Consider the following 144,179-nt stretch of genomic DNA (forward strand, 5'->3'; position numbering starts at 1 on the left):
AACGCATCCTCTAGGAAATAAATTCATCATTGATAATCGATCAGACACAACAATTCACTCAGCTCCATTACAGTATTGTTACACGTGTAACGAAGACACGGATATTGGGGAGAACTCTCGTTATATGGATATCCTACCCGAAATGGCTGAGTCAGAGAATGTCGATTGGGTACACCTAGCGGCAACTATAGATACATGGGGAGCTAGAGGAACAACCTGGGTAACACCAGATGGGGAAGAGATACCACACATTGCACCAGTAAACATGTTAGGTGTAGCGCATGTAACATCCGATGATAAGAAAGAGGCACACCTACCTGAGAGTGAAACCGAGGATTCCTCAAAGGCTTCAGGACAATACACATCAGAAACGGAATCTCATGGAGAAATGGATTCAGAACCTGAGGAAACATCGAGTGAACCAAGTATAGAAACTGAACACTCAAGGATTAGTACGACCATCTATGGTAATTCATATGAGAGTGAAGAAGATACAAGCGAAGACCTGTCAGGCGAGTCGAGTTCAAACATTTACCAAAATCAAAACCTTAACAAGAAACAAAGGTCATATAAGAGACGACGATATCAAGCAAATGTGAGAGCTAGGATAAACAAGGAAAGATCTACTGCAGAATGGCTTAGCTATCTAGGGGCATGTGATGCTCATCGAAAGCTAGTAGACAATTGGGGTGAACATCTCCAAAGTGTCATGTGGTGCAGCCCGCGACCCATTGACCTCGCTCAATTGGAGGTTACAGAGCCGAAATTGAGTCGAACTATAAGAAGACGTCAAAACCGAGAGTTAGCACAACAACAAAAGGAGGCAGAACTAAAAGAAAGGTCTCCGTCAGGACAAGAGCCTGCTGACTTACATACGGCTCCTGAACATTTTAAATCTTATACCACGGGGGAGCGAAAGGTTGTGTATGCCAAATCCCAACGAATACCTACCAATGGAAGCAGTGGAGTCTATGATGGTCCAGCGGTAGTTAAAGAGATAGAATTAGCAGAACCAGGTGAGGAGTCTAAACCAGTCTTTATTGCTCAAGACCTTACCGAAACTGAAGAGGCTGTACTTAAGGAGCTCCTCAAGGAATACAAGGATATCTTTGCTTGGACATATCATGACATGAAGGGCGTTCCACCTTCTGTGGTGCAACATACAATTCCCATGATCAACACTGCTAAACCCGTCCAGCAACGACCCTATCCAATGAATCCTAAGTACGCCAAAATTGTACAAGAGGAGATTGAAAAACTTATCCAATGTGGATTCATATACCCTATTGAGCACTCAGAATGGGTTTCTCCAATAGTCATTGTGCCAAAAAAGAATGGGAAACTAAGAGTGTGCGTGGACCTCAAGAAAGTTAATGCAGCCACTAGGAGAGATCATTATCCCTTGCCATATTCAGAACATGTGCTTGAAAGAGTTGCGGGCAAGGAAGCTTATAGCTTTTTAGATGGGTACTCTGGTTACAATCAAATCACAATTGCATTAGAGGACCAAGCTAAAACTGCTTTTATCAAAGAGTTTGGAGTGTTTGCATTTCGTGTTATGGCTTTTGGCTTAACAAATGCCCCTGCTACATTCCAACGATTAATAAACACTGCGTTTAAAGAATTTCTAAGGGAGTTTTGTGAAGCTTTCCTAGACGACCTTTGTGTTTATTCTTCTTGGGAGAAGCATTTGTTATATCTACGAAAAATATTTGAAAGGTGCAGATTTTATCGCATCTCATTGAACCCTTTCAAATGCCAATTTTGGGTTAAGCATGGAGTCATTCTAGGGCATATAGTGTCCAAGAACGGGATATCCACAGATGAGAGTAAGATTAAAGCCATTGCCGATTTGCCACCACCTACGAACTATAAAGGAGTTCAAAGATTTATGGGCCATGTTGGTTATTATCGAAGGTTTATTTTAAACTTTGCCGAGATAGCGCGTCCATTGTACAAGCTTCTTCACTGGACGGAAGAATGTCATCAATCTTATGAGTTATTAAAGAAGGCCCTAACAAGTGCTCCAATCCTGCGAACACCTGATTGGAATGTACCTTTTCATGTGCATATTGATGCATCAAATTTTGCTATTGGGTGTATTCTAACTCAACCAGGAGAACATAAATTTGACTACCCTATTAGCTTTGCAAGTCGCCAATTAAATGATGCCAATATGAACTACACTACTACAGAGCGCGAAGGTCTAGCTATGATTTACGCAGTAAAGAAATTTCGCTATTACCTTCTTGCTACCAAGTTTGTGTTTTATGTTGATCATCAAGCATTGCTATATTTGGTAAACAAGCCGTGTTCCACAGGTCGAATTACACGATGGTTGTTAATTCTTCTTGAGTTTGACTTCACCGTTGTTGTGAGGCCTGGGAGGAAACATGTCATGGCAGATCATTTATCTCGTATCCCTAATGGCGAAGCTCCTACGGGGGTTGATGATGAATTGCCTGATACTCCTTTGTTCATTGTTGAGACAATGTCTGAATGGAGTGAAAAGATTGTTAACTTCTTAGTTAATGGTTTTCCACCCAAAGAGCTGCGAAAAGATATAGCTCGAAAATTAATCAAGGAATGCGAACCCTATTGCTTACTGGCTGGAACTCTCTATAAGAGAGGAAAAGATGATGTTCTTAGACGCTATGCCCGCGAGGATGAGTATTTATATATTCTACAAGAGGCACACATGGGCGTAGCTGGTGGTCACTTTTCAGGAAAGTTGACTGCCCGAAAGATCTTACAGTCAGGCTATTGGTGGCCCACTCTGTTTAAGGATGCATCACTTTTTGCAAAGGGATGTGATGAATGCCAACGCTTCAACAAGCCACAAAGAAGGGATAGGATGCCTCTACATCCCATCAAGGTAACCCAACCATTTGAAAAGTGGGGCTTAGACTTTGTAGGACCGATTAGTCCGGCTCCACGTAACACGCAATCACGATATATCATTGTGGCTACCGACTATGTAACCAAATGGGCTGAAGCAAAAGCAACACGAAAGGCGGATGCAAAAACAACAGCTAAGCTCCTCTTTGAGAACATTATCACACGTTTTGGATGCCCCTTTGAACTTGTGAGTGACAATGGAACTCATTTTATAAATGAAGTAATAAAAGAACTCACATCAAACTTCATGATATCTCACCACAAGTCTACACCCTATTATCCCCAAGCAAATGGCCAAGCTGAGAGTAGCAACAAAACTCTCATCTCCATTTTGACAAAGACAGTTGAGGCTCATCGCACTGATTGGGACCTAAAGCTTACATCAGCTTTATGGGCTTATCGTACTGCGTATAAAGTTGCTATTAATTGCACACCGTTTAAGATGGTGTATGGTCAAGAAGCAGTTATACCATGGGAGTTTGTCATTCCTAGTCTGCGAGTAGCTTCTCAAGAAGGTTGGGATGGTAACCCCTTAGTGGAGCGATTATATATCCTAGAAAGGCTAGATGAAGAAAGGCAATTAGCTGTGTGAAATGCTCTAGTGGAGAAGGATAGGAGAAAGAAGTGGTTTGATAGCCATTTAAAGGATAAAGACATCAAGATTGGTGATAAAGTTCTTATGTACGCGGTACGTAATGAAAAGAAGAAATTGAAACACGCTGGTAAGGGACCATATCGAGTGTGTGAAATTACCCCGCAAGGTACCATTCGTGTGGAGACTCTACATGGAGTTGAAACCATTGGATTCCTTAATGGGAGTAAATTCAAAAGATATTATGATCCTCTAAGCCAGGAAGAGTTGCAAGCCATCCATCAAAAGAAGGCTGCCAAGGAACAAGTAGAGCTTAAAAAAATCCAAGCAAGAGTTGAGGCTCGAGAACGACAACAACGTCTTAGACGCCAACGAGAGGCTAATCTGGGAATCACGCAAGCATTTTTCGAGGACACAGATGACGACTCATTAGAATCTGAGCCACCCCTACGATACCCAATTGAGCTAAATAGCCCCTATGGGAAAGTACTATACAATGCCTTATTAGATACGGGAGCTAAACACAATTTGTTATCCTATGGAGATTGGTGTCAATTAGGGAAACCGACCCTATCCCCGAGTACGATGCAAGTCAAGGGAATTAATAAAAAGAAAAGTGCTATTCTTGGAGTCCTTCAGACCCCTATTGTCTATGACAATGGAAGCATAGTGCAGAGGTTTCTAGTCATGCCCGCAGGAGCTATGGAAGGCAACGTAAACCTGGGACGCACGTGGATGTTGGCAACCAAATGCACTATTGATTGGGATACTGGTAGTTTCACGATGCGACCACCGACTCTTACCCCTATCATTCAAGCAAAGTCACCTACGTTGCAAACTCTAGCAAAGTTGAAGGATAGCCAACATTCACAAGCCAAGGTGGTTAACTCGTCTTTGCCGGCTACCCATGAACCTAGCACTTCAACACTTGTAGTTGCAGCAAGCAGTAATATTACAAGTACTCAACCTGCACGACCTAAGAGTACATATCAATGGGTCCCCAAGGCCTTACTTCCAACTACCTCAACCCTCCCATCCATTTCAAGAAAAAATTTCCCTGGAGAACCAAGAGCGCGCTCTAAAAGATTCAAGACCAAATCACGATGGATTCCAAAACGACTATTAGAAGCCCAAGGCTACTATGATGGAAATGAGCAAATTTGGATACCTAAACGTAAAATGTGTCCTTCCCTATCGACAACAAACCCATGTGAGTCAAACAGTGTAACGCTAAAGCCAATGGCAGACCGTGGGAAGGGAAAGATCACAGAATGCTACACACCTAGTCCAGAGCTAGTTTGGGCTCCAAGGCAAAACCAATTTATTCCACCTAGCTCAGGAAGGGGGGAGTTCCCTGAAGATTCTAGCTCCTCATGTAATACATCCATAGAGGTAAAAGCTTCTACACAGCCTCCATCTATAGTAGTGGACCTCCATGAAGCTACAAAAGAATCCACACCTCCAAGTGTTCAAGAATCACCTGATGAACCACTTCAAGTTCGATCCTGGGAGAGTACCTTACCACCCTTGCAACTTGACGAGGCACCTAGGGTAATAGAAAAATATTGGCAAAAATCCTCACCTATTACCAACTGGAACAATTGGTTTCAAAGGGTAATGACATCATTTCAAACGGTATGATCTACCCAAGGAAGGGGGGAGTCTTTGTGGACATCCATTATTCACTTGCTTCCCTCTCAACCTTTCCCCCTGACCCCTTAATCTCCAATCTTAGGGAATGTATACATAAAGCCTTATACTCACAAAAACAAGATAAAAAAGTAAAAGAGCAAGAGCCATAACACAAAATCATAAAACCAAATTATGCACAAGAACACGACCCTTGTAATATTTGCACTCTAACCATCATCTATTTGCGTGTACAGATATGGCTAGTACGCTAGAGTCATCCACTCCTGCCTTGGGTGAGAGGTACCCTCGTTACTTTTCACAAATATTTCACATGGTCTTTCCAGTGCTTGCATGTGAATGGGATTTGATAGGTACGCTAGCATGTGAGAGGAATTTTGAGGAGTTAAAATGGCTAGTATGTCTCTTGACCACGTCTAATCCATACTTAGTAGAGAGCGTTTCTCCCATTGCACAAGCCTACCCTTTTGACCAAGATGACTATAAGCGTCTAGTGACCTTCTTAGTAAACATGGGCACCTATGATGAAGAAGAAAATTTACAAGACTACACGGATGGCACATATGGTCTCATGGATGATGACTTTGTTTATCTTGATGACGAGGATAGGGGTTTAGCCTTATGGTTTCCCCCCAACCTCTACAATATCCTATTCCCTTGACTCTCTAGGGAGAGTGCAAATAATTAGGTTAGGGTTCCTTATGTTTTTTGTTGTGTTCAATAAGTGTTGGTACCTTTTCCCACTAATGTGCCTCCGGGAGGTATTCCTTTTGTTTCCTAGTGTGTACAGGAGCGTGTTGCTATTGATAGGATTTGGACCTTCATGGAATCTTTATCTCGACTCACTCTTCAAATCAAGCACGACCATCGACACAAACAGGTGTTTCTTGTCCATTAGCATTGCCCCTTATCTTTTTTGCATCTATGATTGTCTACTTTAATTGTGATTGGTAGCCTAATATTCACCGCATTTGCTTAGTATCAAACATTTAATTCAATGTAATTTTTTGTCATAATCACTTGTCTAGGTTTAAAAATCAAGCAGTCCGACTAAGCTAGTTTGACCAAGTTAGGTGTTAGAAATCTTCTCTTAATACCATGGGGAATGCCTTCCTAATAATCAATGGTTACTTAGGTTCTTAATCCGATTTAAGCAGCATTGTGTGAAATGTACTAGGGCTTTCTAGAGGGCTTGACCCTATTGACCTTTCGCTTAATTATTATAAAGGGAGTTTACTAGTGTGATGAGCCTGGGGAGGTGTATCAGTGTTATATGACCCCCCAAAGTTACAAAATTAAAATGTTGAAAATGAACAAACAAAAAATCAAAGTGTCACACTGTAAAATCTTAAGCTGGAAGAGAAATCTCAGCTTGATTTGGTACTTCACTCACATGTATTGCCTATGGTACTAGAGCCCTAGAGGTTCCCAGTATGGGCGCTTTTCCTTGAAAAGCAAAAAACCCAAGGCATACAAAATAAGCACACACATCAAATTGAATCACTGTGAAAACACTTTGGGGGGTCAAAGAAAAGGTAATCAGTCAGGCGATGATTTCATGAGAAATTCCTTTTATCGTAGCTTAACTACAAGGTCCTCTAAGTATAGCCTCTAGTCAGCCCTCGAACATGAAATACTTGGCTCTCGTGATTAAAAAACTTAATTGACCAGAGAAAATTAAGAAGCTTACCCATGGTATTAATATTCGATCTCTAGTGCCTTTCGACCGTCAAATTAGCGACTCCAGACTTGTTTAATTTTTTACCTTTACATCTGTTTATGCATTTGATTACATTGCAATTTAATGTTCATTGCTGACAAATTGTTTGAAATTCTTTTACCAATCACTTTGTCTACCTAAAACTGCATATGCTTTTTAATCACTTATGAGAATGCAATTACTGTGCCAATGTTGTTTGATTTTGTAGTGACTGAAGAAGGCTAAGGACATTCATCTCAAATGCTCTTCCACCTCGAGGAACGAGCTTCAACTCAATAGCTTCCGAGGACGGAATCTACATCAGGAAAGGGGGCATGTTAACCCTCACGGCTCACGGACACCCCATCACCTACGACAGACGTGTATTATGTATTTGGTAGAGTCAGGTATCGGGCTTGTCGGTCCAATAGGAAAAGGGTAAGAGTGATCGTCGATGAGAGGCGCACTCTAACTAGGACATTCAAGGGATTAGTTGGCTAAGCATGGGCGCCCAAGTGTGAATGGGGTGAGCTCATATAAAAGCCAACTAAACCTAAAATTCCCTTATTCTCTCATTTGTGCAATAGAAGAGTGCTCTTGCTCCATCTCCATCTCCATCTTCTTCTTCTTCACCTCCTTGTGTGTGTGTGTATGTGTGTGAGAGAGAGAGGGAGAGTGTGTGTGCGATCGAGCATTACGAAGGCACGACGGCGGCGAAGCGGTTGAGCGCGGCACGACTGCAGCTTCTTCTTCATCGCGGCGAGGAATCCACCACGAAGGCAATCATAGAGCGGTGAGTGACACACCCTTTGCTCTCTTGAGCCTTCTAGATTAGTCTTGTTGTGTGCTTGGAGCCATTTGTGGCTCGCACACGGTGTATCGGCAAGTCCCTTGCTTCGATAGTGCGGCAAGGAGCACACAGCAGGTCACTCCACAGCAGCAGGTACAGGGAATGTATCAGGAAAAGGTTGATGAACCTCCCTTTATGGCTGATGCATCATCAGGTTTTTCACATGTAGACATGGATTCAGATGGTTCTGAACAAAGTCTTGATGAGGAATTTGGAATTCCGGCCGTGAGGACACCCGGTGTAAGGAAAGTACAAGAAGATGCTAGAGGGCAAAGGAGTGACCCAAGACCGCGCAGATCTAACAGAGTCAGAAATCCAGTTCAGAAATTGACTTATGATGGGTATCTAGCGCATCACCAAGCCTACATGGCTAAGGTGATACAGGATGTGGAGCCCACATGTTTTGAGGATGCAGTTGGAAATGTGCATTGGGATGATGCAATGAATGAAGAGCTGGCTGCATTGGAAGCAAACGACACATGGGAGTTGGTGCCATTGCCAAGTGGCAAGAAAGTTATTGGCTGTAAATGGGTGTATAAAACCAAGCATAAGGCTGATGGTAACATTGAGCGTCACAAGGCAAGGCTGGTCGCAAAGGGTTATGCACAGACATATGGCATAGACTATGAGGAGACCTTTGCTCCAGTGGCAAAGATGACGATTGTGAGAGCTGTCATAGCAGTGGCTGTATCTAGAGGATGGATTATGAATCAAATGGATGTAAAGAATGCCTTCTTGAATGGTGAGTTGCAAGAGGAAGTGTATATGGATCAGCCACCAGGTTATGTCGATCCAGGTTACCCAGATTATGTATGCAGGCTTCTCAAAGCCTTGTATGGTTTGAAGCAGGGCTCTAGAGCATGGTATGACAGGATTGCCAAAGTATCTTGTCAGTATTGGTTTTAGGAGAGCTCATGCTGATCATTCACTCTATGTACGTGAGAGTGATATGGGGATTGTGGTCATTACCATATAGTAGATGACCTTATTATTGTGGGTGACAATGCTATGGAGATTGACCATGTGAAGGGTCTTCTCAAACAGGAGTTTGAAATGAAAGATTTGGGCAAGTTGCGCTACTTTCTTGGCATTGAGGTGATCAGGACTCCAGAGGGTGTATGGCTGTCACAGAGACAGTATGCTTTAGACATGTTGTCAAAGTATGGTATGGCTGATTGTAAGCCAATTTCTGTTCCCTTGGATGTGAATGCAAAGCTGAGTGCAGAGAAGGGTGATGTTGTTGAGGATGTCAAGATGTACAGGAAGATTGTGGGTAGTCTAATCTACTTGACTATCACGAGGCCAGACTTGAGCTACACAGTAGGCTTGGAGAGTCAGTTCATGCAGCTTTCGAGGAAGCCACATTTGGATGGAGTACGACGCACACTTCGGTATGTGCAAGGGACTCTTGACTACGCATTGTTCTATGCAGCAGATGCTCCATTAGCATTGTATGGGTATACAGATGCAGATTGGGCAGGTAGCATTGTTGATAGGAGATCTACGAGTGGCTTCATGTTCTCTTTTGGGAGTGTTGTTGTTACTTGGAGCAGAAAAAAGCAACCTACGGTTGCTTTATCGAGCACAGAGGCCGAGTACAGAGATGCAGCAGTTGCGGCATGCGAGGTAGCTTGGCTACGCACATTACTTGAGGACTTGGGAGTGCAGGTGGACCAGTAGATTGTCATCCATTGTGACAACCTCAGCAACATGCAATTGGCTAGGAACCCAGTGTTCCATGCCAGGACCAAGCACATAGAGGTCCATTACCACTACGTTCGAGAGCGAGTGTTGGCGGGCGACATCGACTTGGTCTACGTCAGCACAGAGGAGCAGATAGCGGATATCTTTACCAAGGTCCTCGGAGCTGAGAAGCTTCGACGTTTCCGGACTATGCTTGGACTCTGCGACATGCAGAGCTCGAGGGGGAGTGTTGAGATGTCGAGCTCTACATCTTGAGCTGGCTTCCACTACGGGTCTTGGCCGCTTACGGCATTTACTCACTGGTGCGTTAGGTGACCGACACAGAGGATGTCTGCCAGTGATTCTACAGGTGGACTACACTTATAGTGCCAGCCTAGTATGCTTCTAGCGAGTTCACACTTAGTGACCGCATGTACATATGTGCTACTTTTCAGCTTTAGCACTTAGTCATTTTGTACTCTCTTTTCTGTGAGAAGAAGAACAAGCTTTCCATCTCTGTGTACTTTGTGCTTGTCTTGTGTAGCTCTCTTGCATCCTCATTCTTTACAAGGGTAAGATGTAACAATTCTTTTGTCATGTCGAGCCAGAAAAGGTCTAGTTCTAACAGCCAGGGCTTTTTTTGGAGGATGGTCCTTTAGGTAAAACCTAATTTGTTCTAAAATCCTTGTATGCTTCTTCGGGTCGTGGATAACTCTCATCCGAGCAGTGGGTTTATAATGTTTGTGATCCTGAAAGTTAATAGAAAATTAAGGTTAGTAATGTAGGTTGGACCTGCAACCCTTAAACCGGAGAAGTAAAAAAGACTATGATAGTCATGAGCAGTATCCAAAATTGTAGTCTAAGAGGGACCGCCTAATACTAGCCAACCTAAAAAGGAATTATAGATAGTGGGTCCAACCTAGGACTATCATTCAAGCTAGTGCCTAAAGCGAGCGTCCTGGTTAGTAATGTAGGTTGGACATGCAACACTTAAATTGGCAAAGTAAAAAAGACTATGATAGTCATGAGCAGGTATCCAAAATTATAGTCTAAGAGGGACCGCCTAACACCAGCCAACCTAAAAAGGAATTATAGAGAGTGGGTCCAACCTAGCACTATCATTCAAGCTAGTTCCTAAAGCCAGCGTCCTGGTTTTCCCAAAGGGGTTTGGAAAGCCTTATGTATAGGACATGTGTGTAGTTGCTTCACTTATATAATAAAATATAAATGAACTTTTAAGTTCAAAAGATGGTTGGCTTTAGACAAGTGACAATGATTAGTACAAAAACAACTCAGTCTTAAAATTATTTTTCCACATTGCTATAAGAATGAGGTCTCATTCTAGTGTAGAAGTACAATAGATGATCTAAAAAGAATGTTCCAAGAAGTGGTGAGAGCCTGTGGTGTCAAGGACAGACGTTTGCTTCTAGCCGAAGAAATTCCAATTCAAACAAAACAACAGATATGCTAGCCTTGAGTGTGTTTTATAGGTGTCAATGGACTATATCAGTTGTTATCCATGTCCAACTTACAATTCTTTTAACTTAAAAGAAATGTCCAAAGAGCTCATGTAATCCAGATTTATTTTAAAAGTATTCTTTCTTTTGATTTAAGGAGATAATTATAAATATGGTTTCTATATAGCCCCAATTTTTAAATAGACCTTAATAAATATTATTATACATATCATTTTGTTCAGAAGGCCGCCACCCCTTCTGATCCAAGTGTCTTGATACCCATATCAGCCCTTCAATAACCTTGCAGAAAGTGTCCAATTTTTTAACTCAGTCAAGGAAGTTCAAAAAGATCATCTAAAAGTGACCTAATCCTCGGCATTGGACACCCATTGATATATCTTTGCACGGTTGAGTCATTAGACTTAGCATAATTAAATCAAGTAAAAAATTATTTTGAACCGATAAAAGCCCCTCAATTTGGGTCAAAGATATCCTCATCATACCTTGGCTTACATCCATAAGTGTTATACCAAAATGAGGAGATTTTACTGTTCCTATTCTACTCAGTCATGGGGATCTAAAGTGAAAGGCCGACTTCAGGTAAGTCAAAAGAAAAAGCCGGCATTTTTATTTCATAAGCAGCCCGACAGTTAACACAATATGAGATGGTATCAATAGTACAAAGTCAATCAGCACGGCATAAGCCAACAACCCCAAACCAGAGGTGCGCCAAATAGGAAAAGGCAACAACCTTATTTCGCAAGCAACCCGATAGTTTATTTGAATAGAAGATGGTCTCAACAAAACTTAGACAGTAGAGCGGCAAAAGTCATGAGGCCAAAAACCCGACGCCCTTTGGTGCAAGGAACACCACCATTCCTTACATAATACTGCAACGCTGTCCTACAAGTGCTATGGTCAAACAATTACAACCTCCCCCCATTTTTTATCATTAAACTGCCAGTGCAATAAATTACAAAAAAAACTACGTAGTATTATGTCAAAGGACCAAAAATGATGCAAATTTTACAGGTCCGATTACTTTGTTCATGAAAAAACACCATTAATCCAAACCCTATGATCATAGTTTCCAATTATCAATTACAATCAATGCCAAGGATATCAACACCTTAACAACCTTAAGGCGACGTAGAATACTCTAAAGAGTGCAGTCGTAAAAAACAAATTTTCAGCCTTAGTATCAACCTCCGTTTGTTCAATCATCTCCATAGCCACACAGTAAGAAAATGTTCAGGCCCTCAAAAAACTCTCTTCACATACACACACATGAAACGCAAGACCCAAGGCTAAGTGAGGGGCATACAGCAACCCTCACCTGGTTTTAAATACCCAGTTTGGTACATGTTCTGAGGAGCCACAATCGTCTTTAATCATCACAAGGAGTATACTATCCAGTGGCAGTCGCCATGGTTAATCCAATAGGTGGGGGGGAACGAAAACAAAGAGCAGAGATGCGGGGAGTAGGAGTGATGCCAGTGTAAACACGGCATAGTTCCCAAGCAAGGGTTAGCTAGAGAAAGAATCATGCTGCGATTGAGGGGGGGGGGATTAAGCCTCAAAGGCAACCACCAACTAAGGTAGTGTATCCCACGTAGGGTGGAGAAGATCAATGCAATATGATCTTTTAGGGGGATAGGTTGTGGTATTAGTACTTATGTGTGTGTGTGTGTGTGTGTGTGTGTGTACCCCTGCCCTCGAACTGGTCTAGTGTGTGCAAAAGAGAGAGGTGAGAGTGTGAGAGAACAAAGATGGAATTGTGATTGCTTGGTGGTGTGGGATTGCATAATTGTGAGCAAATGTGTGTCGGTCAAAAGAAATTGTGCAATTCAACGTGTGTTTGCAAGAGGATTGGGATGTAGTGTACATCTTAGGCTACAGAGAGGCATTTGTGTGTATTCTGAGTGTGTTCCGCATTCCCTCTTTTCAATGCTGCTAGATCTCTAAGGTGATGTGTAATGATTGATTAAATATTTACATCATTGATCTAGAAGTTCAATTTATGGTTGTATTATCCATTTCAAATAACATTCCACAAACTTGATCTCGTCACAACTTTATGTATATAACATATATGATCATTGCATGACCCAATGGATAGGTTGTTTTAAATGTAGTCTTTGATATTCCTAAAGCACTATGGTTGTGCTTTAACATAAGTAATTGAAAAGGATGCACCTTCACTTCATGGACTATGCTCACAATAAAGCCAAAGATGAGTGGAAAGAGTGTGGGTGTTACATACCTTACCATCCACCCCACTACAAGGAAACCTCAAACATGAGCATACATAGCTCTTCATTCTCCAAATGTAGGACAGTTGGGGTTAGGGATACCTCTACCACAGCAGCACTAATACACAATGTCTATACCTCCTTGTTGCCCAAAAGAAAACCTACCCAAATTAGCATGTCTTCTCCTTTCATCTTGATAAAAGAGAATAACAATAACAAGTTGAAAGAAAAAACAATGCTTTTCATCCTCAATTTATTATGTCACTGCGTGAATGTGACCCTTTGTTGATAGCTACTATATCAGTAAGCCATGTATATCACTTCTCCAAAAACCGCAAAAATCATCTGCATCAAATACTTTTCAATGTTAAGTTTACCTATATAACACTTTATTTCTCAACAAGCTAACTTTTGTGCTTATAACCTCACTCTACTGGCTCTACTTTCACTTTTCATAACATAGAATCTTCCCAAGATGCTTTAGCATCTCCAATTAACATCTCCAATGCACTGACGATTCAAAACAATTCCTAATGGGTAGGATTTGACCTCATCACGTAGGAGAATAAGGCTCAAGCTTAACCACTAGGATATATGTCTACGTTGCCCTTTGGGGTCCCCTTAAGCATTAAAAAAAAACAATACTCCCCCCCCCCCCCCCCCCCCTTTCTTTTTCTTTCTTTCTCCTCGCCCTTCCCTTTTCCTTTCTTCCCCCCCTAAAGTAATTAATGGGTTTCCTTAAAAACAACGTTTTGGGGACCTACTGAGTCATTTACTTATCTTAGTACATAGAAACCAAATAATAGAGAGATTGATTGCTTGATTGATTTTATTATCATCCTTGGAGGTCAAATATGACCTATGGGACCCAACATACATGTGACTCTAGAACCTTTGCTCGAGAATTGTGGTGATGAGAGTTGCAATGGAGAGCCCACGGTGTGGTTGGGAGAAGAAAGTATGTACATCCTAAGTCATAGCTTAAAATGTGAGGGAAGCAAGTTCGGATGTGAGTTAAAGCTAAGCACTCTAGTAGTGTGTGGTACTCAGACTCTTGAACTTGTAGTGAGCATAATGTGCACAATCGATTTGACTCCTATCCATTGCCCCAACGCTCTGTCTCACATCAAATGGAGTGGAAGCTAATCCGAATGGTTGGGATAGTGCGTATTGGGAACAAGGAGGTAGGCACAAGCATATAAGATGAGAACCATTTTCTCTTTTCGCAAAGAACATGATTTTGTAGTTGGGGGCAATATGGGTGATGTAATGTATGAAGCGAGACCCACAAAATTCCTCCCAAGCCGTAATACATGGGTATTGTAGAAAAGCTTCATTCACTTGGGAGTCTATTGAGGTATCATGTAGCAAGTGTAATGCATCCCATCTCCCAAACCACTTCTTTATGTCTTGCACCCATCCCGTTCTCAAGATCTTGTAATGCATCCCATCTCCCAAACCACTTCTTTATGTCTTGCACCCATCCCGTACTCAAGATCTTGCTTTTAAGCGTCTCTTGAACATTTTTGCTTGCTTCCAATGTAGTTGTAGGAAGTTGATATGAGGGGCTTTGACGCATCTTTATCATGTACTTCACAATCTTTCCATGCCCATAACCTCAATTGGAACTCAAGAATAGAAGCATATCTGGTGTTTGTCTCAATTTGGAAAGAAATAGTGAAAATTTTGCTTTTGAACATTCTCAAACCCTTCGTGAGTAGACTTCAAGATGCTCACGTTGCACACTTCAACTCCATAAAGGAGAACCGGTGTCACCAATGAGTCAAAAAGGTACTTCTTAAGAACCCAACATTTGACATTCCCGACAATAAACATGTTCTTAAATGCATAGTACACTCTCTTCCCAACTTCCAACCGATGCATAGCACATTCATGCCACTCATGATGGACTAGAACCTCAAGGCCAAGGTACTTAAAGCTCTCAACAACTTCAAGTGTCTCATTGTTATACACAATGCATGTGTTTCGCTTATGGTTGGTTTTCACAAGCAGAACCCTTGCTTTGGATTCATTCAGAATCAACCCACTACGTGAGCATAAATTCTTGAGGACAACTATAAGCTTTTGTGCATCCTAGACAAAGAAGAAGAAGAAGATCAAGATTGTTTTAACTCGTAGGAAACTATTCACATATATATATATATATATATATAGAGAGAGAGAGAGAGAGAGAGAGAGAGAGAGAGAGAGAGAGTTTTTATGGTCTTGTGGTAGAAAGAAAGCTACATTATCAAGTTTCGAACATCAAAAGGTTTTAGACTCTACTTTGCTCTTTTTTAGCTTCAACTACAACACCAAAGCATATTTAGTACTAATGCACTCAATGGATAACCATCTTCCTCCTAAGAGTGGTATTAAGTTGTCACCATTGGCAGTAAAGTTTAGGTCCCAAGCAAAAATATATTTCAAGACACCTTCATAAAATGTTCATGTAGCTTAATGTTGAGACATCTCTTCATACAAGTTTAAATTATAGCGAAGGCTGAGAAATAACAAAACTCTTCAATAGCACATGAATTTATCTCTTATGTGAGTCCAATTGACTCATCAACCAAGGCTCACCAATAGTGTACTTGGCTCACATGCAAATATACTATAAATTCAAACTTTTGCGAGCTACAAGCAACAAATCTGAAAGCAGTTCTAGTCTTGAGACAAAAGCTCCAATATTTGTAAAGGATGCAATACAAACACAATTGTTGTACATTATCTTCAAAGTTGGTTACAAGTAATGTTATAAAGAATGTTATAGTAGATTAATTACAAGTAGAAATAGACCCCTAATTGAAAACATTCAAGGAGTCCAAAAACCATTAGACTCGCTTCATGTGAGCAATTGTTAGTGCCACTATAAATTGTCATAGGTATTGATATTCATTTACCCTTCAAGAATTATTCCACAGGCTGATGATACAATAATTGCTCAATTCTTAGTCTCTCAAAATTACAACCCAATAGAGTTGTTGAGATGGCTTCATTAAGAATGTTGTTAAAGCCTTAATAGAATAAAGTGATTATATTGAGTACTAAATTTAAAGGATTTAATGATACTATGCATATTGCTCTTATCCATGTGAAGATCATGAAAGATAGTGGGTGTTTGTGTTCATCAAGTGAGCACAAATGGTTCTTCTACAAAAGCTTTGTACGTCATAATTTTCTGAACTTTGACTAAATTGCAAGTTATGCACATGCATAGGTTTTATGTGGATACCTAAAATTACAAGCAATGCAAATGGATCTCAAAAACAAGTGGCCACAAGTGTGACGAATCATTGAATGTGGCAAGAGAGAGATAGGTGGTCCCCCCCCCACACCAGTCCCCCCTTTCCCTCCCACAATAAAAGCACATTCAACATATGTTCTATGCAGAATTTCGGTACATGATATGCATCCACCAAGATTGTATTATGCAACCCACCCTTTTGGAAAGAGATTGAGGAATGAGGAGGCTCTTGACCAAGTATGTAAGTGCCCGGTCGGTTGGGCCTCATAGCCCACTTCATAGTGTTGCATACTATTTGTACCCTGCATACAAGCATTTGCTTGTGCCTTTCCACATACTTCATCCTCACTATATACTACAGCGCCTTGGCAAAGAGCAAATCCCAATGAGTCTATTTGAACAAAGTATTGACAACGCTTGACTGGCGACTTCTTTGTTCCATGTCTGCTTGCTTCGTGGATACAGCCTTTTTTCGCTGCCTTTCTTTCTTCTCTTGCTCAAACTCACCTTCACACAAGAGAAATGTCAATTTCCGTCAAAGCATGTGAAGAAACTAAGTAGCCTAGTGAGAACATTAAGAAATCCTCTCATTGCTGAAGTCATGCACTTGCATTGAATCTACAAAGATCACCTATGCATGCACGCATTAACATTTTCCACACATGCACATATGTTGTCACAATACACAAATCAAAATAAGCACAACATGCATTTGGTTTCAACAAAGGTCGAGATAGAGGACGTGGTGTAGGTCGAGGAGGTGGCCGTAGTCGCGAGAACAAGAATCATGGTAATTGACAACCAAAGGCAAAATACAAGTGCAAGAGGAAACTTTTGAGGCAGGAGTCATCAAAGAGGTTAAGGAAGCTTCTGTAGAAACAATGTGCAGAATAATGGAAGGGGACATGGCCATAGAAATAGGCATGCATGTGTAAATGAGCTTAATATGCATGCACACATAGAACAAACACTCTCTTCACATTTCAGTCACAATTGAATATGAACTCTACGCATGCGTCTATGAGCTCGAAGTTTTGCAAGCGAACACAAAACAGACAGCCTTTCAATTTGGGTTACAAATAAATGAACTCGGGATAATTACTTGCTCTCTTCTCCAGCTGCGCTCGAGCCTCTGCATTTATATGATAGTCTTGAATTGCCTTTAAGACTTCCCTTCGTGCATCTAAAAACACAAAAACCTTGCCTTCAGTATAAAGCAGGCAATGCAATCAGTTATTGTGAGGGTGCATTAAAAATGTGCACTTGAACAAGCAGAACTTCACATTATGTGATTTGACTTAAGGAAAAGCTTTCTAACTGTAAGGAGATTCCATAGCAGTTTTTCAAAGACCATGACTTGAAGGTAGCTGCTCGTGAAATACTTGGTGAATGCAAGGATCGGTCTTTTATCTTGCTCAACTGTACGCCACAGGCACTCAAATATGTTTGGAGTATGAATAATCCTCAGAGATCTTGAGTTACTTGGAGGAACCTTACATAAGGATGATACCTATGAAGAGAGCTCACCTGGAGGTACAGTTGCGGACTTTGGACCCTGGGAAGTCGAAGTGTATGAAGGATCACATTGAGAAGATGCACAACATGCACCAGGTGATTCTTCAAGCAGGGAAGCTGATCTCTTCGGAAGATGCCACTATAATCTTGATGACGCATTTAACTCCAGAGTACATTGCTTTCTATTCAATCTTGCTACTTCTGGAAGACTGGTGATTTGACATGGGAAGAGCTTGTTCCCATGGTGTTGGATCGAGAGGACCAGTTACCAAGTCCGGATTTAGAGGAGGCTGAGAGGCCCTAGACAGTCCAAGAAATCAAAGCAGAAGCACAAGGCACAGAAGGATGATACTTCTGGAACTGGTGAGAGACCCGAAGAGGATGTGACACCCCGAAGAAGCCAGACTCAAGCACAGTCCCACAAAAATTGTGTCCTCAGTTTTTTGTCACGCGTGCATGCATTGAAGCCCCAAGTCACATACCCTTTGAAGCTACAGTTTACCAATTTCAACCATCACAAGTTCATTGATTTGGAGGCCAAAAACTTCTTTTCATTTAAAGTTCACTCTCATTGTAACAAGTAAAAAATGAGAAAAGACAACATATTATAGTTTGAGACTTGCGTTGATGCATCCTTCAATTCAAGAGCATGCCCACTGCCTTCATTTTGGTGCTTGCTTAACTAGTCGAACGTGCTAAATAACTTATAAAGTCGACTAATATACTTACTTAATTTTCCTCGCATGCATTTGATAAAGCTAGTATCATTCTTGGCCTCAGTTTTGGTAGCAGAAGTTGCACTCTTGCGTCGCTGAGATGAGATGCTTCTTCCAAAGGCAATATTGCCACTGCAAACTGATTTTGGCAATTTCTTTCGCCTATGCTTCTTCACCCACTCTTCAAAATCTCTTTGCCCTAGAAAAGCCAATCACCATCTCTCTCTCTCTCTCTCTCTCTCTCTCTCTCTCTCTCTCTCACACACACACACACACACAAGCTCACAGCTCAGGGAGACACATCATGTTGGTATGCACAGATCGCATCATGGTTTGAGTTACATGGTTTCTCTATGGATAGGCTTCCTCCTTTTCAGTATTCCCTGGATGCCCCCTCCCTCCCCTTGACACAGAGGGAGATTACCAGAGTTCAACGAATGGATATATTCCAGCTCGACACTCAGAGGACATGGATTCAGCCGACACAGGTGCTGGGTACGAAGATGGCTTTCTACACAGAGCATCTTATACCATATTTACAGGGAATATACCTTCATCAGTTCAGAATAGTCTGAACTCTAAGAACGGATAAAACACTCATAAAACTACAAAAAAAAGGGATGCAAGAAAACAAAAAAAAAAACTAAATCACATTATTTGCTACTAAACAAAACTAGATAAAACAAATCATTGTTTACTTAAAAATGTTTTAAGAAAAGGCATACGCAAAATAAGTTGAAGCAACTTACTTGGCTGATGTAAGGTGCAGCGGAATGAATGTTGAACTTTGCTCAAGATGAGTGCTCCGAACTGTGCTCAAGGGTTCCTTTTACTTACGGCAGGGAGAGCCTTCCGTTCCTTTAGTGAGAGAGTGCAATGGACACAAACAAAGTGGTGAACATTGTGAATGAAGGTGCTGAGACTGAGAGATAGAGAGAAGAGTATACGACACCAAGGATGTTGTAAAACCCTCCTCCGAAGGCCCCACTCTCGTCGGCGAGAGTCGTATACTATTGATTGCACAATCTCTACAATGCGTGGACTTGCCGACGACGATGAGCATGACGACGAGACACGCTGAAAACTGAAATCGCTAAGGGCTGAAATCTGCAAATCTTGTATCTGCTGAATTCTGACTCTTATGTCGGTGACAATGTCGATGGCGATGATGCGACAACGACGCGCTGAAAACGCAGATGCTGAAATCCGCGTTTTCCGGGCTGAATCTGTAAACCTTGCAACAAGGATCTGCTGCGGGAAGGTGAGATCTGCGAGGTTCGGGTGTTCTACTGCGGGATCTAACTGCTGAAAACTGAAAACGCTGGTGCTACTGTGGATTCCGTCGCGAAGGAACTGCAAAACGCTAGGTCGCCTGCTCCTCCAAAAACGCTAGGGCTGAATTTTGCTAACACTAGGGCTGATCTGCTGTTGTGGGGCAATCTGCTAATGCTAGGGCTGATCTGCTGTCTACTGTCGCCGTGAATCTGCAAATGCAAAAACACTGGCTGATCTGATGCAAAAACGCTAGGCCTTCTGCAATGTTGAAAACGATAAAGTTGTCGCAGGGGTTGGTCTTGCTGAGAAATTGCCCGTTGAGCAAGGTGTTCCTACTACCTCTTCTGCCAAAAAGTGCTAACTCTGGTTTGCTTATATATTATCTTAGCAAAATTGCCCTACCTAGTTCCCAACAAAAGTCACTTAATAAATAAGTGAAAAATATCAAAAATAGGAAAAATAAGTTTAATGCATTGGAAAAATCCCCTGATTGATTTTGATGGGAATGCTTATGATCATGTTGTGTGCAACCGGAGGATATGCATCTTCTCTAAGTGTCTTGACATGCACGGTGTGCGAACAGACTCACAAAGGTGCCAGATCACTTCCTATTCTAGACTAACTTGACTGAACTGAACCCTGGTCATGCTGTTTGTCCACGCACACATAGGCTTGGATGTGTCACGTGACATCCCCTCCGTTTCAAAGTGAGGTACTGGTACCGAACTGTATGGCGTCGAGGGAGATCGCCAACAGGGTCTGGAATCCTGGAAAGGACTCTTCGCCGGCCCACTCTGAAGTGTGGATCGTGCGATACTTGAACTTCATAAAGGTCTGCAATGCTTGCTTCTTTGGGCCACGCCGAAAGCGACACAAAGTCTTCTAAGTCTCCTTCAATGCTTCAACTTTGTCTATGGACGTAGGTCCATCTTCTTTAAGAATCTCCGAGGCTGAAAATTCCTGAAACCACTTCCAACACAAAAACATGAACATACCCATTCCATGTAAAGTGAGTGGAAAAAATCTCGTCTTCCTCGAAGACTATGCATGCAATGTAGATAAACGATTAGACGGAGTGCCAAACCGTTCGCCACACACACGCAAACAATGAGATCGAATCTTATCTTGTTGATCTAAAACAATCAACTCCGGCAATTCACAACGGAAATACCCATGCTTGGTGCTCATACTTTCTTGTGCTCTTTCTAGAACTGTGTCGTGCCAAGGAAGAGACATAGAATGTGACTTCCCTGAATGCATACTTTTCAGCTTTTCATGAATAATCCGCATACATCCGTGCTCATTCATGAGTGAAACGTGCTCAACGTACAATATGTCATTCCTAGGAAAAGGGATCATATAAAGACGCTGACTAAAATACAGGAAACGATCACAAATGAAACACTCGAACAATGCGTGCTAACTAATCATGCGAACACATAGTACTTCCTGTGGGGGTTCTTTGGACCTAGGCTCAAGAACCAAGATCGTTCTTTGTGATTGATCGAATCTTCCTATGGGGGTTCTGTGGACCTCGACTAGAAAGCCAAGATCTATTCTTTGTGATTGATCGAATCTGCAATGAGATTAGCTTAATCACTAGAAAAAGTATCAACTAACCAATCATTCTTGTAAACAATCACATCATCTTCATGCAAATCATCATGCTCGGGAGAAATCACATCGTGATCATCATGCAAATCATCATGCTTGTGAGTGTCATCCAAATCATCATCCTTGTCATTGTTATTCAAACCATCATGCTTATCATTATCATTCAAGTCATCATGCTCATCATTATCATGCAAATCATGTGTGTCTTGCTTTGGAGAAGTAGAGACTGAGAGAGTCTCCTTTTCTTGATTTTGTGCAAAGTGCGTCTGCACTTGAGAAAAGAGTCGCAACAACTCTTGCATGTGTCGCGCTTGTTCATGCTCACGCTCTATGGCTGCCCTTCTTTCTGCTTTTCTTTCGGCGTGTCTACGATCCATTTCTGCTTTTCTTTCTTAGCATTCACGATCAAATTCTGACATTCTTTCTGCTTTTCTTGCTTCGCGTTCTAACTTCCTTTCCATAAACATTTGCTCCAACTCCTCCATAGGAGTTAGTGCAATCCTTGGCGTAGATGGGGAAGGGGGAGGGTCGGAAAAACCTCTTGGTGGGGAAAATTCTTCTTCGTCTCTCTCATGCTCATCACCTCCAAGCGGAGTATCCATTCCGCTTCGAGTGATAACCATCCACTAAAGTCGTGGTTCTTGTGGGTTCTTGTGGTCTTGGGTTCTTAAGTTCACGAGAAACTTGGGTTCTTAAGTTCACGAGAAACTTGGGTTCTTGTGGGTCTTCAGTCTTGGGGTTCTTGAGGGTCTTGAGGATCTTGAGGTTCTTGAGGATCTTGCGGTTCTTCTTTCGCTTGCAATCTGTGTTAGAGAAAGATCTTCTCTTCACTTGAGTTCTGCTCTTTTCTGCGGGCGCACCCCTTGTCGGCCTTGCGCTCACACCAAGGTTGCTTTTTCCCACCTCACGTCGACAGGCGGGCCGCTAAGTGCACGGTCCGCTCTCAATGAGTGAAAAGAGAAACAAGGGGAGTCTGCACAAGTCCTTCTTTCTTGGGTTTCCTGTCACTCTTCAAAAACACGATTAGGAATCAACACACCCAAGAGAACTTGGGTTACGTGCGACTGCAACAAGCAAAAAAAAATTATGTGGTTCTTGTGGTTCTTTCCTTGAGTGAAATAGAACACTCCGATACCAATGTCACGTGCAGTGGAATGAATGTTGAACTTTGCTCAAGATGAGTGCTCCAAATTGTGCTCAAGGGTTCCTTTTACTTATGGAAGGGAGAGAGAGCCTTCCGTTCCTTTAGTGAGAGAGTGCAATGGACACAAACAAAGTGGTGAACACTGTGAATGAAGGTGCTGAGACTGAGAGATAGAGAGAGAAGAGAATACGACACGAGGGATATTGTAAAACCCTCCTCCGAAGGCCCCACTCTCGTAGGCGATAGTGGTCTACTATTGATTGCACAATCTCTACAATGCTTGGACTTGCCGACGATGTCGATGACGATGAGGACGACGACGAGACAGGCTGAAAATTGAAATCGCTAAGGGCTGCAATGTGCAAATCTTGTATCTGCTGAATTCTGACTCTATGTCGGTGACGATGTCGATGGCGACAATGCGACGACGACGACGCTGAAAACGCAGATGCTAAAATCTGCGTTTTCCGGGCTGAATCTGTAAACCTTGCAACGAGGATCTGTTGCAGGAAGGTGAGATCTGCGAGGTTCGAGGGTTCTACTGCAGGATCTGACTGCTGAAAACTGAAAACGCTAGTGCTACTCTGGATTCCATCGCGAAAGAACTGCAAAACGCTAGGTCGCCTGCTGCTCCAAAAACGCTAGGACTGATCTGCTGTTGTGGGAGAATCTACTAACGCTAGGGCTGATCTGTTGTCTACTGTTACCGTGGATCTGCAAATGCAAAAACGCTGGATGATTTGATGCAAAAACGCTAGGCCTTCTGCAATGCTGAAAACGCTAGAGTTGTCGCAGGGGTTGGTCTTGCTGAGAAGTTGCTTGTTGAGCAAGGTGCTCCTATTGCCTCTTCTGCCAGAAAGTGCTAACTCTGGTTTGCTTATATATTATCTTAGCAAAATTGCCCTACCTAGTTCCCAACAAAAGTCACTTAATAAATAAGTGAAAAATGTCAAAAATAGGAAAAATGCATTGGAAAAATCCCCTCATGGATTCAGATGGGAATGCTTATGATCATGCTGTGTGCAACCGGAGGATATGCATCTACTCTAAGTGTCTTGGCATGCACGGTCTACGAATAGACTCACAAAGGTGCCAGATCACTTCCTATTCTAAACTGACTTAACTGAACTGAACCCTGCTCATGCTGTTTGTCCACAGACACATAGGTTTAGATGTGTCACGTGACATCCCCTCCTTTTCAAAGTGAGGTACTGGTACTCAACTGTATGGAGTCGAGGGAGATCGCCAAAAGGGTCTAGAATCCTAGAAAGGACTCTTCGCCGGCCCACTCTGAGGTGTGGGTCATGCGATACTTGAACTTCATAAAGGTCTGCAACGCTTGCTTCTTTGGGCCACGCCGAAAGCAACACAAAGTCTCTTGAGTCTCCGTCAGTGCTTCAACTTTGTCTATGGACGTAGGTCCATCTTCTTCAAGAATCTCCGAGGCTGAAAATTCCTGAAACCACTTCAAACACAAAAACATGAACATACCCATTCCATGTAAAGTGAGTGGAAAAAATCTCGTCTTCCTCAAAGACTGTGCATGCAATGTAGATAAACGATTAGACGGAGTGCCAAACCGTTCGCGACACACACGCAAACAATGAGATCGAATCTTGTCTTGTTGATCTAAAACAATCAACTCCGGCAATTCACAACGGAAATACCCATGCTTGGTGCTCATACTTTCTTGTGCTCTTTCTACAAATGTGTCGTGCCAAGGAAGAGACATACAATGTGACTTCCTTGAATACATACTTTTCAGCTTTTCATGAATAATCCCCATACATCCGTGCTCATTCATGAGCGAAACGTGCTCAACGTACAATATGTCATTCCTAGGAAAAGGGATCATATAAAGGCGCTGACTAAAATACAAGAAACGATCACGAATGAAACACTCGAACAATGCGTGCTAACTAATCATGCGAACACATGGTACTTCCTGTGGGGGTTCTTTGGACCTAGACTCGAGAACCAAGATCGGTTCTTTGTGATTGATCGAATCTTCCTATGGGGATTCTGTGGACCTCGACTCGAAAGCTAAGATCAGTTCTTTCTGATTGATCGAATCTGCAACGAGATTAGCTTCACTAGAAAAACTATCAACTAACCAATCATTCTTGTGAACAATCACATAATCCTCATGCAAATCATCATGCTCGGGAGAAATCACATCGTGATCATCATGCAAATCATCATGCCTGGGAGAGTCATCCAAATCATCATGCTTGTCATTGTTATTCAAATCATCATGCTTATCATTATCATTCAAGTCATCATGCTCATCATTATCATGCAAATCATGTGTGTCTTGCTTTGGAGAAGTAGAGACTGAGAGAGTCTCCTTTTCTTCATTCTGTGCAAAATGTGTCTGCACTTGAGAAAAGAGTCGCAACAACTCTTACATGTGTCGCGCTTGTTCATGCTGACGCTCCATGGCTGCCTTTCTTTCTGCTTCTCTTTCTTTGCATTCACGATCAAATTTTGACATTCTTTTTGCTTTTCTTGCTTCGCGTTCTAACTTCCTTTCCATAAACATTTGCTCCAACTCCTCCATAGGAGTTAGTGCAATCCTTGGCGTAGATGGGGAAGGGGGAGGGTCGGAAAAACCTCCTGGTGGGGAAAATTCTTCTTCGTCTCTCTCATGCTCATCACCTCCAAGCGGAGTATCCATTCCGCTTCGAGTGATAACCATCCACTGAAGTCGTGGTTCTTGTGGGTTCTTGTGGTCTTGGGTTCTTAAGTTCACGAGAAACTTGGGTTCTTGTGGGTCTTCAGTCTTGGGGTTCTTGAGGGTCTTGAGGATCTTGAGGTTCTTGAGGATCTTGCGGTTCTTCTTTCGCTTGCAATCTGTGTTAGAGAAGGATCTTCTCTTCACTCGAGTTCTACTCTTTTCTACGGGCGCACCCCTTGTCGGCCTTGCGCTCACACCAAGGTTGCTTTTTCCCACCTAACGTCGATTGGCCGGCCGCTAAGTGCACGGTCCGCTCTCAATGAGTGAAAAGAGAAACAAGGGGAGCCTGCACAAGTCCTTCTTTCTTGGGTTTCCTGTCACTCTTCAAAAACACGATTAGAAATCAACACACCCAAGAGAACTTGGGTTACGTGCGACTGCAACAAGCAAAAAAAAATTATGTGGTTCTTGTGGTTCTTTCCTTGAGTGAAACAGAACACTGCCAAAGCTCCGATACGAATGTCAGGTGCAGCGGAATGAATGTTGAACTTTGCTCAAGATGAGTGCTCCGAATTGTGCTCAAGGGTTCCTTTTACTTACGGAAGGGAGAGCCTTCCGTTCCTTTAGTGAGAGAGTGCAATGGACACAAACAAAGTGGTGAACACTGTGAATGAAGGTGCTGAGATTGAGAGATAGAGAGAGAAGAGAATACAACACCAGGGATGTTGCAAAATCCTCCTCCGAAGGGCCCAGTCTCGTCGACGAGAGTGGTCTACTATTGATTGCACAATCTCTACAATGCTTGGACTTGCAGACGATGAGGACGACGACGAGACGGGCTGAAAACTGAAATCGCCAAGGGCTGAAATCTACAAATCTTGTATCTGCTGAATTCTGACTCTATCTCGGTGACGATGTCGATGGCGACGATGCGACGACCACGCATTGAAAACACAGATGCTGAAATCTGCGTTTTCCGGGCTGAATCTATAAACTTTGCAACGAGGATTTGCTGCCGCAAGGTGAGATCTGCGAGGTTCAGGGGTTCTACTGCGGGATCTACCTGCTGAAAACTGAAAACGCTGGTGCTACTGTGGATTCCGTCGCGAAGGAACTGCAAAACACTAGGTCGCTTGCTGCTCCAAAAACACTAGGGCTGAATTCTGCTAACGCTAGGGCTGATCTGTTGTTATGGGGGAATCTCCTAACGCTAGGGCTGATCTGCTGTCTACTGTCGCCGTGGATCTACAAATGCAAAAACACTGGCTGATTTGATGCAAAAACGCTAGGCCTTCTACAATGCTGAAAACGCTGGAGTTGTCGCAGGGGTTGGTCTTGCTGAGAAGTTGCCTGTTGAGCAAGGTGCTCCTGCTGCCTCTTCTGCCAGAAAGTGCTAACTCTGGTTTGCTTATATATTATCTTAGCAAAATTGCCCTACCTAGTTCCCGATAAAAGTCACTTAATAAATAAGTGAAAAATGTCAAAAATAGGAAAAATAGACTTAATGCATTGGAAAAATCCCCTGATGGATTCTGATGGGAATGCTTATATTCATGCTGTGTGCAACCGGAGGATATGCATCTACTCTAAGTGTCTGGAAATGCACGGTCTGCGAACACTCACAAAGGTGCCAGATCACTTCCTATTCTAGACTGACTTGACTGAACTGAACCTTGGTCATGCTGTAGCTTGTCCACGGACACATAGGGTTGGATGTGTCACGTGACAGCTAAAACTTGAAACAAGTACTCAACTTTAAACTGAAAAGAAGAAGACATCGCAAAGACTTAATCCTACAAATCAAACTCCACACAACAACTTCTAAAGGAACAAATTCTTCATCCTAATGTAAGCTAAAAACTAGAAACGAAGACTACTACAAACCTGCGAAGAAGAGGCTGAAAATAACCAAACAAGTACAAAGATCCAAACTTGACAATATGTGACCTCAACTTCGCTGCTTGCCCAAATAGGAAGAATAAGATTATCACCTTTATGATGCATAGCTTAAACAACAGCTATGACATCCCTACTCACGTCGTCAATGCCCAAGAGTAGGTGCAGGTTTGCATAGAGCTCATTCATGCTTTGAAAGTACTCTATAAAACCAACGAGCTGAGTTTCTATCACCCTCCGGAGGTGATGGGCATGCTCACACATAATAAAGGCAAGCATTTGTCAAGCTAGAGCAAAAATACTAGAAGCGCTAGAGATCAAAACATCAAAAAAGTGAGTTACTAAGTCAAACAATAAGTGAGCTTTTAAGCTCCCCACTTTTATATAATTTATTAGTGATTATCTTGAACATTCCAATTGAAGAAACATTGAAAATGAACTTACTACGATGCAAAAATGAACGAACGTTTTCCATGATCCTTTTGAATGAGTATCCTTTCTCAACGAGTAAAGAAATAAGATCGAACGACTGGACAACAAAAGCATTTTTCTAGAACAAAGACGAGAAAATCTAAATAGTTGAGAGCAAATGACACCGTACTTAGCTAAAAGAGAAATGTTCGAAGAATGTGAGGCATGCGGATGATATTTAGATTGGCATATTCCGGTTCAGGGCATTTATCATAGATATCTACTTCCAATTTCAAGGGAGTCTAAAAAATCTTGAGGTCTAAAAAGGCACAACTGTAAGGTGCAGTGGAATGAATGTTGTATTTTCTCAAGATTAGTGATCTTTATTGCTCAAGGTTTCTTTTAGTTCTTAGGGAAAGAGAGAGCTTCCCGTCTTATGGAGAGTGCTATGATCACAAACAACATGAGTGGATATTGTGCGTGCAAGTGAATGAGACTGAGAGAAGGAGAGAGAAGAGATACGACACCCGAGAGGTTGTAAAACCCTCCTCCGAAGTCCCCACTCTCATCGGCGAGAGTGGTCTACTTTGATTGCACAAAGGTGTACAATGCGAATGCAATGGACTGATGCAATGGGACTATGCCGATGACGACGACGGTGATGACGACGACGACTTGATGGCTGAAATCTGAGATCTTCTAATCGCTGAATTTCGGGACTGTTTCGGTGGCTGAAAATGACTGTTTCGGCTGCGTTTTTCGAGGCTAAACTTGGGGGAACATCTGCAACCAATGTGGGGGCTGATCTGCTTCTGTGTCTAAGGCTGAAACTGTGTGTATCTGCGGTGGTTAGGGCCTGAAACCCAAAACGCTGACCTGCTGTCCTATTGCTTAGCAAAACGCTACTGCTGATCTTCTGCTACTGATGGCTGAATACCAAAACACTGATGCTTCTGCTACAGAGGGGCTGAAACCATTGTGGTTCTGATGCGGTAAAGCTGAGAATCAAAACGCTGGGCTGCCTTTTCCTTGCCAAAAACGCTAGGGCTGTGGAGACCAAAACGCTAATAGGCTGAAATGTCTGAGTCCAAAAACGCTGGCTTGTGGGAGGTCAAAAACGCCAATGGCTGGAATGGGAAAACGCTATTGGCTAGGACTGTTGCTGGTGGTTAAACCGCCAGGAAGGGAACTTGATGGCGATGATTGCAAAGAGGGAAAACGCCAAAGATGGGAACTTGCCCGGCGAGGATGGGGATCCAAAACGCTGGGGGTGCTGGGGGGTACTGCTGAGAAGTTGCCTGTTGAGCGGGAAGCTCCTGCTGCCTCTTCTGCCAGAAAGTGCTAACTTGGGTTTGCTTATATATTAACTTAGCAAAATTGCCCTACCTACTTTTGTTGGAAAGTCGCTTAAAAATAATAGGTGAAAACAACCAAAAATAGGAAAATAGGCTAAATGCACTGGAAAATTCCCCTAACTGATGCTAATGGATTCTGATGGGAATTCCGATGATCATGCTGTGTGCAACCGGAGGATATGCATCTATGCTCAGTGACTGGGCATGCACGGTCTACGAATAGACCCACAAAAGTGCCAGATCGCTGCTAATCTAAACTATCATTGCTAATCTAAGCTGACTGGACTGACTGAACCCTGCTGTGGTGTAGCTTGTCCACGGACACATAGAGTTGGGATGTGTCACGTGACATCCCCTCCTTTTCAAAGTGAGGTACTGGTACCGAACTGTATGGCGTCGAGGGCGATCGCCAACAGCATCCGGAATCCTAGAAGGGACTCTTCGCCGGCCCACTCTGATGTGTGGGTCGTGCGGTACTTGAACTTCATAAAGGTTTGCAACGCTTGCTTCTTTGGGCCGCTCCGAAAGCGACTCTTCTGTGGCTCCTTTGATGCTTCAACTTCGTCTAGAGTCCTACTTCTTTCGTCTTCAAGAATCTCCATGGCTGAAAATTCCTGAAACCATCTCCAACACAAAACCATGAACATACCCATTCCATGTAAAGTGAAGGAAAAAAATCGTGTCGTCTCTAAAGACTGTGTATGCAATGTAGATGAACATAGAGACGGAGTGACAACCCGTTCATCAAACACATGCAAACAATGAGGTCGAATCTTTTCTGTTTGATCAAAATCAATCAACTATGGCAAACACAATGGAAATGCCCATGCTTGGTGCTCATACTATCATGTGATCTTTCGAAAACTGTGTCATGCCAAGGAAGAGACATGGAATGTGACTTCCTTACATACAAACCTTTCAGCTTTTCATGAACAATCCGCATACATTCGTGCTCATCCATGATAGAAACGTGCTCGACATACAATATATCATGCCTAGGAAAAGGGATCACATAACGATGTTGACTAAAATACAAGAAACCTTCACGAACGAAACACTCGAATAATGCGTGCGTATCAATTATGCGAACACATAATACTTCCTGTGAGGGTGCTTTTGACCAAGGCTCGAGAGCCAAGATCGGTTCGTTCTGAATGATCGAATCGTCCTGTGGGGGTTCTTTGGACCTCGACTCGAAAGCCAAGATCGGTTCTCGGTTCTTGGTTCTTGGTGATTAAGCTTAGGACATGTTCTTTTTATGTGACCCTTAATGTGACAATGAAAACAACGACCTTCCTTAAAATAAGTGCTTTGTTCTTCCGACGTTGTGAGCGGGATGAAAACACACACAACCCCTCTATAACGATCCGACACACACTCTTGGAATGATACACACACACACTATGGGGCACCACTCAGCTTACACAACACACCTGGCCGAGACAGGGAACACACCTCTGGAGTGAGAGGAGAGAGACTATCCACTTGCCCACTCCACACACACACACACACACACACACACACACACCCAAAAAACTCAGCTCAAAATAGGAGAATTTCTTATGTTTAGATACAATTGAGCTTGGGCCAACACCAATGGGGCAAATAGCTCACACAATATGGGTAAAAGATACCAGATACAATCACAAATTGGAGCAGAAGCTTCACTCATTAGGAGAAACTTACACAGTCAAAACAGCAGAAAAAGAATTAGGAATTTGGCAAAATGGACAGCGCCATCGCGTCCAGAACGGCCCAAAACCCCAGTCTACAATATCAAAGTGCTCAAATCCGACCTCGGATGAGCAGTTTACGGCCAAAACAGGCTCCAAAAACCCCAAAAACACACCTACGGCTGTTCCTCTCCACGTTTTTTCTGGTCTTCTCTCTGTTTTTTCAGTTCCCACACTTAGATTTTTTAGTTGGGCACCCTTGGCCTTTTAGATGACCTCAAACAGACCCCGAACAGGCCAAAAACTGACCTCGCAGTGCATAGTTGTCACCTTTTTGCATCATCCGCACACCTGGCACTCAGTTTTTCCTAATAATGCATCTCGCAACCACGTGAAGTGGCCCCAAAAAGTGGTCCTCATGATGACCTTTCTGCATAAGTATCACAAGAAAACACCCATGTCGTGTCCGTACTTCTCCGCGTGCAAGAATTGACCCCATTCGACGTCCCGACGCCACTAGATGTCATCTGACGCACCTGCTTACCTCATGTCGTCGGCCAGCGGATAGCTTCCTCGAGAAGTTTTACGCGCTGCCAACTCCTCGTTATTGTAGAAAAAACACACTGGTACTGATAATAGTGAAAATCGATGCACTATGTACATGTTGTCCTACCTGCACACATGTGGGCCCCACGTAACCACCTGGCTCTGGAAAATGGGAAATCCTTTATTCGATGCACCATGCATGTGTATATACATATGCGCAATCCCTTGCTCCAAAAAACTCGTGACATAATTTGCCCACCCCCTAGCCTGCTAGAGCATTCATGCTCAGCAGCAGCACTAGTAGATGCTCTCATTCCACCTGGATCAAAAGGCCAAAGGCATATCGCCTGATTCACAAGAAGCATCATAACACCACACCTACATTTGTCAACAATCAACCAAAATGCACCATAGGCATATCCAACTAACACATCCGCCCTGTCTGGAGTTCCAAAAGCATAAATATTGCATGCCACATTCAACCCAACCGATAGAGACAACTCAAGTGACTCATCACCTGGCATCTTGGCTTCACCAGCCATAGCAACAACCTGCAAATCATGCACCCAAGTAGCTAAAAGCATTGTGTGAAGGTAAAGTTGTTGATATCCAAAGCACAAAAGTATCCCCGCAACACACATATCCCTAGCATAGGCATCCACATAGCTGAGATTGGACTCATATATGCCAAACCCCTTCTCATGATCATAAGCATACTCATCATCACACATAACTTTATCCACATCATAATCATGGCTAGCACCACTATCCATAGCTTCTAGCATGGGTTCATCAATCTCCAAGAATACAGATCCCTGCTCTAAACCACAATCATGCTCACAAATCGGTTCAATCACTGCACATACATCAAAATATGGCTTCAAAACAGACTCCACATCCAACAAATCCACAAAATGGCTCTCAACCTTGCCCTCTTCCCTAATTTCCAAGGAACTAGTATCCACAGATACGTGCTCATCATCAATAACCTCAACCTCACACTCACACCCAGAATCACAAGGTACACAAGTAGCCAATGCATCCTCTTCAAGACTTGTCAATCCTGTATCCAAAGCATTACTCACCTCTTTAGGCTCTTCCATAAACCTGTCAACCTGCAAGACCTCTTTACGCTTCACAATAGACCTTGGGAAGAAACGAGAAACATCATAGGATAGGCTAGTTTTCACCTGCTTACGCTTAACTTCATCTTCCATGCCAAATCCATCTTGCACATGCATACCTGTACTGATACCATGTTCCTCAAGACGCTTAAACTTCCATTCCTTGTGCTTTGCAATGCATACTGCATCTTCAAAAGACTCGGGCCTCTTCAACTCAACCTCGAACCGCAACCAAGGTGACAAACCATCAACAAAAAAACTTTTCTTCAATGAACAAGGGGGGGTCTCATCCTTAAGAGCAACACACCAACGAGTCCATAAATCTGTAAAACCTTATACATAGGCATCAACACCTTGACAAGAACCTTGCTTAAGAGCATTGAGCTCATTCCATACTGCATTTGCATCTTCAAAAACCTGGAAACGCTCTAAAAAAGCTTCTATAAACTTGTCAAGACTCAAACCATAAGAAGAAGCCACTACTTCTTTAGCTCCAAATCCATGAACCAAACACGGGCCTCATCTTTCAAAAGCAATCCAAATAACCTCAAAATCTTCTCCTCATCACACATATTGTTGCTTTTGCATGCCACCTCGACTTGCTCCAGGAAGTCTTCCGCATCTTCACCACTTCTTCCATGAAATTCCGGATAAGAGAAAGCCATGGCTACCCAAGTTTAATGCTTTGAGAACCCCTTCGAACACACGTGCAAGAACCCAAAACTTTTCACTACCCAATCCCCAGAAACTTCAATGGAGCTCAGCTTCAGATAAGGACAAACACATGCACATCAAATGAGTTTTCATAGTTGATCATCGGAATTACAACAGGCAAAGGACATTCCAGTATCTCCCTTAATCTTCTTGGCCCGAACATAAAGACTATTCGCTGCTGGAAAAAAATCTTCCTGGACACATGAACATTAATCTGGATTCTTTGAGTTAAATGAAAAGGAGTGAACTGAGGTCCATTTTGATAATCCATTAAAGCCAACCATGAAGCTCCCAAGAAAGCACACCTGTCTTATCCTCTGATTTTGCCAAAATTTCAGCAACATAACAACATAAATGGCTCACAAGACCAAAAAACCAGCCATCATAACTTGGAAAAATTTTGGCAGAGTTTCCTCGGAAGTAGAGCAGTGAGAACTCAAAATATAGACTGTATATGTATGCATAAACTGTCAACAATAGAACCCGAGCATCAAATAGGACTCACTAGTACATAGCCTATGGCGAGGTCACGAAAAGGATGCTCCAGCTACCTGTATCACCGAAAGGATCTCCACATTTGAGAATCCCTCAGCTCAATAAAAACCTCACACTATCGACCCTCACACAAAGGCTAATGCAAATCGCGTATAGTCAAGTCTCAGAAATGACTATCTTCCAGACCAAGTCTCAGAAATGGCTGGGACTGCCAAATAAAACCAAATATGGCTTCACAGAGGCGTACAATGGCAATTTCCACAAGTAACGTACAATCCAACAGACAATGCGCTCAAACAGGCGCCAAGTGATGCATACCCACAACAATTGCAAGTGACACCAATGCTAGTATATCACTGTACTCCAGCTACCTGTACCTGTGTGAATCACCTGTACCTGTACCTGTCCCTGTAACCTGTAACCTGTAACCTGCAACCTCTAATCCCGAATCTCGAAGCTTGAAGCTCGAAGCAGAAGGTACTCGAAGAAGATCCTCCGTGGGGACGCCAAAAGAATGTGAGCGGGATGAAAACACACACAACGCCTCTATAACAATCCGACACACACTCTTGGAATGATACACGCACACGCTATGGGGCACCACTCGGCTTACACAACACACCTGGCCAAGACAGGGAACACACCTTTGGAGTGAGAGAAGGGAGACTATCCACTTGCCCACTCCACACACACACACACACCCAAAAAACTCAGCTCAAAATAGGAGAATTTCTTATGTTTAGATACAATTGAGCTTGGGCCAACACCAATGGGGCAAATAGCTCACACAATATGGGTAATAGATACTAGATACAATCACATATTGGAGCAGAAGCTTCGCTCATTAGGAGAAACTTACACAGCCAAAACAACAGAAAAAGAATTAGGAATTTGGCAAAATGGACAGCGCCATCGCGTCCGGAACGGCCCAAAACCCCAGTCTACAATGTCAAAGTGCTCAAATCCGACCTCGGATGAGAGTTTACGGCCAAAACAAGCTCAAAAAACCCCAAAAACACACCTGCAGCTGTTCCTCTCCACGTTTTTTCTGGTCTTCTCTCTGTTTTTTCAGTTCCCACACTTAGATTTTTTAGTTGGGCACCCTTGGCCTTTTAGATGACCTCAAACAGACCCCGAACAGGCCAAAAACTGACCTCACAGTGCATAGTTGTCACCTTTTTGCATTATCCGCACACCTGGCACTCAGTTTTTCCTAATAATGCATCTCGCAACCACGTGAAGTGGCCCCAAAAAGTGGTCCTCATGATGACCTTTCTACATAAGTATCACAAGAAAACACCCACGTCGTGTCCGTACTTCTCCGCGTGCAAGAGTTGACCCCATTCGACGTCCTGACACCACTAGATGCCATATGACGCACCTGCTTACCTCATGTCGTCGGCCCGCGGATAGCTTTCTCGAGAAGTTTTACGCGCTACCAACTCCTCGTTATTGTGGAAAAACACACTGGTACTAGTAATAGTGAAAATCGATGCACTATGTACATGTTGTTGTACTACCTGCACACATGTGAGCCCCACGTAACCACCTGGCTCTGGAAAATGGGCAATCCTTTATTCGATGCACCATGCATGTGTATATACATATGCGCAATCCCTTGCTCCAAAAAACTCCTGACAACGTGATGTATTCTCCTACAATTCCTTGCGCTACCTTTTCATCTGGAGTAAGCTTAGGTTTAGCAGGTGTGTTAGCCTTACCCTTAGATTCATTGGAAGAATTCTTTGATGAGAGACTGTTGGAAGATTGGTTAGAAGAGTTATCATTCTTACCATTCTTACCGTTCTTACCGTTCTGCGGGTTCTGAGAAATCTGCGAGGTACTTGTGGAAGTCTTGTTCTCCTTAGGCTTTCCCTTGTTGTGCTTCATCTCCTGTACGAGAGCAATCGCTACCGCCTTGTTGAGATCGATTGGACCGAATACTTCGACATCGTACTTGATATACTCGTCCAATCCAGAGAGAAAAGCCTCTTTGCGCTCATCATCCGACATGCGCAATTGGGTACCTATATATATATACCGAGTTGTAAATCACGATTAGAAAAAGACATAACCAACATACTATTTTGCTTGAGAGCGCGCCAATCATCCTTCAATCGTGCGAGGTACTAAGGTGGCATTAACCGCGCCGTGAGCTTGTCTTGAAAATCAGCCCAACTAAAAGAGAGGGGCGTGAAATCGTCGGCTACCTCTAGGTGCGCGGCTAGCAGTGCCTCTTGCCATTCGTGGTACCAATTGATGGCATCACCGGCAAGGTACATAGCTGCCGTCAAAACTTTGCTATTTCCTGTCTTCTTAGTTGTCGCAAAATAAACATTAAATTGATGCAACCAAGAATGAATAACTGTAGCATCCATCTTACCGTCATACTTACTGAAAGTAAACTTTTTTGTAACTGGATGGTTGGAATCCGCATTGTGGCTTGAGCCACTTGACGAACTCCCACGATCTTTGGGTGGTTCAATCTTCGAGGCTAGCAATTGGAAAATAAATTCTTGATTGCAAATCTCCCTTTGAGCTTCACACTCGACGTCCCTTTCTGCTTTGCGTTCATTTCGTTCATCGCGCTCGCGTTCGAGAGCAAGTAGATTTTCTTCTTGTTGTGCGGCAAGTCTTGCGTTTCTTTCGTCGCGCTCGCGGTCCTTGGCTGCTTGGTCTGCGGCCATTCTTGCAATTCTGTCGTCGCGCTCACGGTCCTGAGCAAGGCGCTCGCGTTCTAAAGCAAGGCGCTTGTCTTCCTGTCTATCCATCATGGCCATCATCTGCTTGACCATTGCCTCCATAGGGTCTGGTGCACTTGGTGGCGTAGATGGCGAAGGGGGAGGGTTGAAGAAATCATCTCCGGGTAGGGACGAGTCTTCGTCGCCTCTCTCATGCTCATCACCTGTATGCGAAGTATCCATTCCGCTTCGGGTGACGACCATGCACTATGATCTTGGGGTCTTAAGCTCGCAAGGAACTTGGGTTCTTAAGGGTCTTGAGGTTCTTGAGGCCCTTGATTCGTGAGAATCTTGGGTTCTTGAGGTTCTTAGAGTCTTGAGGGTCTTGGATTCTTGGGGTTCTTGAGGTTTTCTTTCGCTTGCAAATCGCGTTGAAGAAGGATCTTCTCTTCACCCGAGTTCTACCCTTTTCTGTGGGTGCACCCCTTGGCGGCCTTGCGCTCACACCAAGGTTGCTTTTCCCACCTCACGTCGATTGGCCGGCCGCTAAGTGCACGGTCCACTCTCAATGAGTGAAAAGAGACACAAGGGGAGGTTGGACAAGCCCTTCTTTCTTGGGATTCCTATCACTCTTCAACAAAACACGATTAGGAATCGCCACGCCCAAGTAAACTTGGGTTCGTGCGATCGCAACAAGCAAAAAAATTCTTCTGGTTCTTGTGGTTCTTTCCTTGAGTAATGCAGAAAACTTCCAAAGCACTGATACCAATGTAAGGTGCAGCGGAATGAATGTTGTATTTTCTCAAGATTAGTGATCTTTATTGCTCAAGGTTCCTTTTAGTTCTAAGGGAAAGAGAGAGCTTTCCGTCTTATGGAGAGTGCTATGATCACGAACAAAGTGAGTGGATATTATGCGTGCAAGTGAATGAGACTGAGAGAAGGAGAGAGAAGAGATACGACACCCGAGAGGTTGTAAAACCCTCCTCCGAAGGCCCCACTCTCGTCGGCGAGAGTGGTCTATTTTGATTGCACAAAGGTGTACAATGCGAATGCAATGGACTGATGCAATGGGACTATGCCGATGACGACGACGACGACGACGACTTGATGGCTGAAATCTGAGATCTTTTAATCGTTGAATTTCGGGACTGTTTCGGTGGCTGAAAATGACTGTTTTGGCTGCATTTTTCGAGGCTAAACTTGGGGGAACATCTGCAACCAATCTGGGGGCTGATCTGCTTCTGTGTCTAAGGCTGAAACTGTGTATCTGCGGTGGTTAGGGCCTGAAACCCAAAACGCTGACCTGCTGTCCTATTGCTTAGCAAAACGTTATTGCTGATCTTCTGCTATACTGATGGCTGAATACCAAAACGCTGATGCTTCTGCTACAAAGGGGCTGAAACCACTGTGGTTCTGATGCGGTAAAGCTGAGAATCAAAACGCTGGGCTGCCTTTTCCCTTGCCAAAAACGCTAGGGCTGTGGAGACCAAAACGCTAATAGGCTGAAATGTCTGAGTCCAAAAACGCTGGCTTGTGGAAGGTCAAAAACGCCAATGGCTGGAATGGGAAAACGCTATTGGCTGGGACTGCTGCTGGTGGTTAAAACCGCCAGGAAGGGAACTTGATGGCGATGATTGCAAAGAGGGAAAACGCCAAAGATGGGAACTTGCCCAGCGAGGATGGGGATCCAAAACGTTGGGGGTGCTGGGGGGTACTGCTGAGAAGTTGCCTGTTGAGCGGGAAGCTCCTGCTGCCTCTTCTGCCAGAAAGTGCTAACTTGGGTTTGCTTATATATTAACTTAGCAAAATTGCCCTACCTACTTTTGTTGGAAAGTCGCTTAAAAATAATAGGTGAAAACAACCAAAAATAGGAAAATAGGCTAAATGCACTGGAAAATTCCCCTAACTGATGCTAATGGATTCTGATGGGAATTCCGATGATCATGCTGTGTGCAACCGGAGGATATGCATCTATGCTCAGTGACTGGGCATGCACGGTCTACGAATAGACCCACAAAAGTGCCAGATCACTGCTAATCTAAACTATCACTGCTAATCTAAGCTCACTGGACTGACTGAACCCTGCTGTGGTGTAGCTTGTCCACGGACACATAGGGTTGGGATGTGTCACGTGACAACAACAATCACTATTTGTGGTACAATTAAGTTCACAAAACTCCTTAGGATGAATTCCTCCACTTACACAACTCGAATTCAAGTACATAAAATCTTGAAAAGAGGGAACGTCGGGAACAAAAAGATCATCTACAAAGCGTCTTACATTACATAACTTGTGCAATAATATTGACAAGATGCTCCATAAAAGCATACTCATAAGTAAAAAGATAGAAATTAGCAAGAAAAACAACACAATTGGTGCCCATAGGGATACCCATTGTTTGCTTGAAAAGAGAATCACTGATGATTATATATATATTATCCAAAAGAAAATCTAACCAAGATATGATGTCAATGTCGTCTACAATCTTGGTGAATCTCTTTCTTCTTTTGTCTACGCTACATTCTTATCTTTTAACCATAAGAAGTCAAAGTTCAAGGCTGACTTTTCTACTAGAAATGCCTTATACCTATCCTTCTTAAGCTTGTATACCTATCCTTCTCAAGCTTGTATGCAAAAAAGTTTGGAATAAGAGACTTGACTCACAATTGAAGGTCTTCCAAATTTAGCTTCGTATATAACGTTGTAAAGTCAAAAGATTGAAGAGTTCAAAAGCTTTATAACAAGAATCACACATACTGAAGCATTCGGTCAGAGAGGTGTTACAAGAAGCAGCTATAGATCTAAGATTTATAGGATTTTTTGTGGAACTTCCGAACGCTATACAAAAATGGTTATTTAGGTTGGCACTTGAAACCAAAAGACTTAAGAAAAGTCTTGATGTTTCAAGATAACCTCTTGCATCGCAAGATCACAACCATTGTAAGTTTGAGAGATTACTTCACCTAACAAGCATTCTAAATAAAATGTTTGCACATAATAACAAACTTATTAGAAATTACAAATCACGATGAAGTTTCCTAAGAGCATAACGATCAAAAAAAGATAAGCTATTCCTTCTTGAAGAAACGTTCCTAGAGCAAGATGCTAATTTCAAAGAAGCTTTCTTGAGTACTCCAAACTTCCAATGCGTAAAAACACCTCGAACTCCTAAAGACTCCTCAAACTTTACTACGAAACTAGAAATTCCTACGTAAGGAGAAGAGGCAGCTTTACTACAAGGGCAATCGATACCTGAGATTGCTAGCCTTGCTTGCTCTTTATTATTATGTCCAATGTCACTATAGTTGAAAGCTTTTTGTCCTAAAGTTTTCACATATTTGAAAGCTACGACAGAATGGTAGCACACCTTTCTCACACAAGGAGGGAGAGCATCCAAAGCTTCTTGAGATTCAAAATAGAGCTTAATCCAATCTTGTCTAAGTCAAGGAAAGTAAAGATAGTTATCAACAAATCTTTCTTTCCACCAAGGGATTTTTCAAACTAAGACACTAGACTTCAGAAATTTACCTAACAGTACTCGAAGTTGAGTACTATGAGACTTTCTTAACTCCAAATCTTCATGGGAGTAGTTCTCAAAGGTGTACAAGAGCTTAAATAGGATCCTTATATTATACCTCTCAAATAATTTATAAGAAAAAGAACCGTGACTCTAGATAGGTAAATCAATCTCTGTTTGTAATCCCTATATGCAAAAACTCGATGGTCAGAAGGGCCATCACTCTCAATTCTAGAGATTGAAGCCCTAGGGAGACCTTGTACCCTATAAGAAATAGTGTTGTGCAAGACAACTAGAGTGATTCGAGGGATAGAAGGTACATTTGGTTCCCGTCCGTTCCGAATCCCGGTTCCGTGTTTCAGACGTGAGTATCGGTAACACGAATCACAGAAGCATCCATCTTACCATCATACTTATTGAACGTCTTCTCAGTGACTGTAGTTTTGGAGTCATCACCTCTACCTGTGCTATGAGAAGATTCACAAGCCTCCTTGAGTGGCTCGGTCTTCGAAGTAAGTACTTATAGCAACTCTTGTAGGCATTGGTCCCGCTTTTCTTCGGTCGCTATGCGTTGAGCCTTGCGTGCTTGCTCACGCTCGAGCTCCATAGCTGCCCTTCTTTCTTCGGCCGCTATGCGTTGAGCTTTGCGTGCTTGCTCATGCTCAAGTTTCATAGCTATCCTTCTTTCTTCACGGTTTCAATCCATGGTGGTGCAACTTTTGTTGTAGCATCATCTCTATCATCGACTGACCAAAGCCTCCATAGGGTTCGGTGCAATCCGTGCGTAGATGGGGATGAGGGAGGATCCGGGAACAATCCTCCTTCTGTAGAAACTTCGTCTTCTCCAACTCCACTCTCATCACCTTCACGCAAAGTATCCATTCCGCTTCGGGTGATTACCATGCATTGAGTTCTTGGGTACTTGGGGTTCTTGGATTCTTAAGGTTCTTGAGGTTCTTGAGTTCTTGAGGTTTGTGAGGGTCTTGAGTTCTTGAGGTTCTTGGCTTGCAATCTGCATTTAAGAAGGCTTTTCTCTTGCCCAAGCTCAACTCTTCCTATGGGTGCACCCCTTGGCAACCTTGCGCTCACACCAAGGTTGCTTTTTTCCACATCACATCAATTGGCCTGCCGCTAACTCATCTTGAGCAAAGTTCAAACATTCATTCCGCTGCACCTAACATCGGTATCAGAGCTTTGGCAGTGTTCTGTATCACTCAAGGAAAGAACCACGGAAATTTTTTTGCTTGTTGCGGTCGCACGAACCCAAGTTCACTTGGGCGTGTCGATTCCTAATCCCGTTTTTGAAGCGTGACAGGAATCCCAGGAAAGAAGGGCTTGTCCAACCTCCCCTTGTGCCTCTTTTCACTCATTGGAGCGGACCGTGCACTTAGCGGTCCGCCAATCGACGTGAGGTGGGAAAAAGCAACCTTGGTGTGAGTGCAAGGCCGCCAAGGGGTGCACCCGCGGAAAAGAGCAGAACTCGTGTCACGTGACACATCCAACCCTATGTGTCCGTGGACAAGCTACAGCATGATCAGGGTTCAGTCAGTCCATCTAGATTTAGAAGTGATCTAGCACTTTTGTGAGTCTATTCGTAGACCGTGCATGCCCAGTCACTTAGTGTAGATGCATATCCTCTGGTTGCACACAGCATGATCATAAGCATTCCCATCAGAATCCATTAGAATCAGTCAGGGGAATTTTCCAATGCATTTAGCCTATTTTACCTATTTTTGACATTTTTCACTTATTATTTTTAAGTGACTTTTGTTGAAAAGTAGGTAGGGCAATTTTGCTAAGTTTGTATATAAGCAAACTAGAGCTAGCACTATTTGGCAGAAGAGGCAGCAGGAGCACTCGCTCAACAGGCAACTTCTCAACAGAACCCCGAGCCCTAGCGTTTTTGCTCCACAGCAACCACCTAGCTTTTTTGGACCAGATCAACCACCGTTTTTGCTCTTGCAGATCCCTGGCGACAGAAGACTCAACAAGAGACCTAGCGTTCTGCAGTTGCAGGCCATCCGGGACAGCAGAACCATTTTCAGCCCTAGCGTTTTTTATTTGTAGATCAGCCCTAGCGTTTTGCAGATTCACCGCGACGGAACACCAAGAACCATCAGCGTTTTCAGTTTTCAGCCCTTAGACACCGCAGATCAAGTCCCGAACCTCGCAAATCTCACCTTCCCGTAGCAGTTCCTCGCCGCACGGTCAGTTTTCGCAAGGTTTACAGTTTCAGCCCGGAAAACGCAGATTTCAGCATCTGCGTTTTCAGCGCATCGTCATCGCATCGTCGCCATCGACATAGAGTCAGAATTCAGCAAAGAAAGATTTGCAGATTTCAGCCATTAGCATTTTCAGATTTCAGCCCGTCTCATCGTCGTCCTCATCGTCGTCGACATAGTTTTTTCATGCGGCAACCATGCGTCTCACTCGGGCCGGTATGGAAGCCCGATATAAGCCCGATTCAGACCCCCCGAAGATTCCATATGTGGAATACCATACGGCACTAAAAAAATTAGTGTATATATATATATATATATCTCATAACAAATAGCAATTAAAATTAAAACACTAGACTCTAGAGAGCAACCCAAAGCCACATAATGCATTAAACATCATAGAAAATGTAGAATCTAGCTAAATCAAGGAGTCGGGAGCCGAGAAACAGATCAAGATCTCTGATCAATAGATACATCAATGAATCATGATCATACTAGATGGCAAAATATGGAGCCTCCAAAACCAACAAGATTGTATACTGAGTACTCCAAAATTCAAATGACAAAACATAAATAGAGCCTAGAGGGTGGAGTCCAGCCGCTCGATGCTAAATAGTGAATCCAAAACATAAGTAGAGCTAAGAGGAGTCACGACCGAGGCTAGAGCGAAATGCAATGAGCTCTAACTCTCATCAAAGGCCACCTCCTCATCATCATCCTCATCATCACCCTCATCATCCTCATCCTCATCCCAAGCCTCATCCTCAGCAACGGAGCATGAAGTCCCAATATCACTGGGCATGCTAATCGGAAGACACTCCATAACATCATCACTTCTCTGTGCAATAGCCTCCTGAATCTCTTGCAACTCAAGCAAGCGCTCCTCATCCTTCTCTTTGTTAAGCATCTCCAATGTCACCTCCATTCTCTCATAGCCGCGCTCTTTGATCTTGCATAAGAGCCTCAAGTTGGTGTGTATGTAGACAAGTTTCTCGGTATGAGCAAGAAGTAACCTATTTCTTCTCTTGGTGTGAATGAGAGAGAAGGTGCTCCAATTTCTCTCACATGGAGAGGCACATGTCCCTTGAGAAAGCACCTTAAGTGCAAGAGTCTGCAATGTGGGCGTGCAAGCCCCAAGAGTCTCCCACCATTTTACACCCTCTTGCATTCTCTTTGGATCCTTTGCAATAGGATGAGCAAATGACTTTCTTTCAGTGAGGAAAGTGTCCAACTCATCAATGAGGGTACCCTGCATGGTCAAATCACCCTTGGTATACCTGTCCAAAAATGTCATCCACCCGTCATGAACCTCACTATCATTGAATTGCCCTCTTCCTCGCCATATAGGATGCAACAAGTATCCCACAGCATGCAATGGTGTGTGCATCATATTCCATCTATCAACGCATAGGTCCTAGATCTCTTGCATCCTTGCCGCATCAATACCTTGCATGTTTTGAATTTGCTCAACCATGCGATCCGTAAGCTCATACACAAGCCCCATGGTGACTCCTTCCCTATCATCCAAACGAAGTATCTTCAAGATGGGAACACAAATCTTCAAAATCAACTTGGCCTCTTGCCAAAAGGATGCATAAACACAATGTCCGAGACCACTATAGCCTTTGCAGTCCTGGATGCCTTCATTTTCACAAATTTTGCATCAATCATAAGCCTACGCACACCTTGCATACATCTCTCATCCACAAGACTAGCCAAAATGATGAAGTAGTGGGAAAATCGAGTGGTCGATGGCTTCAACAATTCCTTCTTGCTAAGCATTCGAAACAATGCCAAGACAGTGGACTTCCTTGTGACAAATGTGACAACCTTTGTTGCATCTTCAAGAATTTTTGCAATCCAAGGGAGCTTCCCAATATCCTCAAACAAGAGGTCCAAGCAATGGCATGCACATCTCGTAAAAAAAATATGTTTCCATTTCTCTTCCACCATTTGCCCGGCCCCAACACAATTAGTTGCATTGTCCATGCATACCTGCACAACACCCCAATAATCACATCCTTAAGCTGCTTGAAAATAAATTCTGATGTCTTTGTCTCCCCAGATGTGTCCACAAATTTCAAAAACACAGAACCGTGTATAAAGCATGCAAGAAAGTTAATGATAGACCTGCATCTAGTGTCAGACCATCCATCACATACAATTGTGCATCCATATTTTTTCCATTTCTCGCGCACACCCATGATCTCATGACCACTGCATTTGACCTCATCATTTAACTCTGTGGTGTGCAAAGCATTGTATGTGGGAGGCACATAAGATGGACCAACTTGTCCAATTGCCTTGACCATTTCCAAAAAGAAAGGACTCCGCACTTTCCATTCAGGAATGTCCTTTACATAAAAAAAACCTGCGCAAGGCTTGATCTGCTTGCTTGCGTGCTTGCAAGCTAAATGCACTTGCCAAGGGCCCTTGTGCAACCTTCCTCTTCTTGCTCGAGGACCCCCACATTTGATTTGGAAGCCGAAGTCCCAGTGGCACTTACATGAGCACTCCCTGATGCATGTGTACTCATTGAGACTGAGGCAGAGGCATTACCTCCCAAATCATCCACCAAGGCATCTACAAATGCATTTGGGTCCTTCCCATCATTCTGTACATCTACATGCAATCTTGTGACCACCTCTTTGACATTCTCTGGCACACTGTCACATGGGCCTACACCATAGCCACAGAGGGACAATAAATGTGCATGAATACGGGAGGGGCCGCCGTCCCAAGTATGCCCACAATACTTGCATTTACATGTAAATTGCCCTTTCTTTTGAGGCTTCAATTGTTCTACATACTGCCATTCGGACACTTCACTCAGCCCATCTGGATTCTGCAAACTTGCAAGGTGCACACTGCAAACCTTGACAAAGTGGAGGCCTCACGAGTAACGGAGGGCGTAGGTGAAGAATTAGCCGCGCGCGGGAGAGTGTGTGGGCATTGGGTAGGGCTCCCGGCTCGCGGTCTCGAGTCCTCTCGACTCTCAAGCTTTGATGGGGACTCTATGTGCAGAAACAGCAACGCTGCAGGTTTTTATAACATCGCGCAAAGGCGTTTTGGGCCACATTTGAGAAATTGGGGGAATTTTGCCAGCTCGTCAAAAAATGCCATGCTCACGTCCGGAAACGGATACCATGCGCGAACGCGTGAGGAAGCCTGATTGCCCAATCGGACGCATCTGGAAAAAACTATGGTCGTCGACATAGCCGACAAGTCCAAGCATTGTAGAGATTTGTGCAATCATAAGTAGACCGCTCTCGCCATAGAGAGTAGGGCCTTCGGAGGAGGGTTTTGACAACATTCTGGTGTCGTATTCTCTTCTCTATCTCTCAGTCTCAGCACCTTCACTCACAGTGTCCATTCACTTTGTTTGTGTCCATTGCATTCTCTCATTAAGAACGGAAGGCTCTCCCTTCTATAAGAATAAAAGGAACCTTGAGCACAGTTCGGAGCACTCATCTTGAGCAAAGTTCAAACATTCATTCTACTGCACCTTACATTGGTATCAGAGCTTTGGCAGTGTTCTGTATTACTCAAGGAAAGAACCACAAGAATCACAAGAATTTTTTTTGCTTGTTGCGGTCGCACGAACCCAAGTTCGCTTGAGCATGTCGATTCCTAATCGTGTTTTTGAAGAGTGACAGGAATCCCAAGAAAGAAGGGCTTGTCCAGCCTCCCCTTGTGTCTCTTTTCACTCATTGAGAACGGACCGTGCACTTAGCGGCCGGCCAATCGACGTGAGGTGGAAAAAAGCAACCTTGGTGTGAGCGCAAGGCCGCCAAGCGGTGCGCCCGTGGAAAGGAGTAGAACTCGGGTGAAGAGAAGATCCTTCTCGAACACGGTTTGCAAGCGAAAGAAAACCTCAAGAACCTCAAGACCTCAAGCCCCTCAAGAACCCAAGAACCCAAGTTCCTCGTGAACTTAAGAACCCAAAACCACAAGAACCCACAACTTCAGAATGGTCATCACTCGAAGCGGAATGGATACTTCGCTTAGAGGTGATAAGCATGAGAGAAGCGAAGAAGAATTTTCCTCACCAGGAGGTTTTTCCGACCCTCCCCCTTTCCCATCTACATCAAGGATTGCACTAACTCCTATGGAAGCTTTGGAGCTGATGTTTATCGAAAGGAACTTAGAATGCGAAGCAAGAAATGCAGAAAGAATAGCAGAAATGAATCGCAGACACGCAGAAATAAAAGCAGAAATGGATCGCAGGCACGCAGAAGACAAAGCAAAAAGAGAAGCAGAAAGAAAGGCAAGACAAGAACAGCGCGAGCGACACATGCAAGAGTTCTTGCGACTCTTTTCTCAAGTGCCGGCACAGATGCAAGAGATTCAGGAGACAGAGACTCTCTCAATCTCTTCTTCTCCAAAGCATGACACACAGGATTTGCATGATTGTGAGCAGTAGATGACTTGAATGACAATGATTTGCATGATGATGATTTGATTGACAATGGTCAACATGATGATTTGGATGATAAAGACAAGCATGATGATTTGCATGATCAAGATGTGATTTCTCACGAGCATGATGATTTGCATGATCAAGATGCGATTTTTCACAAGCATGATGATTTGCATGAAGATGATGTGATTGTTCACAAGGATGATATGTTAGTGGATGCTTTTTCTAGCGAAGCTCACCTCATTGTATATTCAATCAATCACGAAGAACCGATCTTGGCTTTCGAGTCGACGTCCAAAGAACCCCCACAGGACGATTCGATCATTCAAGAAGAACCGATCTTGGCTCTCGATTCTAGGTCCAAAGACCCCTCACAAGAAGTATTATGTGTTCGCATGATTGATAGGCACGCATTGTTCGAGTGTTTCATTCGTGATCGTTTCCTGTATTTTAGTCAACGTCTTTATGTGATCCCTTTTCCTAGGCATGACATATTGTATGTTGAGCACGTTTCACTCATGAATGAGCACGAATGTATGCGTATTTTTCATGAAAAGCTGAAAAGTATGCATTCAAGGAAGTCACATTTCATGTCTCTTCCTTGGCGCGACACATTTGAAGAAAGAGCACATGAAAGTATGAGCACCAAGCATGGGCATTTCCGTTGTGAATTGCCACAGTTGATTGCTTTAGATCATAAGAGAAAGATTTGATCTCATTGTTTGCGTGTATGTGGTGAACGGTTTAGCACTCCGTATCTTTGTTCATCTACATTGCATGCACAGTCTTTGAGGAAGACAAGATTTTTTCCACTCACTTTACATGAAATGGGTATGTTCATGGTTTTGTGTTGGAAATGGGTTCAAGAATTTTCAGCCATGGAGATTCTTGAAGAAGAAAGAAGCATGACTCTCAACGAAGTTGAAGCATCGAAGGAGCCACACAAGACTTTGTGTCCCTTTCGGCGCGGCCCAAAGAAGCAAGCATTGCAGACCTTTATGAAGTTCAAGTACCGCACGACCCACACATCAGAGTGGGCCGGCAAGGAGTCCCTTCCAAGATTCCGGATGCTATTGGCGATCTCCCTCGACGCCATATAGTTCGGTACCAGTACCTCACTTTGAAAAGGAGGGGATATCACCTGACACATCCAACACTATGTGTCCGTGGACAAGCTACAGCATGATCAGGGTTCAGTTCAGTCAAGTCAGTCTAGAATAGAAATTGATCTGGCACTTTTTGTGAGTCTGTTCGCAGACCATGCATGTCCAAACACTTAGATTAGATGCATATCCTCTGGTTACACACAGCATGATCATAAGCATTCCCATCAGAATGCATCAGAATCCTTCAGGGGAATTTTCCAGTGCATTTAGCCTATTTTCCCTATTTTTGACATTTTTCACTTATTATTTTTAAGTGACTTTTGTTGGAAAGTAGGTAGGGCAAATTGAGTAAGTTTTTATATAAGCAAACCTAGACTAGCACTATTTGGGAGAAGAGACAGCAAGAGCTCCATTGCTCAACAGGCAACTTCTCAGCAAGAACCCCCTTGGTGGTTTTCCCTCCAAGCAAGAAGATCCCCATGCTAGCGTTTTCCATCAACATGAAACACTAGCGTTTTTCAACAGGCACCATCACCATAGGACCTCAGTCAGCTAGCGTTTTCTGCAGGCTTCATAGCCAAGGAACTCCTCAATGCTTGGACTTGCCGACGATGTCGACGACGATGAGGACGACGACGAGACAGGCTGAAAACTGAAATCGCTAAGGGCTGAAATCTACAAATCTTGTATCTACTGAATTCTGACTCTATGTCGGTGACAATGTTGATGGTGACAATGCGAAGAGGCAGCAAGAGCACTCGCTCAACAGGCAACTTCTCAGCAATTTCCTCAAAGATGTAACTTTGATTGAAAACCTGTTAAAGTTCGAGGGTCTTCTATTCAAGAACTCACGAGTTAGATTGAATTCCCTTACTCCAAACTTTCTGTGTTCAATGATTCCCGTCCCACTACGGGGATTGGATTCTATGTACACTAAGGTGTACACTTTCAGCTTTTATTGCTGACTCTACCATCTGCTACAAAGTATTTTGTAGATGCGTCTACAAAATTCGGGCAAAAGTCCTTTGTTGAATTTCTTCATCTTTCCTTCCTCAGAGAGGATCGAGAGTGGAGCTACCTTGGCGAGAGTGAACCACTACTTGCTTTGACTCACTCGTGTTCCTATTGGGCAAACCCATCCCAATCTTCTTGGATGCCTTCCTCAAAGTGTAGAGGAAAAAAATTTGTCGAAAAATTCAGCCTTGAATTGAATCCAAGTCTTGTTGTAAGTTCCTTGCAGAGCTTTGGTATACCACCAAGTACTTGCAATCCCCTTGACGTATTTAATCACATGCCTCATCTTCGACGCTTTTTCAAAAATTGCCGTTTGCAAAGGCAACTTCAAACTTGTCGAATCAAAGCGGTAGCTTTCGGGGCATCTTCCCTTTCGTCAAAAGTATCAAACTTGACTGGAAGTGTTCCTAGGTCTAGAGACCTTCTTCATATCCTTCCCGAAATGACGGGATTTCATGGGCTTTAGTTCTGGATTGACGTTCTGTTGCTAATTGAACTATTCTTTTTCTTTTAATGATTAATTTCTTTTTTAGGATATTTTATTATGTGCACTAAGAACTGTTAAAAGATTGTAGCTAAAGGAACTACCATCAAGAACGGACAAACTCTAATGTGTCATTTGATGGGTGACGGTAAACATCGCGAAGGAGTTTCCGTAAGTTCGGTGGAAAGAGCCGGGTTACGAGTGCCCCTGATGCGTCACATGATGGGTGACGGGTACATCAATAAGGGGGTATCCCGTAGGCTAAGGAGGAAATCCGAACTGAGTAACACTACGCTCCCGTTTTGTGACAGTGGTATCAGAGCTCGGACTCCTCTCTTTCTCTGCAAAGAAGGACGATTCCGAGAAGAACGGGAAGAACCATGTCGAACCAAGGAAGAAGCGTTGAAGAGGAGCTTCAACAAGTGCAAGCTCAGCTTGCGGAGTTCCAACAAATCTTACTGTTGCCAGACGTCCAAAAGCTTTTGGGCGGAATGAAGAAAACGAATGGAACTGATGCAGCCAAGCATCCAGACAACACTGTTGGCGTGAGACCACAGGAGGCAAGAGAAGAAGAACGTGCCGAGGTGCACAAAGGATCTTCGGATCGGAATGAACGGCCTACTTCAAGGAGAGGCCAGGAAAAAGCGCTCTCTTTGCTAGACGAGAGCAAGGACATCTCTATCTCATCTCCATCTTACTCTCCTGATTATACTTCTACTTCTCGATCATCGCGTCAGAAGAAGGAAGCAACTACTACTGCCACTATCCTACACCAATCTAAAGATAAGCCTCGATTCAAGAAGCATGGTCACAAGTCTCAACATCGCATGAGAGTCTTCAAATCGGGCGACAAGGACATCAAGTTCGAAACCTACAACGGACGGAGAGACATCTCCAAAGCACTGTCCTTCATCAGACAGTTTGAAGTCGCCTTTACCAATGGGCACTTCACAGAAAGATCCAAATTACGCCATGTGGGGATGCATCTCAAGGAAACGGCAAGTAATTGGTGGTTAGCCAAGATTCTGGAAGGTTCTCAGGCCAGAACTTGGGAGAGCTTCAAATCTGAATTTTATGAACAATTTCTTCCACCTGACTTCGAGCAGGACATACGGAAGGAATGGGACTGGCTTGCCCAGAAGGAACATGAAAGAGTAACGACTTATGTGGACAAGTATTGGTCGGTTCTTCTGAAGGTCACTCCCTTCATGAAGATTGCTGACGAGGAAAAGAAACGAAAGTTCGAAGAGGGTCTTCAACCGCAGCTTCGAAAGAGTATGAAAGTGTATCCGCATGACACCCTTCAGAGGATGATGGAGTCAGCAATCATTGCTGAGGATTTGCACTCAACTGGGACGCCCAGAAAAATGGAGCATAGCACTTACCGTGCAAGACAAAGAGGGGTCTACGATGACCAAGGGGACCAAGGAAGAAAACGTCCTCCATCTAGGGACTATGATCATTCTAAGAAGCCAGAGGGGAATGGCAAGCGAACTAAGTATCTTTCTCCTACTCAACTTCAAACTTTCAGAGAGGAAGGAAGATGCTTCTACTGTGGCGAGAAAGGACATATGAAACCGGATTGCCCGCTAAAGCAGCAACGGCAAGAACAAGCCTCTACGAGGCAAGAGAAAGCAAGGAAGGAACCCGCACCACCAAGCTCGAACTCAATTCCAGATGTTCATGGAAACACAGAAACGGAGAAAGGGAAGCGTCAACTTCTGAAGGGTTGGGGGTCTTTGAACAACCAACGAGTACTGATTCTTTATGATCCAGGATCCACGGATAACTTCATCTCCCTGGATACTGCGGAACATTTGTGCCTCACACCGGCTCAGCTTGGCACACCAGTTACATCCAGATCGGCATTCGAGGGGTTGACAACCAATGCAACTCCCGTGCAAGGACAGCTCAATCTTCGGATTGGCGAGTACAAGGACCGCGAATCATTTTTTATGGCACCCATCGAGGGATGTGATATCATCTTGGGTATGCCATGGCACTTCCACATGACACCTATTCCCGATTATGTGGAAAAGACCCTCACTTTTGATCATGGGGGTAAGAAAATAAAGATTCATGCTGATGTAGGAGATTGGCAATTCCCAATTGTAAGCCATATCTCCATTAAGAAAGAAATGAAGAAGTGTGTTTCTGCTTACTTGATTTTTGCACGTGAGAAGGATAAAACTAGTGGGGATTCACTCTCTAGTCTGGACATTAAACGTTTTCAATTTATTGAAAAGTACAAAGATTGTTTCACGGAAACACTCCCTGATGAACTACCTCCGGTACGTCCGAAAGATCACCGTATAGATCTCATACCGGGTAGCTCGCCTCCCAATCAACCCCCTTATCGGGTGAGTCTTGCTCAACAAGAGGAAATTTTGAAGCAAGTCAACGAGCTTCTAGAGAAAGGGTTAGTACGGCCAAGTGCTTCACCCTACTGCTCTCCAGTTCTACTGGTGCAGAAGAAAGATGGCACGTTTCGAATGTGCATAGACTATAGGTCTTTAAACAAGATCACGGTCAAGAATCTCTTTCCGATCCCTCGGATTGATGATATACTTGATAAGTTGCAGAGTGCAAGTGTCTTTAGTCGCATAGACTTAAAGAGTGGGTATCATCAGATACGAATCGCCCCTGAGGATGTCCATAAGACTGCTTTCCACACAACCTTTGGACTATATGAATTCTTGGTAATGCATTTCGGCTTGACCAATGCTCCTGCGGCGTTCAATCGCATGATGGACCGCATTTTCAGCCCGTATCGAGCTTTTACGAGAGTATTCTTTGACGACATACTCATCTTCTCTAAGTCAGAACAGGAACATCAAAAGCACTTGGACTTAGTGTTTCAAGAATTGCGAAAGCATGAATTGCATGTGAATGCAAAGAAGAGCGAGTTCTTTCTCTCAGAGATACACTATCTCGGCCATATAGTCTCTCACAATCAAGTGAGTATGGATCCTGCCAAGATCCGAGTGGTAGAAGATTGGCCTATTCCCACTACGGTACATGATGTACGTAACTTCCTGGGGTTATGTTCATACTATCGAAGGTTTGTCCGAGGATTTGCTCATGTAGCAGGACCACTTCATGATTTGACAAAGAAGAAGATTCCTTTCAGATGGGGATCGAGATAACAAGGAGCTTTTGATCGGCTCAAGTACTTGCTAAGCCATGGACCTATTCTGATAGTGCCTGACTTAAGGAAACCATTTGAGGTTCACTGCGATGCTTCAGGCGATTGCATCGGAGCAGTGTTAAACCAAGAAGGCCATGCAGTGGCATATGAAAGCAGACGGCTTAAGGATGCAGAGTTGCATGCATCAATCTACGAAAAGGAACTCTCGGCTGTGATTCACGCCTTATCCAGCTGGAAGCACTATCTTCTAGGAGCGGATTTTGTGATCAAGACTGATCACCAGAGTTTGCGGTATTTTCTTACGCAAAGGAAACTATCTGAGAAGCACATGAGATGGGCAACTTTTTGTCTATGTTTCACTTCCAGATCCTTCACACGGCTGGGAGTAAGAATGTAGTTGCAGACGCATTGTCTAGGCGGCCAAGGGTGAACGCTATCACTTCGGTGTATCACCAAGAATTAGAAGCACTGCCGGATTTGTATCCGAATGATCCACACTTCTCCACCATTTGGGGAAAGCTACATCATGGAGAGAATGAGTTTCCCTATTCCATCCAGGACGGTTATCTTTACCACCATCAGGCCATATGTGTGGCGGAACCATTAAGAAAGAAGATCATGGATGAAGCACACGCTTCGCCTTATGCAGGTCATCGGGGTATTCTCCCTACGACCTTAGCAATGGAAAGATATTTCTTTTGGCCTAGCCTTAAAGCAGACATTGATAAGTATGTCAGGGAATGCTTGGTTTGCCAAAAAGTGAAGTACGATCAGCATAAGACGCCTGGGTTGCTACAATCTTTGCCTGTGCCTAATGAACCTTGGGAAAGTATTGCCATGGACTTCATCATGGACCTCGCTAGAACTCAGACTGGAAATGACGCGATCTAGACCATTGTGGATAGGTTTAGCAAGCAAGCACACTTTGTATGAGTCAAGAAAACGATCAAAGCAGATCATATGGCTAGGGTCTTCCTAGCACAGATCTTTAAGCATCATGGAATGCCTAAGTCTATTGTGAGCGATCGAGATCCTCACATGACAAGAAATTTTTGGCGTGCCTTGATGGATAATCTTGGTACAAAGCTGAATTTTTCATCTGCCTACCATCCTCAAACGGACGGGCAAAGTGAGATAGCCAATTCCACAGTATTGGATATGTTAAAAGCTTATGTGTCAGACCGGCAATTTGACTGGGAGAAATATTTGCCTCTTGTTGAGTATGCGTATAACAATACCATACACTCATCGACGGGGAAAGCACCTTTTGAGATTCTCTATGGTAAGCCTTTGCTTCCACCCATCTTTTTAACTAAGGATAAGATCTTTGCAGCGGATGAATTTGTCCGGGACTTGGACACAACCTACGGGCAAGTTAGAAGAGCTATTCTACGCTCTCAGGAAAAGCATAAGAAAGTTGCAGACAAGCACAGAAGGAATCTAGACTTAACAATCGGACAGTTAGTCTTACTCAAGTTTGAGAAGGCAAGACTTAAGAAACAAGCGTCTCATAAGGGGAAAGTGGTAAAACTTTCTACCCGTTATTATGGGCCGTTTAAGATTACTGAGCGAGTGAATGATGTCGCTTTCCGATTAGAGCTACCGCCTAATTGGAAGATCCATAATGCTTTCCATGTCAGTTTACTCCGGCCGTATGTGGGACCGTCTCCAAGCCAACCTAGTGCTGAGGAACCTCCTGAGATTGAGGAAACAGAAGAAATACTCCAACCTGAGCAGATAGTAAGTCATCAGGAGCGGCCCCTCAAGTCCGGAAAAATAACACAGAAGTATTTGGTTAAAGTTTAAGAACTATTCGAATCTCGATGCTCAGTGGATGATGCAGGAGGAATTAGCAGCTTATTCCGAGATACTGGAGGTATATGTCCAAGCACTACAGTTGAGGTCGACTGTTTAGAAGCCAGAGGGATGTTGCTAATTGAACTATTCTTTTTCTTTTAATGATTAATTTCTTTTTTAGGATATTTTATTATGTGCACTAAGAACTGTTAAAAGATTGTAGCTAAAGGAACTGCCATCAAGAACGGACAAACTCTAATGTGTCATTTGATGGGTGACGGTAAACATCGCGAAGGAGTTTCCGTAAGTTCGGTGGAAAGGGCCGGGTTACGAGTGCCCCTGATGCGTCACATGATGGGTGACGGGTACATCAGTAAGGGGGTATCCCGTAGGCTAAGGAGGAAATCCGAACTGAGTAAGAAAGTACGCGTAAGAACGCAAGCACAAGAATAAAGATGGGTTCAATGACGTTTTTTACGAAAAGCAGGAACGGTCGCGGGAGGAGAGATGTTTTCCCGCGAGGAGTCTGTGTCTGCATTGCATCTGTGTCGTGTCCTGCACCCGGGGACGCCTGGAATGTGTCCGTGTAGCATTGTTTTCACTAATTGAGTGAGTTTTTAAAGTTTGAAGAGGTTCACACTTTATTTTATAAAGTGACCGGTCACTTTTAAGTGACTGGCCCCCTTTATTAATAAAATAAAGCAGGCAAGGCTCTTATAGAAAAAGCCAGCGCTAAAACCAAGGCAAGGGGGCTGAATTGCGATCTCTCTCTCTCCTCTCTCTAGAAAATGCGATTTTCTCTCTCCTCTCTCTAGGAGTGCCAAGCTCTGCTTTTGGACCCCTATTCCTACCGAGTGTCAGACCCTATAAAAGGGTAGCCAGCGTTTCAGTTTGCAGACGCCGGAAGCAGCAGGAAGTACTAGCGCTGGGATTCTGGAGTAGAGCTAGGCAACAGAATTTGCAAGTGTTCGCGTGACGACTGAGTACGGATATCGATTCTCCGAGCAAGAAGCGACACGTATAAGGTGTTGATACGCTTTGAGAATTATTGCTTTGTGTGGTTTGTTTTGCAGGAATCTCCCGTCTTACGGGAAGGCCCATAACGGGAAGTACGGTTTCACACCTAAGTCCCTTACGAGAAAGTAAGGCTTCGCGCCTAAGTCCCTTACGGGAAGGAACGGCCGTGTGCCCAAGCCCTTTACGGGAAAGCACGACCTTCGGGTCTAAGATTACAGAACGGAGGGGTTTCCTCGGGTTCTCATGCTTGTATAAGAATTCTCCTTGAATAAAAGAATACTCTTAACGCGGGGGGACCAGCCCATCTTCTGGTCCCCAATACTGTGTCGATCTTCTCCCTTCTCTCATGTTTTCAAAGAATTATAATTTTCAGATTTTCTAAGTGCTCGTGTACGCTCCCGTTTTGTGACAGTGGTATTAGAGCTCGGACTCCTCTCTTTCTCTGCAAAGAAGGACGATTCCGGGAAGAACGGAAAGAACCATGTCGAGCCAAGGGAGAAGCGTTGAAGAGGAGCTTCAACAAGTGCAAGCTCAGCTTGCGGAGTTGCAACAAATCTTACTGTTGCCAGACGTCCAAAAGCTTTTGGGCGGAATGAAGAAAACGAATGGAACTGATGCAGCCAAGCATCCAAACAACACTGTTGGCGTGAGACCACAAGAGGCAAGAGAAGAAGAACGTGCCGAGGTGCACAAAGGATCTTCGGATCGGAATGAACAGCCTACTTCAAGGAGAGGCCAAGAAAAAGCGCTCTCTTTGCTAGACGAGAGCAAGGACATCTCTATCTCATCTCCATCTTACTCTCCTGATTATACTTCTACTTCTCGATCATCTCGTCAGAAGAAGGAAGCAGCTACTACTGCCACTACCCTACACCAATCTAAAGATAAGCCTCGATTCAAGAAGCATGGTCGTAAGTCTCAACATCGCATGAGAGTCTTCAAATCGAGCGACAAGGACATCAAGTTCGAAACTTACAACGGACGGAGAGACATCTCCAAAGCACTGTCCTTCATCAGACAGTTTGAAGTCGCCTTTACCAATGGGCACTTCACAGAAAGATCCAAATTACGCCATGTGGGGATGCACCTCAAGGAAACGGCAAGTAATTGGTGGTTAGCCAAGATTCTGGAAGGTTCTCAGGCCAGAACTTGGGAGAGCTTCAAATCTGAATTTTATGAACAATTTCTTCCACCTGACTTCGAGCAGGACATACGGAAGGAATGGGACTGGCTTGCCCAGAAGGAACATGAAAGAGTAACGACTTATGTGGACAAGTATTGGTCGGTTCTTTTGAAGGTCACTCCCTTCATGAAGATTGCCGACGAGGAAAAGAAACGAAAGTTCGAAGCGGGTCTTCAACCGCAACTTCGAAAGAGTATGAAAGTGTATCCGCATGACACCCTTCAGAGGATGATGGAGTCAGCAATCATTGCTGAGGATTTGCACTCAACTGGGACGCCCAGAAAAATGGAGCATAGCACTTAAAGCATCCGTTTTTCCTCAAAGTTTCCTTTGAACACATCTTCATTCAAGTGCTTGCCTTTCCTTGTGCACAATTCTAACACAGTTCGAAGTTTCCTCTCGACTATGGATATTCCCTTTCCGATGCACCCATCACCCACCTTGTGACGCATCAGGAATACCCATCACCTAGTCACTTCCTACCGAACTTACGGTACAATCTCTTTCACGGTGCTCTGTCACCCATCCTATGACGCATCAGAGATGTCCGTTCCCGGATGGTCGGATACTTCTTTCCGATGCTCCCTGTCACCCATCCGATGTGACGCATCAAAAGTACCCATTCCTGGTGGCCTTACAGATATTCCCGTTCTCAGTGCTCCCGTCATTACTTTGAATGACGCACTAGGAATACTCTGTACTCAGATGTCTCCAGTGAGAAAAAACCTCTCACTTAAAATTCCAATAATTCATTTAGAATTATTTTTCATGTTGTTCCAAGCGAGAAAACCCTCTCCCTTATAAATCCAATAATTCATTTAGAATTATTTTTCTGTCAGATAAAGCCAATTTAGCAACACATATCCTCTGGTTGCACACAACATGATCATAAGCATTCCCATCAGAATGCATCAGAATCCTTCAGGGGAATTTTCCAGTGCATTTAGCCTATTTTCTCTATTTTTGACATTTTTCACTCATTATTTTTAAGTGACTTTTGTTGGAAAGTAGGTAGGGCAAATTGAGTAAGTTTGTATATAAGCAAACCTAGACTAGCACTATTTGGCAAAAGAGGCAGCAGGAGCTCCATCGCTCAACAGGCAACTTCTCAGCAAGTGAAGGAGTACGAGCGGAAGTGCGACGCAAGAGAGAGTGCAAGAAGAAGAGCACGACGATATGTGAACTCGCTCTACTGTAATGTGTAGAGCATAGTGAGTTTTTATTAGGTTTTTACAAAAGAATATGTGTACATACCTGGCGGCCCGCCCACTTACCTGGGCGACCACATTGGGCTTTATACCCCAACAACCTCCCACTTAAAGTCCAATGTGGTACTTTAAGTGTGAGAGAAGCTACTATACAAGCTAATATACAAGAGATGTAGAGAAGTGATGTACTACCCTACACCTAACTGCTTGCAAAAATGCGCAAAGCTCTCTGAGGGAAGTCCTTTTGTAAGTAGATCAGCAGGATTTTCTGTGGTGTGAACTTTGACAAGCTGAAGTTGAAACTTGATTATCCTCGAGCATTTCCCTGATGAAATGATACTTCACATCCACATGCTTTGTCTTTGAGTGATAAACTGGATTGCGAGCCAATTGTATAGCACTTTGACTATCACAATATAACACAGGCATCTCTTCTTTGATTCCCAAATCTGTTACTAGTCGATTAAGCCAAATTGATTCTTTGCATGCCTCTGATGCTGCAACATATTCAGCCTCTGTAGTAGACTGAGTAACACAATCTTGTAATCTAGAACGCCATGATACTACTCCACCAGCCAATGTAAAGACATACCCTGACGTAGACCTTCGGTTGTCTAAGTCACCTGCATAATCCGAGTCTGTAAAACCCTGTACACTTAGCTCCTGACTCCCATAGCATATACGCATACTCTTTGTAGCTTTCAGGTATCTCAATATTCCTTTCACTGCCTCCCAATGTTTCTTGCCTGGGTTTGACATGTATCGACTTACTACTCCCACTGCAAATGCAATGTCTGGGCGAGTAGCAATCATTGCATACATCAAACTACCCACTGCAGACGCATATGGAATCTTATCGATTTCAGCCTGTTCTTCCTCAGACACAAGACAATCTTGTTTGCTAAGTTTCACATATGGTGGCAATGGAACACTCAATGCCTTTCCCTTCTCCGTATTGAAACGTTGCAAAACCTTGTCAATATACTCTGTTTGAGATAACCAAATCAACTTCTTTGATCTCTCTCTCTCAATGCGCATACCAAGTATATGACTTGCCTCACCCATGTCTTTCATGTCAAACGATTTTGCCATCTTTGACTTCAAAGCTGAAATTTCTTCCAAGTGTTTGCCAGCAATCAACATGTCATCCACATACAAAATAAGGATCAACCAACTGCCATCCTTAGCCTTCTTTGTATACAGACAGTGATCGAACTCACTACGTTTGTAGCCTTGAGAAAGCATAAACTTGTGGAATTTATGGTACCATGCCCTCGGTGATTGTTTTAAGCCATAAAGACTCTTTAACAACTGGCATACCCAATCTTCCTTGCCTTTCTCAACAAACCCTTCTGGCTGCTGCATGTAAATTTCCACATCTAAATCACCATGCAAGAACATTGTCTTGACATCCAATTGGTGCAACACCAAATCTAATATGGCAACCAATGCAAGAAAGCATCTCAATGTAGTCATCTTGACCACCGGAGAGAAGACTTCATCAAAGTCAATGCCTTGTTCTTGCTCAAAGCCCTTGGCAACAAGCCTTGCTTTGTACTTTGGCTGACTATCATGAGCGGTGATCTTATACCTGTAAACCCATTTACAAGGTAGAGCCTTTTTGCCCTGTGGTAATTTAACTAGCTTCCATGTCTTGTTTTTATGCAGAGCTGTCATCTCTGACTGCATGGCCAATTGCCAATTCCCGGAGTCCTTCACTTGCACTGCTTCCTTGTAACATGAAGGCTCATTGCAATCAGTCAACATGACATAGTTCATAGATGGAACAAACCTATCAGGAGGTCGCGTGACACATCCAGATCTACGCACAATAGGTGGCTCAGGCTCAGCCACAACCTGTGGTTCCAATCTATCCTGTCCTTGCTCCTCTTGAGCCCTGACATTTTGTCTTGCACGTGCAGGTCCATCTTCTTGGAAGACGACTCTTCTAATCTTCTCAACCCTCTCTGGTTTAGAATGATATTTGGCTTCATTAAAGTGAACATCATTGCTGCGGATAACCTTTCTGGATTCGGGATCCCAAAGTCTGTACCCCATCTCACCAGAATTACCATAGCCTAGAAAGATGCACTTTCTACTCTTTGGCTCAAGTTTGTTCCTAAATTCCTTTGCAACGTGAGTATATGCCTCACAGCCAAAGACTCTGAGATGCTTGTATGAGGACATTTTGCCTGACCATACCATCTCTGGCACTGAATCCTTCTGCAAAACCTTGCCAGGAGATCTATTTATAAGATGAACAGCTGTTGATACAGCTTCAGCCCAAAACCCATTTGGCAGCTGTGCATTAGACAACATACTTCTGACCTTCTCTTATATGGTCCTATTCATCCTCTCAGCAACACCATTTTGAGGAGGATTGTAAGGAGCAGTAAGTTCACGTTTTATACCTTTTGACTCACAAAAGTCCTGAAAGGCCTTTGAAACATACTCTCCACCATTGTCAGTGCGTAAGCATTTAAGCTTCTTGCCACTCTGATTCTCCACAAGTGTCACAAACGTTTTGAAAACACTAAACGCTTCATCCTTGTGCTTGAGAAAGTAAACCCATACTTTTCTCGAGTAATCATCTATAAATGTCATAAAGTAAGAAGCTCCCCCTAGAGATAGGTTAGGCATAGGTCCACACAAATCACTATGAACAAGTGCCAACTGTGTATCTCTTCTACTGCTTCTATGCTTATGTGGCTGCTGTGTTTGCTTACCATACAGACAATGTTCACAGAATTCAAAATCATTAAATGAAAAGCCAGGCAAATAACCAGAACGAGACAAGATTTCCATTCCCTTCTTGGACATATGTCCTAACCGGCTATGCCACAAAGAAACGTTCAGCTGCTCGGTTACATTGATTACGATTTGATACATAAATCATGTAAAGTCCTCCAGACTTTACTCCATGTGCTACTGTCATAGAACCCTTGGATATCTTCCACATGTTCTGTCCAAAAGTGGTGACGTAGCGAGCATCATCAAGTAAACCTGTGCTGATCAAGCTCTTTGTAATTGCAGGAACATGTCTCACATTCTTCAGCGTGAAAGAAGAGCCATTCTGAAACTTCAATTGAACATCTCCAACACCTAAGATCTCACATGTCTGCCCATTGCCTAGCCGAACATGATCTTTAGTGGTCACATAAGAGGTAAACCACTCCTTGTTTGGAGACACATGAAGTGATGCCCCTGAGTCTATAATCCAGTCACTCAGTGCATTTCCATCAGATGATGTAAGAAGAGCTGAGTCCATTGTATTCTTCAAGAAGTAGATGTCTCCTGACACTAGACTGTCATCCTCTGCAACAGTGTTTGTCACATTTATTTCTTGAATCTTCACTGAGGACTTGTTCTTCTCACCATGGTCTTCAGCTTTCTCTTTGCCTTTTTCTGCTTTCCATTCTCTGCAGGCTCTTTTCATGTGACCCTTCTTGCCACAATGGTAGCATTCTATGTCACTCTTGCCTTTAGCACTGCAGGACTTGCTACGAGACTGATTCCTCTTTCCACCTTTGTACTTTTCTTTGGTCCTTCCCCTGACAACTAAGGCTGTTCCTTTGCCTTTGTCCATTGTCTTTCTATTGGTTTCTTCAGTAAGCAGACTTCCTTCTACACCTGCTATGTTCAAACCATCTGGAGGTGCAGAATTACTCAAAGCTATGCGAAAAGTGTCCCAACTTTCCGGCAATGTGATCAACAGGAACATAGCTCTAACACGTTCATCAAACTTGACACCTTGAGCTGACAATTGATTGTAGATTGTGTTGAATTCATTCAGATGATTGGACATAGGTGTCCCTTCTTTCATCTTCAAGTCAACAAGCTTCTTAAGCCAGTATACCTGTGAAGCTGCACTCTACTTCGCATAAAGATCACTCAGCTTTATCCATGCTTGATAAGCCGACATCTCGTCTGCTAGATTGAAGTAAACGCTTTCTGCCAAAGTCAGCATAATGGTAGAAAGTGCCAATTCATCCATTTCGCTCCATTCATCTTCGTCCATATCTTCTGGTTTTATCCCCTTGAGCTTTATAGGTTTTATTTGCTTCTTTTGTACCAACACGTGTCAAATCTGCTTCTTCCACAATGGGAAATTGGTTCTATCCAGCTTCTTGATATTGTAAAGAGCAGTGTCCTCTGATCCATCCATAGCTACGCTTCACAGTAGTTTACTTTCTTGGGAAAAATTCGGCAAAGTTTTCCTTGTAAACTGACCTCTGAACCAATATCAACCTGTCAAATGAACCAAGAAAGCTTCAGATTCTGCATAAATTTCGACAATCTCCTTTGTAAAATGGCTCTGGTGTACTCAAAAACAGACCAAAAAACAGCTCAAAAAACCACTATCTCTCTAACACTGTAAGCTGTGGGTAAACCTGTCCTGCACCTGTACTGTCTCTCACTGTCCTGCACTGTCCTGTCATTGTCCTGTAAGCATAGACTGCGACAATGCCTCAACGGCAGTAAAGCAAAGATGCAATCCCAACTGTCTAACTCATAGTCAATACATCCTAGCTGCCTATCTAAGGGTGCTCGAGGGATCGCTCCAAGACCTGTATCACCGAAAGGATCTCAACATTCGAGAATCCCCCAGCTCAATAAAACCTCACTCGACCCTCAACAAAGGCTGCAGTAAATCTGACAGTACATAAACTTCCCACAAAGTCATACATCCACAAATTTCCCAATGTATGCTGTAACCGCTGCGGCGGTTGTTTACTGCGTGACTCGCAGCCAGCAAACTCTCAACAGACATACATCATCTCTGACAATACATCCCATGTGGAAGTACCTGCAATGTCAGGATGAAATCTGGAATATCAAGCAGCAAACACAAGCTACCTGATGAACGGGTGGATGTCGCCTACAGTCTGTGTGTAGGTGCGCCCGTGTCGTATGTGACGCCTCCAAGAACTGTAAGCCGTTCTTCGTTGTGTAGATAGCCACAAATCAGCACTCTGGAAGTGCAGATATCCTCAGCACTTGCAGTCGTAGGCCGAAACCCCAAATTTGCAGAGTCGAATCTGCTCCCGCTGAGACCACGTAGACGAAAATGGCTAGCGCAGATCTTTGTCGAAGCCGAATGGTGGCCGAGATGACCCCAGAATGAAATTCTGAGAACACCAAGCCCTTCAGGCTTACCCACAAGATTTGGGGCCGTGTCTTCGCCTGTCAAATCTCACTCCAATCTGAGCAGGTGACTCTGGCTACCTGCAAATGCTACCCCGAGCCTCGATCTGAGCTCTGATACCAGTTGAAGGAGTACGAGCGGTAGTGCGACGCGAGAGAGAGTGCGAGAAGAAGAGCACGACGATATGGTGAACTCGCTCTACTGTAATGTGTAGAGCATAGTGAGTTCTTATTAGGTTTTTTACAAAAGAATGTGTACATACCTGGCGGCCCGCCCACTTACCTGGGCGACCACATTGGGCTTTATACCCCAACAGCAAGAACCCCCTTGGTGGTTTTCCCTCCAAGCAAGAAGATCCCCATGCTAGTGTTTTCCATCAACATCAACACTAGCGTTTTTCAGCAGGCACCATCGCCATAAGACCTCAGTCAGCTAGAGTTTTCTGCAGGCTTCATCGCCAAGGAGCTCCTCAGCCTAGCGTTTTACAGGAACCCCCAATAGCCCCCATTTTGGCATAGCGTTTTTCAGCAGATAGTCTCGCAGTTTTCAGCAGACAAAGACCTGCATTTTCAGCCCTAAAGACCATCAGATCTCAGCCCAAATACCCGCAGGTTTTCAGCCATAAAGACCAGCAAGGGCAGCGTTTTCTCTTGCGATTCAGCCGCAGCAGTATTCAGCCTATCAGCGTTTTTGGACAGCAGATAAAGAGTAGCAAATTTCAGCCATAGCATCGGTCTCATCATCCCCGTCGTCGACATCGACCTGGCCTAGACTTGCATCAGTCACATGCATTCAATTTGTACCCGTTTGTGCAATCAATAGTAGACCACTCTCGCCGACGAGAGTGGGGGCTTCGGAGGAGGGTTTTACAACGTCTCTAGTGTCGTATTTCTCTTTCTCTCTCTCTCTCAGTCTCATACACTTACACGCAGAGTGTCCATTCACTTTGTTTGTTGCACTCTCATTAAGAACAGAAGGCTCTCCCTTCCATAAGAACAAAAGGAACCTTGAGCACAGTTCGGAGCACTCATCTTAAGCAAAGTTCAAACATTCATTCTACTGCACCTAACACTCATGCTGACCTGTAGCACTAGCGTGTCCACGTGGCTGAAGTGCAATGCGAACGTGACATTAGTCATTTGAGTGACTCCCAAAATCTGCATGAAATATAACATATCAGTCGAAGAGGGCATCCCCCAAACATCGCAGAGAGGGGCTAACGTTCCCCTCTGCACCTTCGCCTAAGAAGGCTGGTGTGAAGAAACACGCCGAAAGAGGGTCTCTTTTTACTGCCCATGTGCAATCAATGAGCTGCACATGCATATAGCCAGGTTGGCACACTCGATGTCAATATTGGCATCTACCTGGTAACCGTACTTCTCATAAATGCCTTCTCATATAGGGGGCTAGAGCTGGCCAGTACCAACATAGTTACCTGAGGGTGAAATCAAACAATATAAAGGAGGATTTTTGTGTGAAACAGACCCTCAGTTTGATTCTTAAAGGCAATGAGTAGCATGCTACACCAAGTTCCAACTCCTACCCTCATTTTCCGAATTCTCAAAGTGCTATTGCTTTAGCCTATATTGTAATTTGGAGTTGAACCTTCCATTTGCCGCTAAGTGTTGGAGATTGAGTCAACGCCAATGGTGGTATCTAGATTGCTTCGCTAGTTGTATAAGTATTTTAGTCCTAAATTCATTTGAGCCAACTCTTAGCCTTTATCAAGTATTGTGGCCATTCGAGCCACCTACTGGCTGGATGGCCTAATGTAGTGGCCACATGTCCCTTTAATGGGGGTAAAGGCTCTAATTTGTTCGTTGTACCTTTTCTAGGTCTATCATTGAGGCTCGAGATAAAGGATCACATATATGTGACCTTTGTTCCATTTTCTATCAAATCTCATACATGCTCAAGCAATGGAGCGGGAAACGCCCACAGACGGCACATATGAAACGACGAAACGCCATCCTCTTGCTTGAAACACGTTTCGTGACCCGAAACATTTCGGAATCAGAGGTGTAGCGCCACGTGGAGTTTCAGAAGACAAGAAACGGGGCCTCAAACGTTTCAAGTAAAAAAAGTCCTTTTGATTCTTTCAAGCCAGAAAAGCTAGAGGCAAATGAGCCTAATGAAGGAGATGTTGATCGCTGTGTAGAAATTGAAGAGGACATCTCCTCATAGACTCATGTTCTCTATGTTTAGCAACGAGTCATTGTTTATTGTTCATATTTGACTCGAGTCCCATTTGCATGATGAAGACAAAGCCTTTGTCCCTTGCTGGTGTATCTTAATTTTTATAATCTATCAAAATTTGCGTTTTTTTTATTTATCAGTAGTCATATTTGTATCCTATAACATGGATAATAGCACAGCCTGGCTGACATGGCATTTCCCCGTTTCAACCCTCTCAAACTTTGCCAATTCCATTTCCGTTCCCATTCCCCACAACTTTGTTCTCGATTTATTGAGCAATTGTATACTAGAGTTGTTCCTCTAGCATTTTTTCTCTCTCTCCATTTCTCTTTGGCCCCATATCTCCTATTACTCACATCTCTTCTTTGAAAATAAGTTCCATGGCCACAATTATGGAGCATGTGACATCTATTTCAATTCATGTATTCTAAATTAAAAGTATCTAAACCCCTAATAATTACCATACACCAACAAAATGACACAAAAATTCATTACACATGATTATAATTTATGGAATACCCATGACAAATCTGTGAACAAGGAAGATTCCATCCACCCTCTTGTTATGGCTCACTATTCTTAAGATGCAAACAGGATGGAGCTTGCAAGGAAAATTGTTATCTAATTAGAAACTAGGAACTTGCAACGGAAATGTTTTTTGGTCAGAAAATCTTGCAACTATTGTAGAAAATATTTACATAGAATCTGACAAAAAAATCAACAATATAGCTTCCTTAATTGCAGCAAACACATAAAATGCACAAACAATAAACTAAACATGGGTTTTACAATTCTCTTCCAGATCTTACCTAAATTTGGAGGCTTGAAGTGGTACAAAGAACCTGCATGAACGATAGGAGAGGGTTTGAGAAGATCATAGTCTTTGCATTCAGCTGTTGAAGTTTTCTGCTTGATTTCATGGATGTACGACTCAACATGCTTATTCACCATACGACAAAGAGCCTTAGAGTCTGACTGTTTAACCAAGCCTGAAGGCACGGGAAGAACCTCCTCAATCCACCCTACATATGTATAAAAGTAATCTTTTGATTATTTATACAGAAAATCCACAGCACATACTACAGATCATGTTGCCATTCAAATATCATGACCCTTAAGTAATGGACAACTACAATCCTTGATAAAACAAGAAGGAAAAAAATGCCTGAAAATGCTGGAAAAAAAGGGGTTGAAGCTGTGTAGCACGCACCTGAGGAGGAGCGTTTCATCCCCTTTTGCTTTTGGACAATTCCCTGGTCTTTGCATTCCTGCTGAACCAATGCAGCGGCACTTTGGACCAGCTTGGCACAACTACGGCTTTGCAATCCATCCCTGCTGGCACTTTGGACAGGTTTGGCACGATTGCGGCTTTGCAATCCATCCCTGCTGGCACTTTGGACTGGCTTGGCGCAATAAGGGTTTTGCAAACCATCCTTGCTGGCCTTGTGTGGTACAGTAGGAGAGAAAATCCTGTGTGTATGCTTGTTGGCCAAAAATTGATGTGGTAACCTAGAATCGACAGGACAAAGAGGAGGCTGTAGATCTCCACGTAGGCACGTCTTACCTTGTAAACGTTGATTATCATATTGATGTGGAAGTCCGTAATGGTGATGTGAATTACGATGTCTGGACGACTTGGGGTGTGCAAGTGTATGTTGCCAACTAGATTGAGAGTGATACAAGGGTTGTGAAGGGGGGTGCGGATGAGCATGTGGATGTTGCTGATGTGAATGGTCCTCGTCCTTATGCTGAGGATGGTGATGTTGTGATGGTTGTTGGGAATACTGGTGATCCTGTGAATGAGGATTAAGCAAGGAATTTTGATACCAATGTTGCCGTCTTAGCCTCCAAAGCCTGCTGACAGTTTCGGTCCATAACTTGACAGGATGTTGTACAGGAGAGTGCGAATGGTAAGGACCACCACCATCATGGGTTGCAGCCCACATCCATTCAAGCCCTTGAAGTCGTCAAGAAAGGTCAGACGTAGAAGAGGGCCCAGTCCTCCCTGTGTTTTGCAACGGGGATTTCCTTCTACGCATTCTGAGGGCTTGTTCTCTCTCTCTCTCTCTCTCTGACCGCGCACAGACAAGCAGGAATGGCCGAGGCCACCAAAGCCTTTCCGCGAGTAGCAGAAGACGCTGTTTATTCCCGCTCAAAATTCTGCAATGTCGTAAGCGGCTTTTCACGTTCTGACCAAATCGTGACGTCGTCTGTCAACATTTTTTGGAATGTGATTATGCCCAAGGTGTGAACCCTCTCAAGGATTTTCTTGGTTTACGTTTTTTCATTGAGAGCATGTAGCCCCTTAGTTTTTTGCATTCAACATTCTGCTATTGATTACTTCTCTTATGTCCTTCATGGACCAAGCTCTTAGAGCCTTCCACTCTGGATTGGCCTTGCAACAGATTTTTTGTGTGGACTAGAAGGAGAAACAGACATATGCAAACACTCCATGACTCTACACGTTCTTCTCCCGGCGATAGTTGAGCCTGCTACTCTTAATGGAGATGATGTGGCTTAGAGAAACTCCATGTTGAAAGCCTTTGAGTATGAGCACCGAGGAGAGAGTGCGATAAATAAAGGAAAAGCATCCATATTGAAGGGCATGGCAGTGGCATGAGCCAATTAGAGAGCTCCGTAGCATCTTATGTCTTCCTTCGCAAGAGGTAGTGATAGAGGTGGAGCAAGCCAAGTTGTGTGCAAGATCATACATGATTCAAGTTACACTGGTGCATTTGTTTTGTTGATGGAACACTAGTTTGTTGTCAATTTCTTTTAGCAATTATTCCACTAGCTCATACGTAATAGTAAGGTTTCGATAAAGCACCACCACACCAAGAATAGATGCATATCGCAAAAAGATCACGTCCTTGCCACTATGACACGGCCACTATTGTCATTCTCCAAGTATGTATGTACATTGGGGTAGCAAACTATATCCCGTCCACTAACATGCCTTGAGGTGATGTCAATAATAGGATTTGGTCGCCCTACTCCCCCTACATCTGACATGATGTTAGTCCTCTTTTAGCCCTTAATAGTACCAAAGTCAACTCTATGATTGTATCATTGTTTCCCCCTCATGACTCTTTGGACGGTCCCAAGGCAAGTCCATTCTCAATCAAAAACTTGTAAAAAATGTGCATCTTTTTCTCCCTAAGGATGAGGTGTGGTGTGTGACCAAATAAGCCAAGATGTGAACCCTCTTTTGTATGCCAAGATTGTGTCAATTGGTTGTAGCACGTCAATATTGGAAGATGTGCACTCTTGCTAAAGACACACTCAATTTGGTATAGTCTTTGTGTATACCTCAATATCACTAACTTCTTTGCGTGATTCAAATTTAAGTTCGAGCATGGTTAAATACTCATCGCATAGAAAAAAATTAGAGGTTTTTATAACAAAGTTAGAGGTAAATTGAAGGATTTTATAACAAGTTCCTCTAGATTTTGTCGTTTTCTCACCTATTCAATCTAAAATTTGGAGTAATTTTCAAAATTTGTTGGTGGGATTCAGTTGAGGGATTCCAATGACCGAGCAAGGTTTTTCGGGCGAACCAAAAATCGAGCTAAACCAACCAGTTAACAAGTGGAGTTTGTGTGGCTCTACCAAGTGTGATCGTAATATTTTGGCAGCACTGAATATAACATGAAAGAGTAAGTAAGAGAAGTCAGATCCTAGGATGCCTATGATATAGAAGGCAACTTGAACAAAGTTTTTCTAAAAAAGAAATGCATGAACCCATGCATATTAACTTTGCCAACCTCATTGCAAATGTAGATGCCAATTCTTCCATTGAAAGATCCTCATTGTGTTGAGAAGATGCATTCAAATGTAGCAATATTCTTTAAGATCGTGAGCATATAAACACAATGATCAACTACTAGACAAACTAATGAAATTAGCAATAGCTCCTATACAATAATTATTCCACGAAAGAGGAGCACTACATATGTTGATGCCGAGTATATTGCACAATAGAGGGCACAATTTCATTGTCTCTTTAGAGAGGTAGTTGGGTCTCTATTGAGGGTGAGGAACTACATCAATAAGAGATGCCTTGAGTTATTTTGTTGAAGTCATGCAAGTATAGGCATGCTTTATTAGAAACTTCTAGGAGATGAACCATTTAGAGGTAGGTGGCAGACCTCTTCCAGAGTAGTAGCTCTCATTAGGACCCTAGGACATACCCTTTTGCAATTCATGGAACTCTCTCTCTCTCTCTCTCTCTCTCTCTCTCTCTCTCTCTCTCTCTCTCTCTCTCTCTCTCTCTCTCTCTCTCTCTCTCGTTCGAGACTTGTCAAATAGATATTTGAAGTCTCTCAAGATTGCTCTTACAACATTAAAACTCTCTTCACATGTATGTGTGTGTGTGTGTGCGCGCGGGCGCGCGTGTGTGTGTGAATAGAAAGAGATAACTTAAATAACCTTTTGAGCATCCAAGTGTAGTAGATTGGTCATCTTGTTTTCTTTTTGAGTGGTACACACTCAATCGTAGCTGTGAAGACTGCCTTGTACTCAGTCTCACAACTAGAAGTGGCCACAGTAGGCGGCTTCTATGATATACATGAATTGCCGAGCATGAAACAAAAACCCCTTGTGGACACTCACATGTCATAACAACCAGCCCAATCTGAGTCAAACAAAGCAAGTAAAACTGGCGACAATGATCCCCCATTGGGATAAAACAACCCAAGATGTAAACTGCCACTCAAGTAGCGAAAGATCCGCTCAACATCCTGCCAATGCTTAGACCCTGGTCTATGCTTAAATTTGTTGGCATGTGAGACTACAAACTGAATATACGGACTCATTTTGCATAGATAAATAGGGCATCCAACGGCAATTCGGTAAAGAGTGACAACGGCAAGATCACGAGCATCTTGAAGATTCAACTTCAAACCTGTTTTTATGGGAGTGGCAATAGGTTTGCAGTCCTCAAGTCCAAACTGACATAGTGATGTCTCTATGTAACTTGTTTGACACAAGGCAATACGACCATCACATTGCTTAAACTGTATGCCCAAGTAATGATGCAACAACCCCAAATCTTTCATCTTGAAAGTAGCATTCAAATCAGCCTTAAACTCAGCAATATGTGTCTCATTCGGACAAGTGATCGGCAAATCATCCACATATAGAACAACAATGAGAAGTACATCCCCCTCACGCTTTACATACAAAGTGCTTTTTGTTGGACTATTACGAAAGCCTCATTTGACCAAATGAGTGCCAACTTTCTCATACCAAGCATGAGGAGACTGCTTCAATCCATACAAAGCACAAGGAGACTGCTTCAGCCCATAGAAAGCTTTTTTACATTTGCACAATTTATCCTCTTGTCCTTTCTTGACAAAACCGCAAGGTTTCGTTACATAAACTTCCTCAAATATGTCACCATTCAAGAAAGCAGTAACAATGTCTAACTAATGTACATCCCATCCAAAATGAGATGCCAATGCACATAGAAAATGCACAGTAGTCATACGACAAGTGGGAGCAAAAGTCTCTTCATAATCTATGCCTTGCTATTGTGCATTGCCTTTTGCAACAAGTTGAGCCTTATAGCAACCAATCTCACCATCCGGCTTGTGTTTCAACTTGTAAACCCACTTCGTACCAATGGCCCTTTTTCTAGGAGGAAAATCACATAAAGTCCATGTGTCTAATTGCATGGCAACCATTCAATTTTTTGAATCATGTGCTTCATTGAAAGACGGAGGTTCCTCTACATCACATAAACTAGAAACAGCCAAAGCATAACAATTTGATGCATAAGATGCATGGCGAGAACCTGAATGAGTACGACTAGACAAAGGTGCATCCAATTTATTGTTACGCAAAGTATGCACCAGCCATTTTGGCATGCCTCTAGCCTGCTCATTCTCAACCCTTTCCACATCAAGTACGTCATGTACATCTGCATCAGAAATCGGTTGCTCTGTAACATTTTCAGAAACCCCCATACGTTGTACATTTGTCTCATTAGAATTCACATTCGAACTTCCACTTGTGAAAAGAGCCAACAAACTGTCATAAATGTTGTGTGAGCTTACATTATTGTCTTTAGTACATGACAACAAGGGCTAAACAAAATCTTCCAAAAACACAACATCTCATGACACCAAAATACGTTTCTTTTGTGGATGGTATAACTTGTAATCTTTGCTCTCGGTACTATAACCAACAAAAATGCATTTAACAGCCTATTCATCCAATTTTTTGCGTTGCATTTGTGGCACCAAATCATAAGTCAAACAACCAAAAACGTGCATGTGATCAATAAAAGGCTTTCTAGCATGCCATTCTTCATATAGAGTCACAGATTGCAAATCTTTTGTAATACACCTGTTAAGTACATAAGTGGCACACATGATAGCCTCAAGCCAAAACAAATGTGGCAAAGCTTGACTTTTGACCATACATCGTGCCATTTCCATAAGCAACCCATTTCCCTTTTAGCAACACCATTTTGTTGAGGTGTATAGGCACTGTACATTGGTGTTTTATCCCATGACTAGCAAGAAATGCATTAAATTCATGAGACATTTACTTTCCCCCTCAATCGGAACGGAGGGTGCCATTAGTACATTTAGAGACATTTTCAGCCATAACCAGAAATTATTTGAAGCACATAAACACTTCGGACTTAGCTTTAAGCGGATACACCCATGCATGCTTGGAGTGATCATCAATGAAAGTCACAAAGTAAAGGTAATTTTCCAAGGACGAAGTTTGCATGGGCCCACAAGCATCACTATGCACAAGTTGCAATTTGCATGTAGCCCTAACTGAACCATCCTTTGAAAATTTTGAACGATGCACCTTACCCAAAATAGAGCCTTCACAAACATGCCTCATAGGTGCTTCAAGAGGCGGCAAGAAGCAACCATAGCATATTTTTGCAAACGCAGTAAACTAGTAAAATTCAGATGCCCAAAACGTGCATGCCAAAGTTTTGCATCTAAAATAGTCTTTGAATCTACAATTGCATTTACAAAATTATGCCCACACTTTTCATACAAAGTGTTTGAAATAGTCTTTGAATCTACAATTGCATTTTTAAAATTATGCCCACACTTGTTATACAAAGTGAGCTTATACAACCCATGACATAAAATGCCATATGCAACAATTTCATCACCAAGACTAAAATCATGAATTGTACATCTGTCATCCACAAATTTTACAACATGACCAAGTCTAGCAAGTGCAAATATAGACAAAAGATTGTTTTTGATCCCAGGTACATAAAGTGATTTAACAAGTGTGAAATAACTGCCATTCGCAGGAGTCAGAAATTGTTGGCACAAGTGACTGAATTCCCACGAGGGACATCCTCGAGAGAGGTAAACAAGTCACGATGAGAGGTAATGTGCTTTGTAGCACCACTTCAAAGTAATTCATGGACAGAAGGATCATAAGTGCACTGCAAAAAAATCCCATTTTGCATCTACATCATTATCACAATCTCCTTTCACAAAAGACTCTACAATTGTTGCACTTATAGTGGAACCAGCCTCTTTTGCCTTCAATTTTGGACATTGCCTGAGCAATTGATCATTAGATTTATAATAATGACAACACATCTTTTTCTTGCCTTTTTCACCAGAATTTCAAGACAAAGTGCTGCCAGTAGAAGCATTAGGAATATGTGATTTCCCAGTCACAAAAGAACTATAAGAAGTGGATACATTGTTGTTACCGCTTTTCCTCTAAGCAACAATAAAGGCATGTCAATTGCACGCTGCTTAGCCCTATTTTTCTTGAAAGAGACTCTTCCAACGTCAATGTGCATCATGCATTAAACTTGACAACTTTTGGATTTCCTTGGGTCATAATTCTCTAAGTACTAGCAAAAGTATGGTAAGAATCTGACAAAGCATCAACAATGGTTTGAACAAGGGCCCTGTCAGAAATGAATTCGCATGTAGAAATAAGTTGCTCATTATTATCCTTGATACAAGGGTCAATCATTCTCCATTGCTACGTAGAGGTGCAAGGTATGGGAACCGATCGTCTGATTTCCTTAGGTACCACATGAGGGTTTTGTTGTTTTAGACATTTATCATCCCTTGGCTTCTCCTGGGTGTCTTGAGCATGTGATGTTTTTGGTTGTGATTCTTGAGCTTGTGTCATTTCATATGCAAAGTCCCCATGGGATTGAATGTCAGATTCAGAGTGTGAGCTCTCTGTTAAGATGTCTAACTCTGGTCTCTCCTTTGCCTTCTTTGCGTCTTCTATAGCCTTCTTGTCTTCTTCTTCTGCTATCTTGGCTCTCTCCATTTGAGCCCACATCTCTAGCAGTTGCTTAGTAGTGATGGGATTTGCTGATAAGTATTTGGTGCGGATCTTGCGTGGCACCCATTTCTCAGTTCTTTATCGAGTTTTGACATAGGCATTGGTCTTTTACCTTCTTATCTTCTTGCTCATCTTTAGAAGACTCCGACTCTTGTAATTTTCTTTTAGATCGTGTACGGGCAGTGGTCTGTCTAAATCTTGACTTTGTCATTTCTTCTTCACTTTCTTCCTCCTGGAGCTGGACCCAGCATTTTGAGAAGGTACTTACGATATTTCTTGGGCTGCTTTGATAGCTTGATAAGCTATCCTGATCAAGACTTTCGAAACTGAGAAGTATGTAAGCTCGGTGTGCTTCTTCTTTCTTGTGAGAAATTCAAGAAGATATTGGGCGGGATCAATAGTTATTGGAGTGCTTTGCTTGTAGGCCCATGTGTAAGTTGTGGCCACTGTATGGATTGGTGTAGTATATCAGTCAAGCCTCTGTCTGATAAACGTAAGGTTTTCACAATCAGCTGTGACGTTACTTTTACATGAACTTTGTCGTTATCAAGGGTATATATTTTAGTTGTACTCTCCTTTGTGATGCTGATGTAGAGCTCATGGGATCTTCGGATATCAATTTTGCACGGTGGTACCTATAAGTAATTTAGCAGATTTGTCTTTTCTAGTGCTTCCTCAATGGGCAACTTCCTTGCCAGGTTTTAAGCCTCATGAGAGGTATTGTAACATTTAATGGCCTAGTAACTTGTGTGTAGCGGAAAATAGCATGAACATAGTGAGCATTTCATTAGAATAGATTCCTAATGAGATTAACAAGAGTGCTTGGGTGGAGTGAGCAACAAAAAGCATAACACCTCGTTAGATAGCATGAACAATACTTCAAAAGAGAGAGAAATTAAGCAATTGACAACAGTTAAGGACCGGATTTGCATGGAGCCGGTCCCCCCTCCAAAAGGCTTTGTATTATGGTTTCTCCCATCAAGAGAGGCATTTTACAATACAATTCTTTGTGTTCCTTCAATACTAGCTAGTGCAATGAAGATGGAAACTTCATGCACTAAGCAAAACACTTATCAAACACAACATCAATTCCCTCACGGTCTCAGACCCAAGACCTCACACACCTTCAAAGATGGTGAGAGCTAGCGGGGTATGAGAGTAGATTGAGAGGAAGAAGGAGTATTCTTACGAGAAAGATGTACATCTCCTCACATAATCACTCATATTAGCATAGCTTAGCTTAGTAATTAGCATGGTAGAGGAGATGAGCATGCATTGAAGCTTGGCTCTTGGTTGGATTTGCATCACAAAGCCAAGAGTTGTTGGTGTAGGCCTCCCTTCTCACAAGCTTGGAGTAGGTGGTAAGCTTTCCATTAAAGCTTGAGAAGGAGAGAGAGGCTCTTGGTTGGATTTGCGTCACAAAGCCAAGAGTTGTTGGTGTAGGCCTCCCTTCTCACAAGCTTGGAGTAGGTGGTAAGCTTTCCATTAAAGCTTGAGAAGGAGAGAGAGTCTTCTTTGCTTCACACATGAGATAGTGTGAGTGTGTGTGTAATAATGCCTTGCAAAAATCAGCCCCCTCTCTCTCTCTTGGTCGACCCCCCTTGCTAATTGCTCATGCTACAGCCCTATTGGACCTTCCCAGGCCTAACCAATGGAAATTAAGTAGCATAAGTGATAGCCTTCTGAGATGTGTACCCCTTTCCTCTTTTGCGAGAGCTTTAAGTGATTAATAAATGCAACTAAACTCTCATTGGACCCCTTTGCCTCCTGGCCAAAAAGAATCATGCAAGCCATTGGGCTACTGAATGCTCACTGGTCCTCTTGGGAGACTGTCCAATAGCCTTCTAGAGAGCTTAATTCTTATTGTTTCTTTTATTAAGTGTTTTTAAATTGATTAAACTAGATTTACTCTAGCCTAATTCTCATTGGTTCACCTCTAAGGTCATCCAATAGGATCTGAGTACACCTTGTGGGCATCTGGGTTAGGGAGCTGACATGTGTCCCTCATTCCCTTTGTGTAAAGGGAGCTTGTGTGTGTGTGTGTGTGTGTGAGTTTCTCTCTCATCTCCTACAACTAGGGCTCGCCCCCTCCTATGTAGGGATGCATGAAGACTTTTGTACACACACACACAAAGCATCCAAATTTCCTAAGCTTTGACCTTTGGACACAACCTTTGAATTTTGGAACCTTAGCATTTTGGAAGTCTTAATGGGATTAACCTTAGGGTCTTTTAAGCCCATTGTTGCACATTGCTCTTTTGCAGATGGCCCCCCTTTGGATCCCTATTTTCCCTCCTTTGGAACCCTATTGTGGCTGGTCTGCTAGCTTAACCAATATTCTAGCTTTTTCTCCCCTAGCACTTCCCCATATTAGATGATGAGTTTAACATGAGAAAATCATTTAGGAGAATTAGATATTGATTATTATGACATTACCTCTCTCTTGAAATCATAGTCGTCCTCGACTATGGGGTAGAGAAGATAAAGCATATTCATTAGTCCTTTTCCTAGCGGGTAGAGGATCCCTATGTTACCCTACGACATCTTTCCAGAATGGATGACTAGTCCATTTGGCGCTTGAGAGCCGAAGCTATCGCAAGCATGTCTGTAAGACATGGGTGACTAGAGCCTAAGTCCACCACCCAACCACCCTTTATATAGGCATGCCCCTGACCCTTTGCCCTAGTTGGACTCCCCGTTCCACACTGCCTAGCTTATCTAGTCCGGCCTTGCCGATGTCCTGACATTACACCCCCCTTAAGAAGATTTTTTGTCCTCGAAAACAAAAGTGGGAAACTTCTTCTTAAGAACACTAATGTTTTCCCGAGTGGCACCTTCTTCAGGTCGGTCTTTCCACTTGATTAAGGCTTGTTGTCGTATGTGATGACGTGTACGCAACTCATGATAATCCAGAACATGTTCAGGTTCATGCGGTAAGGTAGGAGGTTTAATGTAATCAACCAAAACCTGTTGGCCAATGACATTGTCGTCCCCATGTAACCGCTTTCGTAGATGGCTTACATGGAACACCAGATGAATGCAAGAATGTGAAGGTAGTAATAGTTTGTAGGCATGATCACTGACTCGCTTGAGTATTTTGAAAGGCCCACAATATCGGACAGGGGTGACTAGAGCCTGAGAGTCCACCACCCAACTACCCTTTATGTAAACACCAAGGGACTGCCATGCCTGGTCCATCCGCCCAACCTCCCTTTAATAGGCACCTAGTCCCTTTCGGACCCCTTCCCACTGGCAGCCAGCCCTTGGCCGAGTCCTTGACCCCTTGGTTTGGCCCTTGGCTTGACATTATTCCCCCCTTGGAGAAGCGTTTTCGTCCTCGAAAACAAAAGTGGGGAATTTCTTCTTAAGAACACTAATGTTTTCCCAAGTGGCACCCTCTTCAGGGCGATCTTTCCACTTGACTAAAGCTTGACTACGTACATGATGACGAGTACGGAGTTCATGAAAATCTAAAATGCGTTCAGGTTCATGCGGTTGAGTGGGAGGTTCAGTGAAATCAACCAATATCTGCTGGCCGATAACATTGTCGTCCCCATGCAAGCGTTTACGTAAACGACTTACATGGAATACCGGATGGACACGCGAGTGCGCAGGTAACTCAAGTTTGTAGGCCCTATCACCAACTCGCTTGAGTATCTTGAATGGCCCACAATAACGTGGAGATAATTTGGGTGTAGGTCCAATCTTCAGACTTTCTGAATGCTCTGGCACACGCAAAAATACCTCTTCACCTTCCGTGAAGGTAACTTGCCGACGTTTCTCATCAGCATACTTCTTATACCGATCCTGTGCTTCTCAAACATTTTGACGAGCAAGTCTTGGCATTTCCATATGATCTTGGAGAAACTCCTTGACCTGTTGGAGCTTCTCAGTTGCCAACCCCACCGTCACTGGTGATCGAGGTTGAAAACCATACATAAGCATAAATGGACTAAAACCAGTTGTAACATACTTAGCACTATTATATGCAAACTCAAGAATAGGAAGATAATCTTCCCAATCTGATTGCTTCTTGCTAACGTATGCTCGTAGCATATCCTCTAGCACTTGGTTGACTCGTTCTGTCTGACCATCTGTTTCAGGGTGATCAGCCGTACTTAAATTAAGTTGTGTACCCAATCGTTTAAAAACAGCCCTCCAAAAATGACTGTTAAACTTGGGATCACGATCACTCACAATGTTACTTGGCAATCCATACAACCGGTAAATATTTTCCACAAATAACTTAGCTAATTCTGGAGTCTTAGTTGACTTGGTTGGAATAAACCGACAAAGTTTAGTCAACCGGTCTACGACCACCCATACCGAGTCATGTCCTCGAATAGTGGTTGGTAAACCCACAATAAAATCCATGGAGATACTTTCCCATTTACCATTGGGAATCTCTAAAGGATGTAAGAGTCCTCCTGCTTTCAGGCGCTCTGCTTTATTAACTTGACATTTTTGCCAATGCAAGACATAGTCTTGAACATACCCATGCAAACCTGGCCAGTAAAAGTGTCGTCTTACGAGTGCATAAATTTTCTTAATTCTCGGGTGCCCTGCACTTGGACTATCGTGACATTCATAAAGAATTTGGCGCCGAATGTCCGCGTCCGTCGGTACACACACTCTCCCCTTGTGGAGTAGGTACCCATCATCTATGGAAAAATTCTTCCATCTCTACAGTTCATCACTCGAAAGAGGAGAACTGGGTGTGGAGGAAACAAAACCACTACCATCATTGGAGTGAGAAGGATCCCTCTTTCTAACATAGCTCCACACCTTGGAGTATGCAGTATCATGCTCGCACTTACCTTTGAGAGATTCCAAAAACTCACTCCGCAATTCCGTGAAAAGGAGAGAGTTGATCTCTGGCATTCGGCTGAGAGCATCAGCCACTACATTGTACCGCCCTTTACGATAGCGTAGCTTGGCGTCATACTCCTGAAGAATCTCAGCCCACCTGGCCTTGCGACCCTTCAAATCACTTTGTTGTGTAAACCACTTGATGCTTTCATGGTCAAACACAATCTCGAACTGTGCACCATACAAATAATGTCGCCATGTCTTTAAAGCAGACCTTTGCATAGAGCTCTCGTTCGTAAGCAGAGTAATTCTGCTGTGCTGAATCCAGCTTCTTGCTTTCAAATGCAATTGGCCTTCCCTCCTGCAGAAGGACTGCTCCAATCGCACGATTACTAGCATCCGTTTCCAAAACGAATGGCTTTAAGGGATCCACAATAGCCAAAATAGGAGCTGTGGCTAATGTGTCCTTAAGTTTGTCAAAACTTTGTTGTTGTTCTAATCCCCACTGAAAAGTCTTGCCCTTGGCTTTCAGATGATATGTCATGGGAACAGCAATATGGGCATAGTTTTTAACGAATCGACGATAAAAACCTGCAAAGCCTAAAAAAATCTGGAGCTCTTCCAAATTTTTGGGAGAGGGCCACCTCCGAATGGCATCCACCTTGGATTTATCCATGTGTAACCCTGCAGCCGAAATAACATGTCCCAAGTAATGAATTTTCTCCTTGAGGAAATCACATTTGGATTCCTTGGCATATAACTGATTTTGGCGTAACAAATGAAACACTTGTTTCAAATGTACTAAGTGCTCTTCCTCAGATGCACTATATACAAGAATGTCATCGAGGAAAACGATAACAAACTTTTCCAAGTACGGTCTCAAGACACTATCCATGAGTGTCATGAACGTATCTGGAGCATTGGTTAACCCAAAGGGCATTACCAAAAACTCATAATGTCCAAACCTTGTTCGGAACGCTGTTTTGGGTATATCTGCAAGCCTGATGCGTACTTGATGATACCCAGATCTTAAATCAATCTTTGAAAATATACGAGCGTGAGTGAGCTTATCAAACAGCTCATCTACTTGTGGCAATGGGTACTGTTCTTAACAGTAACCGCATTTAATCCACGGTAATCTACGCACATGCGCATACTACCGTCCTTTTTCTTCACCAAGAGAATGGGAGAGGCCCATGGTGAAGAACTTGGTTGAATAAACCCTCTACTGAGATAGTCAGCAAGCTGACGTTCCACCTCAGCAGCCTCCGAATGACTCATTCGATAAGGCGGTTTACTCACTGGCTTACTGCCTGCAACCACGTCTATACCATGTTGCACAGAACGTGTCGGCGGTAGCCCTGGTGGCAAATCATCTGGGAACACATCCTTGAATTCCCTTAAAAGTTCCTTCAATTCATTAGCAACATTTGCTTGTTTTGAATTAGTAGACATAGCTGGAAGAGGAGAGAGAGAGAAGAATGCGGCGTTGAGGAAGTTTTATTCAAAACTTTAGCATCATTAAAAACATAGACCACATTGGAAATAAAATGGTACAGTGAGTAACACAAAAAGAGTTCTTCTATTGCATCATCAGAAGCGAGCTTCATAAGCTCAGCTGTACAAATAAGTGGTGAGGAAGGTACATCCTTCTCCCCCAACAGCAGCATGTGCACGCCATTGGATTCGAACATTAGACTATTATGCTCATAACTACGTCTAAGGGATGATCCTAAACTATGCAACCATTCACGACTAAGAACCACATCCGCCCGCTCCATATTCATGACTTGGAAATCCAAAGAGGTACGGTATCCTTGAATTTCCAGAGGTACATCTTTAACCTGAGTTTCCCATATCTCAGCATCATGGCCGTTAATCATTGCTACCTTGTAGCGATGGGAACTCAGGGTTTGGGGCAATTTGAGTCGTTTCACCAATTTATAATTGATGAAATTGTGCAATGCACCATCGTCTACCAAGATCCGCACCCTGTGCCCTTGGATAGAGCCATGCATACGCACCAACTCATGTGGTCTGAAAGTCTGCTGCCACATGGAGGCCGTGATACAACACTCATGCACCGCCTCGGTGTGTGTTACTTCCACATTAGCAAACTGGGAAGAGGACTCAAGAGGTAAAAGGTGCACCATGTGTACTGCTTTTTTCTTCCCCTTTTCTTGAGCAGCAGAGTTCCCCTTGGGACAATCCTTTTTGCTATGTCCAGTTCCCAAACATTTAAAGCACAACTTTTCGTTTTTGGCTTTCTCAAACTCTTCCGTTGAGAGAGGACCTCTAGACCCCTTGGGCTTTTTGGAGGTCTCTAATGCAGTAGAGACATTTTTTCTTTTATGATGCACATGCTGTGGACGTGTTAAAACAGGTGTAGTGCCATGCACATGCGAACTATGCAATGCCCGATCATTGGGATCATCATGGATGTGAGCTTGCACTATTGCATCCTCAAGTGTTTGTGGATCCTGGGTTTAACGTGCTTCTTAAGCTCGAGAGTTAACCCACGGATGAACCCACGCACCTGCTGAAAGGTATCCATCCCTTCCAGCTTGAGGATCACATCCCGATAATGGGAAATATATTCCAATAATGTTTTATGCTAGCGCATAGAACATTCGTCCCAGGCGGTCCAATTTCTATCCTTCTCATTGGTAGGTAGAAATTCCTTCCTGAAGATAGTCTGAAAAGCTGCCCAAGTCTGTGGTAGCATGCCCTTCTCCTTGAGAGACATCCACCATTTGTAGGCCTTGCCGTCCAAAGTCAGACTTGTCTACAGCGCCTTGGCTGCATCCGGGGTACGTCTAAGGTCATGAATACCATCCCACTTACTAAGAAAAATATTCACGGTGTCCTTGTTTCGCTCACGCTCTTCTCCCCGAAAAATTGGTGGCTTTGTATTTTTCAACAAATCGTCCACCTCTTTTTGGGTCAGAGAGTGCAGCAGACCCGGAGGAGGGCCTTGCCCAGCAGCCGGCCCTTGGCCTGGTGTGGAACCGTGCTCCTGAATTGGCTAACTAGCAGGGCCCGTGGACTGCTGCCGCATATGCAACTTAATCAAATCGGATAATGCTGTGACATTCTGATTTAATTGTGCAAAATTCGTTTCAAGCACAGTCATGCGTGTTTGCAATGCACGGAAATCTTGCATGTCCAGCAACTCATACGCATCGTCTGTTGCCGTTGGGGCACGATTACTCTCCGTGAGAGGAACCGTCCGCGTGGCATCGGCAGACGAAACGGGTGCGGACTGCTCGAAATCAAATGCATGATGCATATCTATGTCCGAATCCATGCTGTGGACGTACTGTGTGAGAAAAGAAAGAAGAATACATGAATTCCAACGAGCTCGTAGCAGGTTGCTATAAGTAACCGTATAATTATGCCTTGGATGGGAAAAAACGCTGAATTTGAAAGCGAACGGCAATCCAAAACGAAGAGTAGCTTGAAAATAATGATCAAGTCTGCAGCCGATGATGCTCTTGAAAGCCTTGATCAAGTTGGAGTTGCCAACGAGCGTGGTTGCATCGTATGCACTATGCCAGAGGAACTTGAAATTTTCCGACAACTGGGGCAGCCGATGATAAGCTCGAGAACACGAAGCAAGGTACCTTCACCACCAAGTTGACGTGCATCGTATGCCAAAAAAAAAAACAAAACCGGGAAATGTGCAACCAAGCTTTGGGGTGTCGAAATTTGAAAAGTCGAGGTGCAGCAGATGCGGGCTGTAAAATATGCAGTACCACAGCCTTTGTGTGCTGTGTGTGCCCACCAATGCGGAGACAAGACCTTTGGAGCAACGGAATTGTTGAGGTATGGCCCTTGTTCAAAACCCACTAGGGTTTGCCGGGTGTGAACGGCCTACCCTTAAGGGGTTTGGTTTAAAAAAAAAAACATCAAGAACCTCTACTGCAGACGACGGCCACCTGCGCCATGCTTCTTGAAGCCCTACCTCGTGATGGCGAGGTCTGTTGAGGCCGGGCCAGTGACGAAACTTGCAGCCCTTCACCTTGCGCTCCTACTGAGCCCAGCCACACCCGATTCGGTGCAGGTCGTCAGACAACCTCGGCCCCGACAAAGGGTTGCTGCACACGCGGGCTTCGGCCTCCTCTCTTCTTCCCTCTGTTGGTTATGCATGCAACATGCAGCCCCAAAAGCAAAAACGTGCCTCAGTTCTATGTTTAGCTCTGATACCAGTGTAAACACCAAGGGACTGCCATGCCTGGTCCATCCGCCCAACCTCCCTTTAATAGGCACCTAGCCCCTTTCGGACCCCTGCTCTGATATCAGTGTAAACACCAAGGGACTTCCATGCCTGGTCCATCCGCCCAACCTCCCTTTAATAGGCACCTAGCCCCTTTCAGACCCCTTCCCACTGGCAGCCGGCCCTTGGTCGAGTCCTTGACTCCTTGGTTTGGCCCTTGGCCTGACACTTTATATAGGCATGCCCCTGGCCCTTTGCCCTAGTTGGACTCCCCGTTCCACACTGCCTAGCCCGGCCCTGCCTTATCTAGTCCAGCCTTGTCGGTGTCCTGACAATGTCATTAGTCCTATCAGTCTTCCATGGTAGAGTGACAAGCTCTACTTGGTGTTCGGGAGACGTTGTCTACGCAAACTTGATCTAGCAATAAAGAAAAGAGAGTCTTATAAGACAAAAACTTTTTCCATTTTAAACATTTGTACATTTGCTTACTCTAGGGAAGCATTGTAAGCATTGACAAGGTTTAGGTTATCCTTTAATTGTATGCCTTGCATCCATCTAGCATCTTCAAAAGGATAATTCTTAAACTTAATAAGATATCGTCGGATAGTCTTACCGCCTCTTAATACGTTGTCTTCATGTCGGAGAATGGACTCAGGTTGCAGCACCTCTTCTTGGTCCTCGATCTCTGGTGGGTCTTCAATAGTTGGTTCTTGAGGTGGCTCTCCTTTGTAAGGCTTTAATAGGCACACATGGAAAGCATTGTGTATGAGCTAATGGTTGGGAAACTTGAGTTGATAGGCTATCTCATTGATTGGCCTAAGAATTTGGAAGGGACCATAGTACCTTTTTGCTAATTTAGCATAGTACTTTCGGTGTCCCGTAGGATTCTTGCCCATCGTGTGCCTTAATCGAGCCTTGGGAAATTTGAGTAAGACCCAATCATTTTCTTTAAAGGCTTGGGCTCTTTTGTGCTTGTCAACAATAGCCTTTTGCCTTTGCTGTGAGATAGAGATAGCATCCTTAATCTTTTGGAAAGATTCTTGTAGGTCTAGGCTATACTCATCTGCAGCGAAGATCTTCCCGTGTACCTTAAGTAGCAAGGGACTTTTTGATCTTCCCTCTATTACCTCAAAAGGTGCTTTTCCCGTGGAAGTATGTACAGTGTTATTGCAGGCATACTCCACTAAGGGTAAGTACTTCTCCCATTGGGATATTTGATCTACTTCCGTTACATAGGCTTTTAGTAGATCGAAAATGGTTAGGTTAGCTATTTCACTTTGGCCATCCATTTGCGGGTTATTGCAGGCATACTCCACTAAGGGTAAGTACTTCTCCCAGTGGGATATTTGATCTACTTACGTTACATAGGCTTTTAGTAGATCGAAAATGGTTAGGTTAGCTATTTCACTTTGGCCATCCGTTTGCGGGTGATAGGCCGAAGAGAGATTTAGCCTTGTCCATAAATTCTCAAAGAGACCCTTCCAGAAATTACTGGTCATTCTAGGATTTCTATTCGACACTATGGACATTGGCAAGCCATGGTACTTGAAGATTTGTGAAATGAAAAGGGTTGCCATTTGATGGGCTTTGATAGTCTTTTTAACAGGTATAAAATGAGCTTGTTTACTGAACTTGACTACTATCGTCCATATTCATGTATTCCCATGGATAGAATTAGGCAATCTAAAGATAAAATCCATGGATATGCTCTCCCATGGTGAATTAGGGATTGTCAAAGGTTGAAGCAATCCAAGATGCTTCCCTCTATCAAAATTCGTCTTTTGGCATACCACACATTTAGAAACATACTCTTGTATGTTTACTTTCATGGTAGGCCAATAGAAATATGTTTCAATCCCCTTTAGGGTAGACTAAATCCCTCTATGCCCTGCATAAGGAGGAGCATGAGTTTCATACATTACTTTCTCATGTAGTAAGCTAGTAATGCATAGTCTATTGCCATAGAGAAGATAACCATCTTGTAAAGTAAATGGTTCCTCTTTCTTCCCTAGTGCAAGGGCTGAAATCACATCTCTAAAATCGGGATCAATAGCATACTCATCTATCATAGAGGATAGATCATTGTGAGTTGCCATGGAGACTGCATTCACTCTCGGCCGTCTTGAGAGTGCATCGGCTACTTGATTATGCTTGCCAGCAATGTGAGCAATATGAAAATGAAATTGCGAAAGAAAGTTTGCCCACCTCATTTGTTTGTCGGAGAGCTTGGTCTGCGTCATGAAGTACTTAAGACATTGGTGATCCGTTTGCAGAATGAAAGGAGTCCCCAATAAATAGTGCTTCCATGAGTCTAAGTCATGTGAACTACAAGGAGTTCCTTTTCATATATGCCCAACGCTTGCTCAACAGGGTCGAGCCTTCAACTTTCATAGCCTATGGTGTGCCCTTCTTGGAGCAAAATAGCTCCAAGGCAATCACCACAAGCATCACATTGGACATCAAATGGCTTTGAGAGATCCGGTAGTGTAAGCACAGGTTGAGAGATAACCTTTTCTTTAAGCTTTTAGAAAGTATTGTTCTCCTTGGCAGACCATGTGTACCTAACGTTTTTCTTTGTTAGATCATGTAACGGTCCTGCTATTAGTGGGAACTTTTCTATGAAGCGTCTATAGTATGCGCACATACCTATAAATCTTCTTAACTCATGAAGATTCCTTGGTTTAGGCCATCCTTTTATTACCTCTAACTTTGATGGATCCATTTGGATACCATCTTGAGAGATAATGTGACCTAAATACTGAATCTCTTGCAAGAAAAATTCACTTTTCTTTCGATTAACATAAAGTTTATTCTCTCTTAAAACTTGAAATATTACCTGGAGGTGTTGCTTCTGCTCGTCTAATGAATTAGAGTAGACGATGATATCATCAAAGAACACTCCAGTAAAGGTTCGGTGAGGCCTGAATAGCTTCTCCATCAAGCGGTTGAATGTGGATGGTGCATTGGTCAAGCCAAAAGACATGACAATGTATTTGTAAAGACCAAATGTAGTACGAAATGCGGTCTTTACAATGTCTTGATCAACTATCCTTATTTGATGATAGCCACTTTTTAGGTCAATCCTACTGAAGTAGGTGGACCCTTGTAGCTTATCAAATAGGTCTTCTACCCATGGAACGGGAAACCTATTTTTAATAGTGATCTTATTTAGTGCTCTATAGTCGACACACATACGATATGTGCCGTCTTTCTTTTGCAATAGTAGCACAGGAGAACAAAATGGAGATGAGCTAGGCCTAACCATGCCCTTCTCAACTAACTCATGCACTTGCCGCATAATCTCCTCTTGTTGGGCTTGAGAAACTCTATAAGGAGGTTTGTTAGGCGGTGAACTTCCTGGAAGAAGTTCAATTGCATGGTCATCATTGCCTCATTTAGGAGGTAGCTCATAAGGGATTTCGTCAATAAAGACATCTTGAAATCCCTTGAGAAAATTGGATAACTCTAATTCCTTTTGATTGTGTATATTTTTTTTTGCTAAAACATTAGGTTCATGTTGAGAATCTTTAACAAAAATCATGTACACAGAAATAGAGCTCTTTATTGACTTGTTGAAAGCTTGTAATGTACAATGGGTATAGTGTTACCCATTTCCTTAGCCTCTATATACATATCTTTTTCCCTGAACTTAAAGGAGATTCTCCTTTCAGGGGATTTAACATTGGCAGCCATGCGATCAAACCATGGTGCCCCTAGGATTACATCCTCATGCTTGAGAGGAGAGATAAAGAAGTCCTCTTTGTCCATATAGCTTTGGACATGGAGCCTCAATTTCTCGATTAAGGGAGTGACTGAAGCTTCTTGCCCCTTGAAAGAACCGTCTGCGGGTAGGACATCTCCCATCTCGTAGGCTTGTATGCCTAGCTTGGTGGCCAACTCTATAGATATAAAATTGTGAGTAGAACTGGGGTCAAAGAGAATATAAGCATCATGTTCTCTTACCTTTCCCCAAGCATGGCATAGAGGAGATCCTTTGTGGTGAAGTTTCTCCTCTTGGATTTCGACCAAAGTAGCTCTAGGAGGTTCATAGCGGGTGTTCTTTTGGGGACAAGCGCGGTACGCATGCCCTTGCTCGCCGCACTTGAAACAACGGTTATCCTTGCGATAACGCTTAAGCTCTTCAGGAGAGAGTTTATTTTTGCCTTTGTAAACTCCCTTCTCTTTAGCTTTGTTGGAGTTGCCCTTAGGAGACTTTTGGACATTGTCCTTCCCCTTAGGCTCATTGGAACCCTTGTTTTCCGTGTGCTTAGAATTTCTTTTAGCCCCCGTTTGGAAATTGATTCGAGAGGCCACCATAGTATGGTGTATAACCGCCGATATGGTGCGTGGCCTTTGGGAGTTGACATACTCTGCCATTTCTTCAGTTAAGCCCACACAAAATTGTTGCTTTTGCTCTCCAAAATCCAACTTTTTGAACACAGTGGCTTTGAGTTGTAGGTCCCAAAACTTGTCTACATATTTGTGAATGGATTCATAGGAAGAGAGCTTTAAGCTTCGCCATTCGGTGAGTACTTTGTCTTTGGCATCGGTGGCCAAAAACTACTTCATAATGGAATCTCTTAAAGCTTTCCATGTTCATGGAGCTTCACCGTGGCCGTAGGCTAGACCACCATTGCCTGACAGACTTTTGAAAGTGCATAGCTACATGGCATAGCTTAGAGGACTCCGTGAAGCCCTCATCTCCAAACGCCGCATCGAATTGTTGGATAAAGGCCAAGACTTTGTCCGTAGCACCAAAAGTGCCATCATAGGTAAGGAAAGAGATGCTCTTCCCTCCCTCTTTGAACTTCTTGAGCATGGATGACCTTTTCCACACAGCATAGGATTTCCTATGGCCTCTTCTTTTCGATGGTTCAAAGGTTGCACCATCACTTTCTTCACAAGATGAAGAATTTGAGGAAGATGGAGAAGAGGGTGACCTCTTTCTCTCCTTTTTCTTTCCTTGACCTTCTTTGTCTTCACCATCACTTTCATAAGAGGAAGAGGATGAAGAAGACGGTGCCCTCTTTATTGCCTTTTTCTACCTCTTGCTTTTTGTCATCCCTCTTTGAAGTATGGTGTGGAGAAGTATGCGATGGTCTTCTCCGTTTTAGAGGTGATGGAGAGCATTTAGCCCGCCGCTGGAGAGGGGGAATGGGGGAACACACCCATCACAAACAAAAGGGCCTCTCTATAGCTCAGGGTATTCACAACACCCCTATCCTCTCAGAAAAACACCTTCAAAGAAACACTTAACACTAGCATACCACCGCCTGCTCCGTTGCCACTGCTCACACACTCTACAAACCCACCACACAAGGTACACCTACCACCACTGCCTGTTTCCACCCTTACACACACACACAACCACTCAATCTCACTCTCTCACTCAAAACACCATCGGTCCGGGGGGGCACACACTTCCACACAGCCGGCACCGAGGAGGGACATGAACTCAGGAGAAAGAGAAGGGGGAAGGGGAAACAACAGCACGGGAGGAAACTGTGGCTTGATTGCACTTCAGAAAACACATACACCAGCTTGCAATTCCATCACCATGTCCATTTTCAAGCAAAATTTACAAAGGGGCTAGCTTGCTAGAGAACTCCACTTTGCAGGCTTCAAACGGCACCACAAAAGGCAAAGAAAAAAAGCCCCCAATTTGACCTATTTTTGACTTTTATAGGGGGGGACTTTAATTTGGGAATTTACAATTTAATAGGTCCACTTGGCACCTTGAATTGGTATCTCTTGGGAAGGCGGGTACCGCTTTGCTCTATCTCTCTCTTCTTCACTCTTTGCACTTGGGAGGGGGGGCATTAGCGACGTCGCTATTTCCCCTTAGGCTTTTTATTTTTTTATTTTTATCTCTTCATTTTTAACCCCTATTGGCCTCAACCTTACACTGCTCCATTTTTTACTTTGACCTTCCCTTTCCTCTATCCGACTCCTCTTTTGCCCTTTTTTGACCTTGGCCTTCTTAGCCCTGCCCTTGGTTTGTCTTCCTTTGTCCAGTTACATGGCCTTGCACTTTGCCCACCTTTGATTTGTACCCAACTTAACTTGTACGGCCTACATTGCTCCTTGCTTTGTCCATCTGGCTGCCCTCGGGCTTTATCTCTCTCCCTTTGGCTCGCCTACTCTGCTGTGGGACCTTCCCCTTACCTGAGGGGGGGAGGCAATAGCGATCTCGCTATTGCTCCTCCCTCTCTCCTTTAGAACTTTGGTGCCGTGGGAATTGCCCCCTGCCACGTCATATGCCGACACTACGCCCACGCGAGCGGGCCGCTCCCCGCGCCGCCTCACCGGTCAAAACCGCCGCGGGTACGCCCTGCAGCGCCACCGCGCGCCACCTGCCACTTGCGCAGCCCCACCTCCAACGGTCGCCATAGCCAATGAGCTCCTACTCCTTTCGATACCCCTTGTGGGCGCCTTCTTGCGGACTTATCCCCCGGAAGTTTTACCCGCGCGCCCCCATGTGGGTTAATTCGCCGGCCACGTGGTCGCACCGTAAGCTTCTAGCCTTTGAAGGCCTTGGAACAAGCAAAAAAGTTTCTTTGTGAGAGAGAGACCCCCCTTGGGGTGCCCACTTGACCTCACTCCCATGAAATGACCAGAGGTTGGAATCACAAGCTACTGAGCCGGACCGGATTTTCAATGTATTGGGCCAATGCCATGGCAAACGTCACCGCCCTTTGAATTATCTGAGTTCGTCGTTCGAGGCCGCCAAAAAGCGGGAAATGCATCTGCAAGTACTCAACCGCCGAATTGCCCCATTTTTGTCCACACTGTACCTCGATGCTCAGGGCTCAGAATCACGCGCCATCAATTTCTGCTTACTCCATATGATGCATGCTACTCTCTAGAATCTGGTCGAGGCTCAAAAGAGGTCAGATGGCACGTTTTCCAATGCAGCCAAGTGGGCTCAGACCCGGCCCCCGTAAAATCTTCAACTGACCATATCTTACTATCTAGAGCTCCGATTCGCAATCCGAGAAGACAGGCATGCTCCACAACTCGAGCACTACACATGTATACACTGACATCAGCCCAAGCCATTTGTCCCCAACTCCCCTGTCCGTCGGGAATCTGCTACACACCCTTTCTTTAAACCGCAATATCTTGAACACCGGGGCTCCGTTTGACAAGCCGTCTGGATCGGCTTCTAGAGCACGCTGAACTCTACATTCTAGAGCTTTGACTTGGAATTTTGGACATTTCCATCTGCCACCTCATCTGGACCATTCCATAGCAGTTTTGGCCTAAAAAACCGCTTCAAGCCCGCATTCCCGCTACCCTTTGGCTGCCAAGGGCCTTGGCACCTGTCCTAGCCTTCTGCACTGCACTCGATTGCACCCTTTGCCTGGCATAGACCACTTGCTAGCTTCGACCAACTTTAGCTGTACCATCATTGCCCAGCCTCCTCGTCGAACATTTATGTGCGACCAAAAGCATATGTACAAACTTTAAAACTGGCACACCAAACTGATGATTAAAAGCACTCACAAAACCACCACTGTATGTACAGGCTATGTACAAAGCTTCGTCTTCTTTCTCTCGCACACCGCATGCTTTAGGTGGGTTGCCCACCCCCCTCAACTATAATCTGCTGCACTTCAGGCACTAGACTCCTCTCGAAATACAGTTTAAGCCGTACACCATTCACCCTGTTCCTAAGAAGCTTGCCATTTTCTCTCACCAGTTGATATGTCCCATTCGGAAAGGCCTTCTTCACTTTATATGGACTCGTCGACTTATTCTTGAACTTCTTTTGGAATGTGAAATCCAGATAGCTTTCATACTTCATGACCAGGTCTCCTTCCTCTATCTTCATGTCCGACAGGTTCTGATTGAACTTGGCAACCCGCTTCTCTCTTTGCTTCACATAATAGTCTGCCGCTGCCTCTCTGTCCATCTGCAAAGCCTCCAAGCTGGCTATCCGATCCTGTAAAACCTCTTGTTGAGTGGCATTGACACGCCACATACCCTTTAAAGCACCTAGTTGTGCATGCACTGGCAACACCGCCTCCTTACCATAGACAAGCTCGAATGGAGTGAAGTTTGTAGCCACCTTATAAGATGTTCTATACGCCCACAGACACTTCTCTAGATTTGCTTCCCACTCAGCTTCTTGCTTGTACACATACTTCGTTAACATTTTGACAATTTGACCATTAGCACTCTAGACTAGACCATTACACTGGGGGTGATAGAGTGAGGAAAACTTGTGCTGAATCTTTAACTTTTCCACTAATGCGTTCATGAGCTTGCTTCTAAACCCTTGACCCCTATCAGAAACTAACACCCATGGAACACCAAAACGGCAACATATATTATCAAACACAAACTGAGCCACAACACTAGCATTTACTTCTTTCACTGCTTTGGCCTCGACCCACGTTGTAAGGTAGTCAATGGCTACCACCATGTACTTCTGTTACCATATACATGTGGTAGTGATGTGTGTGAACACACTAGGACCGCCGGGGCATTTTTTCCCTCTTTAGGAGGTTTTTTCCCCTTGCATTGTATATACGCCCATCACTCTAGGGCTATCTATCTTTCCATTGCACACTAAGTAACACACTCTCTATTGTATGCCTTGAGCTTCCTTCGTCTTCTCCAAGTTGTGTGTTTCTCTGCAACCCTAATTCCAACAATTGGTATGAGAGAAGGTCACGTCCTCCCGGGCTTAGTCGCCAGCTGCTCCAGCACACGCCTGCTCACTTTCTCCGATTTCAGTGAGCTTTGGTGAGCGTTCGCAGGTCGACAAAAATTTTGGGTAAGCTCGAAGAGCTTGGTCTGCTCAGAATTTTGATTTGGACTCATTTCGGCCACCGTTTCCACTACAGGAAGTACTGCACAGGCTATTTCATCATTTTGTGCAGAATTTCTGTCAGTGCTGTTTTCTGCATAACAGGTGTCTTATAGTCTTCTACGGTTTGTGCTATATAGAACAGGTTGTTCCTGCTCCATTTCTCCTATTTTCGGGCAGTTTTCACATCAGGTGCAACATTTACCATGGCTGACAACAACAACACAGTTGTGTTCAAGATGTTTGCTGCTGAGGACAGGTTGGATGGGGACAACTACCCTATGTGGGCTTATATGATGCAACATGTTCTTGTGTCAAAGGGTGTCTAGAACATTGTGCAGGGCATTGATGTACATCTTGGTTCTGAGGATGAAGGCGATGTTGAGGATTTTGCAGGTCTTGCTGCAAGGATTGCAGCTGTTAGAGTTGTTTTGCCTACGACAGAACAAGCTCTTTGGGATGTTAAGGATGCGCAGGCTCATGCATTGATTGCGTTGTCTGTGAAGCGCACCATTGTTCCTCACATCCGTTCAGCAAAATCAGCAAAACAGGCTTGGGATATTCTAGCAGGTCTTTATGCAAGCCGCAATGAGGCTAAAATTGCTTTGCTGCGTAAAGAGCTGGAGTCGAAGATTATGCATGAGGAAGATGATATGGACACTTTCCTTGCTAGTGTCAAGGATATCAACGAGCAGCTTATTTCTGCAGGTGAAGTCATTTCAGACAGTTCCCTTGTGCAAACTGTTCTTGATGCCTTACCAGATTCCTACCAGACTTTTGCTAGTACTTGGAGACTGATGACCCAAGGAAATCCTGAAGTTGTCAAGTTTGATGCATTATGCACATTGCTGTTGCAAGAGTCACTTTCCAGAAAAAACAGGACTAGGCAGCGTGCAGTTGAACAAGCTTTTATTGCTTCTCAAAGAAAGGGTGGTAATAGTAATGCAGCCACTTCTTATGGTTCTGCTACGAGTGGAAAAAATTCTGTTCATAATGCTTTTGCCGGCAGCACTTCGTCTGGAAATTCTGGTGATAAGGGCAAAAAGAAGATGCGTTGCCATTATTGTAAAGCAAATGATCACTTGATCAAGTCGTGTCCTAAGTTGAAGGCCAAAGAGGCTAAGAAGAAAGAGGGTGGTTCCACTGCAAATGCTGGTTCCACTACAAATGTAGCGATTGTTGATTCTTCTGTGAAAGGAGACAGTAATGTGCTTCAAACAATTTCTGAAGTTTTTATGTGCTTCAAACAATTTCTGGCTATGGCTGAAAATGTCTCGAAATGTACTATGGGCACCCTCCGTTCTGATCGAGGAGGGGAGTATATGTCTCATGAATTTAATGCATTTCTGGGTAGTCGTGGGATAAAACACCAATGTACAGTGCCTTATACACCTCAGAAAAATGGTGTTGCTAAGAGGAAAAACAGGTCATTGACGGAAATGGCACGATGTATGGTCAAAAGTCAAGCTTTGCCGCATTCTTTTTGGCTTGAGGCCATCATGTGTGCCACTTATGTGCTTAGCAGGTGTCCTACGAAAGCTTTGCAGTCTATTACTCCATGTGAAGCATGGCATGATAGAAAGCCTTCTATTGAGCACATGCGTGTTTTTGGCTGTTTGGCATATGCTTTGGTGCCACAAGTGCAGCGCAGAAAATTGGATGATAAGGCTATCAAATGTATTTTTGTTGGTTATAGTGCTGAAAGCAAAGGTTACAGGTTGTATCATCTGCAAACAGAACATATTCTGGTTTCTCGGGATGTAGTGTTTGTGGAAGATTCTGTTCAGCCCTTGCTGTCATGTACTAGAGACAGTAATGTAAGCTCACAGGACATTTATGACACTTTGTTGCCTCTTTTAAGTGGTGGAAATACGAATGTAAGTTCCAATGAGGCAAATGTACAGCCTATGGGGGTTTCTGAAAATGTTTTAGATCAACCTATTACTGATGCAGATGTACATGATGTACTCGATGAGGAATGGGCTGAAAATGAGCAGGCTAGAGGTATGCCAAAATGGCTAGTGCACACTTTGCGTGACAGTAAATTGGATGCACCTTTGTCTAGTCGTACTCGTTCAGGCTCTCGCCATGCATCTTATGCATGAGATTGTTATGCTTTGGCTGTGTCTAGCTTACATGATGTTGAGGAGCCTCTGACTTTTGATGAAGCACAAAATTCCGAAAATTGGATGGCTGCCATGCAATCAAAATATGATGCACTTATAGAAAATGACACATGGACTTTATGTGATTTGCCTCCTGGCAAAAAGGCCATTGGTACGAAGTGGGTTTACAAGTTGGAACGCAAGCCGGATGGTGAGATCGATCGCCATAAGGCTCGACTTGTTGCAAAGGGTTATGCACAACAAAAAGGCATAGATTATGAAGAGACTTTTGCTCCCACTTGTCGTATGACTACTGTGCGTTTTCTATGTGCATTGGCAACTCATTTTGGTTGGGATGTACATCAATCATACATTGTTACTGCTTTCTTGAATGGTGACATATTTGAGGAAGTTTATGTAACGCAGCCTCGCGGTTTTGTCATAAAAGGACAAGAGGACAAAGTGTGCAAATGTAACAAGGCTTTGTATGGGTTGAAGCAATCTCCTCGTGCTTGGTATGAGAAAGTTGACACTCATTTGGTCAAACAAGGCTTTCGTAACAGTCCAACAGAAAGCACATTGTATGTAAAGCGTGAGGGTGATGTACTTCTCATTGTGGTTCTTTATTTTGACGATTTGCTTATCACTGGACCAAATGAGAAACATATTGCTGAATTTAAGGCTGATTTGAATGCTACTTTCAAGATGAAATATTTGGGGATGTTGCATCATTATTTGGGTATACAGTTTAAGCAGTGTGATGGTGGTATTGCCTTGTGTCAGAAAAATTACATAGAGACATTGCTATGTAAGTTTGGACTTGAGGATTGCAAACCTATTGCCACTCCCATGGAAACAGGTTTGAAGTTGAGTCTACATGATGCTGGCGATCTTGATGATGTCACTCTTTACCAAACTGCTGTTGGCTGCCTTATTTATGTATGCAACACGAGGCCGGATATTCAGTTTGCAGTCTCACAGGTCAGCAGATTTATGCATAGCCCAGGGTCTAAGCATTGGCAGGCTGTCAAGAGGATTTTCCGCTACCTTAGTGGCACTTTACATCTTGGCTTGTTTCATCCCAAGGGGGGATCATTGCCTCCAGACTTACATGCTTTTTCGGACTCAGATTAGGCTGGTTGTTTTGACACGCGAGTGTCCACAAGTGGTTTTTGTTTCATGCTTGGCAGTTCATGTATATCATGGTTGAGCAAGAAGCAACCTACTGTGGCCACTTCGAGTTGTGAGGCTGAGTACATGGCAGTCTTCACAGCTACGGTTGAGTGTGTATGGCTTAGACGCCTTATGGCTGACTTGGGTGTTGGACAGGACACTGCCAACACTATCTACACTGATAGTCAGAGCGCATTGGCAGTTGCGAGGAACCCAATTTTTCATGCTCGCACAAAGCACATTGAGGTGCATTACCACTATGTCAGGGAGAGGCTCTCAGCAGGAGAGATCAGCTTGGCTTATGTGCCAACACAGGACAACCTTGCAGATCTTTTCACAAAGGCATTTTCTCGTGAGAAGCTTGAAGCTTTCCGCAAAGCTTTGGGCTTACTCCCCTTTGTGGACCGATCCTGTCCTCAGGGCATGGCACTTCCCTTTACTCATGTGCCAGCTCTCGTTCACCGCATCACTCCAGGGGGGATTTGTTACCATATACATGTGGTAGTGATGTGTGTGGACACACTAGGACCGTCGGGGTAGTTTTTCCCTCTTTAGGAGGTTTTTTCCCCCGTGCATTGTATATACGCCCATCACTCTAGGGCTATCTATCTTTCCATTGCACACTAAGTAACACACTCTCTATTGTGTGCCTTGAGCTTCCTTCGTCTTCTCCAAGCTGTGTGTGTTTCTCTGCAACCCTAATTCCAACAACTTCTTACCACTTGTAGACTTTGGGAGAGGGCCTAGCATCGAGACCCCACTTCTCAAAAGCACTTTGTGCGATGATGGCGCCTTGTGACTCCGCTACCAGTCGTCTTTCACCTATGGTCTGACACTCGTGACACGTCTTGCACCAATAATGCACGTCCTTCACGATGGAAGGCCACCAAAAGCCTACTCTAAGCACTCGAAACAGAACCTGATCTTTGCCCTGGTGTCCGCTCTCTTCATGGCATTGCTCCAGCACCATCCCTATCTCTTCTTTGTACAACACCCTTCTAAGCACTCCGTCACGCCCGTAGTTCATGAGATCTTCACCTACCAATGTGAATTTGCGGGCCTTTTGTACCACTCTTCTCTTTTGTAGCTTGGACAAACCCTCTGAACATTGCCCTGCACTCAAAAAGCCTTCGATCTCCTTAAGAGTCTCCCTACCTGCATAAGTGGCTGGGGCCACATATAGACCTGCAACATGCACCTGCACTTTGCTGCTAGCTAGTTGATCCGCCTCTTGATTCTACTCTCTCCTCACATCCTTGAATTGGACTTCTTCAAAAGACTTCAGCATCTTCTAGATGGAAAAGAACCAATGCTTCAAAGAATCATGCTTTACCTGCTATTGGCCTAATAGTTGCTTGATGACTAGCAATGCATCTCCCCTGACCACCAACCTTGAAATGCCGAACTCTATGCACTGCTTCAAACCCAAATACAGAGTAAGATACTCCGCCTCATTATTGGTGTGGACATCCTCTAAATCATATGCCTTCGAAAATATAGTTTTGCCGTGTGGGTCGTGTATCACCACACCTCCTCCTGCTTTCTGCACTACCCTTCGATACACTCCATCGAACCACATAGTAAAAGCATCCTCCAAGTCGGGTTCCTCCTTGGCTTCATCTCGCACCACTCTTGGATAGGCCAGCAAATCGATAGCCTTGCTAACAAGAATGTCTGCCAGGTGAGACCGACTCATGTGATCCACCTTGAACTCGAACTCGAACTCCTGTAGCTCCAACACCCACTTCATAATCCTCCTTCCTGGTTTCAAATGTAGCACTACCTCTGGCAATAGATTATTAGCCGTCAACACAAAAAACTTACGCACAATCAAGTGGACTTTGAACTTCCTGCAAGCGAAGACTAGAGCCATCACCCACTGCTCCGCCTCGGTATAGGTAGCCTCTCCTGGGCTAATCACCCTGCTCTCGAAGTATATCGGCTTGTAGCTTCTCCCTACCTTTTGTAATAGAACTGCTCCAATAGCAACTGTGCCCACTGTCATTGACACATAGAAGTCGTCCTCTCGATTGGGAGGACACACCGCTGGCAACTGACACAAAATCTCTTTAACCCTATCAAAAGCCTCTTGAGCTTCCTCATCCCACTCATAGCCATGCACTTGCTGAGTCCTCTTTTGAAGAGGATGCACATATTGCGACAGCATCCAAAAGAAACGTGACAAATACTTCAACTTATGAACAAATGAAGCCAAACCTTGAGCATCCGAAGGCGGCTCCATCAACACCAATGCCTTCACCTTCTCGGGATCAGCCTCTATACCATTTTGCGACACCATATGACCTAACAGCTGCGCTCGAGGCTGAGCTAGCTTGCACTTCTTGGGCTTCAGCTGACCTCCTTCTTCATCAAGCCTTTGAAAGCATAACTGGAGCTTCGATAGGTGCTCCAACCTTGAACTGTAGCAGCCGATATCATCCATGAAGACCCTAATAAAACGGCCCAAGTATGGACCAAATACCCTGTTCATCCAACCTTGGAACGTGGCATATGCATTCACTAATCCAAATGGAATCCTGCGGTAAGCGAAACAACCCCATGGCGATATGATGTGGTCTTCAGCTGGTCTTCAAACGCAATTCCTATCTGAAAGTACCCCGAAAAGCCATCCATAATCGAGTACCTCTCATGCCCAGCCACCTGGTTTAGGATTTCATCTTGAAACGGCAAGGGGTAGTGATTCCTCTTAGTCGCGGCATTCAATGGTTTGTAGTCGACACACACTCTCCATTTGCCATTCTTCTTAGGGGTTATGACTACTGGCGAGACCCACTCTGACTCCTTCACAGGATATATGATGCCTGCATCCAATAGCTTATTGATCTCCTGCCAAAGGGCTTCTTTTTGAATTTCTCCTAGTCTTCTCAGCTTCTGTGCTTTAGGCTTAGGTCCCTCCTTAAGAACAATCTTGTGTTCCACCCCTTTTGCACCTCGCAAATGCTTGTACTCCGTCGCAAACAGATTTGGATAGGACTCACACAGTTGAACATATCCTTCCTTTTCCCCTTTGGTAAGGTCTTCACTTATCATGCTTGAAACCTCCTCTAGGCTTAAACCATGAGCTTGAGACTGCATACCTTCTTCTTTAGGTGGAGAGTCGTCTATGGTGACCCCGAATAAGTCTGCATCTATCTTCAGCATGTCGTCCTCGCTCTCCTCTTCCTGTGTGCTAGTATAGCCTTCATCATAGCCCGTCTCGGTCTCGTACTCATAGCTCGTCGTGTCGCCCTCATCTTTAACTGCCATAGGACGAGAACTGCTCTCCTTGGTCTTCAAATCAAGCACAATTTGTCTGCCTCTCTCTTTGTCAGGCAAAGTGAACACTTTGCTCTCCCAATCCTGCGTTGCACCTATTGCCAAAAGCCATGGCCTACCCAAAATGATAGGGTAAGCATTATCCCCTGCTTTCATCACAAAGAAGTCAATCAGGCACTCTATGCCCATCACCTTGACCTTCACATCGTGTGCCACATCGAGACACCTGGCTTTAGTATGGTTGGCCATCCTCATGCGCACATTTGATCTGACTACTGCCTTGACCCCTGTCTCTTTCATGGCTGCTTCCGTCATGACACAAACCTGTGCTCCACCGTCTATGTAGGCTTGTACCCGCATCCTCTTCTCTATAATTGCATCCACCAACGGAAGAACATCAGTGGGGATACCTACCCTCAAAGCCATGTTTTGCACTACTTGGACATTTCCCTTAGCTCTTGGTAGCCTGGTGCTAACACTTGTGGACCACTGCCTTCTTAACTTTGGATTTAAAGCCAACATCTGACCAAATGTAATATTTGCCTTTTGATTTTGAACATCACTCACCAGATTGTACTCCGGATAGCCACGTCCTAGCTGGAAATCCGCATGTTTGATCTTGCGACGCCTCCTTCTCTTGCTAGGCTCTGGCTGCTCTCTGCCTTCATACACCTTCTCTTTGCCCTTGCGAGCTCTAGTTTCCCGTTCTGCCTCTGTCTCCCTCTCAACTCTTGCCCTCTTATTGGCCAAAACTTCGACATCCTCCTTGTCCACCCCTATGATGTTTACTCTTGGAACTTCACCTCCGTTTTGCAGAGCTGGCTGCACCGGATTCTCCACCGCTTGCTCTCTTGGACCATTGTACTGCCCTTGACCTCGACCTCTACCAAACAGCGGGTACATACCTCCTCGTTCTCTTTGCGGTTGAGGACAATCAAGTGCATAATGCCCTTCTTCTCCACAATTGTAACACCTACCAGGCAGTGGCGGTGCCTTGCCCCTTGCTCCTCTTGGCTGTCCTCTATCCCTGAAATTGAGCTGCAACGCCTGCATCTGCTCTAATAAATCTTGCACTGTGCGCATCCAATTTTGCGGCACAACAGCTACACCTCGAATTCCCTGATTTTCTTCATGTCCAGCCTCTCTTGGACTCTGCGGTTGAACATGGGCCATCGTCTCGTAGCTTGACACGCCCTGCTCTATCTTCTTCTTTATCTTTCTGCTCTTCGACCGTGCAATGGCTATCGCACCATTATAATTCTCTGGGCTCTCGAAATCAACTTTCTCTCTCACCTTGGGATGCAGACACGCCATGAATTTGTCGAGATAGTCTCCATTAGCCAATTGCATGGCTGCCGGTAACTCTGCCCAACACTCCTCAAAATTACCCAAAAACAAATTGAACTCTTCACTTACATCTTTCTTAAGCGCCTTCAGCTTTGCATCCATTTCGACTTGGGAAGTCTCCTTGTGAAAGTCGTGAAGAAACCTCGCCCGTAGAGCCGACCATGCTTGCTTCGGCTCACCTTCCAATGCGTCGTACCATGCTTTAGCTCTACCACGCATCACCAAAGGAAAAGTCTGCATTTTTCTATCCTCGTTCGGCATACGTAATGATAGCATGTACAGCTTGAAATCTGACATCCACTCGTCAGGGCTCTCTTCTCCTGTGAAAATCGGTCCATAGCTTCTCGCTGCCATGACTTCCAATGCGAAAAACCGCTTCTTTTTATCAACTAGGAACAATAAGTGTGCTCCTCCGTGGGGGCACCAGAAGATGGAGAGGGGGAATGGGGGAACGCACCCAGCACAAACAAAAGGGCCTCTCTATAGCTCAGGGTATTCACAACACCCCTATCCTCTCAGAAAAACACCTTCAAAGAAACACTTAACACTAGCATACCACCGCCTGCTCCATTGCCACTGCTCATGCACTCTACAAACCCACCACACAAGGTACACCTGTAGAGTGCGCAGGTGATGGAGAAGGTAGGAAAGAAGACTACGCACACACACCAACACACATCGAGACACACACACACAATCGTTACCCTGCAGCAACCATTCAACGAGCTGCTCTTGTCTTCTTCTTCTCTTTTGAACTATTATCCAAAGTATATTTACAACATAGTATAGTCAGTGTCCAGCCGCCCATAGCACAATGGACATATTCTTTAACATCATATTCTTTAACACTCCCCCTCAAGCTCAGAGTGAGCTTGCATATAATGGATTCCCAATGCTTCACGAAAGTAGCAAAACTTTTCCTTTCCAAGAGCTTTTGTGAATATATCCGCAACTTGATCATTTGTCTTCACATACACCAAATCAATCTCATTTGCCAAAACTTTTTCTCTAATGAAGTGATAATGTACCTCAATGTGTTTAGTGCGAGTATGGTAGACTGGATTCTTTGCCAACATGATGCTGCTAATATTGTCACAATATATAATGACATTGTCAAGATAGTCAAAACCAAATTCTACCATAAGCACTCTCAACCATGACTCTTCACATGCTGCCAAAGCTGCTCCACGATATTCAGCTTCTGTACTTGATAATGCTATAGTTGATTGCTTCTTGCTACTCCAACTTATCATACCATTGCCAATGGAAAATGCATAACCACTTGTAGATCTTCTATCCATAAAATCTCCTGCCCAATCTGCATCTGTGTAACCATAAAGACAAAGCTTCCCATTCTTTTCATAAAACATTCCATAACTGACAGTGGCTTTCACATATCTCATAATCCGTCTCACTGCATCAAGATGACTTTTACATGGATTTTGCATGAATTGACTCACAACACCCACTGCATAACTCAAATCTGGCCTTGTTATTGTCAAGTAAATAAGGCTTCCAACCATCTTGCGATACATAGTGACATCCTCAATGTAATGTCCATCATCAAACGACTTCACATTTTGATCAAGAGGTGTATCAACCGGTTTGCACGCTGTCATTCCATACTTCTCAAGCATATCCAACGCGTATTGTCTTTGTATCATCCAAATTCCTGATAAAGTATTGAAAATTTCAATTCCCAAGAAATATCTCAACTCACCAAGGTCCTTCATGTTGAATTCTCTCAACAAACTCTTCTTGACATGCAAAATTTGCTCAGCATGACTTCCAGTGAGAATCAAGTCATCAACATAGATAACAATAACGACGATCTCTCCATCAACATGCTTCAAAAATAATGAGTGATCAGCAGTAGATTGTTTAAATCCAATCTTCTTCAAGAATCTGGTTATCTTTTCACACCAAGCTCTAGATGCTTGCTTCAAACCATACAATGCTTTCTTCAACTTACACACATAATATGGAAACTCTGGATGTTGATAACCCTCTGGCTGTATCATATAAACTTCTTCTTCCAAGTCACCATTCAAGAATGCATTATCCACATCCATTTGCCGTAACTTCCAACCGAACATACTTGCCATTGCTATCACCAATCTGACTGTTGTTATCTTTGCAACTGGACTAAATGTCTCATCATAATCAAGACCTTTTGTTTGTGCATAACCTTTAGCAACAAGCCTCTCTTTGTATCTTTCCACACTACCATCTGACTTGCACTTGACTTTGTATACCCATCTTGAACCAATTGCTTTCTTTCCACTTGGCAGGCGAACCAAATCCCAAGTGTCATTCTTCACAAGAGCATCCATCTCATCATCCATAGCTGACTCCCATTCTGATTTTCCAATTGCCTCTTGAAAACATGTAGGCTCTTTATGTTGCACACATGAAACCATGTATGCATAATGTGTACGCATGTAACCGTTGTATGTCAATCTATCAATTGGATAACACACCCTCTCTGATCTTCTCAACTGTGGTGCACTCTTCTCTTCAACTCTTGCATATGGGGGTACATATTTCTCAATATGCTTACTGCCAGGTGTCCTCAAATGTGGTAAACCATGCTCTTCATTGAGGCTTTCATCTCCAGAACTCTCTTCAACCACTTTCTTCTTGCCTTTGTCGTCTTGCTTCTTATCTCGCAAACGACCGCTCCATGGGTTGACGCTTCTTGTACTCTCCTCTGCCATATGTGGTCCTGGAATAGTTCTTGTTGATGGTCCTGGCTTATCAACAACATGACGCACATTCTCTTGCTCTTCATACTCATCTTCTATCATCACTGGCTTTGGTTTATACCATGGTTCATGCTCACAAAATCTGACATCTCTACTGACATAAACTTGTCTTGTCGTAGGATCATAGCACTTGTAACCTTTCTTTTCAACTGGGTAGCCCAAGAATATACACTTCACTGCCTTTGGCTCCATCTTCTTTCTTGCTTCATTTGGCACATGAACATAGCAAACACATCCAAAAACTTTCATGTAGGAAACTGTTGGCTTGATCCCATAAAGTCTCTCATAAGGTGAAATTTCATGAATGGCAGCTGTTGGTGTTCGATTCATAATGTGTACAGCTGTATGAACTGCTTCAACCCAATATGTTAATGGCATATTCATCTCATTCATCATGGCTCTTGCAATCTCTGCTATGACTCTATTCTTTCTCTCAGCAACTCCATTTTGTTGTGGTGTGTATCTGCAAGTAATCTGTCTTCTTATGCCTTGTTCACGTAAGTAATCATCAAAACTGTGTGACATGTACTCTCCCCCTCCATCTGTACGTAGGCATTTAATTTGACAACCATTCTCTTTCTCAACCATAACTTTGAACTCCAAAAATACTTCAAATGCCTCTGACTTTGCCTTTAGAAAGTAAACCCATGTCATTATGATGTAATCATCCGTAAATGTGATAAAATATCGACAACCATTTGGCGTAGCATGATCACAAGGTCCCAAAATATCTGAATGAACAATTTCCAAAGGACTTTGGTTAATTCTCCCCCTCTTTGGAAATGGTAAACGAGATTGCTTTCCAAATTGACAAGCTTCACAAACATGATCAAAATTCAATCTGCCAAACTTTGGTAATCCACGTACAATTTGATTTGATTGCATATGCTTTAATCTTCTAAAATTGACATGACCAATCCTCTTATGCCATAACTCTGCCCAATTATCTTGAGTGGTTGATTTATTTGCATACATACCACTGTGTAAACATGGATCTCCAGCTTCCAATGAGAACAGGCGACCTTTCTTTCTTCCACGTGCCAATATCTTGCCTGGTCTAAAGAAGTCACTAATGCATAGTGAAATCCAATGCATCACTTTCCTTGAATTCTCGATCCACTTCTTGTAAGCTTCTACTCCTGCTTGCCATGTTTTATGTGCTTCAACATTCTCTCTATTTGGTTCCAAACCAACCTCGGGACACTCTTGTTCACCTATAATATAATCCCATAAACCTTTGCCCATGATAAAGTTCTCCATCCTGTAAGACCATATGCTGTAGTTCTTTCTGGTCAGCTTCTCTCCAACAATCTGTGTGACTTGAGTTGAACTTTCTGCCATCTTCACTCTCTCAATTTCTTTCAAAGGATTTTGATAAAATTTCGGCAGAGTTTCGTTTGTATTTGGACAATATCTCAAGTGACAATCTCAACCAAAGTGCTCATAAACACTGACAGAAAATCTCTCACTGCCAAGGGAAAATCCACTGACTCACTTTGCCACAGACTGACTCAGTACTATGCATAAATACTCTAAAACAATGTCCACATGGACCTGTATGCAAATGCAATCCATACGCTGTCCTGTACCACATATCCATACATCCACCTTCTTCCCATAGTCGTAAACGACATATGAGGTCTTTCGCGGGGCTAGTCGGGGGTTCGCTCCAGTACCTAATCCACCTTGCCAAGGTACCAAAGCTCCCAAGGCAAGGCTTCAAAAAACCTCACTCGACCCTCACAAAGGCTGCAGTTTTCCAAAATACATTGACCGCATATCCATACATAACCACAAAGTACTCAATCTGACAATATAACCGCCTCAACTTCTTCCCACAACCTTTCTTACATAGGCGGCTGTCCATAATGGACCCACAACAACCAAACATAATCTTCGATAACACAATATCATGATGCAAAAGCTCTATGTCGCTCTCCAAAACCTGTGTAAATGCTGAATTCTTCACCTGTAACCTGTAAATCTACTGCCGAGTGCAAAACTCGACATCTCCTATGCTTGTGTGAACTGGCTGTTTGCTGCACAAAATTGCAGATTTTTGCAAATCTGAGCATGCCAGTGCGTCCGGAATGCCCAAAAACATAAAGATAGACTCGTGGATCACTGTATTCCGAGTTCCGGTGAGGGAGTTATGACCAAAAAACCTCTCTTTTTTGTTTTTTTCCAGAGCTGTGGAAACCTGTGGATTGACTGTAGCTCCTCAAACTGAGCTCTGATACCACTTTGTAGAGTGCGCAGGTGATGAGAAGGTAGGAAAGAAGACTACGCACACACACCAACACACATCGAGAGACACACACACACAATCGTTACCCTGCAACAGCCATTCAACGAGCTGCTCTTCTCTTCTTCTTCTCTTTTGAACTATTATCCAAAGTATATTTACAACATAGTATAGTCAGTGTCCAGCCGCCCAGAGCACAATGGACATATTCTTTAACATCATATTCTTTAACAACACCTACTACCACTGCCTGTTTCCACCCTTACACACGCACATAACCACTCAATCTCACTCTCTCACTCAAAACACCATCGGTCCGGGGGGGCACACACTTCCACACAGCTGGCACCAAGGAGGGACATGAAAGCAGGAGAAAGAGAAGGGGGGAAGGGGAAACAACAGCACGGGAGGCAACTGTGTCTTGATTGCACTTCAGAAAACACATACACTAGCTTGCAATGCCATCACCATGGCCATTTTCAAGCAAAAGTTACAAAGGGGCTAGCTTGCTAGAGAACTCCACTTTGCAGGCTTCAAACGGCACCACAAAAGGCCAAGAAAAAAAGCCCCCAATTTGATCTATTTTTGAATTTTATAGGGGGGGACTTTAATTTGGGAATTTGCAATTTAATAGGTCCACTTGGCACCTTGAATTGGTATCTCTTGGGAAGGAGGGTACCGCTTTGCTCTATCTCTCTCTTCTTCACTCTTTGCACTTGGGAGGGGGGGCATTAGCGACGTCGCTATTGTCCCCTAGGCTTTTTATTTTTTTATTTTTATCTCTTCATTTTTTACCCCTATTGGCCTCAACCTTACACTGCTCCATTTTTGACTTTGACCCTCCCTTTCCTCTATCCGACTCCTCTTTTGCCCTTTTTTGACCTTGGCCTTCTTACCCCTGCCCTTGGTTTGTCTTCCTTTGTCCGGCTACTTGGCCTTGCACTTTGCCCACCTTTGATTTGTACCCAACTTAACTCGTCCGGCCTACATTGCTCCTTGCTTTGTCCATCTCGCTGCCCTCGGGCTTTATCTCTCTCCCTTTGGCTCGCCTACTCTGCTGTGGGACCTTCCCCTTACCTGAGGGGGGGAGGCAATAGCGATGTCGCTATTGCCCCTCCCTCTCTCCTTTAAAACTTTGGCGCCGTGGGAATTGCCCCCTGCCACGTCATATGCCGACACTACGCCCACGCGAGCGGGCCGCTCCCCGCGCCGCCTCACCGGTCAAAACCGCCGCGGGTACGCCCTGCAGCGCCACCGCGCGCCACCTGCGGCCTGCGCAGCCCCACCTCCAATGGTCGCCATAGCCAATGAGCTCCTACTCCTTTCGATACCCCTTGTGGGCGCCTTCTTGCGGACTTATCCCCCGGAAGTTTTACCTGCGCGCCCCCATGTGGGTTAATTCGCTGGCCATGTGGTCGCACTGTAAGCTTCTAGCCTTTGAAGGCCTTGGAACAAGCAAAAAAGTTTCTTTGTGAGAGAGAGACCCCCCTTGGGGTGCCCACTTGACCTCACTCCCATGAAATGACCAGAGGTTGGAATCACAAGCTACTGAGCCGGACTGGATTTTCAATGTATCGGGCCAATGCCATATCAAACTTCACCGCCCTTTGAATTATCTGAGTTCGTCGTCCGAGGCCGCCAAAAAACGGGAAATGCATCTACAAGTACTCAACCGTCGAATTGCTCCATTTTTGTCCACACTGTACCTCGATGCTCAGGGCTCAGAATCACGCGCCATCAATTTCTGCTTACTCCATATGATGCATGCTACTCTCTAGAATCCGGTCGAGGCTCAAACGAGGTCAGATGGCACATTTTCCAATGCAGTGAAGTGGGCTCAGACCCGGCCCCCGAAAAATCTTCAACTGACCATATCTTACTATCTAGAGCTCCAATTCGCAATCCGAGAAGACAGGCATGCTCCACAACTCGAGCACTACACATGTATACACTGACATCAGCCCAGGCCATCTGTCCCCAGCTGCCCTGTCCGTCGGGGATCTGCTACACACCCTTTCTTTAAACAGCAATATCTTGAACACCGGGGCTCCGTTTGACAAGCCGTCTGGACCGGCTTCTAGAGCACGATGAACTCTACATTTTAGAGCTTTGACTTGGCATTTTGGGCATTTTCATCTGCCACCCCATCTGGACCATTCCATAGCACTTTTGGCCTAAAAAACCGCTTCAAGCCTGCATTCCCGCTACCCTTTGGCTGCCAAGGGCCTTGGCACCTGTCTAGCCTTCTGCATTGCACTCGATTGCACCCTTTGCCTGGCATAGACCACTTGCTAGCTTCGACCAACTTTAGCTGTACCACCGTCTTCGTGGAGCCATCTCCACCGAGGTGGTAGAAGACTCACTTCTTTCTTGTTCCTGTGGTGGAGGCTCTTAAATTCTCCTTTGAGAAGGAGATGCGTCATCAAGGAGCAAATTTCTGAGCCCTTCATATGGATCCTCTTCTTCTTCCCGAATCGGAGAGAGACTTCTTTTGGAAGTCTTGCAAGGAGGCTTCCTAGGTGCTCTCTCGTCATGGTGGGGAGCTTGGAGAATCCCATGAGCACGAAGTTGCCGTTGCACTTCACTTTGGAGGGATGGATTGCCCATGGATTGTTGAAGCCTAGAAACAAGATAGCTAACAAGCATCGGGGCATCATTAGTAGCTTGCTCATTAGCAAAATCAAAGTTATCAACATTAATTTCACTCTCTTTACTATTGTCAGCTATTCTAACGACTTTTAGGTGTACTTTGGCACTTCAAGCCCTAGTTGCTACTCCTCTTTACCCCTTTAGAAAAAGCACTCAAGCTACTGTACCCGTGGCTCGAATACCATTAATTGCAAGGAATAGAAGAGAGGGTCGTTCAACACCAAAACAACACCGGATCCTGTCAAGCTTCTAAAAGCTCAATAGTGGTTAAGACGTAGGCAAGCCCCGTAGGACTCCACTATTAAGACCATAGCTCTCGACGGTGATGCCCCATTAACTGCACAAAGGTAGGTGCACTGCAAGGCTGAAAAATCCCTATTCTACCTACTCACATGCAATTAATAGTACCAACCATTATAGCTAGCTTGAGGACCTCCCGTCTTGAGCAAGAAAAGAGAAACCTTGTGCTCTGATACCAATGTAACATTTAATGGCCCAGTAACTTGTGTGTAGCGGAAAATAGCATGAACATAGTGAGCATTTTATTAATACATCTGGCGTAGAAGCCGTAGAGGACCTCTTTTGAAGGTTGTCCACTTAAATAATAGCATTTGCTGCCTTCGAGGAAAGACATCCATGGTGCATCGTCTTGTTCAGGCTCATGAAATGTTTGAATGCATGTAAGCAGCATCCTGCAAATTTTACAAAGCATTACACATGAGAGGTCAGGGAGGCTCTTGAAGAAGTTCATGGCACCCATTAGGGTTTTCACCATGTATTCTTCCGTTGCTGGTCCCTGCTCTCTAGAGCTGGTAGTCTTGGGTAATTTAGCCATGTTGACCTCTTCTTCTTCAATGCATCATGTGCCTGCCATGTCCTTACCCTTGGTATATGACAAAATGTAGGGTCCTTCTGTATGGATCGGCAAGTGCTCTTGTGAATATAATTAGGTATCTAGAGTTCTTTTTCAACCAGTTCTTTCTCCATTTGGGGTGGATATCATCTGAGCCTTCTGCCTACATATCCTTGTAAAGTCTTTCCTTAACTTGCAGTAGCTCCACCTTTATCAATGGGTAGGGCAGTGATTGTTGATGCCATTGAGCATTGATTTTGTTGGGAGTGAGATGAGTTACATTTATTGAGTGGAGAACTCTCAACTCCCAATCCATTGTTGCTTTCCATTTAGCATCTGCTTCTTGGACAATCTGCTCTTACACTCTATCTTCCTCGGCTTTAGAAAGCTAGACCATTGGCATCTGCTCGGCTTCAGTTTGATTGGTACTTGAAACTCTGATTCTCCTGCTAGCCCTTCTGATGGCCGTGTTTCCATATTAGCAAAAGAGATTGATGGTATGTCTATGGTTGGCTGTTTAGAGGTTCTTGCCTCCTCCTAAGTTTCTGTATATCCCTCTCTTAGCAGCTGATTGACTCTCTTCAATTCTTCTATTTCCTTGAGAAATTGCTCTTCTCTTTATACCCGCATCAATGCAAGGTCTCGTCTTTGTGTTTGTTCCAGCTTCAGCTCAAGTTCAAGGTCTTTGTTCCTCTTTCATAAAGTCTTATAGACTTCACGTACTGCACGTGATCTATTGCTTGCCTGGTTGTTGACTTCAATACTTGAGTGAAAGTAGTCGCAACTGCATGGTTTGAAGTTTTTTACTATGGCGGTCTCTTTGAAAGGAAGTGGAAATGTTGGTGGTAAAGGCGAGCTGGATCCTCCACTTGTCGTAGGATGAGATCAAAGAAGGTGGCAGAAGCATTATCCTTGGTAAAAGTACTTGCTGTTTTCCTATCTCTGGCTCGCATTGTCATACCTTCTGTTGGCAGCTTAAGTGCCTCGACCACTATATCTTTGGTGATAACCACTTCAACCTTTTGACCATGATGATCTTTGATCTGAGCCGATCCATCTTCTTTGATTGTGGGTAACAATTCATATGCTTTTTGGAAATCCACTGCACATGGCTCTAGGTCGTAGAAATCTCGAAGCCCAGTCTTCTGTTGGCTTCCTTGGTGTCTGTGTTGTTTTCTTCGAGCTGCTCTTTATACAGGTAGGTTGCCTTTGTCGTCTTTATTACTGAGCTCGGATCTAACTGGTACGGTGGCAATTCTTGCAGCTGATCTTTTTGAGACATCCTTTTCTTTGCCTTCTCAGTCGCTTGCATTGTACCTATTAGGCAAATACAATGTCAAAGTTAGAAAATTTTACGGATTCTGCTCTGAAATGCCCTGAGCCTGAATAGTTGGCAAATGATGTCCATTTTGCTTCAAATCCATTTTGGAGCATGCATAGATGCATAAAAACATGTAGAGATCAATATCATGCAGTCTAGGCAAAAATTGCAACAAAAGTAAATAATCGTGATTATTTACAGCTAGAGATTTTTTCCAACTTTTGCATTTTTGACATCACAAGCTTGGAACATGTGGCATTTAGGTACTCTGAGGGAAGTGTGGGCTCATTTGAGTGCACGGGGTGGAAATGGTGCCAGATTTAGGTTTTTAGACTCTAAAATAGTAGATATAAAGAGATTTTGAGTTTCTGAATTCCAAACTTGCTCAAACTTGATTAGTGGGCTTGAGACATCATTTTCTTTGGTCCCATAAGGTCAAAGTTGCAAATTGCATCCATTTAGGTAAAACGTAAATAATTGTGATTATTAACTTTTTCATCAATTTGTATATTTTTTTGTTGCAACTTGGTTCTAGGCATGATGTAGAGTCTGTGTGTGAGATATGGGGTGATTTGGATCAAAAAATGTGACAGTTAACTCAAAAATTGGATTGAAAAGACTTTGGTACGTTTTTTGACAAATTCAAAGTTTTTCTTGATCATTTTGGCTCATACTTGACATGTGACATGTGATAGATGTGTACAAGTGATAGGTGAAGTGAAGAGATCAATTTCAAGCCAAACAAGCATAAAAGTAAATAATTATGATTATTTATAGGAGTCACATTTTATTTGCAAGAATTGACAAGTTGATGACCTAAACATCTTTAATACATCTAAAACAAGTCCTAAAATGAATTTGGTAAAGTTCAATCGTGTTGGCATCACTTCATGCTTTTGTTGACTTTGAAATCACGGATTTTTGTGACTACTTGGCATGAAGAGTTGGTTAGTCACTTTTGAAGCTATGGACTTGTCCGCTACATAGTTCTGATACTACTAATCCACTTTTGGCCCATTCGGAGTCAGTTTGACTTCATATGTCAAATTTGATGCTGGTACAACCAAAGTGTGTCGACTCTAGAAGGTGGCATCGACAGATATGTGCAGGCTAGCAGAATCTTGGCAAAAGGCTGGAGCAGCTAGGAAGACCATGGGCTCACAAGCAGTAGCGGAAATGTATGCTTGATGTGGTCTAAAGGCCAAGGAAGGCTCCATGAGAGGCTATTTGGGGAGCATATGAAGGAGGTGCAAAGTGCATCTTTTGAGTCCAAGAATGAAGAGCTTGAAGTGTTGAAGGATCAGGTCCAAACGGCTCATCAAACCGAGCTACAGAGCTCAAGTTATTAAAGGTTGAAGGTTCGATGTGTTGCAGATTCTTGCCGGACAAGGTAGCTAGGGACAGGTGGCCCAGGCAGGTGTCAGTGGATACATGTATAGTGATCGAGTTATGGAGCATACCTGTCTTCTTGAATTGCAAATCGGAGCTCGAGTTAGCAAGATATGGTCAGTTGAAGTTTTTCTGGGGGCCAGTTCTAAGCCCACTTGCCTGCATTGGGAAATGCACCATTTGGTGTTTTCATGAGCTCGCCAAGTGTTTGGTGCGTAGTATGCAGCGTATGATGCTAACAAGAAGTGACTGTACGTCAAACGGAGTCCGGTTGTTTGCGGCCTCGATTCGAGGGCTTAGAGAACTAAAAAAACGATGAGGTTGGATGGGTTTGAAGTCGACACCATGGAGTTATGCCTAGGCTTTGAAGTCTGACAACCCGGCACTGGAGCCATCAATGGCAGGCATTGCAAGTTGGAGGAAACAAAGTTTTGTTTAAAAGTGGTTTTTGTTTTTGTTCAAAAGCCTTAAGAGGCTGGAGCTTTATGGTGCTTCCACATGACACTGTAAAACCCACATGCACGGGAGGGATGCCGGATATCGGTGTATATAGCCTGGCTCGTGGCCATTCAAGAGCATCAACAGAGGGAGGGAAGCTCCCATGTGGCGTGAGCTATGGAGTTAGCTATTGGTGGCGCTGTTGGCGCTGTGCCTGGCGGCGCGGGGAGGAGGCCGGGCGGTTTTGGCAAGTGGTGGTGGCGATAATGCAATGCACGTGCCCGCCTGTGGTGGTCCCGACTCCTTGCGACAATGATGACATGGTAGTGCCGCCAGGGGCACGTGCCCACGGCCTTTAAGACCCCAATTTTTAGAAGAGGACCCCCACCAATAGCGACATTGCTATTGCTTGGAAGGGGAGGGCAGAGAGAGGAGAAAATCCCGAGGATGTACAAGGAGCCCAGTCAGGGGAGGGATCTTGAAGTGAAGGCGAGGGGTGAAAAAAAAGAAAGAAGGTAAGCTTGAGGCCGGTCAAGGGGAGGAATCCCACCAAGGGATAACAAGTGAGAGCTTGAAGGCTTCAGGGTGCAAATCAAAAGTGGAATCCCACAACAAGGGTGTCAAGAAAGAGAAAAATAGGGAAAAACCAAAGAGATGAAGCCAAAAGGAGAGCTGGGAGACCAAATTGGGCAAGTGTGCACCATGCAGATACCAAACACCAAAAAAGTGCTAAGTGGCGGCCATGCAAGGAAATTTCTAAAGGAAGCTCCAGTTAGTTGTACGAGCTAGATAGCTCTCATTTTTTTTTTCATTTTTAGCCTTAGCCAAGCCTTATAAAAGGGCACATGAGTATTTTTTGAGGGCTTTTTTTGCTAGAGAGAGTGGTTGGAGGTTTTCAAGCCTGTGTATTGTAAGCTTGCCATTGGAGTTGCATACTTGACTGTACTACCCCCTATGCAATAATACCAAATATTTGTCCCTACTTCTTGTGTTGCTTCTCCCTACCCCCCTCCTTTTCTCTTGCTCTTTGTGTACTTGCCGGTGTTTGCACAGGGTTTGCCTGCAGCTTGAAGGGTGTCACTAAGAGGGCATAATTGGGGCGTCTTGTGTGTCGGAAAGGGTGAGTTGAACAATGTGGGTGTGTTTGTGTTGAAGGGTGTTTTTTGCAAGGTTCGAGGGGGTTGTTCGGTATGCTAAAGTGGAATTGTTATTGCAAATTAGCCAATTTGAAGGTGTTATTAGAGAGGTCAGGGGTGCTGTGGAATCCTTGGGCTATAGAGAGGCAAACATTGTGTGTGCTGGTTGTGTTCCCTATTCCCCCTCTCCATCTTCTGGTGCCCCCACTGAGGAGCAGCTGATTGCTCATCGGTGTTGATCAAAGACGATGGTTTCCATCAAGGAGAGATGGCATCGCATAGTTATGGACCAGTTTTCACTGGAGAAGAAGATCCAGAAGAGTGGATGACAGATTTTGAGTTGTATATGCTATCACTGCATATGCCAAATGAAGATAGCAAAATGCAAAAGATTCCGTTGTTGATGCGGGGAAGAGCAAAGACATGGTTCTATGCTTTGGAAGGAGAGCCAAGATTTATGTGGCCGGCATTGCGGGCTCGTTTTCTACAAGATTTTCAAAAAGAGGTATATCCTATCAATTTGGATGCAAGGTTGAAAAATTTGAAGCAGGAAGTGAACAAGGAATTTGGTGTCTTCCTCGCCCGCTTCGCAGAATGCTGGAAGGGCTTTGCAGTGGCCATGCAGTTGGTCAATGGTGGTGAGTACTTTAAATTGGAAAAGTTTATGGCTTGTTTGTATCCCAAAGTTCGTGAAAAGGTGGATTTCGAGGGCCTGGAGAATTGCAATGGGGTTGTTGCTATTGCATGGTCTACGAGTCGGAAAATAAAGAAGAAGATTGAGCAAGGTGCATTGGCGTACAAAGCGATGGTTCCCAATCTGACCTCAAATCCGAAAGAAGAAGTTCAAATGGAGAATCAATCCAATTGAGGGGTAGCAACCGTTCCTCAACAATGGGTACGTACAGTTCAAGATTTATATGAGCAAATGCAAGAGTTGCGTTTAAGTGTTATGGACAAAGGTCAAGCAAGGACGGAAAGAGGCAGGACTAGGCAATTGCCTGGCAGATGTTACAATTGCGGAGAGGACGACCACTATGCTCCAAATTTCCCTCACTTACCAAGGGAAAGGGGCGACATGTCTCCTTTGTTTGGTAGAGGCAGGGATCAGGCACAGTTTAAATGCTAAAAGGGAGCAACAAGCAGTTGAAAACCAAGCATAGGTGGCTCCATCAGGTAATGATGAAGTACAAAGGGTTAATATTATTGGTGCTGACAGGCAGGAGGTTGATATTATGGCCAACAAAAGAGCACAAGGTGAAAGAGAGACCGAGATGAAACGTGAAACTAGAGCAAAGAAGGGGAAAGAAAAGGTGAACAAAGGTAGAGAGCAGCCAGAGCCAAGCAAAAGAAGACGAAGACGAAGAATTACTCAGAAGGATTTTCAGTTGGGACGCCGTAATCCTGAGTATGATATGGTAAGAGAGGTTCAAAATCCAAAGGCTAACATCACTTTTGGGCAGCTGCTTGCATTAAACGCTAAATTAAGGAGGCAGTGGTCAACCAGTGTCAGTACGAGGCTTCCTCGAGTGGGAGGAGATGTGCATGCGGTACAGAATTTAGCCTTAAGGGTGGGGAGTCCGACCGATGTGCTTCCAGTGGTGGACGTTTTGCTTGAGAAGAAGAAGCATGTTCAAGCCTACATTGATGGTGGTGCCCAAGTTTGTGTGATCACTAAATCTGCTATGAGGGAGATTAGTATTAAAGCTGTTGTCAGGTCCAATGTGCGAATGAGGATGGCCAACCATGCCAAAGCTCGGTGTTTAGGAGTGGCACAGAATGTGAAGGTAAAGGTTATGGGAGTTGAATGCTTAATCGATTCTTTTGTCATGAAAGCAGGAGAAAACGCTTATTCAATTATATTGGGGAGGCCATGGTTGTTGGAAATTGGGGCCAAGCAAGATTGGGAGACAAGGGTGTATACTTTGCCGGATCGAGAAAATGGAGGACAGATTGTGTTGGATCTAAAGACCAAGGAGAGCCGTTTTCATCCATCAGCCGGGGGAGATAATCGAGACTTCAGCACTAGTTACGAGTATGAAACTAAGTCTACTTATGATGAAGGGTTAACCAGTGTTGAAGAGGAGGAGAGCAAAGAAGATTTATTGAAGCTGGATACAGATTTATTCGGAGTCACCGTAGACTCTACCATTGCAAGGAAAGGTATGCAAGCTCGTTTTTGTAGTCTGAAGGCTAAAGAGGTGGAAGATATGCTAGGTACAGATTTAACAAAGCAGGAGAAGGAAGGCTATACGGACCTATGTGCATCCTATCTCGACCTATTTGCGACAGAGTATAAAGATCTGAGGGGAGCTAAAGGAGTGGAGCATCATATCCTACTTAAAGAAGGATACAGGCCAAAACTTAAAGAAGGATACAGGCCAAAAGCACAGAAGCTTAGGAGGTTGGGAGATATTCAGAAGGAGGCTCTATGGCAAGAGGTCAACAAGTTGCTCGAGGTAGGTATCATATATCCAGTGAAAGAGTCTGAATGGGTTTCTCCTGTTGTTATTACCCCAAAGAAAAATGGAAAATGGCGAGTATGTGTAGACTATAAGCCTTTGAATGCTGCAACCAAGCGGAATCATTACCCTCTGCCATTTCAGGATGAGATTTTAAACCAGGTTGCCAGACACAAATGCTATTCTATTATGGATGGTTTTTCAGGATATTTTCAGATTGTTATTGCTTTGGAGGACTAGCTAAAGACTACCTTCATTTCTCCATGGGGTTGCTTTGCCTACTGTAGGATTCCTTTTGCACTGGTGAATGCGTATGATACATTTCAGTATTGGATGAACAAGGTGTTTGGGCCATACTTAGGTACGTTCATTAGAGTTTTCATGGATGATATTGGTTGTTATAGTTCCAGGGCATAACATTTATCCAAGTTGAGGCTATGTTTTCAAAGGCTAGATGAAGAAGGAGGTCAATTGAATCCAAAGATGTTATGGCACGAGTCGCACATGCGGTCCTGCGGTGGTCTAGACATTGCGGATCAGGAGTCATGCGGTATGCGGCGGCCGTGGCGGCAGTTCTTCACAGGATATCATGGGACAAGAGTGTGTGCACCGTTCCCGATCTACGTTGGAGCAGCGGTTGTATATGGAGGGGCATACCTGTCTTTTGATGTAACCAACCAACCTCTATGTATTTCATGACATCTACTGTTGTAACTCTGTCTCCGGATTACATATGAATGAAGCAGGAGGTGTTCTGTGCCTGTGTACTGTGTACTGTCTTCTCTCCTATCTCTATGTGTCTGATGTTCACCTAATGTAGTTTGCGGGTAATCATTCCCGTAATGCCTATTGCTCTTGTGCGGGCAATAGCCATTACATCTGGCGACCACGATGCGTGATGGACGACCTGCGATGAATATGCATGCGCACTAGGTCGCAGGGTCCGCTTGACCCTGTGGTTCCAATTGTAGGAAGACGTCGGAGAAGAGGCGGTTTGGATGAATTTGTTTTTTCTTCACTGTGGGTTGAGGAATCTGTATCTCCATCACCAAGCCCGGTGCGTGGTAGGCGGTTACGGCGGGCAAGGCGTACTCCACACAGTCAGTCATACCCTCCTATAGTACGTTCACCCTCACCCACACAGGTTGCTCCACCACTGTCTCCGGTAAGCAGTCCGGGGGTGTCTCCGCCACTGTCCCCACCTCCTAGTGCTCGTCAACTTTTTCCGGGGGGAGGTACAGTTGGGCAAGGGGTGATGGCTCATCCTCAGATTAAGTATAGTCGATTTCGAGGTCTTTCGAGAGAAGACCCTCATGCACATTTGTGTCAATTCAATAAAGCTTATGGATTGAATCATCCTGGGGTGGTGATTCCTCTCCATCAACAATCAGTGTTTGAATCTACACTCTCGGGGAAAGCTGCGAAATGGTTGTCCGAATACCCGGATGATCATTTTCAAACGTATGTTGACGGATCCAGAGCGTTTCCACGAAGGTTTAGAATGGAAAAGATAGTCCCTCAACATTTGGAAAAGCTTCGAACGTTGCGGCAGAAGTCATTGCCAGTGGAGGATTACGCTGCAAATTTCGGATGCTTTTGCAAAGGGTGCCTCAGGCACAAAGGCCGGCAGCAGAGGTGCTGAATGATTATTTTTTACGGGGCTTAACAAGGATCTCAGAACTGCTATGGCAACAATGGATAAGGTAACTACTCCACTAGATAATGTAATTGTTAGGGCTGTAGTAGCAGGAGAAGCTTTAGAGGATACGGAATCTCCAAAGAAATCAAAGAAAAAAGACAGGAAGAAATCTCATCGGAAGTCGCAAGACAGTGGCAGTGATAGTTTGGGGTCGGAGTCCACAGTATCATATTCCTCAGACTCAGGCAACAGCGATTCGGGGAAAGAATCGGAAGAGACACCTTGGAAAAAATCCAAGCGTCACGGGAAAGGTGTTTCATCCGGATCATCGGAATCGATTGCGGTGGCTAAAAGTCTGAAGGAACTATGGTGTACCCAGTGTTGGAATCCGGGCCATGTTGCTCAGGAGTACGCAATGAATCAGAAGTGGTGTGCGATTTGCACGACCAATACTCATAACACAGTGGAATGTTATTTCAACGGTCGGGGTCGTCGGAGTCGAGGAGACTCTTCTACATGGCAACAACCACAGATAGGGCAGGGACAAGAGCCTGCTGTGGTGATGGCTCATGCTCATACATCAGAGACGCCTTTGCAAGGTGAAGCAGAAGGACGGGGTCAAGGAGGAGGACGAGGTCGCGGAAGAGGTGGCCGAGATCCTAATCGACCCAAGACCTGCCTTTTTTGTTTGGGGGATGGGCACTGGCGATCCGAGTGTACTGAAGCTATGGAATATAATCGAAAGAAGCAGGAACGCGCTGAAGGGAAACAGCCTAGTGTGGCTATGGTTCAGATTGAAGGATTGGAGGAGTCCAATCCAGTGGTTTCATTAATCACGCGATCGGGTAAAAATGTGCTTCCACCACTTGATGTAAAGATTCCGGATTGGACGGCTCAAGAAGAAGTGCGGAAAAAGACCGTGTCCTGGTTGCCACTATCTGCACCACTAGTGAAGTCATCAGGACCATCGACTGTGGGTCTGGAAATAAAGGAAGGAAAAGTTGGAAATAAGGATGATATTCGAGAAGAGGAGGATTGGAATTCAGTTTGGAAAGAGGTCCTCACGTCACCAATACAAGTACCTCTGGGTTCATTGCTGAAGATTCAGCCCCGTTGTTGCCGACAAATAGGATCACTGATACCCGCATTCTGGAGCTTTCAGTTAGATACCATAGAACATACATTGGCAAGGTACTATTGGATGGAGGAGCGGGAGTAAACATTATTACTCAAGCAACTTGTGAGCATTTTGGACTCAGTGATTGGGAGCCTGCACCCTTTGTTGTCTGCATGGCAGATCAAAGAAGAGTGCAACCACTGGGGTTACTTCGGGGCATTGTCTTGAATGTGGCGGGCTTATCTTTTTCCGTTTCCTTAGTAGTCTTCAATATTGAGGATCATAATCATGATTATCACATTATCTTGGGGAGACCCTGGTTACGGCAAGCGAGGATAAAGCATAATCTTTTTCCATTTCCTTAGTAGTCTTGAATATTGAGGATCATAATCATGATTATCACATTATCTTGGGGAGACCCTGGTTACGACAAGCGAGGGTGAAGCATAATTGGGGAACAATTATGCTTACAGTAAAGAAGGGTAGAAGGAAAGTGCGGGTGATGTTGGGAACATGCAGACAACTAGTTCGTGCAGCATGGCCGGTGATAGCAGAAACAATAAATATGGTGGAAGGATTAGAAGAGGATGAAGAGGAGCAATTTCTGAAAGCTAATCCGGATTCGGTCTCTTTATACCTGGCGGATATTTCTCTGGTTCCGAAGGGGAACTCGGTGGGGGATTCAGGAACTCCAGTAGGAATAGGGGAGCAACAATAGGTGCTTCCAAGTCCTGAATCATTGGAGGACGTTATTCAGCAAGAACGTGCGTTTGAGGCGCAGATGGAAAAAATTACAAGGGTTAAAGAAGATGAATTAGAGAAGGTCTTTCTTGGGGAGCAAACGGAGTCGCAGCCCATATACATTAATAAGCAGCTTGAGGAAAGTTTTAGAGATGATTTGATTAAGTTACTGACAGAATTTAAGGATGTTTTCGCATGGGAATATGCGGATATGCAGGGATTGGATCCTAAGTTTTATCAGCATACGATAAATCTGAAACCGGATGCGGTGCCAGTGAAGCAGCACTCATATAGGATGAATCCGAATGTGGCAAAGCAAGTTAAGATGGAAATTGATCGTCTTTTGGAAGTGGGTTTTATTACCCCTATTGATAATCCGGAGTGGATTTCTCCAATTGTGGTTGTACCAAAGAAAAACAAGCAAATCCGAATTTGTGTGGATTATCGAAAATTGAATGCGGCTACTGTTCCAGATCCTTTTCCTCTTCCATTCTTGGATTCCATTTTGGATGATGTAGCAGGACATGAGATGTATACTTTTCTGGATGGGTTTAGTGGATATAACCAAATACGAATGGCATTGCAGGATCAGCCAAAAACGGCTTTTATTACCGCATGGGGTGTGTTTGCCTGCACAGTGATGTGGTTCGGATTGCGGAATGCGCCTTCAACTTTTCAAAGGGATATGTTTCAAATTTTTGGTCCTTATTTGATGGATTTTATGAGAATTTTTCTGGATGATCTTAGTGTTTTTGGAGAGCAATTAGAGCACTTGAAGCAATTACGGTTATGATTTATGAAATGCAGAGAGGTGAAATTCAGTTTGAATCCTTTAAAGTGTGCATTTGCTGTTCGCAGTGGTGGCAGGCTATTGGGGCATATAATTTCTGAAGATGGTATTTCCGTGGATCCAGATAAAATAGTCGCAATTATGGAAGCGCCTCCACTGCGGAACCAGAAACAGTGTCAGATTTTCCTAGGTCAAGCCCGTTGGCATGGGAGACATTTGCGGTTTGTCGCGCATTTGGCAATCCCGATTACTCAGACAGCGTATGCTATAGATTTTGAATGGACACAGGAATGTGATTTGGATTTTTGGAGATTAAAACTTCAGCTATCCAAAGCTCCGATTATGCTTCCTCCGAATTGGGGTCAGGATTTTCATGTGTTTGTGGATGCTTTGGATCAAGCTATTGGCAGTGTGCTGATGCAGGAACAAAGTCAAGGATGGTTCCGACCTGTCGATTATGCCAGCAGACGATTATCATCCGCAGAAAGAAATTATTCAGTAAAACAGAAAGGGAATGTTTAGGGATGATTTATTCAGTGAAGAAATTCCGACACTATCTGTTGGGTCGACGTTTTTTCTTCCATGTGGACCATTCGACTCTTTTATACCTGGTACGTCAACAAAATTTGATGGGAAGATTGTCCAGATGGGTGCTTTTGCTGCAAGAATTTGACTTTGAGGTCATACATCGTCCAGGGGCTCAGCATGCGGTGGCTGACTACCTATCAAGGTTAGATTCCGGTGAGCCGCCGACGGGTATAGCTGATGAATTTCCGGATGCGTCTCTGTTTCTAACAGGTGTAGTTGTAGAGGATACAGCAGTTCCGCAACAGGCAAGGGTCATCCCTAGCATCCCATGGACATGGTATGAGGAGATGTTTCATTTTCTCGATAGTGGCAAAATGCCTTCTTTCTTGTCCAGCCAGCAGAGGAAACACATGGCTATCAGAAGCAAGAATTTTGAGATTATTATAGGGAATCTCTATTATCGTACAGTGGCGGATGTAGTACTCAGATGTGTGCTACCATAGGAGCAGGAAGCAGTTCTGGAGGAAGTCCATACCGGTATTGCGGGAGGTCACTTTGCAGCATTAATCACAGCTTGAAAGGTTCTCCAATCAGGATTATGGTGGCCCACATTGTTTTAGGATGCGAGAAATTATGTGCAACAGTGTGATGTGTGTCAGCGGTTGGGGCAACCTAGCAAATGGTCCAGAATGCCTTTTCAACCGGTTTTGCCCTTGGAGCCTTTTCAAAAGTGGGGTTTGGATTTTGTTGGCCCTTTAAATCTAGTTGCAGCTCACACAGGTAATAAGTATATTTTGACAGCCACGGATTACGCTACCAAATGGGTGGAGGCATGGCCTTTGAGAGATAATACTGCAGTTTCTGTGGCTGGATGCTTATATAAGGATATCTTTTCCACATATGGTTGCCCTGTTGAGCTGGTTAGTGACAGGGGAAGTCATTTTTTGAATAAGGTGATGGAGAGAATGCTACGGTTTTATTTTGTATTGCACAGGAAATCTTCTCCATATTATCCTCAGGCGAATGGGCAAGCAGAATCAACTAATAAGCAAATGATTCGGATATTAACAAAGTTAGTGAATATGCATCGAACAGATTGGGATGTGAAACTTCCTTCCGCCTTATGGGCCTATCGGACAGCTCATAAAGTGGCAACAGGATTGACCCCTTTTAAGTTGGCATTTGGCATGGAGGCAATCACCCGGTGGAGCATGTGATTCCGAGTCTGCGGATGCTGATTGCGGATCGGCTTTTTTCGGAAGATTCTGTGATTTATCGTTTGGATGTTTTGCAGGAACTAGACGAAGAGCGGTTGCATAGCTTTGCAGTGTTGCAGGATCTGCAGTCTAGGCGGAAAAAATGGCTGGATCGCCGAAAGCACGGTAATTTGTTCGGGGATAGCTGGTCCTTGTCTTTAATTCCTACCTCGGGAAGATGCCTGGGAAGCTTAAATTATGGTGGTTAGGACCATTCTGGATTTTTCAAGCATGCAGGCCCATCTCTTTTTATTTGGCGGATTTGCGGGGGGAGGTTATTTCTGTGCCGGTCAATAGTTTCAGACTGCGCCATTATGTTTCACCTACCCCATTTCAGTGCCCCTTTGCTGTGGTACAAGAGCCAGAAGCCGCCCTAATAATGATTGGGGATTCTTTTGCATGCAATCTTGGAAAGCGGGAAAGGAGCTATGATGGTTGCGACACTGTGGCTCGCCCTATTTTGGGAACTGATTGTGAGAGGGTTACTACATGCAGCGATTATTGTTGTGCTTCTCCTGTTTTGTGTATCGCACATCCTTAGCTCTATATTCTCTGCTCCTGCATCTCATCGTCGCCATGACGGCTTCTCTCCTACAATGCATCCCCTTCACTCCAGTACAGCAGTTAGCGCTTCGCCGTGTGGATGCCTGGTTGCAAGATTTGCGGCTACGTGTGTTCGCCAACTTGGATTGGCAAGGGATACCTATTCACCCACAGGCAGTAGGTTTGATTGAGCAACTGGCTGCTACTGGAGATATGGAGCTGAATAACCAACAGATTCAGCTGACAGCAGAAATAATTTCTAGTTGTTGCTGTTTGTCCAACGATGGAGTGGTGCGCGCGTCTCATGTGATTCCTGTTGCAGATGTCGAGCAGGAGTTTGGATTGAAAGTGAAAGGTGAATATAAGCTTTCAGGTTTGTCAGATGTAGCAACCAAGGATTCGTATAGATGATTTCTCAAGGCAATTTGGCTACAAGCCAAAACCTATACCATCTCGACCAGAGCGAGGAATGTTTTGGATTCGACCAACTTTGGGCCAGTGGCTTGGGCAGCAGTTGTCAGAGAAAGACTGCTGGCAGAATGCCAAAGAGTGATGGCATAGTTGGGGAAAAATACCCCAACCAACACAAAAGTCGGCCAGCTGCTCACACTGATCTTTCCCTTAAGGGAGGTTTTTCCTCTCGCCCTGCATCCTCTATGCCACTTTGAAGATGACCGATTGGTGGTCCAAGGGACTGTTTCTCCTTTGACGCAAACCCAGAGTTTGGCAGTTCCTACTGGGCGGGAAACACAGCAACATAATGTGGGCACTAAGGAATTGTTGGGTCCATCGACTGCAGTGGTACCCTCTGGAGCCCAAGAGATGGCCACTGCAGGACCAGCAACCCGCAAGCGCGGCCGGGAGGAACAACAGTTCTCTACACCACCTCCTACGATTGCATCTCCTGTGCCGGAGGATTCTGCGGTGGCACGTTGGTGTCGCCGAATGCAAGAGAGAGTAGCAAGTGCTACTCCACTGAGGATGCGGGCTCTCCGGCTGAGGACATTCCCTCCCAACCGGAAACTTCTGGAACCATCAATGTGGCTGCCTCGACGGGAGGTACTCTTCCCGCAGAGCTACCCTGGGAGGCTACGACAGCAAACCCTGCTGACTAAATACAGGCGTGTGACACTTTTTTGAACAGACTTGCGGAGTCTATTCGTGCGGCCTAGCCAGCGCCAACACAACAGAGGGTAGAGTTAATGAGCTGGAAACGCAGGTAACGGCCCTGCAGGCTCACATTGCCGAGTTGACCAACCAAAACGAAGATTTGACTACAACGGCTCGCCAGCAGAATGCAGAAATACAAACGCTTCGGGGGGCTAATGCTGTGTTTGTGGCGTCCATTCAAGAAGAACTACTTCAATTACGAACGCAACATAGCCTTGCCTCATACTTAGCCTCGCACCCTGGTGATGTAATGATCAGTATGAATGATTTGGATGCGTTGGCAGTGGAGATGCAACAGGACCTCCGTATCTTTTTGGACAATCAACTACAGAGCTGGAACACATGCTTATCTGCTGAGGTGAGAGCACAGCCATCGACACAGCAAGTTGTGGTGCAGCAACCTGAATCATCCAACACTGACAGAGAAAATGATTCGTCGATTTCGTAAGGAGCGGCACAGGGTCTGTTTTTGGGTGGTGAATTTGGCTCATTTTTTCTCCCTCAGTCTACCCCCATGCCCTCCATTTTGGTCTCCTCTTAATCGATACCTTTCTCGCTATTATCCTCTACATACGCCTCTTGCTCCTTTGCCACAGGCGCCGCAATCTATTTCTTTGCCAACGTAGTTTATTCCTCGGGCTCCTTGGCTGGAACATACTGAGATAGATCCACATCTTTTGGATGAGGTCTATCGGGCACATACTGCAGATTTTAGAGGATTTGGCTACATTGAAATTTCCTCTTCACCAGAACAGGTCGAAGAGAAGCAACCAGAACCTTCCAACCGGAGGGGCTGAGTGTGGGTTCGCGCAATCCACCGTGCGTGCCATGTGTTATGGCATGAGTCGCACATGCGGTCCTGCGGTGTTCTGGACATTGCGGATCAGGAGTCATGCAGTATGCGGCGGCCGTGGCGGAAGTTCTTCACAGGATATCATGGGACAGGAGTGTGTGCACCGTTCCCGATCTGCGCTGGAGCAGCGGTTGTATATGGAGGGGCATACCTGTCTTTTGATGTAACCAACCAACCTCTATGTATTTCATGACATCTACTGCTGTAACTCTGTGTTCGGATTACATATGAATGAAGCAGGAGGTGTTCTGTGCCTGTGTACTGTGTATTGTCTTCTCTCCTATCTCTATGTGTCTGATGTTCACATAATGTAGTTTGCGGGTAATCATTCCCGTAATGCCTATTGCTCCTGTGCGGGCAATAGCCATTACAAAAGAAGTGCAAGCTGGCACAACCAAGGGCTCAACTGTTGGGTCAAGTGGTATCACAAAATGGATTAGAAGCAAATCCAGAGAAGGTGAAGGCATTGGTTCTTATGGAGCCTCCCACCAGTGCGATGGGATTGGCATCGTTCGTGCATAAGTTAAAGTATTTTTTCCGCTTCTTTTGGATGTTGTCTCAATATGTGTACCCTCTTCAGAAAAGGGCTCAACAGGTGCATGGATTTCAATGGGATGATGAAGCTCAAGAGGCATTTGACATAGTGAAAGGTATTCTATGTCAGCTACCTACAGTGTGCCCTCCTAACTAGGAGGACGATTTCTATATTACTATGACGGTGGGTACGGTGGCTATTGGAGAAGGATTGCTACAAAAGGTGGGAAGAAGTTATAAGCCTATTTACTTCGAAAGTAGGGTCATTAGTCCAGGGGAAACTACTTATACGGAGGCGGAACAATGGGTGATGGCATTGGTCTTTGCCTGCAGAAAGTTCAAAGTGTATTTGATTGTTCGAAAATTTTATGTGTTGACTGCTAACAATCTTTTGCTTGAAGTGGTGCCACACTTGAAGCCAGCTAAACGAATCATGAAGTGGGTGATAGAGCTTCAAGAGTTTGAGTTTGAGTTCGAGTTCAAAGTGAATCACACGAGTCTTTCTCATTTGGCGGATATCCTAGTCAACAAGGAGGTCGAATTACCAATTTATTCAAGAGTAGTGCGAGAGAAGGACAAGGAGGAACCTGACTTGGAAGGTTCCGTCACTATGTGGTTTGATGGCACTTACAAAAGGGTAACACAAAAAGTAGGTGGAGGTGTGGTCATTCAAGATCTACACGGCACAATTATTTTTTTTCCAAAGCTTATGACTTGGAAGAGGTGCATACCAACAATGAGGTGGGGTATCTTACTCTACATCTGGGACTAAAAGAGTGCATTGAGTTTGGCATATCAAGGTTAGTAGTAAAAGGTGATGCTCTACCGGTTGTCAAGCAACTTTTGGGCCAATGGCAGGTAAAGAGGGATTCTCTGAAGAATTGGTTTTTCTCTATAAAGAAGCTGTTGAAGTTTTTTGAAGCGGTGCAGTTCAAACATGTCAGAAGGGAGCGAAACCAGGAAGGTGATCGGTTGGCTAGCAGTCGCGTTCAAACTCATGTGTCGAGTTTGTATGTGGCACCGACTACTTATGCAGGTAGAGAGACTCTGAAAGATGTTGATGATTTCCTGAGTACAGGTCAATGTTCTGAAGGGCTTTCCAAGATACAAAAGAGGAGAGTTGTTCAAAGAGCTCAAAAGTTCACTCTGATAGGAGAGGATCTTATGATGCACGGTAGAGATGGGGTGCTATGTCGAGTCCTTTACAAGGAGGAGATCGGTATGGTGTTAACCCTCACGGCTCACGGACACCCTATTACCTACGACGAACGTTGTAACCTACGGCGGACATTATATTATTTATTTGGTAGAGTCAGGTACCGGGCTTGTCGGTCCAATAGGAAAAGGGTAAGAGTGATCGCCGATGAGAGGCGCACTCTGACTGGAACATTCAAGGGATTAGTTGGCTAAGCATGGGCGCCCAAGTGTGAATGGGGTGAGCTCATATAAAAGTCAACTAAACCTAAAATTCACTCATTCTCTCATTTGTGCAATAGAAGAGTGCTCTTGCTCCATCTCCATCTCCATCTCCATCTCCATCTCCATCTTCTTCTTCTTCACCTCCTTGTGTGTATGTGTATGTGTGTGTGTGTGTGTGTGTGTGAGAGAGAGAGAGAGAGAGCGTGTGCGATCGAGCATTGCGGCGGCACTGCGGTGGTGAGGCGGTTGAGCGCGGCGTAGCGGCGTCTCCTTTTTCTTCGTGGCGAGGAATCCTCCACGAAGCAAGCGTAGAGCGATGAGTGACACACCATCGCCTTCTTTAAGCTTACTAGTTTAGGCTTGTTGTGTGCTTGGAGCCATTTGTGGCTCGCACACGGTGTATCGGAAAGTTCCTTGCATTGACACGTGCGACATACGCGCACATTTTTGGCGCCGTTGCCGGGGAATGCCATACACCAAGCTTGAGTAGCACTCTGTGCTTCTCCGTGGTGCAATTTCTATTGTAGGAAAGGCAAGGAAGGAGTGTGTGTGTGTTGAGAAGAGGGATTTGGTGTTATACTGTGTTTTTTTTTTGTTAATGGAGTTTTCAAACGTTCTGTGTTTATTCTCTGTGTATTAAGGTAGTTAGTTTTCTTTGTTAATAGAGATTTCAAAGGTTCTGTGTTTATTCTCTGTGTATTAAGGTAGTTAGTTTTCTGTGTACAGTAAGTAGAAAGTAGATTAGTGAGAGTTAATAGAGTGTGTTAGTGTGTAAGAGTAGGTGTATTAATTAGAAGTAGGTAGAGAGAGTGTGTGTGTGCTCTCGCGCAAGCCGCGGCGGCCTTATCCTTATTTTTTTTTTAAAAGTAATTTTTTTTAAAAATAAAAATAATTTTTTTTAAAAAAAAAACAAATTTTAAAGATAGGCCTGGGATCGGGAATATCTCCTAGCAGACCCAAGCAGAGACCCAAGCCCAAGCTCACGCTCAGGCTTAGGCCTCAGTCGCCTTTAAAAAAAACGAATTTTAGCTTCACATGTAGCTAAAAATCGATTTTTGGAGGACCAACGGAACGTCAGATGCCCGAAAATTGTGCTGTAAAGCACACAACGACCCTCTAAGTGATACGCTCGTTTTGAGCTATCTATCACACACTTTAATCAAAAAAATCAAACATTAAAAAACATTCAAAAAACATCAAAAACAAGAAAAAATCAAGTAGAAAACGGGGTGCAAAACACCCACAAAACAAAGCAAGTAACCTTTAAGGGTACTTGCCGACACTTGTAGGGCACCCAAAGTACATGTATCTACGCTCTGGTCGTGTGCTAGAGTCCGAACAACTAGCTAGTGCCTTGATTTACGGGGGTACTCACTATCCTTCCACGCTAGGGTCTACGCCCTCGACGGGGACCCAAGGTAGTGCAACCCAAGACCCAAATATAGCGGCTAGCGACTCTTCCTCTGACTACGATATTATGGAAGAGCATCTTACACAAAGCCCCGGGGGAACAAATGAAACCGTGCCTAGCTGGGCCCAACAACCTGGAACTAGTGTTTTTAGCCGTTTGATGGAAACTTTTAGTAGAGCTACGCGCTCTGAACCTACGGCTAATGAAGTAAACGAAGGGGGTGGGGAAGTAGAATCACCATTCACATCTCCTGTAGACCCCACACTCCCTCAGAGTGTCCACGTGGACATTCTACCTACCTCATTTAATGAGGGCCCTACTGAGCTACAACCTTCCAAAGTCGCCTCTAAGGTAGCGGTGACTAAAAGTCAAAACACGGGAAGCAACATTGCATCCACCTCACGACAACCTTCTAGTACACCAAGTTTGGACGGGGTATTTCTCAATGAAAATTGGGAATATGACCTACACATGGAGACTTTGACCGACCTATACATGGACTACACATACCATGTGGGTTGGTTAGAAGTTGTACAATCCACATCTAGTGCCACTAGTCTAGAGGAACAACAACACATGATCTGCACTGTCATCCATAGGATTATCCAGTTCGAGAGGCAAAATCGAGGAATAAACATGCCTTCGACGGGTCCTATGAGATTTTTAGACACTGGCAAAGGGAAACAACCCACTCTATCACAAATGGAGACTCCCCGAGTGAGTCCCATCGATCCCCCATATGTTGTTTCGCCAGGGGTCTCAATGCAATCTGAGCCCACAGGTGATAGCTTTACTTTTCCAAGTCTAGCTCATCTTTCCCTTGATGACACCACGGCTACCATGCCTACCCCAATGATGGGCATGCCAAGAAACACGCCATGGACCTTATTTGTTAGTAAAGCACCACTACATGGTAGCTCAATGCCTGCAATAGTACCTACAAGTGCGTACCAATCGTATGCACCTATGGGTCCACGTACTCATGTAGTCCCTACCCCTCCCATTGTTTCAACTACCTATGCTCCACAACCACAATACACAAGTTCTTATTTCCATGGGACTATACCGGCTAGCATTAGCATGTCACATCCGACGTCTGCTATGCCTAGGGCCACCCATATGAACTATGGACCACCACATGGCACAACATCGTACCCACCATGGAACCCAAGGGCTTCCTATGCACCAAGCCCAATGCTAATACCTACTCCACATGTAGTCTCTGGAGCGCCTTCACCCACGGTGCCTGCTCACTTAGGTGACTTGGTAACATTTGCTCAAGCAATTGGTCAATCTATTGCTGAGAATATGCGTAACACGCCTGATAGAGAGCCTAGAAGTAAGGCAGTTTAAATAGCCAAGCTCACACAAAAATTTAGTGGAGACGGGGACGTGAGAAAGCATATCGAAGTGTTTGAACAAATATGCAATTCTCTAGGAGAACACAATGACCTACATAAGAGCAATGCTTTAAGCCTAACCTTAAGTGGAAAGGCTGGGGATTGGTATAGAACCCTAAGGGTGGAAGAAAAAACGATTTACCCTACTCTTAGGAGACTGTTCTTAAAAGAATACATACGAGAGGGAGTGCTTTGGGGTGTAGCCTCTCAGCTCCAGAAATCCCAATGAGAGGAAGGAGAGTCGGTGAGAGACTTTATAAGTCGCTTGAAGCATTTGAACTTTCGTTGTAATCCAAATGAGCGCTTCAACAATAACCAATTGCTTGATAGATTCATTAGGGGATTATGACATGAGGATATCTACAATGGCCTAGTCATTAGAGGTATCACCACTTGGGAAGCAGTCACCACCAATGCGATCCAATTGGAGGATAATTTAATGATTCAAGGAGAAAGAGTGTCTGTTGAGCCTAAATCTATTAGCTCGCAAGCATCAGGGCATCAGCCAATGACCCTAAAGCCTATTGCTAAGGAGCCAAAGATATCTGAGATGACTTTAGCAAATCTCACTAAGGCTATTTAAGAGAGTCTTAGAGACAATCGTGCTCCGCAAAACAATCATATGTATCCAAGATGGGAGCAGCAATGGTGCTCAGTATGCTATGGACCGCATAGTACCAGTGAATGCCCTACTTTTAGAGTAAAATTCAATGGGAACTGCAATGCATGTGGAAGGTATGGTCATCAAGCTAAGGATTGCATAGTATTTAAGCGCGCGATGGCCAATAGACCAACCTTAGCATGGACAGACACACCTCGAGTGCCTGCATTGATGCTGGCCCCACCTCTTGAACAAACAGCACAACACAAATGTTGTTCAAACAACACCCTTACCACCTCCAGTGCTAGGACCGCAACCACCAAATCCGAGAATCACTTCTGTGAATCAAGTGGGTTGTGAGTCATCTATTTCTTGTTTGGAAGGCTATGAGGAAGATATAGATCCTAATATCGCCTATGGGATGGATGTGCTTGAAGAAAGTCCACAATACTACATGGAGGACTATTGGGGACAAGTCAAACCTATATATCAAGTAGCTGCTCTTGCGGCAAGAGACCAAAATATCAAATACACCGTTAAGAGAGAACCTCTTCAATGCTATGAGTGTGGAGGTCCACATCGTGTAGCCGAGTGTCCTATTAGGCTACAAAAGAACGCCACACTAATGCAAACCAATCAAGCGAGCACGTCTACAATGCCGATACTCATGTGTAATCGATGTGGCATAGATCATTTGATTGCCCAATGTCCAAATAATCCAAATGCACCGAAGATCACGCCATTAAACTTGATTGAAGTTACCGAGGAGCCATCACCAAGTACACCCGTGGTATCAGTAAACGTACTCACACGAGCGATGCTCCAAAAACAAAATTATATTCTTGAGGAAAGAGACACGGCATCAATTGCCCAATCTCAGAAAAAGAAGAAAACACGAAGAAAGAGATCGCAAAAAGCAGCGAAGTCAGACCCCAGTTCAAAGACCAACATAGGGACTGGTGACGACCCCGTATATATGAACGATGCTGAAGAAGATTCTGATTGAGGTGAAACCATGGAGACCAAAACGACCACTAACATAGAAAATAACAAGGAAGATCTTCATGAGCCACAATGGCCAGGATCCAAAAAGAAGATAGGAACTTACCCAAACCCTACAGAGGAGATTGAGCGAGTCAAGTAATTAAGGAGTTTGGTAGAAGATACCCAAAGGGATCTAGAACCAGCACCTAGGAAGATCCAGATTACAGACACCGTGTTCCCTACACAACAACAACCTCACCAAGTCCATAGACCCTTGGACATACCTAGTGTCATCCAAGAAGAAAGCGACTTAAAGTCATGGGAAAGTGGGCGTACTCACTTCTTGATGGAAAGAATGTTTACAGAGGGACTGCCTGATCCTATCGAAGAAATGGAGATCCCATCTTCCCCACGTCAAGGGACTCAAGGCCAAAAGGTACCGTTAAACATTGCCAAATTGATGGATTTCATGTCTTCAGAAGTTAGAACCACCATCATGTCCAAACTATATAAAGACCCCGAGCTAGTCTCAGCCCTTCGAGCCTTCCTTAATGGAGAATTGAAGTTTGGACTACCACAATTTGCACAGATGGATGGAGCTGGGGAGATGCCAATAGAGGAGGAACACTTAGATCCACAACCCAACCTAGATGAGAACCTTGTTATAGAAATACCTGTTAACAAGTTGGGACAATACTTTGAGGGTGATGAATCTAATGCGACTATACCAATCACTACTAAGGGATTAACTGTGAAGGGAATCCTTGATGGTGGTGCTGGGGTTAGCATTGTGACTAAAAATTGATGGGAAAATATGGGAAGACCTCACCTTGCGACCACAACCATAGTAGTGAAGATGGCCAATGGGTCTATTGTTAAACCTATTGGGATGCTAGAAGATCTCAAGATCAAGGTCTTTGGACATAAAATAAGGATTACCTTTATTGTTATGGATTTCTCCAAACACACTATGGCATCGAAGATGATCTTAGGACGTCCTTTCATGAGGGAAGCAAAAATGGTGCATGACTGGTCTAAAAACCATGTCTACTTGCAGTTCCAAGATTCTGTCATTCGAGTGGATCTTGTGATGGGTCGAGCACATCCTCTAGGAAACAGGTTTATAATTGATCATAGATCTGACACCACAATTCACTCGGCCCCATTGAAGTATTGTTACACGTGTAAAGCGGACACTGATGTTGGGGAAGATTCTCCTTATATGGATGTACTACCTGGGATGACTGAGTCGGACAATGTGGATTGGGTCCACCTAGCAGCAACCATAGACACTTGGGGAAATAGGGGGACGACCTGGGTAACACCTGAGGGGGATGAAATACCACCACTTGTACCCTTAAACATGCTAGAAGCAATGCATATAGCTTCTGATGATCTACAAGATGAAAGTTTGATTGGCATTGAAACCAGTAGCACCTCACAAGACTATAGCCCACACGATTTGGGGTCAGAATCATCAGTTGAAATTGACTTTGAGGACAAAGAATCTAAGTTAAATCTTAGTGCAAATGTGGGGACAAACCATTCAGGGCCCACCAGTGGTAACCTAGATGATAATCTATCCAAGGGAGCAGAAGACACAAGTAGTGATTCATCTCGTGAGTCTTCACTAGAAATCGACCGTAATCGAGAATTAAACAAGAAGAGTAAGAGATATAAGAGGCGACGATATCGAGCAAATGTGCGTGCTAGAATAAATGAAAAGAAATCTACCGCAGAATGGCTTAATTATATAGGGGCATGTGATGCTCATCGAAAGTTGGTAGATAATTGGGGTGAATACCTTCAAAGAGTTATGTGGTGTAGTCCACAACCCATTGACATCGCACAACTAGAGGCTACAGAGAAGCCAAAGTTGAGCCGTACTGTAAGGAGACGACAAAATCGAGAGTTAGATCAACAACAAAAGGAATCAGAAGTTAAATCACAGTCCACAGAACAACAAGACCCCACAGACTTACACCCTGTACTTGAACATTTCAAATCCTATACCATAGAGGAACGTAAGGTTGTGTATACAAAGGCTCAAAGAAAACCTATCGATGGGAGCAATGGAGTCTATGGTGGTCCAGCGATAGTTAAGGAAATAGAGTTAGCAGACCCAGGAGAAGAGTCTAAACCTGTTTTCATTGCCCAAGATGTGACCGAGACTGAGGAGTGTGTACTTAAAGAACTTCTCAAGGAATTCAGGGATATATTTGCTTGGACTTATCATGATATGAAAGGTGTTCCACCTTTTGTGGTGCAGCACACAATCCCCATGAATAGCATGGCTAAACCAGTTCAGTAACGACCCTACCCAATGAATCCTAAATATGCAAAGATCATTCAAGAAGAGATTGAAAAGCTTGTGGAATGCGGATTCATATACCCTATTGAGCACTCAGAATGGGCGTCTCTAATAGTGATTGTGCCAAAGAAGAATGGGAAACTCAGAGTGTGCGTGGATCTCAAGAAGGTCAATGCCGCCACTAGCAGGGACCATTACCCTTTGCCATATTCAGAACATGTGCTTGAAAGAGTTGCAGGGAAGGAAGCTTATAGCTTTTTGGATGGGTACTCTGGCTACAATCAAATCACAATTGCGCTGGAGGACCAAGCTAAAACAACCTTTATAACTGAATTTGGAGTGTTCGCATTTCGTGTTATGGCTTTTGGCTTAACCAATGCCCCGGCTACCTTTCAAAGATTAATAAACACTGCTTTTAGAGAATATTTGAGGGAGTTTTGTGAAGCTTTCTTAGATGACCTTTGTGTTTATTCCTCTTGGAAAGAACATCTATCATGCTTACGAAAAGTGTTTGAGAAGTGTAGATTGTATCGCATCTCCTTAAACCCTTTCAAATGCCAATTTTGGGTTAAACATGGAGTCATTTTAGGCTATATAGTGTCCAAAAATGGGATTTCCACAGATGAGAGCAAAATTAAATCCATTACAGAATTTCCACCACCTACAAACTATAAAGGAGTTCAAAGGTTCATGGGCCATGTTGGTTATTACCGACGGTTTATTTTAAACTTTGTCGAGATAGCTCGTTCTTTGTACAAGCTTCTTATTGAGTTCCAATGGACTACGGAGTGTGACCATGCTTATGAGTCATTGAAAAAGACCTTGACTAGCGCTCCTATTCTACGAGTGCCCGATTGGAATGTAATTTTTCATGTGCATATTGATGCATCGAACTTTGCTATTGGGTGTGTTATAGCTCAACCAAGAGAACATAAACTGGACTACCCCATTAGCTTTGCAAGTCGTCAGTTGAATGATGCCGAAAGAAACTACACCACTACAGAGCGAGAAGGTTTAGGTATGATTTATGCAGTGAAGAAATTTCGCTACTACGTTCTGGCCAACAAGTTTGTGTTCTATGTTGATCATCAAGCCTTGTTGTATCTAGTAAATAAACCTTGTTCCACGGGAAGAATTACAAGATGGTTGTTAATTTTCCTTGAGTTTGATTTTACCATTGTGGTGAGACCTGGTAAAAGACATGTCATGGCTGATCATTTGTCTCGCATACCCAATGGGGAAGCCCCTACTGGAGTCGATGATGAATTGCCTGATACTTCTCTATTCCTAGTCGAAACCATACCTGAATGGAGTGAGAAGATTGTGAACTTTCTAGTTAATGGTTTTCCACCCAAAGAGCTTCGTAAGGACATAGCTCGAAAACTGTTAAAAGAATGTGAACCTTACTCTCTCATTGCAAGAACTCTCTACAGGCTAGGGAAGGATGATATTCTTAGATGTTGTGCCCATGAGGATGAGTATTTATACATACTGTAAGAAGCCCACATGGGTATAGCCGGAGGACATTTCTCAGGGGAACTAACAACTAGAAAGGTGTTGCAATCAGGCTATTGGTGGCCAACCTTATTTAAGGATGCATCACTTTTTGCAAAAGGATGTGATGAATGCCAACGTTACAAGATCACACAACAAAAGGATAGGATTCCCTTACATCCTGTTAAAGTGACTCAACCATTTGAAAAATGGGGTTTAAACTTTGTAGGCCCAATTAGTCCGACAGCTCATAGCACTCAATCTCGATATATTATCGTTGCCACTGACTATGTGACAAAGTGGGCGGAAGCCAGGGCGACACGTAAAGCCGATGCAAGGTCAACTGCCAAGTTTCTCTTTGAGAAAATTGTTACAAGATTTGGTTGTCCCTTTGAGATTGTGAGTGACAATGGTACTCATTTTATAAATGGAGTAATAAAAGAACTCACTACCAACTTTATGATAGCTCACCATAAATCCACACCTTATTATCCACAAGCAAATGGTCAAGCTGAGAGCACCAATAAGACCTTAATCTCTATCTTAACCAAAATGGTGGAAGCTCATCGCACAGATTGGGATTTAAAGCTTACATCAGCTCTATGGGCTTATCGTACTGTGTATAAAGTTGCCATTAACTGCACACCATTCAAGATGGTGTATGGCCAAGAAGCGGTTATGCCATGGGAGTTTGTCGTTCCTAGTCTTCAAGTAGCTTCTCAAGAAGGTTGGGATGGCAACCCCTTAGTTAAGCGATTATATATCCTTGAAAGGCTAGATGAAGAGATGCAATTAGCTGTGCAAAATGCACTTGTGGAGAAAGATAGGAGGAAGAAATGGTTTGACCGTCATCTAAAGAACAAAGATATCAATGTTGGTGATAAAGTCCTTATGTATAGAGTACGTAACGAAAAGAAAAAGTTGAAATATGCGGAAAAAGGACCATATAGAGTATGTGAGATCACCCCACAAGGAACCATTCGTGTGGAGACTCTTGATGGAGTTGAAACCATTGGATTCCTCAATGGGAGCAAATTTAAAAGATACTATGATCCTTTAAGCCAAGAGGAGTTGCGTGCCATCCATACAAAAAAAGCAGCCAAGGCACAAATAGAATTGAAGAAGATACAAGCTCAAGCTGAGGCTAAGGAGCGACAACAATGTATAAGACAAAAACGAGAGGCTAACCTTGGAGTCAATCATGCATTCCACGTTGAAATCGATGAGTATTGGTTGGACTCTGACACACCTCTACGATACCCTATTGAGCTAAATAGAACCTATGGAAAAGTGCTATATAACGCCTTATTGGACACGGGTGCTAAATATAATCTGCTATCATATGGGGTGTGGTGTCAGTTAGGGAAGCCACCTCTATCTGAGAGTATTATTCAAGTCAAGGGTGTCAACAAGAAAAAAACTACGGTTTTTGGAATCTGGTATACTTCTGTCAGTTATGACATTGGGGTTGTAGCTCAAGATTTTTTGGTCATGCCTGTTGGAACTATGGAAGGTAATATAAACCTAGGACGCATGTGGATGATAGCCACCAAATGCACTATTGATTGGGGGACAGGGGGTGTCACAACATAGAAACCAACTCTTAGCCCTGTCACGCAAGCCATAGTCCCTGAGATATTGCCTCTTAAGGAAATAAAACCCAAAACATTGCATGTCCAAGAGGTTGGACCATATGTCCCCATAGCCCAACTCTCTAGAGCTTCAACTGATGTAGTTGAAAGAAAGCTTGAGACACACAAGAACCATCCTAATATAACAAAGAAAACATTTAAGTGGGTCCCTAAAGCTTCTTTAGCAACCATAGCCAATGCTAAAAGACCGCAACGTGGTAAGAGACGTCCCATTCGCCCCAAGAAATGTAAAAAAATGTTGCGTTGGATTCCTAAAAAACTATTGGAAGCCCAAGGCTACTATGAAGGAAATGTTCAAATCTGGGTGCCAAAACGTAAATTGTGCTCTTGCTTGTCATTGGGCCCATGTGAGCTCAATCTTGTGGCTCCAAAACAAATTGAAGATCGTGGAAAGGAAAAAATCACAGAATTCGACACACCTGCTCCAGAGCTAGTTTGGGTACCAAAGAAAGAACGATTTGTTCCACCTAGCTCAGGAACAGGGAAAGCAAATGAAGCTTCTTGCTCTTCATGTAGTTCCTATACGGAAATAGAAGCTTCGACACAACCTCCACCTACCATTGTACATATCCATACAAGAAAGAAAGAGTTTACACCTCCCAATGTAAGTTCACCACCTACAACGATGTTGCAAATAAAATCATGGGAGAGTACCTTACCACCCTTGCAACTAGATGAAACGCATATAGCGGTCAAAAACTATTGGTTAAAGCCTTCACCTATAACAACTTGAAACAACTGGTTTCAAAGGGTGACGACATCATTTCAAACGGTATGATCTACCCAAGGAAGGGGGGAGTGTTTGTTGACATCCATCATTCACTTGCTTCCCTCTCAACCTTTCTCCCTGACCTCTTAATCTCCAATCTTAGGGAATGTATATATAAAGCCTTATACTCACAAAAACAAGATAAAAAAGTAAAAGAGCAAGAGCGACTAGCAACGAGAGAGCACCCTATCAGATCCTACACATAAGTCTAAATTCACCATGTCACATCAAGCAACACACAAAAACAACTCATGTTTTAAAGACCTAACCAAATCTATTTGTATTCTCAGAGATGGCTAGTTCACCAGAGGCATGCACTTCTATTTTTGATGAAAGGTACCCTTTTTCTTTTTCTCAAGTGTTTCACATCTGCTACCTTGTACTTTCTTGCGAATGGGATTTGGTAGAGAGACTTGCACGTGAGCGAAATTTTGAGGAGTTAGAATGGCTGATACGTCTATGGATAACTAGTGATCCCTACCCAGTAGCGAATGTTTCTCCGGTGGCACATGCTTATTCTTTTGCACAGGATGAGTATCCACACATCTCGAGGTTCTTGATTAACACACTTGCGCAAGAGGATGATGAAGAAGAAATAATAGAGACCGAGGAAGACTATGGCCTCACGGAAAATGATTTCGTTTATCTAGATGATGAGGATAGAGGCCTAGCCTTAGGGTGGCCACCCGGTTTATATAATATCCTCTTTCCTTGATTCTAAAAGGGATGACAGATAGGTAGGTTAGGGGTCTGGATTGTGTTTTGAGTTTGTTTTCTAGGAGTTTTAATTTTTTCACACTGACATGCCTCCTAGAGGTATAGTGCTTGTTTTTTGGATGTGTTAGGTAGGACTTATATGGATCTCCATCCACATGGCTGAGGACATCTGCTTCGACGAAATGAGCAACTCCATACCTCTAGGTGTACTACTTTCCATGATTTATGTTGGTGGATATGTATAATTGCTAATAATGATTTTTCATGGTTTATTTGAGTGCAATAGTTATGTTTGTTATCTGCCATTATAGATGTATAAATTTGTCTTTGCTTAAGTTGATGGAACTAGAGTTTAATCTTATGGATGAGCCTTGAGATTAGGAGACCGTGACTTTAGGTTAACTCATTTACTTGACCACTAGGCCTAGCTGATAAAATTATCTGAGTATTTGAGACCTTAGGAATGTTTAAGGCATAGAGAAGCTTGCTCACTTAAACAACAAAAACACTAGTGAGAATACAAAGGAAATGGAAGCAAAAAACATAAGTGCCACAAACGAAAAATCTAATGCTGGAAGAGAAATCCTGGCTTGATTTGGTCCTTCACTCACATGTATTGTCTATGGTACTAGAGCCCTAGAGAGGTTCCCACTGTGGGCGCTTTTCCTTGAGAAGCAAAAAGCCCCGGACATACAAAATAAGCACACACGTCAAATGATTGTGAACCAAAGTAAAAAACAGAAAAAGAAAAAAATGAATGACATTTAAAAGACTTCCATCAAGCTTACAGTTAACATTTCAAGCTTTTGTTGCAGTTGTGAGAGCTAGTTGGCTAATCAAAGCTGAAAAGCACAATTAGGGAATCTTGCATTTAGATAATCTTCTTAGCTTAGCTAGTACTAGAGTAGTTGTTTTACCCTTGGTCATAGCTAACTAATTGATAGACTCACCCATAAGCCCAAAACTCTTGATTAATTAATTTACTCAAAGTGCGATTTATTTGTCCTTAATGGCAGTCTAACATTTCATAAATCTTGCATTTACTCATTTCCGCATGTACTTTACATTCCCCTCATGATTTATAGCCATATAATTCCGCTTGCTGAAACAGTGACTTTGCCTTGCAGATTCAAATCCAGATGCTCTACAACATGGACATAACAAGCTTCAACTCAATAGCTTTCGAGGACGGAATCTACATCAGGAAGGGGGGCATGTTAACCCTCACGGCTCACGGACACCTTATTACCTACGACGGACGTTGTAACCTACGGTGGACATTATATTATTTATTTGGTAGAGTCAGGTACCGGGCTTGTCGGTCCAATAGGAAAAGGGTAAGAGTGATCGCCGATGAGAGGCGCACTCTTACTGGAACATTCAAGGGATTAGTTGGCTAAGCATGGGCGCCCAAGTGTGAATGGGGCGAGCTCATATAAAAGTCAACTAACCCTAAAATTCACTCATTGTCTCATTTGTGCAATAGAAGAGTGCTCTTGCTCGATCTCCATCTCCATCTTCTTCTTCTTCACCTCCTTGTGTGTGTGTGTGTGTGTGTGTGTGTGTGTGTGAGTGAGTGAGAGAGAGAGAGAGAGAGAGAGAGAGAGAGAGAGAGAGAGAGAGAGAGAGTGCGATCGAGCATTGCGGCGGCGGTGAGGCGGTTGAGCGCGTCGTAGCGGCGTCTCCTTCTTCTTCGCGGCGAGGAATCCTCCACGAAGCAAGCGTAGAGCGGTGAGTGACACACCATCGCCTTCTTTAAGCTTACTAGTTTAGGCTTGTTGTGTGCTTGGAGCCATTTGTGGCTCGCACACGGTGTATCGGCAAGTTCCTTGCATTGACACGTACGACATACGCGCACATATGGTAGTGGAGCAATGCCATGAAGAAAGTGGTCATCAGGGTAAGGATCAAGTCTTGTTTTGTATCTTAAGAAGTGGGTTTTGGTGGCCTTCTGTTGTGAGAGATGTGCATTATTGGTGCAAGACGTGTCATTATTGCCAAGTGATGGGTGAAAGATGACTGGTAGAGCAACAAGGGGCTATCATAGCACATGATGCTTTTGAAAAATGGGGTTTGGATGCAATTGGTCCATTTCCCAAGTCAGCAGGCGGTAAGGAATATGTGGTAGTGGCCATAGACTACCTTACCTGGTGGGTCGAGGCTAAAGCGATCAAAGAGGTAAATGCACATACTATTGCTCAGTTTGTTTTTGGTTGCATATGTCGTTTTGGAGTACCTTGGGTGCTCATATCGGATCAAGGACAAGGGTTCATAAGTAAGTTGGTGCATGCCCTAGTGGACGAATTGGGGATTCAACACCGATTTTCATCTCCATACCATCCACAGTGCAATAGTTTGGTGGAAAGTGCCAATGGACAGATAGTCAAGATGCTGACGAAGTACATCTACCAGCAGGTTGAAGGGTGGGAATCTAACCTTGACAAATGTTTGTGGGCTTACAGGACTTCATATAAGGTGGCTATCAACTTTACTCCTTATGAGTTGGTATATGGCAAGGAAGCAGTATTACCTGTGCATGTGGAGTTAGGGGCTCTCAAAGGTTTGTTGTGAATCGATAAGACTTATTAAGATGTTTTGCAGGATAGGATTACAACCCTTGAAAATTTGAAGATGGATCATGAGGCAGCAACAGATTTTTATGTGAAGCAGCGAGAGAAACGAGTAGCAAAGTTCAACCAACAGTTGCCATAAAAGCTGATTGAGAAGAGCGATCTAGTGATGAAGTACGAGAGCTATCTTGACTTCACTTTTCAGAAAAAGTTCAAAAAAAAGTGGACAGGGCCTTAAAAGGTTCATCAAGTTTTTCCCACTGGCACTTATGCATTAAGAAGGATGGATGGTCGTTTTCTCAAACATAGGGTTAATGGTTTGCGTCTCAAGCTCTAGTTTGAAATAGAGTTGGTGCTAGCAGTGCATCAGGTTCTTATGGAGGGGGTTGGGCAACCAACCTAAACCATATTCTCATATGCTAGGAATAAAACTATATACATATAGTCGAGTTTGTTTTGGGTTTTCTCATAGTGTGCTCAGTGTTTGCAGTTTGTAGGGTCTTGACGCTCTTATGTGATTGAGCATAGATGCTCAACTAGGGGGTGGGAAATGATGGTACATCCAAAGTGTGTCGACTCTAGAAGGTGGCATGGACAGATATGTGCAGGCTAGCAGAAGCTTGGCAAAAGGCTGGAGCAGCTAGGAAAATCATGGGCTAACAAAAGCAGTAGCGGCAATGTATGCCTGATGTGGTCTATAGGCTAAGGAAGGCTCCATGAGAGGCTATTTGGGGAGCAGATGAAGGAGGTGCAAAGTGCAGCTTTTGAGTCCAAGAATGAAGAGCTTGAAGTGTTGAAAGAGCAGGTCCAAACGGCTCATCAAACTGAGCTACAGAGCTCAAGTTATTAAAGGTTGAAGGTTAAATGTGTTGCAGATTCTTGCCGGACAGGGCACCTAGGGACAGGTGGCCCAGGCAAGTGTCAGTGGATACATGTGTAGTGCTCGAGTTATGGAGCATACCTGTCTTCTCGGATTGCAAATCGGAGCTCGGGTTAGCAAGATATGGTCAGTTGAAGTTTTTCCGGGGGCCAATTCTAAGCCCACTTGCCCGCATTGGGAAATGCACCATTTGGTGTTTTCATGAGCTCGCCAAGTGTTTGGTGCGTAGTATGTAGCGTATGATGCTAACAAGAAGCGACTGCACGTCAAACGGAGTTCGGTGCAGGGAGATATTGAAGTCGGAAGATGATGTGCAGTTATCTGGATTTGATTGCAGATGATTTTATCAATTGTTTGCGGCCTCGATTCGAGGGCTTAGAGAACTAAAAAAATGATGAGGTTGGATGGGTTTGAAGTCGACAACATGGAGTTATGCCCGGGCTTTGCAGTTTGACAACCCGGCACTGGAGCCATCAGTGGCAGGCATTGCAAGTTGGAGGAAACAAAGTTTTGTTTAAAAGTGGTTTTTGTTTTTGTTCAAAGCCTTAAGAGGCTGGAGCTTTATGGTGCTTCCACGTGACAATGTAAAACCCACATGCACGAGAGAGATGCCGGATATTGGTGTATATAGCCTCATTCGTGGCCATTCAAGAGCATCAATAGAGGGAGGGAAGCTCCTATGTGGCGTGAGCTATGGAGTTAGCTACTGGCGGCGCTGTTGGTGCTGTGCTTGGCGGCGCGGGGAGGAGGCCGGGCAGTTTTGGCCACTGGTGGTGGCGACAATGCAATGCACGTGCCCGCCTGTGGTGGTCCCGACTCCTTGCAACAATGATGACATGGCAGTGCCGCCAGGGGCACGTGCCCACGACCTTTAAGACCCCAATTTTTAGAAGAGGACCCCCACCAATAGCGACATTGCTATTGCTTGGAAGGGGAGGGTTTGCTCGTATAGCAGGGGATGTGTCACACAACAGAGAGAGGAGAAAATCCCGAGGATGTACAAGGAGCCCAGTCAGGGGAGGGATCTTGAAGTGAAGGCGAGGGGTGAAAATAAAGAAAGAAGGTAAGCTTGAGGCCGGTCAAGGGGAGGAATCCCACCAAGGGATAACAAGTGAGAGCTTGAAGGCTTCAGGGTGCAAATCAAAAGTGGAATCCCACAACAAGGGTGTCGAGAAAGAGCAAAAGAGGAAAAAACCAAAGGGATGAAGCCAAAAGGAGAGCCGGGCGACCAAATTGGGCAAGTGTGCACCATGCAGATACCAAACACCAAAAAAGTGCTAAGTGGCGGCCATGCAAGGAAATTTCTAAAGGAAGCTCCAGTTAGTTGTACGAGCTAGATAGCTCTCGTTTTTTTTTTTCATTTTTAGCCTTAGCCAAGCCTTATAAAAGGGCACATGAGTATTTTTTGAGGGCTTTTTTTGCTAGAGAGAGTGGTTGGAGGTTTTCAAGCCTGTGTATTGTAAGCTTGCCATTGGAGTTGCATACTTGACTGTACTACCCCCTATGCAATAATACCAAATATTTGTCCCTACTTCTTGTGTTGCTTCTCCCTACCCCCCTCCTTTTCTCTTGCTCTTTGTGTACTTGCCGGTGTTTGCACAGGGTTTGCCTGCAGCTTGAAGGGTGTCACTAAGAGGGCATAATTGGGGCTTCTTGTGTGTCGGAAAGGGTGAGTTGAACAATGTGGGTGTGTTTGTGTTGAAGGGTGTTTTTTGCAAGGTGCGAGGTGGTTGTTTGGTATGCTAAAGTGGAATTGTTAGTGCAAATTAGCCAATTTGAAGGTGTTATTAGAGAGGTTAGAGGTGCTGTGGAATCCCTGGGCTATAGAGAGGCAAACATTGTGTGTGCTCTGTGTTTCTTGTTCCCCCTCTCCAATGCTTTGTAGCCTGCGAGCTGTTTTTGCTGTTTGAGAGCTTGCCTTGACTGTTTCCATGAAACCATCTAGGTACATTGTGTATAGACGTCGTCTATAAGCTGCATGTGGACTTAGAATCCAATTCTGGCATATGGTAAAAACCTAGATTATTTACTTGGAACCCCCTCGACCCTACCAGATGGTCATCTGGTAACTTGGAAGTGTTCTATTATGTAGGGACATGCTTCAGTTCAAGTCTTGTCCAATTCGGTTGAGCTGACACACTGATATGGTCAATTTTGTGTCGTAGGAGTTCGTGCACAACTGGGATTCTAGGGTTTTTTCCTAAGCCTAGACCTGCTACCTGGCCGTATAGAAATTTTCTTTGATGAGTTTAGAACTTACCCCACATGTCTTGTGTCAGACGGCGCTGTAAATGGACGATTGTAGACTCTGAAAATTGCACGCGAAGAAGGCAGAAAGCTGTCTCCTCCAAGAGGGACTAGTGGAAATGAGGTGATTTTGGGCTACCTTGGATATCTATACTCGGACTTCCCAATCTAATTTTTCCCAGATTACCCTGTTAGTCCTACTAGGCGTGAAATCTACATTAGACTCAAAAAATTCTTCAATCTGATTTCGTTAGCTCATTTTGCAAGAATTTGCAAAAGCAAGCCTTGGCGGCCTAATTTAGGCTTCTTGCTTCCATTTGTCGTTTTGATTGAAAATTTTTGTGCTTGTATGCCTTGCACTTCTGATCTTACCGTATCTTCAATTTCTCCATCTGAGCTCCTTTGCTATTTATTATTGATTTTTGACTTGTTTACTGAAAAAATCAAAGAAAATTATAAAATGCAACAAAAAAGCAAAGTAAAAAATCAACAATTAAGAAAATATATTGAGAAACACTATTTTATTTCTTTTTGGTGGATTTCTCCATTTTTAAGCTCTAATATCAAGAAAAATGATGAAAGTAAGCAAAAAAGGCTATTTTTGGTATTTTCTGATAGTATATACACTATTTACACTCATTGGGGAGATGTTATCAGTAAAATTCCCGTGTTGATGATTTTGTAAGGACATTAATAGGTAATTTTGCAAAAATCACACGTCCACATCCAACTTTTTCCTCCCTCTTCAAACATTGTCCTTAATTACTTAGTTCCCTTCCACCCCTCCTCTAGATGGTGTACTCCGGGACGACTGTGTGCATGGGTTGAACAATCGTGTCTATGCATATCCTTGGTTGGCTCTAACATGCTTTGAAGATCAATGAAATTCAAACCATTATGCTGTGCAAGAGTTGGGTCTTGAGTAATTAACTCAAGGGTTTCTGTGGTGGTCGAGGTTTCCTGTTGCTGTTTCTTAAAGAGCAAATCTTGTAGCTTGTGTGCTCTTTGCTTTATTGTACCGTCAGGATGCTTTGGCATGTTGATTTTATGAGCTGTCAATATTAATGATGACGGTTGTTGAGCTTTAACTCGCCACTGGTATCTTGGTTTTTCATTGATGAACTGTTGTGGTTGAGTGTTTTGAGACTTAACTTTCCACTGCTTCATCGGTTTTACAGTTTGCGGAGAAGGTAAGTGCTCCTTTTTCCGCCAAATCCATCTTGTGTTAGGTTCCTTGCTCGAAGATTCCTGTGGAATTAATTATCAACATACTTTTACGATAGTAGAATTTGGAAAGAAAATTATGAAATCGTCTTGGGAAGACCTTTCATGCGACTAGTACAACTCATTCAGGATTGGGGAAACAATTACCTGTACTTGAAGCAAGTGGGATCAATAACAAAGGTTAATCTAAAAGATCACACTTATAGAGATATCATGAAAACGCCCATACAAGAATTTGACTCAATCTCTTCAGTTGAATCAAAGCTTCCATCTTGGTTAAACAAAGACACACCTATTTAGATGTGTGGAGCCTCAGAAAACAGGAGTTTAAAACAAGAAGAATATATCTTAGAAAGGGATTGCACTGATGAAGCCTATGTACTTGAACCATTTTCGGAGCATTTATTTGAGCCATTTGAGTGGACTCAAACTTTGGCAACAATGGGTGTATGTGTGAATATGTCTATGCCTACTCAATTTTGCAATGAGGACGGATATGACATAATTTCTATACAAATGATTTCAACCCTTCACATTAAAGACAAAATTCAAGAACCCAAGGACTTAATGAAAGCTCAACAAGTCTTTTCAGACCTCTACTATGATGCAACAGACGAGCTAGAAGAACAATCAGCTACCTCTGATGATTTGGGCTCGGAAAAAGAACATGTGAGAGCTAAACTACTCATGAAAGAAGGGGAGGAAAAGTTGTTTTACTTTCCAAACCATAAACCGAGAAGGCAGAAATGGTATAGAAGAAAAAGAGACACCAAAAACTTGAAATCTAAACCCATGCCATCAGTCTCTAGTAGAAGACAGTTTCTGATGCATATAGATGCACATGATTGTGTCAAAGACAAAATCACGGGTAGATATCCTTCAGACGAAAAGCAAGAAATATCAAAAAACATTGAGAAAAACGAGAAAGGAAACTCAAGAAAAACCTAAATACCAAGACAAGGATTTAACCATGACACGAGTTGAACAAAAAAAAGTATCAAGAGTTGAAGAAAGCTCTAAAGGAGATGTATACCACTGAAATGGAAACAACTGAGGAGAGGGTAAAGATGTAATGAGTGTTCCATCCCATTACAAGAAATATACTCTTCAAGATCAAAAGATTATAGTCGAACAACCTGTCAGGAAACTAAGAAAACAGGTTGAGTACTACGAAGGACCAGAAAATGCAAAAAAGATAGATCTGGTCGAACCAGGAGAAGAGTCTAGACCTGCCTACATTGCAAACGACCTGACCGAGGAAGAAGAAGAGCTTTTGTTAAGCTTACTAAAAGAATATCGGGATATCTTTGCTTGGTCTAGGATCTCAAGGGTGTTGATCCAGAAATTTGTCAACATACCATACCTATGAGAGATGATGCAAAACTAAACAGACAAAGGCCATATACTTATAA

General features: G+C 43.8%; 1 protein-coding gene and 1 pseudogene across 3 annotated transcripts; both read right to left on the reverse strand.

Moving 5' to 3' along the window:
* Nucleotides 1-15,840: 15,840 nt before the first annotated feature.
* Nucleotides 15,841-66,833, reverse strand: LOC147420086 (uncharacterized). 3 transcript variants are annotated; one of them, XR_015187028.1, is made up of 6 exons: nt 65,831-66,832; nt 65,430-65,642; nt 18,573-18,758; nt 17,856-18,334; nt 17,431-17,511; nt 16,779-16,835 (listed from the first exon to the last, which is right to left on the reverse strand). XR_015187028.1 is itself a non-coding variant. In XM_086505003.1 (5 exons), exons 1-5 carry the CDS (start codon nt 66,564-66,566, stop codon nt 16,720-16,722), a joined length of 1,332 nt encoding a protein of 443 aa, XP_086361129.1. In that variant the 5' UTR covers nt 66,567-66,831; the 3' UTR covers nt 15,848-16,719. The 3 variants fall into 3 exon arrangements, 2 of the variants coding, with proteins under 2 accessions (XP_086361130.1, XP_086361129.1); XM_086505003.1 differs by lacking the exon at nt 17,856-18,334 and having other exon boundaries at nt 15,848-16,835; nt 65,831-66,831; XM_086505004.1 differs by lacking the exons at nt 17,856-18,334; nt 18,573-18,758 and having other exon boundaries at nt 15,841-16,835; nt 65,831-66,833.
* Nucleotides 42,584-46,565, reverse strand: LOC147420087 (uncharacterized; annotated as a pseudogene).
* Nucleotides 66,834-144,179: the final 77,346 nt, after the last annotated feature.

Source organism: Adiantum capillus-veneris, chromosome 28 (genome assembly GCF_014529385.1).
Source record: "Adiantum capillus-veneris isolate H3 chromosome 28, ASM1452938v2, whole genome shotgun sequence".
Lineage (NCBI taxonomy): Eukaryota > Viridiplantae > Streptophyta > Polypodiopsida > Polypodiales > Pteridaceae > Adiantum > Adiantum capillus-veneris.

What these genes read in the sequence shown, in the direction of transcription:
- LOC147420086 (XM_086505003.1), bottom strand. Translation starts at nt 66,566, where the DNA reads ATGTGGGCTGCAACCCATGATGGTGGTGGTCCTTACCATTCGCACTCT. An exon ending in GATGAAACGCTCCTCCTCAG is followed by an intron (nt 65,643 to 65,830) that starts GTGCGTGCTACA and finishes ATACATATGTAG; the next exon opens with GGTGGATTGAGGAGGTTCTT. An exon ending in CTTCAAGCCTCCAAATTTAG is followed by an intron (nt 18,759 to 65,429) that starts GTAAGATCTGGA and finishes TGGCTTTTCTAG; the next exon opens with GGCAAAGAGATTTTGAAGAG.